At 42.6% G+C, this 144179-nt stretch overlaps 3 protein-coding genes across 11 annotated transcripts; all 3 read left to right on the forward strand.

Annotated features, from left to right (window-relative positions):
* The first annotated feature begins 5872 nt into the window (after nt 1–5872).
* Nucleotides 5873–40574, forward strand: oafa (OAF homolog a). The gene is made up of 4 exons (XM_080771987.1): nt 5873–6670; nt 32107–32241; nt 34280–34460; nt 37040–40574. The coding sequence occupies exons 1-4, from the start codon at nt 6446–6448 to the stop codon at nt 37315–37317; spliced, it is 819 nt and encodes a 272-aa protein (XP_080628113.1). The 5' UTR covers nt 5873–6445; the 3' UTR covers nt 37318–40574.
* An 899-nt stretch (nt 40575–41473) lies between these two features.
* On the forward strand, nt 41474–47243 carry tlcd5a (TLC domain containing 5a). Its single transcript, XM_080772736.1, has 3 exons — nt 41474–41777; nt 42995–43197; nt 43893–47243. The coding sequence occupies exons 2-3, from the start codon at nt 43002–43004 to the stop codon at nt 44417–44419; spliced, it is 723 nt and encodes a 240-aa protein (XP_080628862.1). The 5' UTR covers nt 41474–41777; nt 42995–43001; the 3' UTR covers nt 44420–47243.
* Nucleotides 47244–54213: 6970 nt separating this feature from the next.
* arhgef12a (Rho guanine nucleotide exchange factor (GEF) 12a) lies at nt 54214–108651 on the forward strand. Of its 9 annotated transcripts, none has more exons than XM_080772386.1 (42): nt 54214–55524; nt 70295–70315; nt 71499–71537; nt 71887–71978; nt 74214–74282; nt 78551–78649; nt 80350–80399; nt 80848–80905; nt 81928–82100; nt 82461–82511; nt 84468–84590; nt 85493–85600; nt 86895–87029; nt 87434–87541; nt 88068–88181; nt 88575–88673; nt 88924–88966; nt 89122–89227; nt 89732–89869; nt 90969–91001; nt 92555–92669; nt 93046–93151; nt 94180–94380; nt 94710–94824; nt 95086–95118; nt 95520–95671; nt 96116–96262; nt 96584–96669; nt 97442–97567; nt 98082–98196; nt 100335–100435; nt 101435–101512; nt 101922–101997; nt 102555–102722; nt 103965–104052; nt 104495–104572; nt 104683–104777; nt 105221–105424; nt 105627–105863; nt 106870–107105; nt 107307–107382; nt 108308–108651. In XM_080772386.1, the coding sequence occupies exons 1-42, from the start codon at nt 55493–55495 to the stop codon at nt 108316–108318; spliced, it is 4335 nt and encodes a 1444-aa protein (XP_080628512.1). In that variant the 5' UTR covers nt 54214–55492; the 3' UTR covers nt 108319–108651. The 9 variants fall into 9 exon arrangements, with proteins under 9 accessions (XP_080628512.1, XP_080628509.1, XP_080628508.1 ...); XM_080772383.1 differs by lacking the exon at nt 108308–108651 and adding an exon at nt 107662–107734 and having other exon boundaries at nt 88071–88181; nt 107307–107462; XM_080772382.1 differs by lacking the exon at nt 108308–108651 and adding an exon at nt 107662–107733 and having other exon boundaries at nt 107307–107462.
* The last annotated feature ends 35528 nt before the right edge of the window (nt 108652–144179 follow it).

Below are 144179 nucleotides of genomic sequence, written 5' to 3' on the forward strand. Positions count from 1 at the left end.
CTGTACTGTACTGTACTGTACTGTACTGTACTGTGAACTGAACCATGGACAATGTCCGGAGCACGTAGGTTTTGGACGTTTTGGGTTGATTAGTCTGATTAATCCTGAACACACTTCATTCAGGCCAGTAATCGCAGAGGGAACTATTAGAGCTATGAAGGGGTTTTACAAGGCAGGGCATTAGTAGCCTCACTCGTCTGCATGTGATAGCGATCAACCGACCCACAATGCAAATATTGTCTTGGTCTATCTTAAGTTTTTAAACCCCATGCAAAGCAAAGCTGCTTGTAAAGTTCTGAATCCCTGTCATAACATGTTGCAATGCGCATACTGTATGTGTATGACTGACATAATGTTACACGTTACGGTTTACTCTGCAAAAAAGACTAGCTCCGGTCTATTAATTCAGTCATAAGAATACTATTTTGGGAAAATACTCCAACTGGGTGGTACAAGTCCCCAGGCAAAATCAAATGTTTTATGCCAACATGCATGAATGCCGTCGTCCCCATCCCGCAACGCACGCACGCGCACAGCCGCACACACACACACACACACACACACACACACACACACACACACACACACACACACACACACACACACACACACACACACACACACACACACACACATGGAATGCAGTATTAGCACCCTAGCTGTAATATAGTGGGACCCAAATACCACAAATAAGTACTATTGTAATACTATTACTTGTGAGGGAACAAAATGTGGAAGTGGAATTCTGGAAATAGACCATTTCCTGGTCCTCCTCAGAAGAGAGAGAAATTGCTCTTTTAAGATTGAAAAAGATTTCTAGAGTTACAGTAGTATTACAATTAGCACATGTGCGAGTGTGCATGCTTGCATGAGAGAGAAGAGAGAGGATATTGCAACACAAGGGGAAATAATGTGAAGCAACATGAATTATTGTAGTACAGCTGAAGAAATGCAATAGCAACGTAAATATTCCAGATGTTGAGGGATGATAAAGGCACCTCTGCAGCTGTGTCAGCTATGAAGAAAAAGCAAAAGGCTTTCACAATCTACAGGAGAGGTAGAGCACACAAGACAGTGGTGTCTGTTTCACAAGGTCTGCGTATGGAATGCAGACACCTTTCCTCCCACTCCCCTGGCATATCCAATGGCAGGACTCCACTGATGTTAGCTAAATTAAAATAGAGAAGAATACTGAATATGGTATACTGCACAGTAGCCATTTTGGAAAGAACTCTTCCATCGTCTTACTTCCGGGCCCCTTCCCTACTTCCTTCACAGGTGTTACCACTATAAGGCTCTAGTTCATTTACTGTACAGTGGTTCTTAAACTTTTTAATTTCAAGAACCCCTATAACTCTGAGAGTGTACAAATGTGTACACTCTTAGAGTTACACACCCGTATGGGGCCATTTGGAACCCACTCAAGGACCCACTGGTGTAGCAGAGTGTTAATGAGTGCTAACATGCAGAATAGCAGCACCCTGACGGAAAAGAGCCGTATCCGTCTGGGTGGCGGCAGACTGCTGAGCGAGCGTTGGCGCTTTGGCATGGGGGGGTCAGATCAACATATGGAATTAATTCTGTACTGGCCATATATGGAGCGTGTTTTCAGTGTACAGGGTCAGATCAACATATGGAATGTCAGAACAGGTCAGCTCCATATATGGAGATCTAAGGGTGGCAGCGCGGGGCTGTGTCTTGAGTGTACAGGGTCGAGGGCCCACTATCCAGGCCTTAATTTCCGGGCCTGTTGAGAACTCTAGTTTTAAATAAGATATTGTTAAATGTTCTCAAATTCTGTATCCAAGCTGTACGTACCATTGAGAAGCATCCGTGTAACTAATTAAAAGATCCCCTTTCCAACAAGATTTTAGAATTTAAAGACAGCTGTATGACATAGCTATAGCTGTATGCTGACTCTGGTGAAGATATTGTGTGCCTCCTTGACATATTTATAACCATAACTTATAGGGTTATAAATGAATTCCATTGGTTTACTGGGGCAATTGTGTTATGAAATACCCTGAAGCCTGCTGGTGACGTGATCACCAATAGACTGGTCTTTTCCTTCCCTAATTACTGAAGGGGAAGTAAATGTTGGTTAATCATAAACACCCTCTGTACACTGTGGCTGGACTATCAACCTGTATTAAAGCCAGGCAAACAGCTTCACGAAACCGTGCACTTCGGACCGCTCTGTTTACAGTCAGGACATTAGGAAAGAGCAGCAACTAAAAAACAAGTAAAGGACAGGTATGATTAACTTCAACTACATCTTCATCATTGTCACAGGTCTACGATGTAAAGGATTGGTGAACTTCTTTGCATAATTTGCAGTTGTCAGTGAAGGGGACAAGAATAGAGAAAGAACGAATGAAAACAGGTCAAATATGAGTACAGTGAATATACATAAAGCAAGGTGCATGGTTAAAGAAAAATAAATGGCAATAAGAACAGGCAGTTAAAATAGCAGAAGATAATAGTACTTGATACTGTATAAAGTGCATAGTTAAAAGAACAATAGAAATAATTAGCAACGGATATGGAAACATCATCCCTTTGTGCTTATAGTCTCGAGTGCATGTGAGACATCCTTTAGCAGCAGATATAAGACATGTCAGTGTAATGAATGATGACATGGCAGCATAGAACCGCTGTGGCCCGTGGGTGCATGTGAAAGGAGAGTGAACACAATGTTCGGAAATCCCCAGGAGCTTGCGCAAAAAACTTGACAATGCGCCTTTATCCAAAGGTACTGGTGATCTGCAAACATTCTCCAACCGTTCTCCGGCAGTTCTCTCGTCCGTGTGCCTCCATGAGGCCAGCTATAGTCTCTAAAGTCTGAATAATACTTTGTATCACACACCAGAAATAGCCGATATACAAGCTCACAATGCCTCGCTCATGCAATGCGTTGTGAGCTTGTAGAGCTGGAGGATGGAACATAAGATTAGGCATATAAGTAAGACGTAGTCTGAGAATGTTTGAGGACTGAAACCTCATCACAAAGGAGACGTGTTTGCCTGACCCTGCCTCCACTCCTCCAATCTATCAGAGACCAGGGCCCAGTTTGTTCGGAGCCCAGATGACAGTGTTTGCTCTCCTTTATGGCCTTTCTGTTTGTTTTCAGCTCCACTGGAGCGCTGCGCCACTTGGTCTGTGCAGCACTCAAGTGCTGCCATGGTTGGGGTCACCAACCTGGGGTTAGGCCCACCCAGAATGCAATGCGTCAGCCAAGGGAGATAAGAGATCTACTCGGGTGGTTTAGTGTGCAGGACCTCCTTGTTGCATGCACAAATGCTCACATGGACGCACGCATGCACACATGCACGCACGCACACACACAAGCAGGTGCCCACACACATGCACACATGCACGGACGCGCGCACACACGCGCGCACACACGCAGTCAGACAGACAGACAGACATATAAGCATTACGCACCATTTATTGTGGCACTGAGATCCCCCATAAGATATCCAGATATATGCCATTCAGATATTTTGGGTGCATCGCAGGTCAGTAGAATTCAAGAATAAAACAAATCAAGAGGGTTTATGTCATGCAGGTACATGCAGTGAAATGCCAAATTACTGGTTTATTGAAGATTTTAATGTATAGAATGCTCATTATGCTCAAAGGAATACGCCTACAAAGAAAATAATATACTGTTAGGCACCCTGCATTTACTTTTCTAAATATATTTCACCTTATTATCATGCCTCAAACCATTACAAAGTGTTTGACACCCACAGCCACAACACTAGAGGGAGCGACCACGATCCCCAATTTAGGACAAACATCCATCCAAGGATCCATCAAGGATAAAGTATTCAATAAATCAATCAATCAATCAATCAAATTGTTATTTAAAACAGGCTGCAATAGAAACACTCATAATATGTTTGTTATCTTTTGTTGATTATACTATAGCTCTTAAAGCAGTACTTGTAACAAGCACGTCTGCAAAAGCGCACAACAGGGTCCACAGCCAACACTGGGGCGAGGCACATGCACACATATAAAGCACACACTGTAATAAAAAATGGTGTCCTAGTTGAAGTCACCTCTGGAGCCTGTCGTAGAAATTGTCCAGACTAATTGAGAATCCTTTGAACATTGACACCTCAGAACATCACACTTCTTGAGAAAGCGATGCCTTTCTGTCTTACTGTGACGTCTGCTCCTGTTCAGTCACCTCTAGTGAGATTAGCTTTATTCATTTTCCAATGAAGAAGTCTGCTCTTACACCTCGAACACCTGCCTGGCACTAGACGGATGGAAGTAGCAGAAGCATGAACTGAAGCAGGGTTGATGGGAAGACTCATAGTAATTTGGGCTGTGATGATGTGGCCTGCTTGACTCTTCTACAAGCTCGCAGGCAATCAGAAAGTGTGATCCTACGCGAAATCGGTGCTTGAGTGCTTCAGGTGTTCTTCAGCGGTTCTTTGCTCGTAATCATATAGGGGAACCATTCTGGTGCTACATACTAGTACCAATCATCAAATGGTGCTATATAGCACCGGTCTTAAAGGTTATGTACCTTTAAGCTATGAGCTTCTGCCTATAGGCCTACCTTTTCGATTGCTGTAAAAGAAAATGTTTAATTGTAATGTCTCTCTGAAAAAAGATCGAAATAAAGTATTCATACCTTTGTCAAAGGGTGCTGTATGCACCTTTAACGATAGGGGCTAGAACCATTGTGCAAATGGTGCTATAGGCTATTAATAAGCTACTTATTGATGATGAACTAACATAATTCATGAGTGACATTTGTGCACCTGTTTTGTTTGGGCAGGCCCCATAGGCACACACATATACTCAACTCCATTACACAAGTCATTCTCCCCTCCATAGTCCATACAAATAATTAACTGGCCATTTAGTGACATCAGCAACAGGTAGTGGCATTCTACAAGTCTTCTGGACAACATGCTACAGAAATAATTCACACCTTATTTTACAATGTTTTATAGTCATGTATGCTCTCATATGTGGTCGGAAAAAAGATAGAAAACAATTAATTGTGAAAATTATGTTTGTTATGTCAGCAAAAGATCTGGTTTCTTAATCTCATGTCTCCTCTCACCACAGCCAGGTAGAGTAGTAAGTGGCCATCTTGAGTAAAATAAATCACAACCCTGTTTATTTTCAACCCTGTTATAGTATTATTGTAGGCCTATATAAAAATCATCGTACATCATCATGCGTCATCTCATTCCGGCCAATCAGAATTTGCGTCCTCAGTGCTCCTCACCTTCGTCTTCAATGTTTGGGTGTGTTCGGAAATGTGCACCGGGAGTGCACTCGCCTATTAGTTTGCATTGCACAGTGCGCTATTTTCGAGCGCGCCCAATGTGTTACGCAATGTTTGTGTTTACACAAACACTCAAAATTGTCCATTCATTGTCAATGGGATTTAAATATTAATATAAGAAATATTAATGTAATGCTCTAATGCTTAATCCTAGGGCCAGCCCTGGTGCACAACAACAAGTTGATAATAAACCAAGGTGTTTGATTCATCTAAACATAAGCAATACTCTTCAGAACAGGTGCCCTCTTTATAAACATGCAAGGGTACCCAACAACAGCCACACAGCTATGATTAAATAAGCTAATAACACCTACAACGGTTGTTGGGGGGTATTAGTTCAGCCTACTTGTTGGAGTGACGGGTCACATGAGCCCTAGGGGGATGGGCACAGAGTTTGTGAGGGTGGTGTGTGTGTGTGTGTGTGTGTGTGTGTGTGTATGTGTGTCTTTAAGAGTTTACTACCACCACCACCACCACCACATTCACTCACACAACTGAAAGTTTGGTAACTTTGGGAGGCCACAAGCGAGAAGTGGTGGGACACCGACCGATGGACTGGATGAATAGAAGAGAGCGAGAGAGAGAGAGAGAGAGAGAGAGCGAGAGAGAACACGGGGATATCAACAGAATGCGAAGCAGCAACGTGCCATGATCAACAGACAGAGAGAGTTTTGCTTGTAGTAGCGACTCGAGGACCGGAGTTGCGCATGATCCTGCACTAAGTGCAGCTTGACTCTGAGAGAGAGAGGCTTTAACATTTCTCAATGGAAGGGAACTTTGGTTGGCAGCGCTGGTGAAAAGCAGAGATTTTTTTTAAGGAGGCATGAACGACTCGGTTCGGTGTCATTTCGATGAGCTTTTCCTCGCGAATCTGCGAAGTAACCCAAGAAAGCGGACAGAGAGCCACTTTAAAAAGGACCGTAACAAAGTATGGGAGACGAACGCACGGGTTTTATTCACATTCACAAACTGAACGGTCGCAAATGGCTCATCGAAATCCAGCGAAAATAATAAAGGGGACGTTATTGATATTACTATGAACTGAACTCGTTGTCTCGCTTATTTAGATTCTCTTTTCCTGTATTGTTCTTCGGTTCAGTTTTGCTTTTTTTAAAGCCGTCTTTTGGAATGTTTGCGAGTTGCGTCCCTCCGGTTTCATTCGGTATACTAGTGCTGTGCGCTCTGCTGCTCGCTACGGGACTCAGGGGTTCTGAACTCAGGGTTCGGGTTCGACTCACCGACGGTCTGATCACAGAAGAGGTGCTGGAAGCGGACAGCGACAAAGACATCATATCAGTAGAGTTCAAACAGGGAGATGGGACACTGATCACTTTTGTAGCAGACTTCAAACAGGTGAGGGGTGTGTGTGTGTGTGTGTGTGTGTGTGTGTGTGGGGGGGGGGGTCCTGTTTTTAAATGACATCAGAATGTAGGCTACTAAATGTACTAATGACCCTTGGATGTTGTTTTTGCCACCTATATTTACGTAAATTACATTCTAGTAAAGTGGAGTCAATATAGCTGCTTTTACTGCAGTGCTCAAGGACCCCCAGCGGGTCCCTAGTCGGTTCCAGGGGTGCCCCCTTTAAGTGACTGATAGTTAATCTGCTTTAGTTAATAACTTAATAATAGTTTAACGTAACCATTATTAGTCTACTGTGCAATTAAGTACAGCTAAAGATAGTACAATAATGGCTTATACCTACATACAGGCCTATACCTAAGATAGTAGGGATTGTGGACATACCAAGTCATGTCTCAGTCAGTCACGATAAAAATGTCCTTCAATTGGGTCCCAGAGTAAAAAGTCCTATAAATAATCGTATTAAATGGGGTTCCATAGTCTAATGCATATCAAATTAGGTCCCTTGAGATTAAAAATCACACCCGTGTGAAGTGAGGGGCGCTCTTATCATCTTAAAACATCAATTACAACATAATTTTAAAGCAACGTGTGCTAATGTTTGTTTTAGTCCTCAAAACAAACATTAGATTTCTCTTCATTGTCTATGGCGTTTTCTTAAACAAACATCATTGAAAAACAAACATTAAAGCCATATATAGGAGGGGCTAGCGCCCCTCACAAATCACACCTGTGTGAAGTGAGGGGCATTAATATATTAAAGTCTAACTCATGTTGATTAGGTGATGTAATGGTGATGTAAAACAAACCGTGCCAACACAAACATTAAGAGACAATATGACTATGAGTTACTTTATAACGTAAATTGTCCCTTCATTGTCAATGGCGTTTACAAAACGAACATTAAACCTGTGTCCCCTCAAAAAGAAGGTTCAAATTTGACAGCCACTGTCTTACAGCAATGACATCACTCTGCATTGTGCATGCCCATTTGGCCTGCACCAGGATATCAATAAGCTTTCCTCAACAAATCTAAGAAATGTTGCCATGTTGGCACTATGATTACTTTTCCACGTGGGTGTTAAGATGGGCACCACAAGTAGCCTACACTACAGGATGAAAAGAGTAAATGCTTTCTCTTTATTAGTCTGACTCTGACTTGGCACTAATATTGTGACTTCTAACATTTCTTTAGCAAATTCCAAAGTCTGTGAGGCAATGAGGCTTGATAGCCTTTTGCGTTAAGGAGAATTGTCCCATATGTGTCTTGGACACACACCAGCTGCCTGCCACATGAAAATGCATACAATTAATAGTGCAGTTTTAAGCATGCTTTGTTTTTAACAGCATATGGTGCATTCAAGTACATTTGAAAATACATGTAAGACACACACAACACACCTCTCCGGACCTATCTAAAGCCTAAAGAGAAGCTGCCCACAAGCCTAGGACACATACTCAGCGTATGTGTTAGGTTTGTGGGCAGCTCAGAACCAGTAACTCCCACATGAACAAGTATGCTCAGCTCACACACGGGACCCTATCTTGCGTGCCTTACCCTAGACCAGTGGTTTCTCAAACTATGGTGCGTGTGAGCGCCATCTAGGGGGTGCACGACATGAAAAGGCTAATGGTGGTCAGGTGGTGCTATAGTTTTGTTACTTGCACAAGCAGAGCGCGCAACTAAGTACTGTAATCAGCTGCGTTGGCCGACGTGTGTGTGTGTGTGTGTGTGTGTGTGTGTGTGTGTGTGTGTGTGTGGGGGGGGGGGGGGGTGTAAGAATGGTGGTCCCTTATTGGCTGTTGATGGTGACGTAACTCAGGGTTGGTATAAGGTCAACAACGGGTCTAAAGGATTTAGAACAGAAAACATTAGTTAGTAGCAGTACTAACAGTACTCTGGTTGCACACAATATAGGCCATACATTGCCTGCTTGTGTGCAAAGCGCAAGTTGGCAGCTCGACAGAGTGCATTTCTAGTTTTAAATAATATTAACTTATTATGCCAAGTATATGCAGAATACAGCCTATGCTGCTTATATATGCCATATTCAGGTTCATATATGTGGATAAATAAGAAATATATGTCTCTACATAGCTTATATTTCCATGTGGGGGGTGCGTCAGCTGGGTCGGGACATAACAGGGAACCACTGCCCTAGACATACCAACAGTCCTACAGTCATTAGTCAGACACACCCATGCTGCACAGCTGCAGGCTAGAAATCACCCGTGCTGCAGGTTAAAAATCACCCATGCTGCAGGTTAAAAATCACCCGTGCTGCAGGTTAAAAATCACCCATGCTGCAGGTTAAAAATCACCCATGGCTTCAGACATGTATGGCGGGTTACAACTAAAACATGCTGTGGGTTAAAATCCACCCGTGGCTTCCTGTGAGGTGTTGTCTGACTGTTAGTATGTCTAACTAAACGCATGCACCCGGGTTGTGAGTTGTAGCTACTACAGGATCTGATCTTGCGAAGTTGCGTGCCGCCTTACCCGGCACGCAAGATCAGGTCCTGTGAGTGTCCAGAGTGCATACATGGTCACCGTCTCCCCCACAGATATGCACCCCACCACTGACTCCGTAGCCTCAGTCACAACTCACGACCCAAGTACTCCCAGAGACGTGAGTGGGCCACCTTTAGCATTCTTCTAAAAGTGGTAGTGTGTGGATCAAGTATCACTCACTGGGGGAACATTTCACTATCTCCTTCGTGATGGTCTGAAACCTGAGAGGGTTTTCTGTCTTCAACAATCACTACTACCACACGTCGGAGACACCTACATAAGTTATGCTAAGTTATGCTCCTGTGTCAGTGTCGCAGAACAGAAAATAGCGGCTCTATAATAAGCTCACTACGCACCATACATTATGAGCTTATAGATCGGCTATTTCCGGTCCCCGCCAGTGTCATAACGACGAAGTATAAATGGGGACTTGAAAATGTCAGTCCCTGGGTGGACGCAATAACCCAATCACACACTGTGGTAGTCGTGGCACTCTGGCGACTGACGGTGCTGAAGGCATGTGTCTGTGATGGTTACCGTCACACTGCGGGCTGACAGGCTGGCGAGATGTAAAGGGGGGAGATTTACCAGGATTAAGTGGGCATGTCTGACCTTTTTGATCTGGACGTCTGCTTCACTAACCAAAACAGCTAATTTAGACTTGAAAGAGAAGAGGCGGCCAGGGCCAATCATTGGTGACACGCCAAGACAAAGACACGCCGGAGCAGCAGGGAGCCACGGGTTAGTTCTGAAGACCCAAAAGGTTTTAGGGAAGTAGGCCTCGTAGGGGCGTCCGGCTTTACCGTCTCGCATGTGTAAAAACGCTCGTACAGATGGTTCGGGTTATTTGAATCAAGTCGTCTTAGATCACTTTGGTTTTCTGCTTCCTGATTTAGCCTATCAGTTCCACTCGCAGGCGTCTCTCTCTCTCTCTCTCTCTCTCTCTCTCTCTCTCTCTCTCTCTCTCGCTCTCTCTCTTTCCATTCCTCCATGTGGTTTTCATCCTGACTCTCGCAACAGTATCTCCAAGATTTATGGAAAGTTGGATGAACTGTGACTTCCAGCTGCCATGTGAAATTTACGGTCCAGAGGAGCCACATGTGGGAAGAAGAGTGTTTAAACAGGGACGTCAAACAATGGGGGAGGGGGCAGGGGGGGTCATAAAGAACTGTAGCAGCCAGAGGAGGGCAGTTGGTGGGGTGGGTAGGTATTGCACAGGTCGACGTTCTTGTCGAGGTGCGATATGTGTTTCGTTCCCCTAAATCAGTGGCTGTCTGACCGTGGTTAAAACCACTTTCACCCTGGGGCGATCCGATGTTTAGCGAGCGTATGACGTTGTGGGCTCTAATGCCTGGCAGTGAGTCCCCAGTTCGATTCCTGGCCGGGTGGATCATTTGCTGCATGTCACTCACTCTCTCTCCCTGTGTTTCCAGTGTTTCTACTAAATTAAATAAAAGCTCACAAAAAGACTCAAAACCAGTTTGTTTTCTTCACAAAATAACCAATCTACAAGCTCACATGTTGAGACCTGGGAGCTGGGAGTATGTTGGCTATTTTAGAAAACATTCAAATAGAGCTCGAGTTGTTAAAGCAGTGTGTTGCATTACACGGCCCTCCCCAAGAATAATAATTCCGCTGAATGTGAGATTTGTTTTTTCCAGGAATCTTTGTGCACGCGTTTGATTGTTTTGTGCCACATTCAAAGCACTTAACAGCAGGATGTATCCCTGACCCTGAAAAGTACTTGATGGTAAAGAAAATAATGTGATTGGCGTGGAGTTGCTCACGGTAGTTAGTACACACAGTGTATATAAGCGAGTGTGAATCATCCAAAGTTTGCTGAGTTGCTCAACGCTCTGTGGCTTCCCGTACGGCCGGCTCATTGTCCATGGGCAAATGTGTAACGGCAGGCAGACAAATCCGAAAATGTGCTTCCCTTCCATTTGAAGTAGAGATTGTTTTTTTTCTCCCTCACTGGACACTGTGGGAGGAATTGGTAACGCACACGGCTCTCTCAGACCTTGAACAGAACATAAACTCCTCTCTTGGAGGATAATCAAATGAAAATGTCTCGCATATTTGAGAGGTTTTAACAAATGGCTATTGGGTCTCTATACCTCTCCAGATGCAGCGACCTTTAGTCAGAGAGCTCTAATCTTTCATCAGAGCGTTGGTGCGCTGGCCGTGTCATAACGCTGTGTCACTCAGACCCCAAAATACTGTGTTTGATCAATGCAGGAATGTTGGTGACTTCACCGACATCCCAGATGTAAAGAAACTTCAAACATTTTCCATGTCTGAGGCATGTTACAGTAAATCTTAGTTCCTCCTTTTTTTATTTTTTTTGTTGTTAAAAGCAGATGAGACAAAGTAAACGGACAAACCACTGCCACCACCCTATAATGATGCTGGTTGGGTCAGGTGAGCAACAGATGTTTTCAATCCACTTGACACTCAATCTCACACTATCATGTTGAACGTCTGGGCCTTTAACTGTAAACAATGGCGCAGAGCCGTGAATGAGACACATCACAGCTCTTTTAATAATAATCCTGTTCTTTATCTTTGCCTTACAAGCCAGATAGTGTTTCAACCAGGACTTGTTTGGCCCCCGAGGCCAGCTCATCCTATAACTGCATATATCCTGAGCTGGATGCTTTTTTATGAATACAGTATAAGCTGGCCTGAAAATGAATTGGTGATTCTTTACACACGCAATTGTGTGAGCGTCTGTGTAAAAAAAAAAAAAAGAAGAAAAAAGGCAGTAGAGTCAGGGGTGGGGTTGGGAGGTTAGGTTGGTTGGCCTTTCTGTGTGCCCTCCCTTTGGGATATATCTATGACCCACTTTGGCAGGTGCCCATCCCTAGTTCTTTCAAAGCCTTTTGCGTATCACCCGACAACTGGACAATTAAGTGGCTGAAAACTTGAACTTGTGATACTGTAGTGCTTTTTTTTTTGTTTTTCGCTTTTGTGTAGGTGACTTATTTGCAATTCATGATATCCTTTTTAATTTGTGGGAACTAGCCCTCGGCGTGGAGTTTTTTCTTGCTCGTCGGTGAATCTGTTTCAAATCAGTGCAGTCACCATGTCGTGTATGCTTTGTTTGCTGCCGTTCTTCACGGCCACACCTTGCCTCCCATCCTTGACACAACTCCCTCCCAACCCCCCCTCCCACCCCACTGCCTTTTGCACAAACTTGTTAAGTCCTTTTTTTTTTTATGGACCAGTGTCACCGTTTCCCAGAAATGTCTGTGGTTTCAGATGCCATTGAGGAAACATTAGAATGCACAAAAATCTTCCTACCACCCCCTGCTGCCGTGACTCATCCTCAAGTGACTAAAAGTCATTGAACTCTTCCATCCACCCGTGTGATAAGTAAAGCTTATCTCGGTTATACTTTTCACATTCCACGGCGTGATTGAATAAAAAGTGAACCTCAAAAATGTTATTATTATTATTATACTTATTTGAACAAGCATCTTGATGCTTAAGACATTCTGTTATTAGGCCTTTAAGTGGCAATGGTCCTTGAAAGAGTTGTACTCCTACGCAGGTTTGTGTTGGCTATGGCTCAGCTGCATGTGGGGGAGAGAGGCAGGCAGGCGGGCGGGCGCTGCACAGATACTGAGCTTATTGCATAATGATTAATGAAGCACAGAAAGCAATTCATGGGAATCTGTTGAGAGAACCGACTCTCCCTTTTCTACTGTCTGTTGGGAAAGGGGCATGGCAAAACGAACCATCTTAGTGTGTAAATCTGTTATTTCTTTGGTAAGGCGTGCGTGCATGTGTGTGCGCAAAAGGCAAAACGAACCATCTTAGCGTGTAAATCTGTTATTTTTGAGTGGTGCAACCACTCCTACAACCAGCAATGTCCTGCATATGTGGCAGTGGTCATGAGCACGAGTATGTGACTTATTAGTACCAGTAGGGGGCGCCAGAAACTGAGAGCGATAGTGCTGTCCCTGCTGCCTGCTAATGAGAGAGAGAGAGAGAGAGAGGTGGGGGGGGGAATTGCACCACTCAGTTCACACGGGTGTGATTTTTTTGGTAAGATAAGTTTGTGTGTGTGCGCACAAACTTTGTCCTAACAAAAACATTAATTGCCATTGACAATGAATCGACAATTTTGAGTGTGTAAAGAAATTGCGTAACACAAACATTGGAGACGAAGGTGAGGACGCAAATTCTGATTGGCCCGGAATGACATGATGTACGGTGATAAGAGTGCCCCTCACTTCACACGGGTGTGATTTCTATGTTATTATTTGGTACGTGACACCTGTGTGATGGAGAGTACAAATTAGCCCTAAGCTTGAATTATTTGGCACTTTGTGAGCCACACGTGTGGCGAGCTTCTAGATCGGCTGTTTTCAGCTAAATGGTGTGGAATACAAAACAAAGGAGGGGGCCTACTATAGACCATTGGGGGTCTATGAAGTTGAACAGGTTGTTTTTGTTTTGTTAGAAACAATAAGGGTCTGTGAGATATCCAGTCTTTTTCCAGTTTGTATTCATTTAAAAGAATGTGAGTGTATGAATAATAATTACTGGCTTTTGGCAGCGTGCAATGTACACACATTATACCTGAAATAGCACATAGGACGATGATAGCCTGTTTGTTTAGGATGAAGACCGCTGGGTGGGTTTGTTATTCACTTCATCTGTTTCTGTCTTTTCCACATCGCTCATTGTCGAAAGACGGTTTCCGAACAGTCACTACAAGAGCCCTTTCTCCTACCTTTTGTTCTCTGCTGACTCTGTATCACAGAGGGCCGGTCGGCTTCTATGGGTTCGCTGTGGCCCCTTGGAGGCCCCCACCCCCGGGCCTCCCGTGGCCCCTCTGGTTGATGTCTTTATCCTTTATCCCTGATCCCACCAGCAGGCCAGATGTTGGCCTCTCTGCTGCTGATAATGAAAAGGCTTCCTATTGACCCATTCCCACAATCTGTCCAAGGCGGGAGGTGAGAGAGGCCACGACACTCCGGGAAAGACACTGGAAGGACTTATTTCGGAGCCTCCCTCCTAGTCCTAGTCCTACCCCCCCCCCCCCCCAAATCGTCCCTGTCAAAGGATTTGGGACACCGTCCTTCACAGTAGTGCAGTGTGGCTGTATAGCTTCTGCTATACCTTATACTGGGACCACTCACCATGGCTTACAGACAGTTACAGATAAGCAGCCAATGGAGAAAGTTAATCACTTAAGCTCTGTTAGTTGGTTGGTGATTAGTTGGTTTATTTGAATTGCAAACCAAAAAGGATGCATGTTGGTTAAAGCAGTTAAAGTGGCTTGTTTCTATGAACATGTCAGATCAGTCTCATAGCATATCACCTTTTGTGATCTATGAGCTTGTAGGTTTGCTATTTGTGAACATTTTGCAAATCTTTGAATATTCAATATATACACATATACACATACACATACACACACACACACACACACACACACACACACACACACACACACACACACACACACACACACACACACATGGGTTTTCAACTGGTGGTCTGTGGACCACTGGTGATCCGTTGCATGTGGTCCCTGGACCCTGACCATGCATTTAGTACAGGGAAGTATTATGTTGTCGGTTACTGGGAAGTCTGACGTGAAGAATCTCCACAGAATCTCAAGAGAAACTGTACCGGATTGCCTGGTTGAGTCACCATAATGATTAAATGTGCCCATATTAATCAATCAATGTCCCGTCTGCTCGCTGCTCGTTCATACATGTTCATACAGGTTGCAATGAACAGCATCATGAGTTTAATCTGGAAGGTTCATTTCCCCCCACACCAAGACCATAACCATATCCATATCCCCCCCTCCCAACACAACAGTGGTCCCCAGGTTGATTCTCAGTCAGGGTGGTTGTCCCTGGTTCATAAGTTGAAAACCCCTGATATATATAGTTTTACTCTTAAATCTTTGCTTTGGGGGTCCCAGGAACTAAATATTTTGAGATGGGGGTCGGCAGCCAAATACATATCATTTTTGGGGTCCTTTACAAGAAAAGGTTTGAGAATCGCTGATATAGCATGTTAGGATTTAGAAGACAATTGTAGAATCGGCCTCAGGGCTTAACAAAGGGGTGAATTCCGCCAAGGCTCATCTTGTCCTTAAATGTCCGGTCTCTCCTTTGTCATCTCGTTGGCTATCTCCTGTTGCTTACGTGGAAGTCAGATGTGATTTGACCTGTTGTTGTGGCTTTTATAATGATAGTTTAGTTGCTTCTTCTGGCGCTAAACTTAGAAAAGTGCATAACTGAGGTGCAGCTGTTGTGTTACACATTTCATTTCACTTATGACCTTTAAGGTGTTTACAAAATAAAAGATAAGATCTATATAAAATCTATATCATTTAGTTGATGATGCCTCATTCCTAGCTTAATGCTGGCTTTAATTATTGAAAAATCAGCGTTCCAAAATCCAAATAAGTGGCTTTATCGCCATTGCTTTCTGTGTAGGTGTACTCATGTCATGACAAAAACAACTTAGTTCGAAAAAACAAGAAATATATTTCCGGGTGAATTACTCATACACAAAATAAAAGTCCCCAATTTACACCCAGGTGTGAAAAAGAGGATGTATGTTCGGTACGCCCAATCTCACGTACCATTCACCAAACATGTTGTACTGAATTCATAATTCTGTGCGTATCGCGGCTGTAGCTCATTTCGCGTTTCACCCGGTGTCGCCTGGTGTAATAGAACATCCACGACCCATTTTAGCTCCATATAAGGTAGGTGAATACACAAAATTCCCATTGACAATGAGTGGAGACTTTTACGATATAGCCTATTGTCTGAGCTAGTGTCTATTTTTCTGAGCAAATAGACATGTTACGTCGTGATGATGTACGATGATATCACACCCGGTGTGATCAAAATCTGCGTTGTTTTGCTTGATGAATCGGGCCCATTGTGTCCTTAAGGGGTTTGTAAAAAAGAAAAGAAAATAGTATAGATTTATATTCGCACATACATCAGGAATCCTTTCAAATCCCTTACTGAAACTTTTTGTTAAATACAGTAGTAGAACAAGCGAGGGGAACTTTTTCTCCTCTATGCAGAAAATAGTGTAGATAGCTTTTAATGCACTTGGTGGCACATTGGCAATACTGAAGATTTGGGTTGAAACTATTCAATAAGAGAGTAATCCTCCAGTCCTGAGCCTATTGATTCTAAATAACAGGCCTTCTCACTGGTTATTGAACCCCAAACCTGGCAATCTTTTTAACGTATACAACATCACCTCCATCGCTAAATCCCTGGAAAGGAGGAAGGAAGAGACCTGGGGAGCTCATTAGCTGGTGTCCTCAAGGATATTGTGGAAGCACGCTCAAGGCTGTGTGATTTATCTTTTTGAGAACATAAACTTTAGCTGATAAAAAGCATATGCTTGGCAATAAAAGAGCAGGAATACTCTGCAAAAACCCACCAAATTTATTTGACTCCGAGTCTAATCAGTCTCTGTGTAATATTATTCATGTCTGTTTTCGTCCAGAAACAACATTCACATGTCAAAACTGACTTGAAAAAGAATTTGACACATAAACAAGTTAAATCTCGGGAGAAAAGAGATGCCTAAATAAGTGCCATTTCATCATACCAAAGCTTTTTAATCAAAGCTAGATTTAAGTGTTAATTGTGGTATTTTGTTTCCAAGGCTTTGATAAGAACTTCTTTAATTCCAGTCTTTTAATGAGTTGTATCACCGTGTTCAATAGCTTGGCCATACGCTACTACAGTCATATTCATAGCAAGATATGAGTGGTGGACAGTAACCAGTGGTGGACAGTAATAAAGTACATTTACTTTAGTAGGCCTACTCTATACTTAACTTGAGTATTTGTATTATTGGTCATACTTATGACATTCACTCTACATTTCAAAGACAAACAATATGATTTGAGGCATTTCGTTCAAAAAGGGCCACACTTGCAAACTTTAGATGTCAATCTTAGCCAACCATGATAGAATATTAAAACAAAATCTCACAGATCTGTCATTATCCCATGACTATAAAGATCATGTGTACCGATTTGCATAACATTTTGGATAAAATCTAATTAAAAAAAGGACTAATTCACTTTCACACAAGTCGGCCTCCTGGTGATGCTATAAAACACAGATTTTAAAAATGCAGGCCAGATGTTTTTCGTTGGGCTATAGGGAGTGTGCATACAAACCTTTATGCAGATTGGTGCAGTTATAGGTGAAAAATGTCGAGTAAGGAACAGTTTCACCGCAATCGGACGCTGCGTTCATGATTTGCAGCATTTTGTTCTCAACAGGCCGGTCGTGAAAACTTTAGATCGTATCCAATCAGGATGGAATATGAAAACTCTTAACAGATCCGTGTTGTTCACATTACTATTAGATTTTGCGAGAACTTTTAACACCTATGATTCTAAAAACGTGTATACATGTCTTCTCTTCTCAAACCGGGATGTGCCTTGGACGTTTATACACGTCTTTAGGTCCTTTTAAATTAATGATATAAAACGGGATCGCTGTATTCCATTTTTTGATAGGGCCGTTGCTACGCCTTGTGCAGCTCTCCCGGACATGTTATGCGCTGCATGCACGCAGCCGCTCACTTCCTTGTTTACGCCCTGACAAATTCTCTGCTATTCTCTCTGAATCTATGGCGCTGTCCATGGTTTGGATCAGAGTGCCGTGGTTCTGTCCTCATTCCTGACTTAACCAAGCATCTCCTTTGGAATATTAACCCATTTAGACCTGAGGACGATTCTACAAATGTCTTCGAAATCATGACAGTTTTCTGATAAACCTCTGTTTCTATGTCAGTGGTTCTCAAACCATTTCATGTCAAGGACCCCTAGAATTATTTGTATTTGGCCTCCAACCCCCATCTCAAAATATGTTGTTCCAGGGACCCCCCTCCCAGAAGCAAAGATTTGAGTTAAAAATGTTCGCTCTGAAAGGATATATATTCCAAATTTGCGCCACATTTTCATGATTTTTCAAAAATAGCAGACCTACAAACTTGTAGAACTTGTAGATTTTTCTATGGAGAGTATGCACATGCATGATTTTCCCATCAGGACATGCCCCACTTGAGTGGCAAAGCAGCATGGAGGGTTGGAGTTTGGAAGCACTCATTGGAAATCACTCAACCGTCCTGCGTACCACCTGTTTCTAAATGTCACAATCTAGGAGGCAGCAAAATGTTGTGTTGTTGAAAACAAGCACTTCCAAACTCTGACACTTAAAAATAATCAAATGCAGGGCATTTATTGACAGAAAGTAGCTCATAACGTTTCTATGGTGGATTTTTATTAAACGAAATAAATAACGGGTAAATAATATCAAAAATGTGGAGTGTGCTGTGCATACAACGTTTTACACAGATCGGTGCAGTTATAGGTAAAACCACCCGCGTGAAGTGAAGGGCGCTCTTATATCATCGTACATCATCATGCATCATCTTTGACAATTTCTCCGTTCATTGTCGATGGCAAATATGAGACGTGGGGACAAGATGGCGTAAATATTCCCTTCATTGTCATTTAATGTTTGTGTTGCGGACATTTTGTGGAGACAAAAGCTGTATATAGGAGGGGCTAGCGCCCCTCAAAAACACAAATCTGTTATAGCGGCACCTTTTTTTCTCCAAATCAGCCTCATGGCCTGGCATTAATGGCCTCTGCCTACTAGTAGGAATGTGAGTATTTGTCCACGGAAATCGAACGCTGTGTTCATGATTTGAGGCATTTTGTTCAAAACGGACCAATCCTGCAAACTTTGGATGGCGATCTTATAGCCGATCGGGATAGGATCTGGACAATCCGAGAGATCCATGTTGATCAAATGACTATAGAGATGGTGTCCACCGCTGGACTGTTAGTAGTCATCGTTGCTGTTTATGCCTCATCTATCGAGCCTCATTTCCTTGCCGGTTAGCACACCGGTTTGTCTTTCTCCCCCTCATTTCCTGCATACAAAGTGTCCCAAAACAGTTTGGGCTGTCTTGATAATTGCTTACACATTCTGTGCAAGTGAATGGATCCCTCACACTGGCTTGCCCATAACTCCCACAAACACACAATAAGTACTTAAAGGTCTGGAGTCAAGGTTTCCACCTCGTATGCCGGCTATGTAGCAAGGCAGCCAACTCCTAGGGGCATAAGAAATGCACCATAAAATCCTGAGCATTGGTTACTTTACAGCTGCAATCCGGAAATTGTTTTAGTGAAGACAATGCTATTTTCACCAATCTGCGTGGCACAAAAAAGTTCGGAAACTCAACTTTATTTCTCCCATTTAATAATGCCAATTGGTATCATATTTTATTTGTGGAATGAGCAACACAGCTATACATACAGGTCTTCCACACACTACTGATGCCCCTGCCACTATATATGCACTGTTTTTTCCTTATTGCTGTGAGAGAGTGCAATCATCCAATCCACCAAGCAACTGAAAACAATGGTGAATACCAACAGAAAAATATTGCAGGGGGTTCTGACAAAAAAAAGTTCTCATTCCACAAACACCCGAAGCTGTGCCTCGTTTTAAACGTGTCTAATCAACGATAGAAATAAAATATATAATACTGTATATGTATATACAATATAATATACAATACCATTTGGTATTATTAGTTAAGTTTCCAAACCTTTTTGTGGATCTGCAGTGGTACTGGTTAGAGGTGGGTTACACAAAGACAATTGACATCTCTTTTGGGACAAACTTCTGCACACTTTCCAAGCATAACAACAACCTTTCTAAAATGTTGCCGCCAGGTTGGAAGTGTCACCTGCTGTGTGACATCAGAGCTTCCATTGTGGTGAGGAGAGCAGCGGAAGGGAATGTCTTCCATTCAGAGCCATGTTATCGTCTGTCCACTCCACTCCCACTGTTTACTCGTTTGCCTGCTCCTCGGGAAGGCCAGGTGTGACCAGTCCCTCAAAGCTGACTCCACATTCCTGGCGTCGGAGCCTCTGTAATTAGCCTCAACTCAAGCATTTCTTCTCAGCCACAGGACAGGAGGAGCTTTTCTCTCACTCCTTTTGTTTGCTCCCCCCGGTTTCACCCTTTTCTCCCCCAGTCTCCTCCCAACCTGATCTTTAATCCCAAGCTACACCTGTGCCTTTTCACTGGGGTCCCCCCTCATGCACCAAGGTAAATACCCCCCCCCCCCCCCCCCCCCCCCCCCCACACACACACACACACACACACACACACACACACACACACACACACCATCGCAAACGCATGGTAATCCCTCCCCCCTTGTGTTGTTTTTAAGGGGGAATCTGAGACATTAGGAATGTGTGTGGAGGAGGGATGCCGAGAATGGACAATTTAGTTCCTGTTTCGTTGAACAAATAAATGGTTGAAGGACTCGAGTGGAGGGTTATTCGATTGTGCACACTGAAGCAGGGCCAGGGGTTCCAAAAAAAGTTTTCCATACCAAAGACCCCCCAACTAGCCATAGTTTCTGGCCCCCTATTGTGAAATGTGCTTTTTGATATGCTACTTTTGAAAGGTTTTGCCAATGCTAGAAGGATTTAGACAATAATGTCATGCCCAAAAATAGGGACACCAGGTGGAGAGTGGTTCATTTGTCTCAATAATCTTCTATTAAAATCTGAGTTTTAATTTAATTTAATAGGTCATTTCCTTTCCAATCGCCCCTCCCTCCCACACACACTTTCAGAACCTGTACACTATAGTGTGCCATCTGTCTGAACAACACAGATGAGGCCGTCTCTCCCCCCCAGCCCCCACCCACATAGATCACATATCAATCCTTGAAAAGATTGTATATGCACCTTGTACAGTTTAATTAGCCACACAAAGTCTGTCACATAGATTTATAGGCACGCTGTAATCCTTTTTAATTAGTCATCAGAGCGTGGGTGACCAACAGGCCTCCGCAGTCAGTCCGTCAGCCTTATCAACAGACAGGGTCTTAGAGGGGATTGGAAAACAGGAAGGGCCTCTTACCCCGGGGACCGCCTCTGGCTGTGTGTGTGTGTGTGCGTGTGTGTGTGTGTGTGTGTGTGTGTGCGCCTGTGTGCGTGTGCGTGCAAGCGAGCGTGAGTTGGCATGGTTAACATGGTGTCCAAAGTGAGACTTTAGTGTCTGGGAACATTCACTTCAGTGGAGTAGCTGCTGAACCTTCGGTGAAAACAACCTGCTCTCTTTTCAATGAGAGCCCAATGTTTTGGCTCCGCACGCACGCACGCACGCACGCACGCAGCTCTTATTTTCACAGCCAATAAACCAACAAGTATATTCTCTCTGCACTCGGTGTTTGGCTAGCCTGGTTACAGCTACCAGGACGGAGAATGCTCACTGTAAATGGCACCTTTTGACCATCTGAATAGGCTTTTGTGCACCTCTTTAAATAATCTCTCCCACCAAAGGTAACCACCCATGAAATGGTCCGCTAGTCCTAGGCCTGTGTAGTGGGCAGGGTTCAATTTGTAAAACAAAACACCACACACACACGCACACGCAGACATGCACGCACGCATGCATGCATGCACGCGCAAACTAAAGCCAGTGGCTCTGAGTCCTTTGAATTTTGAGTACTCCAAATTTGACATGCATTGATTAGACCACGGACCCCCATCTGATACCATGTTTTGAATCTCTTTAATTTCAATGTAATATTCTCAGTGGTAAATTAACGGTCTATTTGGTTCCACACGCACTCTCTCACAGTACGTTTTAACAGGAATGCGTTTTTTGTCTATGGGACCCGGCGACTACCAGCGAATAGGCGATGGTCGAAAAGTGTGTGGAGCAACGTCGCCCGAAAAGATACAAATGATTCATCTTTTGGGACGATTGGGCCATGTGTCGGCCGATGCTCACCCGCTGCTAAAACGTACCGTCAGAGTTACAGACCCGTAAGGGGCCATTCGGATCTCGGACCCTGGTGGTCCCCGGAAACGACGTTGAGACCCAGTGACTTAAAGCCTCAGTTATACTTGGTTGCGTGCCAGTCTTGATAACAGATCTATACAAGCTGCCAACGCGTTGTGTAACTTGAGTATAAATCAGGCTTTTAGCCGTGTATAATAAGTTGTGCAACAAATAGTGAAAATCCAACCCTGGTAACTCTGGGTTTGACCCATTACTCAGGTCGCATGAATACAGAGCACACTGTGTTTGGCTGTTGGCCAGCAGCAGTGGTTTGTCTACCAAGTCTTACTCCCTGGTGTCAAAGAGCAGCGCTGAGGAATCTCTGCTCCGGCGGTTGTGTTCCTTGCTGAGCTGACATTTACACAATCCTGGTCGGTGGCAGACTCAAGGACCCACCGTTTCTTTCTCTGCATGAAATCCTCTAACCTTTTTTGAGAAGGGAAAATATCCTCCCTTTTTAATTTTGAATGTCCGCTGCTACATGGCGATTTCCTCTTGAATGTTGGCCTGTTCAAAGCCTTAATTTCATGTAATTATGTGGAAAGGTCTTTCCTGGGGGTGACGCACTTTGCTGATATAGGCCTTATATTACTACTTGAGGAAATAAACGTGACTGAAAATGACCCTGGGGGCGAAAATAAATCACTTTCAACTCCTCGGTGAAGTAGTCATCTTTTTTAAACGGTGGTTACTTGGGGTGCATGTAAGGTGAACTAAACTTGCATACAGCAATAAAATTGCAGTATCAGGACACTGTCATGTGTTTTATATTCAGAGTTGCCGGCGTGTGTTCTCTTTGGGCTGTATTTTGCGTGTCTTAAGTACCCGGTCGTATTACTTAAGTTAAGACCTGGAGGCGTGATCAATGCCATTTGGCTATTCTGAGTGGCCAAAGAGCATTGCCCACGCCTCCAGGTCTTAAGTTAAGTAATAAGACCTGGTACTTAAGACAGCCCTGAGTCTTGTGTTTTATAATGCGGGTCGTTTGGGAGCTCCGCTGTCCGCTCTTGACAGAATCTGTGTTTTGTCCCCACCGGACAGGGGCAACGAGGACTGCCAGCAGGAGATGGTTTGCAAGCACACCACTTGCGTGCCGTACACACACACACACACACACACACACACACACACACACACACACACACACACACACACACACACACAGTCCTGGCATGGGCATTAGTTAAGTTATCCACTTGGCATAACACTGGCATAAACTATTTTAGGCATGTCATACATTTTCCAAAAATCTCAAATTCTCCCAACTAAAAAAAAAAGGCATATTTATTTTGTTACTTTTCAGGATTCAAATACAAAAATATATAGCAGTTCGGCAAGCTGTTCCACTGTTCCAAGTCTGAGGTTTCTGCATGCCCCACAGCAGTAATACAAGGGGCGCCCGCTGGCCTAGCGGTCCAGGTGCATACCACATATAGCCGCATGCCTGACAGTGTGTTGCGGGTTCGAGCCCCTGATCCGGATGACCTTTGCTACGTGTCATTCCCAGTCTCTCTCTCTCTCTCTCCGTTTCCTGTCTTATCTTCATCTATTTATGTCCCATCAATAAAATGGGACCCATGGGGTCCCAGGCCCGACCACCGAGAGGAAACACTGAAGCCAAATGGACATGGAGGCCGAAAGTATAGCTTTACTGCAGCTTGAGCGGCATTATTGGGCCAATGCGCACGAATGACTCGCGGTGCTCGTTCACGTTTATGGCCCAACGTGATCATGAAAGCTCAGTTGAATTGAATGCAGACATGCAAGACATGGCCAAAGCATTTCCGTGGACGGGTCCCCAGCCAAAAAACGTTGAGAACCCCTGGCGTATAGCCAACCACTTTCCCAACCCGGAAGAAGTGGAGAAAACGCCTCATGCATTGAGGTGAGCAACTCGGTGCAAGTGGATGGGAACCGGTGGCCGTCTCTATTATTCATAGCTCTATGGTAGGGTCTCTCTGAGTTACCGCCCAGCTAGCCTGGGGTCCACCTATGCTTTCTATGGCATAGGCAGCTCCCGCCGGGAGAATCTAGACACAGCTGCGTGACATGAAACTGATTAATTAGAGCGACAGAGAGAGAGAGGAGTGTGTGTGTGTACATGTGTGCGTCAATTTAACAAAGGTGCAGACGATCAGAAATCAGCAGAGAGTGATCGGCGTTTGCGCTACTCTATGCAGAATTGAAGTCGACTCGGTTTCCGAGGCTACCGCCCAGCAGGATTGCACTTCTCCTCGGCTGTCGGGAGGCATTCACCTGGTGGTGTCTCTATCTCTCCCCCATCAAAACATTAACCAACCTGCCTTGTATTGGCAGCTCATTTCAAAAGAGAATGTTTTCTGTTTGATCAGTGAAGCTCAGCACTTTCCCTCGCTGTCTGGATATTACTCTGCAGGAGTTCCTTTGATTATTCATGTTGCACACCCAGTGCATAGCGAAGCATTTAATTCACCCTGTGTGTGTGTGTGTGTGTGTGTGTGTGTGTGTGTGTGTGTGTGTGTGTGTGTGTGTGTGTGTGTGTGTGTGTGTGTGTGTGTGTGTGTGTGTGTGTGTGTGTGTGTGTGTGTGTGTGTGTGTGTGAGTGAGAGTGTGTGTAAATTGCGAGTTGTAACAGAAGGGCAAATTGTATGTACTTGTGAGCACCAAATATCCAGGAAGTTTAGTAGAATTTGAGGATTGTTTGTGGTTCTTCACAAGATGAATGGTTTAGAAATATGATTATTTATTTTTTGAGTAGGCCTAAAGGTCCTTTCAGACGACGTCGCCTGGATCAATGACGGCTATAGGTCTCCAACAAAGCTAAACAATGCTTTGTAGATCAGCTCTTTTCTGTAAGAAATTGACAGGTACATTTGCATTCATAAAATTTCTGTCCTATAAAAAGAGCAAATAGTTATTCAGCGATCAGACTTATTTTAGAGCTGAAGAATGTGTGTGTGTGACAGTCAGGGCTCCAGACTAAGGGGGTCCCGACGTCCTAGGGACTATTAAATATCTATTTGGGACTTAAATTGATCTCAGCCTGGACGGTTTCCGGACTAGAGGAGTTTTTGCACTGAAAATGTACATATCGTGCGCCCCTACGGACAGCATGAGACTAGCAGCGCCGCATAAATGTTGCAGCGGCACCGGCAACACATCAGCCACAAACTATTACTGCAAACTATTCCTGCAGAGAGAAACCCGCACAACAGGCGCAGCAGCAGCAGTCTGTACCCTCGTGTAGCAGTCAGAAAAATGCTGCGTTGTTTGAAGAGGAGAAAGATTTTCATAAAACAATAAATAGATCAAATAAAACGAGAGAGAAAAACAGAAAGACAGAGACGGACCATTCACACAGGCTCAGCGCTCCCTGCAGCACAAGGAGATGTACCCTTCCCTTTTCCACATAAAAAAAGATTTCATCTGATAACAGCCAAAAGTTATATGTAAGGAAACTGTCGAACAATGGATGGCGGATGGGACAATGTGGTAGATGCATAAGATCCATGAAAAGATGTCACACACCTAACACCAGGGGTGTGACCCTAACACCCCACAATGACAACTTCCACCTGCAAGTGAGACGATCACACTGGGCAAGTGTGATCGAGTGTGTCTGAGCCTGACGCATGTCAGAAAGAAATGTCAAAATCGTCAAAGAAATGTAAAAATCGTGTGTGTGTGTGCGCACACACACACACACACACACACACACACACACACACACACACACACACAAGTGCGTGCCAGCCAGCCAGACAGCCAGCCAGCCAGCCAGTGCCGCTATTAGTCCCAAAGTGACTGCAAATTTGTGCAAAACATTGCTATTTGTTCCAAAAAAGCTTTATACCACAATACTTGTGTTTACAAAATGCTCCAAATCCCTCCAACTATATACTTTCCCGAGTTTTTATTATATTTTTAATTACACTTGCTTTGGCAATGTAAACGTATGTTTTCTCATGCCAATAAAGCTCCATTGAATTGAAGTGTTAGTTGGCACACTAGAGGTGACAGGCAGACAGATGGGTGTCTGGTCTTGTCCAAACAAACAGAGCTTCGATGCGACTGCTTTTAGTGCAGATGATGTCATTGTTATTGCTCTGTTTGTTTTTGAAGAGCTCACGTTCATTATTTGAACAGCACTCGAACCCTCCGGACATTCACGTTATTATCATAATCGTCATTTTTATTGTTTTTAGCCACTTACCTCTCCCATTCCGTCGACGGCTGGAGCCTGGGAACTGTTCGTTTAGCTCACAGTTATGCATGTATGGACGTCCTGTGGTTCTCAATAGCTTTCCGGGGCACCCCACAGGGTTCCTTGAGGGGGTTCCCGTGCGTCCCCAGGTAAAAGAATAGAATGAGGAACAGAATGAACCCGTAAGGTTCTCTCTCTCTCTCTCTCTCTCTCTCTCTCTCTCTCTCTCTGAGTCGATAACACTGACTATTTTAGATTGTGGTCCGAGTCAGAGACCCTACCTAAGGCATATCGTCGGGTGGAAACCGTCCAAAAGTAAAACTTTTCAGGATTAAAAAAAAGGGGGAAAAAAAGAAAAATTAGCAGATCTACAAGCTCAAAATGTGTTGTTTCTACGTTGTGGATCTACAACTTGTGTGACGCTTTTTTCGTAAAATCACAATGGAGAATGGAGTTAAGAGGATTCTGCTGAGAACCACTGATGGATGTTTAATGCAATAACGTGTACGACTGTACGTAACTAGTATGTCTGTGCACTGCAGCGTTTTGTATAGTAGTCGTGTATGCACTGCAGTGTTGCGTATGTGTGTAGATGGAGTACATGCAGTCAGTGCGTTGCAGCATTGTGTACACACTACAGTATTGATTTATGAAGCTGACTTCTTGGACGCCTTCCTCCCACTGTCCTTTTGAAGGAGCCATGGGAACTCATGGCTGCTCACATGCAGCGCAGTATAATCCACCTCCTGAAAAGTGTCATGATGTCACAAGACTCACAACGTGTGAGACTGATAGCCACGTTGACACTGGTATACTGTAGTCTGATTTCAGGTACATTATGAATGAAGTGTTTAGTTGGCTCATGATGCAGGACGCAGGAGTCATAAGCTTTCCTCCCAGCTGTAATCAGCTGTCCTATTAGTCTGCAGACTGAATAAGTGTTTGTAATCATCCAAATGCTTCTAAATGCTGCCACACTTATTTTCAAAACCCCAAACCGGGAACCCTCGGTCGCATTTGTTATTATCGCTAGTTTTGACAACCTCCTTCTTTTCAAATACATTGGACATAAAAAAAGACAACTACTCATTAAGCTATTCATTTAGACTGAATAAATTAAAGCGGGTCATATTTGCAAATCAATAGTATATCAGTATTCTGATATTAACCTGAGGGCCACATTAAGTGAAGGTGAGGGCCGTATGTGGCCCCCGGGCCGCCAGTTTCCCATGTATGTTCTAAATCATAACAGTTTTCAGGAAAAACGTATTTGTCTAGCCCTAAGCAGTGGTGCTTAAGGCTGTCCCAGACTCAGGATTTATCTAGTCGAATCAGTCGGGAGTTTTAATGTGTATTTCAGAAACTATAAGTGCTGATTTAGAGGACATTACATAGTGAAGTGCAACAGAGCCACGTACTGACCCCCATCTGAAAATATTTTGTTCCAGCGACCTCCAGAATCAAAGATTTTAAGTGAAAATGTTCGCTTAAATTATATATATATTCATACATTTTTACACATTTTCACTATTATTGAATTGCCAAAGAAATCTAAAATGACAAAGATGCTTTCTCGGTTTGAATAGAGTATTGGCTCAACGGTGATATTGAACAGGACTGTTTGCACACAGGCTCAACTGAATTCACTGTCTTGCTTCAGGCCAGCTCTCGTATTTACTTGTTGCAATAACTGGTTAAATCTAATATACATGACATCGAGTGTTGTTGACTGAAGTGTGCAATGTGCATGTGTCACAAAGGTCAAGAGGAAATCAATGCAGGTGCGTGACCTGAATGTGTGGCAGCACGTAGCAGTGTTTGTTTAATGATATGACTGCGAGCGTGAATCCCCTTTCAACAAGGAGCACGCACCGACATCTGACTTTTTGTTTACGTTTACCCATTGTGTGTGTTTGTCTGTGAATCTCACAAACCACTAGACCGATCTGCGCCATATTTCATGTGCACATTGCCAGTAGGCCCCAGAAGCATGTATATTTTTGTGAAATTGTATTTAGCTTTCCATTTCAGAATGGAAGTCAACGGGGCTCGGATTGGACTGAAACCTTGCCTGACGTGACGTCACACAGGCTGGCCGTACAGATCCCATGTTGTGTGAAGCCATCCCCATGTGGGGCTCAGTATACGTGAAATATAATATACTTTAGCTATTGACAAATAGCAGATCTACAAAGGTCTGCTATTTTTGAAAAGTGTGAAAAGAAGTGGCCTGCTCATTCTTCATATGCATTGAAGGAAGCTCAGTTCGGGGCTCTCGCTAGGTTGGCAGAGGGAGAGCAGGGCCCAGGATTACAGCTTACGCAATTGGCACTGGTAGAAAACACCTGGGGAGAAAAATTAACTATTTTGGACACCTGACCGATATGGTATGATTTTCCGTAACTTTAAACTAAATACAGAGACCTATAGCTATGGAATGGAAACCTTGAGCCACATAGAACTTTCAGACGAATTCTTCTTCCGACTACAAAAGCAGTTTATTACCAGAGTCTGTCACCACCACCCACACACCCACACTGTTCAGCTCACTGATGTATCACCATGGCTGTGTCTTTGTAGGCTATCCTCCAGCAAGGACATGGTACGGTATGCTGCTGAACCAATGGAAGAAGGCCTCTTATCTCCTTCACTATATCTATTCAACCCATTTTGACCTGAGATCAGATTCTAAAAATGTTGTTTCTATGTCAGTCGTGCCTTATTGTAGATCTGCTATTTTTCAATAGCTAAAGCATAGCATAATGCTAACACCAAAAGGGGTTCCCGCTCATAATGGGTTAAAACCATGTCTGTAACTCTGACGGTATACAACTAAATAGTTAGTTCCATTTGTATACTGTCAGAGTTAAGGGAAGACTTTGAAATGTAATGGTTTGAGAACAATATTGTTTTAAGACACACACTCTGTATAGGCTAGACATGCCACAGTATCTATCCTCTGTCACCAGCAGTTCAACTTTTGTTTGGTGCTAAACCTGGCTTACAATCACTATCACGCTTGTATAGTGACCGTAAAAGGACTCTAAACATGACCCTCCTATGTCCAGTATTGTTGGTTTGCAGTGCAAACACTAACATTGTCCTAACACAAACATTGAAGACAAAAGTGAGGACGCAAATTGTGATTGGCTGAAATTAGATGATGTACTGTATATGATGATGATGATGTGTCCCTCACTTCACACAGGTGTGTTAACCATATAGTATTGGCATCAAAGTACAAATGTATTGGCATCAAATACCAAATACCAAAAGTGAAAGTTTTCAAATGTATAAAGATCTTTTGAAGATCTATTTTCAAATGGTCAAAATGTATAGGGGGTCCTTTTCATGTCAAGGACCCCCAAAATGACACTCATTAGCCCGCGGACCCCCATTTGAAAATAGGACCCCCCATAAGAGAAGGTTTTTACGCCTCTAGCTTTACTCAAGTAAAGTACAAATACCTCAAAATTGGACTTAAGTGCAGTACTTAAGTAAATGCACTTAGTTACTTTACACAACTGAAGATAGTGTGCTCATAAGACACCAGGTGATCAGAAGTCGCACGCACGCACACACACACTCACACACACACATATCACATCACAACACAGTGGTGGTGGTTGGCGGTGGTTGAGTGTTGGAAGAGTTATTGGTGTCTTCAGCGTGTGCTACCGCATTGGAACACTGCTCGCCTCCTCTGTAATTACCCAGAAAGCCCTGGGGCAAGCTGTGTGTGTGTGTGTGTGTGTGTGTGTGTGTGTGTGTGTGTGTGTGTGTGTGTGTGTGGAATGCCCTCCCCCTCCTTTTTTTGCCTCTGCCCCCGCGCTCTTACACACATGTGCACGCACACACACAGTGCCGCAGCAGAATGCCTTGTGTGTGTGCTGTCTGGGAGGTCCACAGGCCATGGCCTCCCCGTGTGTGTCTCCTCTCTGGAGGTCTGTCGGTCTTCACTGTGACGCGTCCGCGTCTTCTCACTCGTGGCATGCCTCTCTTTAATCATCACTGTGTAGTGTTTCAGTTGTATGAAGATCAGTGGAGTAGACTCTTCAGTTACGTCTGACAACACTTAATACTCTGTTGCGCTGCAAAAATAGCCAATATACAAGCTTGGGCTACGGCGCGTTGCAACGTGTCGTGATCTTGTACATCGGTTGTTTTCGAGGCCCAAGGCGATGCACTTTGATCCGTCTTATTTTCCCTTTATTTCCGTCTGTCTCTCAGCCTGTGTCTGCTGAGCCTGTCGACGGGGAGGTGTGAAGGAATCCTTTGAAGCTATAACGTTGCCGCCGACAACTATGTCAATATTTGCTCCAGTTAGCTTTTTCCAAAGGTCGAGTTGTTGTGTTTTTGTGTTCCTCATCATAACTAGTAAGTTAGCGCTGTTCATTGGCAGAATTAAAAGCAGTTGTTCAGAAAACTGAGGGTTCGTGCCAGGTAGACTAGAAACGACAACAAAGGAAATGAACGTAAACGAGCTCCGGGGCACGTTGTATTCACTTCCTCGCCAGTGTTTACAGATGCGCGTAGAGGAAGTAAGAAGAACGAAGAGTGGTAGCGGAAAACAAAAGAGTTTCTCTTTGGCCTTTTCTTTATCTGAGTTGTGTGTGTGTGTTTGTGTGTGTGTAGTTGCTCCGGGCAGAGGCGGTGAGTGGAAGACTTGAAGCCTCTCCTACTCTGTCTGCTTCATACAGGCCTGTGAAAAGCGGTGTGTGTGTGTGTGTGTGTGTGTGTGTGTGTGTAGTCGTCCTCTCTGCACTGTCAGAGCCTTCCCATGATGCTTTGCATGTCCTCTCAGAACTCTTAACCAGTCCTAAAGCCTCTGTTGTTAGTGAAACGGATCTGAGTTACAACTGTACTTGTCCTACTCCTTGGTACCTGGTACTCACAAACATGACACGTTGTGTTGCGTGTCCTCAAAGCCCCCCCAATAAACAAAAGGGGGCGCTGAGGTTCAAACGGTTAATTTCCCAGAGGCCGTCAGCAGACTCTATCTCATGCTAACTCCTACCAACATTTTCTGGCTAATTCTCACATCATTTTAATTTATTGCCTTTTGCGTTCTGTGTTTGTTCCACAAACCGCTTTTGAACCAGCGTCTCAAACGATTCAGACACTGACTGGGGACACCCTAGAGATGATGTTGTGACGATGATGTCATTGTCCTCAAGATGCCCCTTTCTTAAAGCTGCAATCCGTAACTCTTATTTTAGTCAAACGGACTAAATTTCTGCCACGGCGACAAATGGTTCTTATGAGCTTCAGGCCGTACTACATTAGCAACAGCCAGTAGGTGGGTGGCCTACCTGACACCAGGGGTCTAAATGTCTCAATGGAAGAGTGAGGAGACCATCTCCAACCACTTATATTGTATTAACGCACTAGGTTTCAGTCATTGGAACAAGTTCCAGATTGCAGCTTTAAAGCACTACATTGACAGCACAAATGAGCAGAGCCAGAATGGAACAATGCTGTCAGAGCAGGCCTGCAGATGAATAAAAAACCCATCCTCAAACTGTCGGATGAAGCACTGTTATTAAGAGCGAACATAAAGTTCTCTCTGCCTTTTTAGTAGACAGTTGTTTGAACATCCATCCATATAAACTCCACATATTGAATTACTTTGCGCGTCTGGAAAAGTGAGACCTTTAAGTAAACAAATGGAAAGCGTAGCCGCTGTAATCAGTCAGGGGGCATATCCACATAAATAGTTGCCTAGCACAAACCGCGTTTAATCACGGCGCCATTGCTGCCTTGTTGAAAGTAATTTTATTTATGCACTCAACCTCCTCCCTCTCTGCCTCGTCTGTCTTGTCTTCAGGATGTGAAGATATTCCGCGCGCTGATCCTGGGGGAGCTGGAGAGAGGGCAGAACCAGTACCAGGCCCTCTGCTTCATCTCACGTCTCAACCACAACGAGATCATCCCCAGTGAGTCCATGGCCCGCCTCAGACAGGTACAGCAAGCATATCATATTTTGATTTGTTTATTTATGTGTAATCATAATAAAGGTGATATTTAAAAATGACATCCTATAAAATAAAGCACCATAGTCAACTGTCCATCTAATAGTGAATGAGTGCTTATAGCAGTGCTTGAACTGTTTGATATTCTCGCAAAGATAATTCCAGTTAGTCATACCACATATTGAAATGCATATTCATTAGGGATATGCAATATTGAACTTTGGCTGATATCCAATTATTGATTAACAGCGTGGTCAAATCAGATACCGATGTTGGCTGCGATACAAGTTTCCAGTAGTGGGGTTTACTTTACAATTTACAATTTAGGCATTTAGCAGACGCTCTTAATCCAGAGTGACCAGAGCAACATCATGTATGTCTGGGTCCAGACCTCTAAAAGCCTTATCAGGCCTACCGATATGCACTTAAATGTGGTATTTTATGCTACATTTTTCCAGCTTGTTGGAAAGCTTCCCCAGAAAACACTGATTAAATCTGCAGCCTTCATCTCAAAAAGGCGTTTTCAGATTCACATTCAGACATAAATAATATATTGTCTGAACCGATATGTCATTTTGATATCTGTTCGATGCCGACATTGTATTTTTAAGGCCGACATTGCGATGCCGATATGATGACCGATTAATGGTGTACCGGAGTCTTCTTCATGTTCTTAGGAGTATTCAACACAGACAGATCACTGCTTGTACCTGTATGAGAGACAAATGAACACTCTTGAACTTGAATCTGTGCATTTGAAGAATGCTAAATGGGATAGCAGACAGCTGGCTGGGTATACTCTATTAATAGAATAGATTGTCTCTGCTTCGGTGGCTACAAGTGGCTACATCTCTGGTGTGTAGCCTGACTCGACACCAGCATTTATTTACCAAGTCGGATACCAATTTGTTGTCACATCCCAGGTTTAACAACGTGGGTGAAAATCTTAGTCATGCAAGCATTTTCAGTTCCAAGAAGGTGTTGTAAAGAATGGAGAAAGAATAGCGAATGAAAGAAACAATGAAAAACACATCAGAGATGACAAATATGAGCAATGTCAAATAAAGTGCATAGCGGCAGATAATTTTTTTTTTAAGTTTAACATTGTTTAACGTTGTTTAATGCAATCAGATATGACTTTTCTGTGTGGATGAATGGGCTGTCGAGGCCAGAAAGTAGTTTTTTGCCACTCAGTAGGCGTTCCTGCATAACTTCCTGGTTTGATGATGATGTCATGCGCATACCCTCTATAGAGAACATTATTATTAGAGAAGCACGATATGATCGGTAGCCTATCGGAATTGGCCATATTGGCCGATTCACAAATACCATATCGGATCGGTCTTAAAATAATCCAGATTATTTTCACCGATATTGATGACGCGATTATAATGTGACCGTCAATGGCTAAATTCTACATTTAATTTGTGTGCTCATCTCGTTCAGTACTGAAAACAGACACTTGGAAAAACAGTATATTTATTGATTGATTGAATACTTTATTAACAGGCTTTGGGCCAAGCCCCTATAGGGCCTAGGCTTGTTTCCATTGTGGTCCTCTGTATAATATCGGAATCGGTCAGAATCGGTATCGGCAGATATGACCCTGCGAATAATCGGAGATCGGATATCGGTCATAATTTCATAATCGTGCACCCCTAATTATTATTGGGATTGGAGAGATGAGACATTTTAGCTCAAAGTCGCCACAATGGGGAAAGTTACGTCTCTGTCGGGTGGAAACCTCATATGTCCAAAAACTGTTACTTTTCAGGATTACAATGAAATAAATTGCAAAAGCAGGAGATCTACAAACTCATACGCTGTCGCTTCCCACCGTGCTTCAAGCTTGTCCATCTGATACTTTTGATGCTTTTGTGTGACACCGTAGTATATAATGAAATCAAGTAGGGCGTTCATTTACTAAGAAAAAACTGTTTCATTATGGAGATAAGAGGTTTCTGATAAGTATTGATTGACCTTGGGTGGATGGATTGTTATTTTTTTCTTTCATTGTGGCTCTGTCAGAAAAACCCTCAAGCCATCCGCTTGGCAGAGGAGCGGAGAGGACTGGAGCAGCTGACCATGAGCGTGGCCGTCAACCTGAGCCGGGCTTCGCAGCTCAGCTCCCACCTCCACAACATGTGCAGCGAGGCCCGCGAGGCCGTGTACACCCGCGAGACGGACGTCAAGCACTGGCTGGAGAAAGGTCAGCAGTCATTATGAACCATGTATTACATCAGTGGTTTCCAAACGGTGGTGCGTGCACCCCTTGTGGTGCGCGAGCGCCTTCTAGGGGGTGTGCGACATGAAAAGGCTAATGGTGGTGCTATGTTATTTTAAATATATTATGCCTATATATGGCAAGTATATGCAGAATATAGCCTATGCTGCATATATAATATATATATATGCCATATCAGGTTCATATTATGTGCATATACTGTATATAGGAAATATATGTCTCTATATAGCGTATGCAATTTATATTTAAAGGGAGGGGGGGGGACCGCTGTATTACATAACAGTGTGTGCTGGCTGGCTCCATGCCGGCTTGTAAAAGCTGCTTCTGTTTGTGGAGTTTTATATCAGATGTCGTTGCAAGTAGAAGCCCGTCAGAGGACAGATCGTTGGGTTCGAACCCGATTTTTGGAGTAGACCCAGACCACCGATTTACCACTGTTTTGACCAATATTTAGTCAAATAAAAAACTAAGAAAACAGGAAAATAGTGCAAAGTCTTTAAATCAATAAGAAAGAAAAAAGTGAATTAAAGTTTCTTTTTGAGAACATGAACTATACAAGGAGCAAGCAAACTATTAAATAAACCCAGACACTGAACTTCACTTGATTTTACCACTTAAAGCTTTAATTAAGCCTTATTCAGATTTCTTTTAGGGAGAAATGGCAATGCATTGTGAGATTGGTTGAGATGGTTTTATGTAAAGTGGTTAAAAATCAAGACACAAAAGCTGCATAATTGTGTAATGGAGGAAGTTATTTAAAGTAATGTCTGAACCAGCGAGGCCCGTGAGACAATTTACACCAGAGATGGAGAAAGGTTAGTGGCCATCAGTGTCACTTTCACTATGCTCCGTCATACTGGAAGTGGTGTAGTAGTAGTTGGGAGCTTGTAGATCGGCTATTTTCTGCACGTGACACCATCATACATGCGACTAAGTATAAATCAGGCATATAAATATGACATATTAATGTGTGCTGGGGGTTTAACCAATTCTAGACGGGAACCCCTTTTGGTGTTTTAACTAAGCATTATGTTATACTTTAGCTATTGAAAAATAGAAGATCAACAAGCTCATAGTGCGCCACTCGGTGGCGCGCTATGAGCTTGTAGTCTTCTTTTTCAGAAGACTTTGTATTTATTTCGACGTTAGGCCTAAATGGGTTAAAAGTGTTTCAGGATGTTGTTGCAAGTTCTGTCTCTTCCATCAGTCACACACTCGCACACTGCAATCCCTCTTCGTGGTCTCCCCTCTGTCTCCTTCCTGTCCAAATCTCCTCAACACCTCTTGAGACAGTATCTTCTCATTGTAGTTTAATGATACGACTTCAAGTGTTTACTTCGGTTGCTCGGTTCCTCCTGTGAAGTGCAGACCGGGCGGACTCACTCCGGCTTTGTGGATAAGATTAGACTCTCTCTTATCCCTGCCCCTCCCCCTTATCTGTGCACATACAAAAGGCTTCCTCACAGTTTCCACGTTTCTCTTTTTTGAAAAACACGTTTCATCCTCAAGCAAAAAGATAAAGCCCTTTTTTCCCCCCTCCTTATTCCTTTTATGATCCGAGCACTTGATGTGACCCTGTTCTGCTTAGCCTGATAATTTTAATAAAAAATACATAGAAAAAAGTTCTGTTGATGAAATTGCTGTTATTTGCAACAAGGCACTGCATCGTTACACCAACAGATTGGCAAATGATGGGGTGCGAGGAGAATCTCTATGACAGCTTTATAGTACTGTGACAGCACTATTATCCGGGAGACAATGTTGATGGTCACGGTTCAGCGAGCACGCTGCTGCTCTGCGCTATCTTCACTGTGAATCACACAACTTGCATCTCCTTTGCATGACAAAGTCCCCATTTCACCGTATCGCCTTCCCCAACTGGCCGTTTGGTTGACCCCTCTTGCCGCTTCTAGAGTGTGTCATTGTCGATCGAAATCCAACGAGCGAACAGTCTGCTGTTTGATTTGCACCCGGGGTGCAACAGTTAATCAAACTAATCAATTTGGTTGATTATGAAAAAGAATAATTTTTAATTAAATGGAGGGGGTATTACGTTTCTTTCTTTCTTTCTTTCTTTCTTTCTTTCTTTCAACTCATTTACTGCCAAGGACGATTTTTGGGGATTTTTGTATTTATAATGTTAGATCGCTAATTTCACCACCGTTCGGATGCTAAGGCCTCATTCACATGTACCAAACACCAATCAAGCAAATGTTTGGTTGTTTTTTTGTTTTTTAATAATCGTCTAAAAATAAATAATAATTTTTTGACCAGACTGTCCGTTTTCCCTGTGTTTCGCCCAGGCGGGAATGGTTTTGAGGTCAGGTTTAAGCATTATTTCTGTGAGGTCAAGGTTAGGCATATAGTGTTTGTTGGGTTAGGTTAGGATTAAGGATAGGTTTAGGCATAGTTTTTGGGGGGATAATAATTGCTAAAGGTTATGGTTTAAGCATATAACACCAAAGAAAGAGGGAGTCCCATCTCTTGACACCTCAAAGCTCCGGCGTTGACCTAGCTGTTCTGTGCTGCCGTGCCCTCTCTAGGTGTGGAGGGTTCCATGTTCGAGATCCTGCCCCAGCAGACCGCCGAGCTTCCCGGCCTGCCTGCCTGCCGCGCCACCAACGACCTGTGGACGCCGTGCCTGTGCACGTACAGCCTGCGCCTGGAGTGGTACCCGTGTCTGCTCAAGTACTGCCGCAGCCGCGACGCCACGGGGAAGGGCGCTCCCTACAAGTGCGGCATCAAGAGCTGCAGCAAGGGCTACCAGTTCACCTACTACGTTCCACAAAAACAACTCTGTCTGTGGGACGAGGACACCTAGCGTTTTGTCTGGGAACAAACTCCACAAAGCTTGACTCAGGTGCAGGTGGATGGGGGCGGCTGTGAAATCCATACACACAGTACTTCAGTGGAAATCAGTTCAGGTTCTAAATGAGACCAAAACATTGTTGGGGACGCAGCTGTACAAACTGAACATGTACATTCTTAAGTCGAGACGAAGACTTTGAAATCCCCCCGTATAGGGGGGGGGGGGGGGGGGATGAATACATCATTTCCGTTTCAACTTCATGAACCCTAGCGTCCCTGTTCTGTCATTATAGGCGGACATTTGGTGAAAATAGCCAATCTACAATACAAGCTTGTGAACTTGTATATTATCTATTTCCAGCGATTGTTTTTTTGTAGAGGGGGGGAAGGGGACCATGTACAGACCCCTGGGGCACCCCAGTCAAGGACGTATATGGGATTTAAGTGCATGGGTAATGTGACTTTGCCAAGAAACTGTCACTTCTGTGCCTTTTATTGGTGTTGGGCAGGAATCATCAGAGTGAATGGAAGATGTCAACAACAACCTCTATTACAAACTTTTTTTTCTTTCTTTCTTTTTGCACAGAGCTGGACAGAATGTTGCCTTTCGACATTTCTGGCCAGTTAATGTCAGCAGAGGAAGGGATTGTGGGTCATTCTGTGTTTTGGAGGATCTGTCTCATCCGTGTAACAGTACGACTCGGTCAGTAGTGACACAGCTTTAGCCAGCTGAAGTCTTGTTTATTAACGACTCAGGTTGGCTGACAACGTGGACAAGAATTCCCCGATGCTGTCTTTATTTATTGTAGTTGCAAATTGAAATTATGGATGATTATTTTTGTACATTTTGTCAACTATAACCTCATGTAATTTTTTGTCCTTTTCTATGTTTATTTTCATTTTTTTGGCTCTCGTACGACACTAGTTATAAGCTCAAGTGTTTAAAGATCATCACCCACCTGCTCCCCCCGATTAACAAGAAGTGTGTTTGCGTAGCAAAAAAACATGTTGAAATGTGTTGCATGTTTGATTTAGCCATGCTGTCGTGTTGAGTCCCATCCGTGTATGTCTGTGTCGTGCTACGTACCTTGTTATCAAGTGTTGTATGTTTTTAAAGAGGGTGTGGTTTACTAAAACGTCTGTGATCCACTTTGAAGTGGGACCAATTCAGCCCCACTCCTTGAGCCCCCCCCCTCCCCTCCCCCTCACCTCTCCCATGGCACGAAGCTCACTGATTCCCGACCCTTTTCATTTCAAGGCCCCTCAGTTTGATGTGCCCTCGGTTTGATAGGATGGACGCCAAGCTACGCTGTAAAATCCTTGAACTCTTGAGAGTGTACAAACAAGAAATGCCTTTCAACAACGAGGCCATTCAAAAATGTTTTACATAAAGCTCTAAGCATCAACACAGTAAGACACAGAGCATTGACAGAGTACAATAAAAAATAAATACACTTTTTGATTGAATACATTAACAGGTTTGAAAAACGTATGGGCAGTACAGTAAAAGGAAGGGAGAAAAATAACTATGTTAAAACTTACAAGCATAACCCAAAAAGCCCTGTGGGGATTGTTTCCATTGTGGTCCATTGTAGGCTACTCAATTAATCACCATGACATACAAAACATGCATAAGTAAAATGATTAATGACAGTGCAGTAGAAATGATAAAAAAAAACAAGTCTTCTGAGTTGTAGCAGGCTTGCAGTTTTCTGAGTTTGTTGTAAAGGGTCCATTTGGTTCCATTTGTACATTCTCAGAGTTATGGGATCCACAAAAAAGGACCCCCAGGGGTCCTAGGACCATGCGTTGAGTACCTGTGACTTGGCTCACATTGTCTTTATTTTACAGGTTCAAGTTGACCAATAACTTTGGTTGGCAGCTTGTAGATCATCCGTTTTCTAAAATATTTTCTTAGTTAATATTTGACCATTTTTTATAAAGTCCTTAAATTTCCACTTTAGAAATGTGCAGATACCTTATAGACTAATCCTCCGAGCGGCAACCATAGCTGCTCTATCAATCGGCTCATAATGAGAGCCGAAATATTAACAATTGGGGACCCCTCTGGGGGTCCTGAACACAGTTTGGGAACCACTGGCCCAGCGTTTCAATCCCTCAAACAAGGTTTTACAGTAGATTGTGTCAAGTTGGAACATTATGTACATACATAACTATAGAGTGTGGTCCTCTTCAAAGTCTATACTGCCATCTTCTGGACGGTACATTCTCATTTTTTTAATTCCCTGTTAATTTTATCTTCCTATGTTCAAATTTGGTGTTTTTTGTGTCAGTTCATTTCAACAGTTGAACATTATGTCATGTGTAACATGCATCCAGAAAATATTGATCTGTGTTTTTATGGTCTAATTCAAGGGGCGCCTCTGGGAATCTGTGGGACCAAATTCCATATATTGATTGACAGTAGAGTCAATGGTAAATTTTGTGTTTAATGATTGATTACGTTATTAACAGTTTGCTAAAAGTACAGAGGTACTGTACAGTTATACAATAATGCTAAAAGGATAACACAAAAAGCCATTAGGGCTTGTTTCCATTGTGGTCCTGTGTATTCAATTCATAAAGACAGACATACAATATTATAGGCCTACAAGAAATCATCAATACTAGGAGCAGTAAATATTTGTATATATATTTACAGAAGCGCTGTACCAACCTGCTCATCGGGAGCAGTTATGGGGTTCAGTGTCTTGCTCAATACGTTGACATTTAAGCCAGGCTGAGCCGGGGATCGAACCGGCAACCTTCCAATTCCCAAGCGGCAGCTCCACCTCTACTGAGCCACTGCCGATGGCCAATAGTGTGAGTTGTGTCACCCTTTTTCCACAGATCAGGAGTCAGGACTAACTTGTCTTACATAGTTAAATTTAATTCATTTCACTCTTGACTGCCACATCAATGTTCACTTTAGTGTGTGTGTGTGTGTGTGTGTGTGTGTGTGTGCGTGTGTGTGTGTGTGTGTGTGTGTGTGTGTGTGTGTGTGTGCTCCCAACTGATAAGCCAAATGAGTGAAACATTTCAATGTATGGCCTTTTACTGGCGTTCAAGTGCCTTAACATTTCCATTGTTTGTCTTTCTTTTTTTTGCTATGTAATTCTAGAATACATTGTCAGACATATTTTTCTATAAAAGTTTTGTATGTGTTGTAAATACTTCTCGTGAGTAAATGAAGCAATTAGCCTACAGTATGTACTGGTCGAGTTGTGTTTTACATGAATTGTTGGAATAAAGTATCTTTTTTGCACTGCATCATCACGTCGTGGCTGGCTTTTGATGCCTAGTTGGAATTATGTCATTTTGTTGTTCGTCGAACAATAATTCCTGATTAATTATTAATGTATTATTTGATTACCTCCATGTCATTTCTTTTTTTTATCGGTTGTTGGACTTTGCACTGCGGTCCTCTGCCAATACAATTCAAAGGGCAATTCACACTGAGCACTACTTGTATTGTAACGTGTAACTCACCATTGTATTATTCTTTCAATAGTTGGTGTGAACTCTGCTAGCCACTTGACTTAGAAGTTTTATTTTTATACAGGTATAGTTATAGTGCTCAGTGTGGCTGGCCCTTGGCCTTAAAGGGACACTTCACCCTTTTTGCAAAAAAATATATATCAATGACCTTTATAAGATTTAGAACACTTTCCTGGCGTTATTATTTTTGTAGCCTAATCTCTGGTTTTAGATATTTTAGATTATCAGAGTGGCTCAGAGCCACGCTTCATTGGCATTGGAAACACATTCATGGCCCGATTGAGTGTGAAATAAAACATGTAGGCCTATGTAGCCTACAATTAAAAGGATTATAGGCCTAGGCCTACTATGCTCAATAAATTAAAACAGATGGGTAACATTGCACCACGTATGGCACATAGCCGCATAAAAATACAAATCGAAATATTGTGATTTTGCTGTAAATAATAATAGAAAAAACATTAAACATGAGGGAACAGTATAAAATCTAGTCTATTTTGGTTTGGATGATTGGAAAATGTATTTCAGTTGATGGGTACAGACGTAGGAGCAGTCTCTTGCTCACCAATGTGTAATATTAGTCATTCGCCGTGGGGTGTCGCTACTTGTCAAAAAGATACCACAACACCCTCCGATAGCTTACGGAAGCCTTTCCTGTGGGATGGATGGAAACAAACGGGCTTTTGTTAATGATTGTTGGCTTTTGTGTGCTATTCCATTCAGTTCACATCAGTCCACTGTTAACACGTCAGTAGCATCGTCCCGGACCGGTCCACCCTGACCTGGTGGCTTTAAGATCCATGTCGCTGACTGACTGACTGCTGTGGTTGGATAAAGATGACAATAACATGATGCTCGGTGATCGTGTGAGAGCAGAGACCCCACAAACATCATGCTTGTATTACAGGACACGAAGGGGCTGATGACGAGAGAGGGGGAGAAGACATTGCTACTGGTCAAATGTTCATCGTCAAGGTGGTATTTTTTATTATTATTGTTTATGTTGTATTTGTATTTGTGCGATGGGGAAACAGATTGCGATTATGTCACCTAAACCGTTCCCAGTCCCACACTATCACTATGGTAACCAAATACGTGTGATGATCGGTTCCAGGGCACTCTACAGCTTAATTTATGTATAGTATATAGGCCTATAATACTCAGTCCGGCCAGTCTTTCGTACGGTGTCGGTGTTGTCGCTTGACGACAAGAATAGATCTACAAGCTAGTACAATGCGACGAGTTGTTGTTTTATAGCTCTGTTTTTGTCGGCAAGCGACACCTATACGGGGTATATAACATGTGCAAGTCAACATTGACAGGTCAATGACAACCACCTTCAGACCTCCTTGACAGTTTAATACTTAAGACTATTCATTTTCCTATAAATGTTACAATCAGTGACCTAACAAATGCTTTTGGGATCTTTTTATTTTCTAATCAAGAAGGTGCTCTAGTGGTAGGTAGGCCAATTACAGACATAGATTTAAATTGTATATTGCTTTATTTTGAAGCTGTTGTTCGTTTTGTTTGCCGGCATTGGAGTAACACAGACCTACATACTGTAAGCTATATATTATTATGTTCAGATCAGATCTGGATTGGGCCTTGTTTACTGCCTGTTGCACACAAGACACACTGTGCAATGACTACTCTCTCATGGGAACTGGGTGTCTGCAGCCCAATACACAATAACCTCTGCTCTGACTTTGGTTTCGAAAGTTCCTGAGATTAGTTTGTTTGTAGGCAATATGATTCATGAATGATCCTGCTGCCAGTGTTGGGTGTGGTGTGCAGCTTGTCCGTCTCTATGGTCCCATCTCCTAGGAACAAACGTCACACAAGACAGAGACATCCCCCTCACCCCACCAGATTCTTCAGGCCAGCTAACTGTAGTGCTATTATAGTTCAAGCAAAGGCTAATTGTTGTTCGGTTACAAAGGATCTCAACTGAGCGCCTATAGAATCTAGATGGTAATTTATTTGATCTTGTGTGTGCTGTAAGTAAATCAAAATGCTATGCTCTATCACAGAACAAAATATATTTAGATTCTGGTTCTTTCAGTTGTTGTTTTGTTTTTTTAAATGTCAACTAAATTTTGCTCCATGATGAACAACTTGTTGGTCTGAGAGAGACAGGATTTTTTTTCCAGTTCTTGATTTGTTCTGTTGTGTGACTTGTGTCTTTATAGCTAAGGGATGGCACTGCTGGTTGTCTGTTCTCTGCTCTGCCTGTGTGGCTGGAGCCTTATCTACTGTGCCCTCTGTGCCCTCAACGGGTCCCGGGGGTATGAATGGAACTGCCGTCTTGTCACTCTGCTCCACGGTGTCCTGGTGGTCTGCGTTACAGGATACATCGGCTATGTGGACGGACCTTGGCCTTTCGCATTTCCAGGTAGGATGCATTTATCTTCTGTCGACCTAACTCAGCATTTGCATGAAGTCATTTATGTAAATATTTGGCTTGGCATGCAAAAGCACATGATAAACGGCTATGAAAAAGATGGTCAAACTATACTACTGCACACTGGGTTGCTTTTTAAGGCCAGTCCACACCAATGAGGCGCGTCACGAATCCTTGCAACATGCAAGTTGCAACTACTTGCAACCATTATCCCAAACGGCAGTTGCAAGGAGTTGCATTGATGTGGACTGGACTGGCCTTTAGACTTTAGACTTGTGTCTGTTCTCCATGCCCATGGAAGTAGGTGAAGACGTTATGCTATAGAAACCTCTACTCTGCTTCCTACCTAGAGCTAAACAGATCCAGGATTTAGTTAACTCAGTGTAATGTACAATGTAATAATTACATTAGTTGTTGGTTCAGATGTGTCAGATGAATCAGAATAAGCACTGCTCGGCTGAAGGAAGAAAAACAAAGTTTTTAAAATCATTAATAAAATCATTGCCTCATAGCTGTAGCAACAACCCATGTTGTGTAAACAAACTATGTTGTAGAAGTTGCGAAAGTCTTTGCCACGTGTCTCCTCAGTATTTATGCTTTTACTAGACCTAAAGCCCTGTTCTCTTTCAATGCACATTTCTTTTAACAGTAACACTATGAACTAAATCATGTTTATTTCATTCCAGGTACGAAGAACTCAAACCTGCAAATCAGTGCCTTGGTGCTCAGCCTTGGCTACTTTATCTTTGACATGGGCTGGTGTGTGTACTTCCGCACAGAGGGCCCCGTGATGCTGGCACACCATACCATGAGCATCCTTGGAATCATGTTGACCCTGTCGTTGGGCGAGTCCGGTATAGAGGGCTGTGCTGTCCTTTTTGGCAGTGAAATCACGAACCCCCTCCTGCAGACTCGCTGGTTCCTCAGGCAGACGGGACGTTATGAGACGCGTCTCGGGGACGCCGTCGACGTTGCATTCGTGCTGCTCTTCGTGTTCATGCGGGTCTTTGTGGGAGGTGCGATGCTGTACTGTGAGTTGATCTCCCCCAGGCCCATGTTCTTTATCAAGTGTGGCGGAGTTGCCTTGTACGTCCTCTCTTGGCTTTTCGTGGTGGATATCGGTCGATTCGCGGTTCGCAAGAGCAAACGGTGGAGAAACCAGCGTGAGGAGAAGGCAGCAGCAGTGGTCAATGGCCAATTGAAGATGGACTGAAAAGACAAGAAAATGTGTCTTGCTTTTCTGAAGATATCCACATTATAACTGCTAACCTCATCTCTAGACTTAAATGTATAAAGGGAATACATTTGTAAGCGAAGGAGAGGTCAAAGTTATTGTCTTAAGACCTTTTGATATTTGTCTGTAACATCAACACCTTCTCACTCCCAACTTGTCACTGATGGATGCTTTGTCAGGACCTCTTTGCATAATTTTTCAACATGCAGGATAGTTGGGTAGACTTCTTTAGAACTCCCACAATGTCTATTTCAGACATGGGAGATGTGCTGCATGTCATGTGACTGATGACGGAATGCAGACTTGAATGAGAACAAGGTAATTTTGTCATTGTGTCGCTCTGCACAAGCACTCGACTATGCTCAACTCCAAGTTACTTGTAGTACGGTGGGTATAGGTTATGATAATTCTGTCGTCATCAACATTGGACTTGAAATGGCGTCCTTTGCGTCAGCACCGGACACCAACATCAACATGTGACAAGTGGGGAAATGAAATTGGAGACTTGAAAAAGGTGTAATACAGTACTAACCTTTTCCTAAATGGACATTTATTTAAAAACAACTGGGACAATAGCTGCTCTCCTTGAACACCAAAGAACATACTGCCAACACATTAACAGATAGTGTCTCTTCCACAGACTTTCTTGCAAATGATGACCCAATCATATGCTTTGGTCTTTACCCAAGTGCATATCTTTAGACCTTGTGAGAGACACCAGCATGTAATATGTTAACCATTTCAACACTGTTGCCAGATGTACAATAATTTGTATGAAACCTTTACCCTCTGTATGATGTACATGTGCCAAAAATGCCCAAATGTGCAAAAAATTCAACATGCATGAATTTACTAAATTCCCTGGCTTCTGATTTGGGACCCGGTTTGGCTGTTCAGTTTTCACAATAAATAAGTAAATGTGACCGTAGAGCTGTACTTGGACTTGGAGGCATTCAAAACACTGGTTGTGTGTGTCTTTCAAGTCCAGTTCCAGGCTTTTTTTTAATAAGGTCCAGGAAGTTGCCTGCCTACACAGCGTATGTGGTGTATTTGTGTGTTAAACAAGGTTGATTCTCGTTACAACCTTATTGGTACAGTAATTTACACCTGTGATTTATGTTTTATTCTTTAAAATACTTCTACAAGATCTACAAGTAGTGATTTGGCCTAGAGGGGAAGAAGGAGGGAGCCAATCCAAGGATAGACCCCTGGGGGCCCCTGTCAATGAAGCATATGGGGTGTAAGTGGTTAAAGGTATGCTCACGGATATAAGGTCATAAGAAGTACACATAGTGGATGCCAGAGGGACCTTCATGTTCCGTCATTTGTTAGCAGCACTGAGGCTCCTAGGGGTCAAGCCGCCTAGAAGGGGCTAATCTCACAAATCACTGGACTGATTGATCAGTGCCAAAAAAAAGAAAACAAAAAGTGCATGCTGCCAGAAGGCCACGGAATCATTGATCATTTGTTTCTCACAATTTTCACATTTTGTGAATTCAGAATCTCGGATCCACAGTCCCCGCTGTTCATATTTCGAAAAGACTGACATCATCAATATGATGTCATCAGCATGACGTCAGAGATTCACTGGGAAGTCATTGCTCTAAAGTAAGCTACCTTTCGCCTGCTTATTAGTAAGATCACCACCCTTGTGTTGTCTTTCTATGTTTATCAGTAGGGATGGAGCTTGATAACCGATACCCGATAAAATCCGATAACAAGTTTATTGAGTACCCGTTATCAATAAGCTTTGGGCTTATCAAGCCTGTTATCGAGCTTGGCGGGGCGGCTGTGGCTCAGGAGGTAGAGCAGGTCATCCAATGATCCCTGGGTCGGCGGTTTGAATCCCGGCTCCTCCTGTCCACATGTCGAAGTGTCCTTGGGCAAGACACTGAACACTACATTGCCTCGGTCGGTCGTTGTAAGCTTGCCACCGTTGGTGTGTGAATGTGGGAAGTGAGGACGCTGGCGTCGACTGTTCGCCGCTTCACCTCCCAATGTATGAATGAATGGACCATTGTAAACCGCTTTGAGCGCTATAAAATGCAATTCATTATAGCGGCCCATATGTCATGTTCAAACAATCATGGCACAAACATGTCGGTCTAAAAGTGTATTGATACCTGCCAAACAGCGCTGCCAGGGTAAACAAAATGACACTTTTAATTTTAACAGTTTCTTTAATACGTTGTATTATTTTATTGGTAAAAAGTTCAATTGCCTGTTAGAACAGTGGGCTCGATAAGAACCTGGCTCGATAAGCCTGATGATAAGGTGATCGTTATCAATAAAAACTAACGAGCTCCATCCCTTTACATCAGTCTCCTTTACAAAGTTAAATTCAAATTAAGAATTATATATATATATTAGCAGGCATCATAGATCTATGGAAACTTTGAGCTATTTATAATGATTAATTAAGAGCAGTATCATAATTTGTATCTTGTTTTTCTTTTTTTTAAAGAAATATTTTCCATTTGTATTGTAAACCTCTCCTTTCCTTATTGTGGAAATGTTGCGTGCATTTCAAAGTTTTGTGTAACACATTGATTGTTTGCTTTGGATTTTAATCGTCTTGTGTTTGGAGATATGTGATTGCATAACACTGTAATGTTCTTGCCAGATCATTAATCAGTCGGTGCAGTGTCACACAAGTGCCTGGACCAACATTAAGGAAACATGATCTACAGTGACAGTGGCTCTGTAAAGGTGCAGTGTTTTCCTTCTTTTTTAATTTTTACTGTGAAATTGTTCTATGACAGCATTCTGAGTGTGTATTAAACAATTGTATTTAATAATTTAATCACAAGGTCTATTTATTTTGTGGTGATGTGCGCGGTGCAGCATTTAATCTGCATTCTGCATCAATGCTGTGATTCTGGAGAAGCTGACTACAGTAGCTTGTGCCTTGGGAGTTTTTAATGGCATTGTCGCGGTGGCCAGACGCAAATCGGACGGTGCAAAGAAAACCGAAACGAGTGTGATATTAGTATGGCCAAGCCAGGCTGTGCTTTAATGCAGTTGGGTTTTTTTGAGTGGTGCAACCACTTCAAGGAACAGCAATGTCCGTGTTCACCTATGTGTGTCTGTGACGTTAATGAGCACCAGTACATGACTATGAGTACCAGTAGAGGCGCTGTTGTGCCAGAAACAGAGAAAGTGATAGTGCTGCACTGTTGCCTGCTAATGATAGAGAGAGAGATTCCGAATATACAGCATGTTCGCAGATGACTCAGCACTGCTGGTCTCGGACAGGAACAAACTGCAGGTTGAAAAGGCCCTCAGCTCTTAACTCGGTAGAATCTGCACCTGGCTCGCTGATAAACTATCTTTACACCTGGGAAAAACTGAATCCGTTCTATTTGGATCAAATAGTAATCTCAGCAAGGCAGATGGCTTCTTGGTTAGAGTGCAGGGTGACAATATTATCACACGAAAAGATGAAATGACCTACCTTAATCCGGCAGCCGGGCCTGTGGGGTGGGAAATTTGGTATATAGTCTTTTTTATTGGCCTAAAATATTGTCTATATACATACCTTCATCAATCCACTTGCTGACCGGCTCTCGTTATTGGGCAATTTCTTTTATAGGGGTTTATATGTGACCATACCTCTGTATTACAAAAAAATATGTATTGGGCCCAGAAATGTAGTTTTCTATACCTTTTAGTATTAAAATGTAATCCATAGGCCTAGTGTATGAAATACAAAATATTTAAAAAAAAAACATTGTTAATTTTGTGTTGAGAATTTAGCATAATTAGGTATAATGAATGGCCTATAAACATTTAACCGGACCGAGTGCAGTATGCAATTTCTGTGGGGTATTTTGTTCTTGTAAAGGTGGTTTTAGGTCATTGAATATATGCTAATAGAAAATAAACGTGTAAACTAAACTATATGTGCAACTTGTAGTCCAGCTTGCATGACGGTTACAACATCAGTTTTTTTTATTATTGCTGTGATCATGTTCCCAATCATTATACCTGGCAAGGAATTGTGTAGCCTTTGGCTTATTTTTGTCAGAAGTTACTTTGGAACTGGGTGCAAATGGCTTTATTGATATGGGTGTAATAATGTTCACTATCAATCTAAATGTCTCCAATCTCTCTGTATATCTTCTTTGATATTGCATCAATTGCTATGTCTGTGATATCATCACCATTGGGAAACATATGTAGCTGCATATGATTTGAAAAAAGTATCTGTGCCAACCCTTTTGGTTCTGTGCTATTCAGTGTTAATGTTTGCCGAATTGCAGCTTGAATGTTTCTTGAACACATGAATGAGTTTGCGCAGCTGATGAGACCGCACCGAAGGGATGCACCACCATACGGTATTCCTGAGGGTCAACACCTATATCACCCCCTGGCCACCACAGGAATCTCAGAAAATCAACATGCTCATTTGCCACTTTTACCTGATGGAACATTGCCTGAATGTCTCCCATTATGGCTATAGGCTCCTGCCGGAACCTGGTGAGCACTCCTATGAGGGGTTGAATTAAGTCAGGGCCTTGGAGTAGCTCTGAGTTGAGCGAGGTGCCTTTGTATGATGCTCCATAGTCAAAAACCACTCTGAGCTTTCCTTTTTTGGGGTGGTACACCCCATGGTGAGGTATGTACCAAATGCTCCCATCCTTTTTCTCCAGCTGCCCCTGTGGCACTGCCTCAGCATAGCCTTGTTCAATGACATCACTTAGGAAGCGAGTGTACTCCTCATGAAATGATGCATTTTTCTAGAACTTCCTTTTTAAGCTCAAAAGTCTTTGTTCTGCAACCTGCCGATTGTTTGGCAGTGTAACATCATGGCTCCTGAATGGTAATTTGAAACTGTAATGTCCATCCACCATTGAATCTTCAACTATTTGAACTATTGACATTTCCTTTTTGTCTTCATAGGATTTTTCCACAAAGTCAGTTTTGTATTGTGTGATCAACAGATCATGAAGGTCAACTACTGAAATCTTGTTGACAGAGACTGTATTGTTGGCCTTTGAACCTCCTCCTCTTAGTGGACCATTGACCACCCATCCTAGCAGTGTCCTTACTGCATACGGGCCTTCTCCTTGGCTGTTAATGACCTGTTGTGGTTCCATTACCTTAGGTGCATTTGTGCCGATCAGCAAGCCAATGTCTGCATCTATGGTGGGGAGTTTGATGTTTTTGAGGTATGGCCACTTGGATATATCTAACTGGTTGGGAATGTTGTGTTTTCTAACAGGCATGGCTTTCTGTGTGTAGGTTTCTGGGAGGGCTGTAAAGGTGTTGCCATGAAGCTCACTCACCTCCAAACCTGTTACTATGTGACTACTGACAGTCTTTTCTTGACCCATGGTACGGAGAAGGATGTTGGTTCTTTTTCCTCTAATGTTCAGCTGATGCATGAGACTGTTTGTGCAAAATGAGGCTGAACTGCCAGGGTCAAGGAATGCATAGGTTTGTATTATTTGATTTCCTTTGTTAGATTTCACTTTAACAGGCACAATAGATAGCACTAGACGTGGGCACCCTGCTGGGAAAACCTGAGTTTTACTGTGCCATAAAGGAGGGGCTTGAGAAACAGTGGCAAGAGGAGTGGAATAATGAAGAGAGAGGGAGGCTGTAGCAGAACAGGCATCTGTCAAAAGGAGGAGTGTGTGTATGGGAGGTGACAGAAGAGACTCGGTCAAACTGACTCGGCTAAGACTTGGGCACTGCGGGCTAGCCAGTTGCCTGAGAATAGTGGGAAAACCCCCGGACGGCCTTTGTGAGTGTGGAAGAGCAGAGACTGTTGTCCACGCCCTATTTGAGTGTGAGAGATACAGGGCAGAAAGAGCCCAGCTATGAGGAACTAGCCAATATCGGGATACCCACTGTGGAGTACAAGACCCTGTTCAGCCGGGGAAAGGAGCAACATGCTGTGGAGAGAAGCGTCCTAGCCTTCCTCCACAATACAGACCTCTATAAGAGGATATAGAGCGCAGAGCGGAGTATCATCATGAACTCACATTTAACAGTTTTTTGTATTGAGTTGTACTTGGAATGTACTGTAATTCTGCAAACTGAGACTTTTATATTGAGTGCTAGCCACGCCCATTAAGAAAATATGTTCTGGCGAAACAAAACAAAAATTCAGTGTCAGTCAGGCTAATTGAGTGCTACAGTTTATGGGCTGTGCACTGGCACTGAGATTGAAGTTACCCAACCTGTCCACATGGTGGCACTATATTATTATATTAGCATTGTATTGCAGTATAGACCTCTCCTAGTGGAGAACAGGCAGGCAGTTATCTGACACTGCTAAAATAATACATTATGAAGAATTTGTTTCCTACTTTGAATAACTGGGGGGGGGGGGGGTGTATATATATATATATATATATATATATATATATATATATATATATATATATATATATATATATATAAATATATACATACATACATACATACAAGCAACTAACTCCACCACCTCTCCCCTCCTCATGGCAGTAATTGACAATATAAAGTCACAAACCCAACTTTGATGAGGCAGTATTGCTTTGGTTTTCTTCATTTCCTGAAAAATAAAAAAATCCTGATAATTTACATTTTGGAGTTAGATGGTTTCTTCCTGACAGGCAGAGATATACTTTTATGAATATACAGTACATTCATAATACACAGGGTCACCAGATTGGGATAATAATTTCAGTCCTCCTGGTGGTGGTCTGTGCTTTACAGTGGTCCTGGTTCGAATAGAGCCTAGAATTAGGGAGGATTAGGACTTTTGGTAGATCTACATTGTCATCTCAGATATACATTTTAACTGCATATCTAAGGATAATTGGCATGCTTTCATATAGTCTTGGTATGCACAATAGTTGCGAGTGAAGATCAAGCCATGCATGTGGAACAGTTTTTTCAGCAATTATGATTGTAAGCAATGATTAAAGCTCTGGGATTAATTATTCCCAAACCCATGATGTCATACTAATGCATACTGTATATGCCCCCCCCCCCTCCCCTAGCTATAGCTAGGCCTACTTGTACATTGTGAACACATTTTGTTTTTACGGACCCCCTTTTTACCTGCACTGAATCTCTTCGCCTGAACCAATCTACAAGTTCGCAACACAGGCACGGACTGGCACAGAAGATCGGCCCTGGCATTTGTGGTCTTCACCGGCCCAAAGACCGCTCAAAGACTAAAAAAAGAATTAAAAAAAGTATTTTTTATTAGTTTTTATTTTTGTTTTGGCTCAGCCTCAGCCCCGGCCCCATGATTATTGACTGCCCATGCAGCCCTTCTGGCATTTGCCAGAATTGCCAGATGCTGAGATGCCTCGTTATCGGATATCATTGCCATAGAAAGGGACAAAGGAACAATGTGATTTTTGTAATGCTACATGTCTGTAGTTTATGAAATGATGTGACAGCAATGTCAAAATGGCAGCTGATGATTGACTTGTTTTCGGCCCTGATGAAAGAATTGGTATAAAGTGAATGGCATGACTAATGGGCCGATTTGGATGATTCTGCTATCAAAGTTGCTGAGTTGATTTATGAGGTGACTGAAACCATTCAAGTGCAGTGTCATGTGTTAAAGGTCAATGTCAAGGTCATTTTGGATCCGAAACGTCCTATAACTATAATACTATATATATTAAACCGTCTTGGACTTCTTTTGATCACGTTTTCACCTGTTGTCCTCTGATCCAGAACCAATAGATTAACTCACAGGTTGCGGAGGAGCCCCCGCCCTCTAGCGTAACCACTGAAAACACCAAATTAAGGTTTTGTTGGTAGAGGTCTGTAGAGGTCTGTACATCTTAACCCATTGCTGACTACATCTGGTGCATGCAGGGGCTGTGTGCATCCACTGAATTGCTAACTGTCCACCATCAACAGTTGTTCATCCACTCTGTATGCGATCTGGTGGTGCAGAATGGGTGTCAGATGAACAAAATTATACCACATACAGTATGTGGTGATATCTCACCGGCCCAATCCGTCCTGTCGCAACACAGCACATTGTGAGCTTGTAGTTCTTGTAGATCTTTACCAAATGTTCCCACTTGGATGCTGAGGTTCAAGTCAAGTGGTTAATTTCAAGTGACATGCACTTCTTCTTCAAGGTCTCACTTCTTGGCCGTTGCCTGGCACAGCTGACTTGAGGATCAAAGGTTTGACGAATGTATTTGGTATTTATTGACTGACTGACTGAAGAAAGTATATTGTGCCAGCAGTGCCACATTAAACAAACAAACATTTCGATTTCTTTATTTGAATCCACAAATTACAATTAATTTTACAAGGAAACAAATATAACGGGGTTGACAGTTCATGTTCACTTAAGGATACACATGGCACCTCCTTCTCCACACAGACAAACTGCCTATAACAGCCGAAACAGAACAGTATCATGGTCAGTTTATGCACATGGCCCAGGCTTCTGAATATCAGTATGGCAACAAATCTACAGCGATACACACACACACACACACACACACACACACACACACACACACACACACACACACACACACACACACACACACACACACACACACACACACACACACACACACACACAGGGCACACCCATGGAGAAAGACAGGTACACACAGGTATGCTCACACAAACAAATGCATGTGCACTTCTTCTACACGCGCATGTGCACATGCGCATGCAATCTTAGATGGCAAATTCCATGATTATTTATTTCTATTTCCCAAAATACATTTGTATCACACATGCATATGTGCATCAACCAAATTGATTGTTTGGAATGGATAGTAAGCAGATTCATATAAATTTGTGATTTTTGTACTTTGTCCGATGATTAAACAGACTCTTGTGTGTGGTTAGCCTAACATTTAAAAGGATGAAATCTGCACTCACTCAATAAGTATTTGAGTGCTAGTAAGTAGGCCTACCGGTATTTAATTCAAACATTTGTAAATGTTGTTTGTCCCATATGGTGTAACTGCTTCACTGCTGTGAAACCTATGCTCATGCTTTAGAGAAAATAATGTAATCATTGTTTTCCATTCAGGTCTCACCTGACCCAAGGAACCACATTTTCAAAAACACTATTATCCTGCCGGCCAACCTATTGTCATGAGTAACCGTGTACCTAAACTGAAAATGTTTAGGCTACCCTGCTTTTAAGCCAGCCATTAACCTACCAGCATCGAGGCCTATAAGCAGTTTGGTGTAAACATAATTATACTGTATGCCCTCCAAAGAGACATCATCTATTGCTTTATTTTCTTTTAATAAAAAAAAGTATGAATACAATACACATGTAATGTAAGTTAAAGTACACAGATAAAGTACAAAATGTATCAGGATATTGCAATAAAGAAATAAACGTATCTCTTGTTTTCTGATGTTGATGATGCACAAGACTGGAAAGGAGATGCACTGACTGTTGCTTTTGCAGCTTTGTTGACTTGTTCAATACTGAAAATCATTGAGTTTCAAACTTTTATTTTCCACATTGTTGTTGTTGTCAGAGACATATCTATGGTTGTTGTTGTTGTTGTTGTCAATGTTGTTGTTGTTCTTTATTCCTATGTTCATTGTTGTTATTATCTGTTTTAATGTGTTGTTTCTCAGAAACGTGTTTCTAATCCATATGATCTTAAAACATAAAATATAATAACTAATAATAATAATAATAATAATGCAGGGTTTTCCAATAGTGTTCCCATCATCATCATTCCCGGCGGAAGTGGTCAGTGCGTGCAGCGCTCTGCTCCGCTCTGCTCTCTGCCTGCTGTTGCTTTGCTTTGGACTAGTGGGAACACGGCTAGCTGCTACAGGGCGTTGCTAGCGGCACACAAACTAAAAGTGTTTCTGGGAAACCTTTTTTCCACAACTTCACCTCCAACATTATTAATATCACCACGAAGACGAACGCCTGGCGTACTCGGGGGGGAAGAAGGACCGCGTCGGCTGAAGTTTCGAAGCGCTCGGGTGGTATTTGAGTCGCTGTTTTTGTGACTTTGTTGTGTGTCCCGTTAGCTAGCCTCAGCCAGCCACGTAGCTAACGCGGCTAGCCCTCTTCTTGCATCCACACACAAGCCCAAGTGAATAGTGTTTTAACATGGAGTCAATCTGATGATTCTGCTGCTACTTTCTGATCTACAAGCGCAGGAGACTACCACAGCACCAGGACTAACCCGGGGTCCATACACACATGCAGAAAGACATTTTTAACGCGTCGTGCTTGGTGTACATTTGTGTATTTTTTGGTGGTTGTTGTGGGAGCTTCGAATCGTCGTTGTGAAGTTTGATTGGGGTTTTTTATGCACTCCTCGGACCGACCGCCGGAGCAAGCAACGCGAAGCAAAGTTTTTTTAGTAGCTGGAAGAGAAGAGAAGCTCTCATCTGTTTTGTTGGAACACGAGAGCCACGGATTCTGTGTTTTCTTCTACCATCGACCCACCCAGACACGCCACAAACTAACATCATTGTGACGCTATTAAAAACATCAACTCTTTCGGGTTTGTTTTTGCAACAAAAAAAACCCTCCGCGGCCGCTCTTGGTTTTTTCACTAACTCGTTTGTCGAGATTCTTCGTCTTCATGGTCACCAGACAGACCAGACAGGGAATAATAAATACCAAATGAGACTGAAGGAATTCCCAACATCTTCAAAGATCTTAATTTAAACCCCCACAAAGGCCATTCAAGCAAGACCGGGGGTGGATCCACCACCAAGGCCAATGTGTTGCTTTTGTTTACATAAAGGAATACTATAGCTCACGTTACATATGTGAGATAACATCAAAGAGGAATCGTTACAAGAAGGATAATATTTGCACCAGAGCGGAGGAACGTGTCGATATTTCATTATTCATTCATAAACCAAAACCCTGTCTAGCCGGGTGTGGGATATCTTGTTTTTGCAGTGCTTGGACGTACGTAGCAGCAGCAGCCTAAAAACCCTCCTTATATTTGATTGTTTACACACACAACTCGCCTGGCGTAGCTGAAGACAAAAAACCAAGAGGACACTCCATCACGCTGTGGAAAATGTTAATGGGATATAATCTGCTGCAAATCTAAAACCGGAAGCCCAATGAGTGACACACAGTCCAGTTTCACTGACAGGTACAGTATAATATTACATTACACACACACACACACACACACATACACACAGTGCCATTGAAGAATGTAGCATCAGCATGCATGCACACTGCCCATGATGTGAATTTGAAGTCCTTCATCAGACAGTTTTTAGGGAGCCCCTCTGACTAATGTCATTATAAGCCAAATTAAAATAGTTACGTCAATTTAGTGCCATGACATGACTAAAAGACAGATCGCACAGTGCTTGATGGAATTATCTTTGTGAGTGTCACAGTTTTATGCGGTGATGCTGCTGCGCCTGGTAATAACTCTGCGACTACAATCTAATTACTAAGAAGGGTCATCGGGGCGTTGATGGAAACTGTGCTGATCTCAGCATGGATAAATGGAGTCCTTTGCAGACAGTGAAGTACTACTTGTACAAGGGGACGGGAAAACCTGCCACTGTTTGCTTGTGTTGTAGGACAGTGGTTCTCAAACTTTTTTATTTCAAGGTCCCTTTATAACTGTGTGTACAAATGGGACCAAATGGTTTCTATTTGTACACTCTGCTGTACAGACCGGGTGAAGTTGATTTGGAGCACTCTCAAGTAATGCAGAGGGCCCCTGGACCTCACTTTGAGAACCACTGTGCTAGGCCTAGGACATGGTTAAGCTATAATGGTCCTTGTACACCTTCCAAAAGCTTCCTATTAAGCTTTTCAAGCCAACGTGCGGCTGCACCTATTAAACGTATCTGTGGATTTCACCAAAGCCAATAACTCAGCTAATCACCTTACTGGTCACATTGGATTTGAGCTATTGATACTAATGGATTTAACTGGTGTCCAGTTAATTGTAGAGCACAGAGTTACAATGTGAATTACATTCCTTTTCCACTATTGTATTACAGTTCAAGTTGTCAGTATCTCTGTCCACCGAAGGTAGCAGGACAAATTCACCATTTTAGATTTATTTAGTGAAAAGGCGGTTATTGTGACTGTTTCTCTTGCGGTCTGGCATGGTAACGGTCACTGAGAAGTTGAGAACCGAAGCTGTGATGTTGTGTCAAGCCATCCCTCTTGAATCCCACTTAGGCCAATACAGTGGAATGTAGCCTAGATGCTAGAAGAAATGTTTCGATCCATTTCTAATAGACAATTGAATTGTTATTTGAACTTATGTCCAGGACATACATTAGACGGCATAAATGAAAGCTTCCTTGGCGTAGTCTACTCTAGGCAACAACACTTTTACAGGACCACCATTGTAGTATATCATAGCATTATTTATTTACCACAACACACTGCATGTGTGGAGCTGAAATCCATGCATTTACTGGTTATGTTCCCCATATCACTGTTGTTGGAGCTTTTGTATCAAGTCACTAGAAGCATTGACGTGAGCTTGTAATATATTGATGGTTCTTTTCTGGTTTTATCTGGTTGCATATGAATATGAGGTATTGAAACCCACAGTGAAAGCCTAAACAGTTGCTATGCTATCAAACATGTAGCCCTTAGTGCAGTTTAGGACATTTATGTATACCGGTAATCAAATTTCTTGTTTGCGGCTTGTGTGTAATGCCTGACCATGCATGTCTTTCTTCTTAGTACATTGAACTTGTCAGGTCAAGAAACGTCAAGACAAATACAGACAAGACAACTGAGACAAGACAAAGACAGAATAAGTTTCCTTTCACCATTAACTACAGTTTTGGAAAGCAAGTTGAATGCAGTTTCTGAATGCAGTTTTTGCAGTGAACTGGATTGATTTCATTTGTTTCATCAGCTATAGTCCCCCACTGTTGCTTGTTAGTCCAGTAGAATGATTGAACATAGTCATGTAGGAGCCATTGTGGTACTGAAGAACAAATGGTATAACATCATCCTTGGAAGATGTGCTCAATTTTGGTGAAAGCTGGCCAATGGTCTGAATTGTTATCAAGGTTATAGGTCGGCTTGAAAGATTCTCATCCAAGATGATAGATGTGCAACCTTATTGATTAGTCATGATCCGTGCCCTCTTCCATTTCTCTCTCGCCTCACCCCTCTGTGGTGTGTGTGTGTGGTGTGCATTTTGTTTTTGTTCGACTTGGCTAGGGACGTGTGATGCACCACTAACATCCAGCCGGTGGGTCAGTTTAGTGTGCTGCTAGCTCTTTGTCATAGAGTTCTGCTGATCTCCACGTTTTTCCCACCCCCCCTGAGGCCCTCCCGGGAAGTGCTACTAGTGACATCACTAATGGTAAACAATAGCTTTCAGTGGCTTTCACTCTGTATGTATGAACCCCCCCCATCCCCACCCCCCCTCAGGTCTGCCACGCCAGTCTAGTCCAGGTATTCTCTCATAGACTGGCGGGAGGATGTCTGGCTATTAATGAATGCTGGAGTCCCCTAGGGCCAACATTCTGTGAAAATAGAAGATCTACAAAATCATAATGTGCCACAACCCGTTGCGTTGTGAGTTTTTAAATCAGCTGTTCTAGGCACAATCAGGACGTAGTGGAGGGGAAAAAAGAAGGGGATAAAGTATAAAGCTCTGAAATGATATTATTGAATCGTGTAGCATTCTTTTGCCAGTGATTGTCTGTGTATTTGATGTACCAACAAGTAATCTAGGTCTCTCTGTAGATGCTTTGGGCTTCTTTCTGTCATCCAGTGCTTCTACCGCAGCCAGTCAGTCAGTGCTGCTGACGGTGACGATAGAGTTATGTCAGCTGCAGTGCTACTGATGATGAAGAGCGAGTGATGTGATGTCGGCTGCAGTGCACTGCCTGAACGTTGACAACATTCAGAATCACCACAGAGAGAGCTCTGATCAGAGCAGGTGCATGGTTGGTTTTCATGCAATGGAACATAACCGATTTACCACTATTATTGGATGTGCTTGTTATAATTGACTACGGTATTTCCCCTATGTTTGACCAGTCCCACATAATTAGAAGTCAGAGTTGACTGACGTGTGAAAGCAATAAACCAAAGTAAAGAGGTCAGTAAGTATAACGACAGAGATACGTAATTATGACGCGCCACACCAACTACAATAAAGATGGCAGTGCGTCCAGTGCCCAATCTGCACCGTCAGCTTCACATAGCATATCTACAAGCTCAAGCTGTGTGCTTGTACTTTATCAAAAACAAATTTAAATAATATATATATATACCGGTATATATTTTTTTTAACAGAAACGTCTTCTGTGGGTACCTAAGCTGGCCTGGGAAAAAGAAAATCATTTTCAGATGGGAGGCCGTGGCCAAATATACATGAATTTGGGTGTTCTTGGAATGACAATGTTTGGGAATTGATTACCTAGTACCTACATTTCTCAAATGGAAGAGTAGGGGGAGACCACCAACAACCTCTTCAGATCATGATTTACTAGTTATATTGTAAGAGAACATAATACTCTGGCATGCAATTAGGTTCAAATAAACAACATTGCATTAAATGAAACAAGACCCGTAGCTTAAAAAAAAAAAGAAGGATCGTTTGATTACCAATCTAATATGTAAATATTGGGCAACAAACAGACTTACATGTAGCCTGTTGGGAATTGAAATAGGGCAGTGACATTCAGGCATTGTGATATTGTTGTGGGTTTGTTTGATGTCTAGAGTTTCTTAACAGTATTTTAACTCTTGCTCATTGTAATAGAGGGCTTTGACTTTCCTCACGTCACGACCAGTGACACAATGTGCCCAAATAAATCATGTTCCCTTCCTTCACTCACAATTCTGAGCAGTGTTGCCGTCAGAAAAACCCCTTGGAGTGATTTCCAACCATACTCGAAAACATAATTATAGTAGCCTAAACACCCAAGCTTGTCATTAAAACAGGCCCGCTTTACAGCATGGCTAGGTCATGACAACAAATCCTAAAGTATGCTACATATATCACCCACCCCTAAAGGTTCGCCCTAGTCTGTTTCCCACGGGCTACCCGTGATCTGTCATCGAGATTATAGTTGTTTAGGCTGCTGCTGTTTAGGTCACAGGACCCTTTCTCTCTGATTTAACCCTTCTCCTTCTCAGAGTGTGTGTTTTCCTCTCCCCCGCCACAGAAAACATAAATTCTGTTGCATCACTTCAGCTCACCTTCAAACCCCCCCCCCCCCCCCCCCATGCGCGCTCTCCGCCACCCTCCTACTGTGTCTGTATTAAGCAGTCTGATTCCTCAGGGCTTTAATTGTGTAGGCGGCGGCCGCCCACGGGACTGAACTAGAAGTCATCAGAATGTCACTGCAGTGTAAATGAAGACTTTTAGGAAGAGTCTACTCGCACCTGGATGTCACTTTGGCAGGCACACAACAACAGTTACACTGTTTACTGTTCTCTCTTTCTAGCTCTCAGGTATATCTCTCTCCCTCTTTGTCTCTCACTCTTGGTCTCTCTTGATCATGAGTGATCATTGTAATTTGTAGTATCGGGTCTTGGCTGTTAATCAAAACACTAACAGCCTTTTTGTATTTGACACTCTCATATGTTGTTTGAGGGAATGTGTGCAATAACTGTACTGTATGTAGCCTTGTTAGGCCTGGCTAGAACAAGAGAAATGTTCTGAGAAAGAGAAAACGAGGAGGGGGAGGGGTAGGGGGGTGGGGGTGATAAACGGGACAGTGCCTCAAGGGCTGGTTGTGTTGTAGTACTGTGTCGGTGGAGAATTGGGTACGATCCAGCGGGGTGCTGCTGGCGTGCCGGGCCACACTGAGGGGTCTATCAACCTCGTCTTTGTGATGCTGATGCTGGTGGACACCCTCTTCAATCCGTCCCCATCCGCCAAGAGAGCTGCAGGGCGTAACCATTACTCTCACTTCACAAAAGGCGACGTCCTACAATGGAAGAGAGAAAGGGCACCGGGGTGAAGAGCGCTGCTGTCTTGCCACAAAGTGTCATGTCCTCGCATGTCTACGCTAGGGGTCTTTTTAGCAGTGAACTAGGCTAGGTCCTTCAAGTTGAATGTGCATGTGACGCCACGAGACCCCCGCAACACTGCACCACGGTGGCCTTAATTGATTTGTTGGTGACAGCTTATCTCAGCTGCCTCTGTGTTTATTGTGCTACAGACCGACGAGAAGGAGCACTTTTTTCCCCACTTTCTGCTTTACATAGTTGATCGTTTTATGTGCCGTTGTTTTTGGTGTAAACGGTAAACGCACACGTCGTTTGTTTGTTGTGTCCGTTTGCTTCTGACCAAGCCAGCTGGAAATGCAGGAGGCAGGAGGTTGAGATGCAGCATCTCTGCAGTGGCTGAATTAGATTTGTGTGTCAAACACACACACACACACACACACACACACACACACACACACACACACACACACTCACTCACCCTGCATCTCAGAATTTACAGTAATTGAATGCAGTTGTGTGTAGGGACCAGAAACCTGCTGGTGCACAGAGATTAATTAATCTTCTAATGAATCTTCCCTGCAGATTCAATGGTGTCTGGGGCACACAAGCAGACACGCCACTATTCTCTCTAGACAGGAATCAGTGTCGGAATACAGATTCTGCCGACGGCCTCTTGTCTCCCGCATGCAACAAGGACTGGCTTCTGTACCGAAATGCCTTTAAAGAAATCGTAACGATCTAGTCGATGCAATATTTGCAAGTGAGGGATTGGAGCTTTCAACAGAAATGTTGCCAGATGTTAGACTGTGGAATGTCCACTTCAGTGAGAAGAAAGGAAAGAGACACGACAAAGAGTAGTGATGATGCAATAATCTCAAACCAAAAGAAATGAGCCATAGAGCATTGGTTCTCAAAGTTTATTTCCTTTTTTTCCCCTTTGTTTGTTTCAAGAACCCCCATAACTCGGAGAGTGTACACATGGAACCGCATGGACAAATAAGAGTCCATTTATTCTGGTTCCATTGGTACACTTTCAGAGTTAAGAGTGGTCAGGGTCCATTTGGAACCCCCTCAAGGAACCCTGAGAGAGTCCCTGGACTGCACTTTGAGAACTACTGCTGTATAGACCAGGGGTGGGAACATTTGATGATGGAGAGGGCCACTATATTTCCACACCCACTCCAGAGGGCCACATTGCATATGCTGTTGGGCAAAACCTCTTCAACGTTCAAGCTTGTACTCTTGTCTCCATATTTTAAGCTATTTTCGTAAATGAATGCACTACTTCATCATTCTATGTCACACAAAAGTGCGATGCTTTTAGAGCTTAGATAGATCTGCTATTCTTGCTATATTTTTGCTCTTTTTTTAAATTGGAATCCTGAAAAGTAAATTTATTTGTTAATTTCAAATGCACTACTAGACCGGTGCCCGGCTGTAGAGTACCGAGTCGGTAACCATGGAAGTTGGAGATCCATGCCCCACCCAGCTATGCAATACCCGACCGTTTTATGGTTTTACCTGTGTCAGAGTACCTGTTCCAATCCATCCATCTGTCTGTGTCCCTTTTATGCCCATATATGGAGATTTCTGGATCTGTCTCTCTGTGTCCCTTTATCCTATATATGGAGTTCTGCGTCAGGCATGCCCAAATATGGAGTGTTGTAACTTGCGATGTCGGAACAGGCCAGCTCCATATATGGAGTTGTATGTATGTATGGGCAGGGGCCCTGTCCAGAGCCCGGGCAGAGGCCTTGTGTGGCGGTTCTGGACAACCGTGCATGGGTCTACTCTGACCATCTTGACACCGGGCACTGCACTCCCTGTGGGGACGTGTCGAATTTGAAGTCGGTGGGGCGAAGGGTTCTCGAGTTACGTGGATTACAGCCGTATACACGTACGTACAGAGACTTGATGCATTCATAGATAGATTTACTTTATGAGCTTAAATACAAATACATGGACACAAAAAGGCAATACACTTAACCTTTAATGGTCATTAAGGCATATTTGGATTTCTAAAAGCTGAAATCAATAATATATCAGTATTTGGATTAATTACGTGAAGGTGTTTATGCTACTGTGCGAGGAGTGTCAATATGGAACAATGAACATTCTCAATATGGAACATTATGAAACATAGTCTTGCGAAGGTTGCAAAATGAATAACCAGTAATCTGCATTGCCTGTCAATAACCCTGGCGTCCCTGACTGACTCCCATTCAAAATCATACAAAAAATTACATAGCCGATTGATCTACAAGCCCACAATGTGTCGCTTCATGACATGCTGTGAGTGTGAGCTTGATATTGATCGCCATGATCGTCTATTTCCAGTTGTGGCTAAGAAAGTGGCTAAGAAACCAAATACTTAGCGGGGATTCCTGCTGTGACACTGATACGCATGACTAATGTTCCCACACTCAACATATTAGTGGTGTGGTCTGTGTGCTGTCTTCTGATTGGCAAGCCGGTGCAGATGTTAAGTCATATGCTTTAACCCACTGGTTCAGGACCCATTTGTGGGTCGTGGACACATTGTTATGGGTCCCCTTCATTTTTTATTATTTCAAAACATTAAAAAAAATTAAAACATTTCCAAAAAAGGCAAAACCTTTCATGAATTAAACCAAAATGCAATGATTTTTTTTTCCAGTAACTTCATGAAGAAAAAAATAGGAAATGCCATAGACTAAAAGAAAAGATGTAGTGAAAATAAAAATAGCAGATCTACAAGCTCACAACGTTGGGTCCCGGGAGAATGTCTCATTTCTGTTTTTGGGTCACACAGGCTAAAACGTTTGCGAACCTGCACTGCTTTTACCTGTGGTCACCCAACCAACTTCACAGCCACGACCACCAACCAGCCGCAGCACAGTGTTGTTGTTGCTGGGGATAAATGTATGTGTGAGGACTTCAATGATTGACTCTAGTCTCCTCCTGCCTTTAGAGTTGGACCTGTGGACGGCGTAGGCCGAGCCACCACCTCCTCCACCTTCCCCTCCCTCTGTTGCAAGACAGCAGACAGCGTAGCGTGAAGAAATGTCTATCCCCCGGCCCTCATGTCAGGAATCCTGATGAGGTTTATTGGGGCAGAAAGGGCACCGTTTTCCCCCTGAGGCTGTAGTGAGAGCTAGGGAGCTATCTCCATACACCACACCTCCCCTGGCTCTCTCTGCGTCTCTCTCTATCTCTCTCTCTCTCTCTCTTGCATACTTGAGCTCTCTTTTATGTGAGTTTAGCTTTTCTCTCTCCTCGGTGCAAGTGCGCACGCACGCAACTGAGGTCACGAGTTGGGACACCACCAGTGTAGGCACCAGTTAGTGAGAAGCAATGTTTGTCAGACAGGGCAGACTCTTAATCCAGGAGGTGGCTCTAAACAGAAGTATCACTGTGTGTGTGTGGCTTTCCCCTTTCTCAATAACAGGGAGTGGAAAGCAGTGATGTCATGTTGTCTCTGCGTATTGCATGTGTCTGCACACACAGTGCAGCTAGTGACTCAGGTATATAGATTAGATAACAGACAGTGCGTGCTCTCTCTCCCATTGGCAGGCTGCAGGCGTGAGTCAGGCCCCTGTTGAAGAGCCCTGCATCATTACACCATTCAGAATAGAATCAACAGCCTTTGTGGAAAGATGCTATGAATGGCTGGCCCGGTGGTTGCTGAATAGGGAACCTTGCCTCTTCCATCCATGGTCCATTTGGCACAGACCACCACTGCCATGACTCAGCACAAGTTCCCCAACTCTCGGTCAAGAGATTGTGTCATCGTAGCCAATGGAATGGTGCAACAAATCGATTTAATACATTTAAAAATATATATATTTGATTTGGGGGGGGGCATAGCCAAAATAGCAGATCTACAAGCTCACAATAGGTAGAATAATTGCTAAGAAAATAAACGATAGTTGCAGCCCTATAAAGAAGATGCATTGTGGGAGTCTGTGCCAGTATCGTGTTGTGAATATTTCACCTCATGGAAGGAACACACCCCTGCCTGTTAGCTCTGGCCTCAGGGCCAAAAAGGGACATCCAATCACCTTCCACGGGGAGATTGCCCCCCCCCCTCTCAGCCACAACACCTGGGTGCTGTGTTCTCTGTTACTGGTTGGTGGAAGGGCTCAGATAGTCTGTGTTCTCTGTTACTGGTTGGTGGAAGGGCTCAGATAGTCTGTGTTCTCTGTTACTGGTTGGTGGAAGGGCTCAGATAGTCTGTGTTCTCTGTTACTGGTTGGTGGAAGGGCTCAGATAGTCTGTGTTCTCTGTTACTGGTTGGTGGAAGGGCTCAGATAGTCGCAGATATTCCGTTCGTTCAGCAAGTTGCAACATCACAGCGGGGGAAAAACTCTTCTGCTGTAGTTTATGACTGTAGGATAGGTTTTTGACATCTGGGTTTCTGGGTCTGGCATTCAAACTTAACTCCTTCATCTGTTTTTTTGTTGGGTGATATTAACCATCTACGCTAAATGTTAAGTTTCGTTGTTCATTCATGTTGTTGCTGTTGGGATCATAGGGGAACAAAACATATGAATCTCAAATCCTGTCTTGGTCGGTCTTGTTCCTCGTATAGTTTTCCGTACTCCTGTGCTGTTTCTGAGAGTCCCTTTTTCACAGACATGGCTCTGTGCTGAGTGTGCTCCCATCAGGGTGTTTGTGTGACTCCTTCCTTCTCTCCATCCTTGGTGTGCTGCTCTCTCTGTCTGACCAGCCCCCCCCCCCCCTCTCTCTCTCTCTCTCTCGCGCGCGCTGCAGCAGTTGGCTCAGCTCTGCCACAGTTTTCCATCAAAACACCAAACCTCAATGGAGCATTCAAGCCCGGGCCCGCCTCAGCACTGCCCCTCCCATCCCACCCTGTTCCGACTCAGCCTCTCTCTCTCTCTCTCTCTCTCTCTCTCCCTCCCCCCCCCCTCCCTTCATGGTCTTGCCCAGAAGGGAGCCCCCAGCTCATACTGGAAGACTTTTATAGCTAGGCCTGACTCAAGGAAAATGTTCATAAGACACAGTTTGCATTGGTTTTGATGGTCTGCACTGGTGACGTCTGGTGGACGTTTTGTTTTGCAATGTTGCTCCTAGCAATTTAGTGATCAGCCACTGTCCCAAACAGCCTATAACTTTACCCTAAATTGTACGGCTATGATTAGCTATGTCCCTTTTTAGGAGAACGATTTATGGCCTTCTGGCTGCATTTTCTGTGTATGCGTGTGCCTGGCGTAGACACTAGATTCTGAAAGGCCTGGTAGTGAGGGGAAAACAATATAATATCATAGAGAGGATCCTCCTCTAGTTCTCTTTCCTTTCTACTACAACATTGCACAAACACACAGTTTTTAAAATGTACTTTAGCTAACATATCCAACATGGCCTTCAAACAGTGGTTTTTGGATGACTTGATGGCAAAAACATCTTTCACAGAGAGAATTGAAATGGTCTTTTAACATGGATATTTGAGATTGAGAGCATTTTTGCTTGTGGAAAATACAAATGAAATGATCGTGTAATAACACACAGTCGGTATGATTTTACGTTGAACAACGGGAGCCAACTAGGCTAACGGACACCAGGCTACATGAAGCTTGTACAGTACTGCAGTTACAGTATGCCATTTTAGTTAACATAGCTCTTTCCTCTGCACTGTGCAGTGACAGTTTCTGTCCTGCTGCTGTCTTTTCAACACTTTAGTGCAGAGAGACACCGAGATACAAAGCTATGGTGCACAACGTGCACGGTAAACAATGTCCACAAACTTGTTTATTTGTATTACATTTCAACCACGAGGCAATGCAAAGTGATTTGCATGAAACATTAAGACATTAAGAACCGGCCTCAGGCTTAGATGGGTTTAGCCCTATTATTGTTCTATGACGAATAGCAAAGAATTGCCGATCTACAAGCTCAAAACGTATTGCATCGTATTGGACCGAGAAGCGTTGCAAGCTTGATGATATGCTATGTTGTTTTGACCTATGATGACAGAGTGTTTGGGCATGTCATTATAGGCAATTGAATACTAGCAGATCAACAAGCTTGAAACGCATTCAAGTGCTTGCAACAGATTCTAACATCCACGTATCCGATGCTCTCTGTGGCAGTGCTGCCCCGATTTGTATCGACTAAGAATGGAGCTTTTAATCTCTCACAAGCTGTGTGTGTGTGTGTGAGGGAGAGTGTCGAGTTCAGGAGTCATGTTGTTTGTAGCCCACTGGTTCTCAACATCAGGCCCGGGGACCACCAGGTGGTCCAAACGGAAGTCTGTAACTCTGAAATAGAGCGGCGCAGTCCCTCCCCCTTTCAGAACAACGAACGGCCCAGGAAATGAAAACGCAATGCATTTCCCCATAGGCAGTTTTTATTTAATTTATTTAAAGACCTTTTAAGCGTCGTACGAAGCCAACTCTTGTCCTGACAAATCATGACAACACACACAATATTTCGGGCCAAACAAAGAATTAGAAAGTAGAAAAAAACGGCAGGTTACAACACTTTCTTTGTTGTTTTTCTTCTTTGTAATTATTTGTTTGGTCCAAAATATTGTGTGTGTTGTCATGATTTGTCACGACAAGAGTTGGCTTCGTACGACGCTTAAAAGGTCTTTAAATAAATTAAATAAAAACTGCCTATGGGGAAATGCATTGCGTTTTCATTTCCTGGGCCGTTCGTTGTTCTGAAAGGGGGAGGGACTGCACCGCTCTATAGAGTTCTCAAATTCTGCCCGAACCCGACCCTACCCGCCTTAATTTTCAGGCCTGTTGAGAACGAATAGAACCAAATCCATTTAGTTCCATTTTGTACACTCTCAGAGTTTCTTTTTCGACACAAGACCAATAAGGGTACATTTGGAGTTGGACTCCTGTTGGGCCCCCGACCAGACATTGAGAAACAGTGGTTTAGCCAGCCAACGCACCCCCCCATTCTCTCTCTTCTACCTGTTCTCACTCTCACGCATCTCCTCCAAAGACTACTTCACTGCTCACCTTCCCATGATCTCTCCATCTCCTGCCACCTCTGCCCTCCTGTCGTTTTAGTCACCAAGCATTTAAAAGTCTCAAAGGGCCTGTGGATGTAGCTTGTCCGTCGGCGTCGCTCTAATCTTAGTCTTATCTTAGGCTCCCTCGAACAACGGTGTCACTTGCTGTCAAAATGTGTTCTTCTCAGCAAGCGGAACAATCACACAATGGACTTCATATTTGAGCTTCAATTTGAAAATGGAGATATAAACACATGTTGACTGTTTTGGAAGTTGAGAGTTACGGCCCCTGCACACTGCTGCATTTTTCTGTTTTTTAGCAGCCATTTTCTTCAGGAAATCGCGTACACTCTGCAAATACCTTTTAGGCCTTCTCTCAAATAAAAGGATTTGTTTTTACGTCCAGATACCCCGTCCAGGACGCGCCTCCTCAGGAGACTTGGCTCAGATCTGAACCCATTTGATTTGGCGTTAGGACCGCATGCCCGTTGCGACCGCATGCCCTCGCTGACGTCAACCCCAGGCAGGGTTCGAACCCTCAACCTTCTGCATGACACGCATATGCTCTAACGTCCACGTGACCACTACACTAGGGCCGTCTCTCCTTATCTCAAATGAATAAAAAATATATCTATATCATAATGACATCGCTAGCCTGTTGGGCAGAAACTTTGTTAAAACTGCTGCTTTGCGGGGAATGGAAGAAAATGACCTGTGTTCCAATGGATCCAATGTAGTTAGTTAGATTTATTTAGTCACAAGCTCCTTTTAATACTTTTAATTGGTTAAATTAAATATTTATAAAACCCACAAACAACCTAAACCACTACCAACCGGGCATGCCATTGTAGGCAAACATTTTCAAATGTAGCACTAGCAAAGAAATACACACCGTCATACGGCAAAATATAAAATAGAGTAATTTATGAAAAGAAAAACATCAAATGAGGAAATATAGAGATATTTTACATTTGTTTCTGCTCTACAGCGACCATATTTAAGTGACACAGGTCACGTTAGTTTGACACACTAACACCTCACACTGTGTCAGAAAGTCTGGTTGCCTATGCTGGTCATGTTTTCATTTGTTCCTGTATGATTAACCAAGAACAACATCTTGCCTGCTCGGTTTTGCCTCCCTTAGGCCGTCATACGCGTGCACATGTGTCGTCTCAGTATGTGCTGACTTTTCCATCTCTCCATTTCTTTCTTTTTTTTCAGGGAGTAAAGCTAGTTAAAGCTAGCAGGGTTTTCTGCTGCAGTCTCTGGAACTTATTACAGTCGTACTATAGGGCATGTTCATGAACGGGCCATTCAGGCCGGCCGCTCCACGGCTCTGAATGAGCACACTGTCGCCAGGAGAAAGGGAGTTAATGTGGGCTAGTTAGCCGTGAGAGCTCCCCATTACGGAGGACTTAAGTCTGCGCTCATTCTTAACCGTGTGTGTGTGTGTGTGTGTGTGTGTCTTTAGGAATCATTCTGAGTCTCTTGATAACTAGGGCAGTGATTCTCAACCTTTTTTCATTTCAATGACCCTGCCGGTTTATATGCATTGGGGCACGGACCACATTTGATACATTACATAATCTATACACTGTAAAAGCATCATTGTTTGATCTCAGTTACGTACCCATCAGGGTCCATTTGGACCCACGGTGGGCCCCGGACCCGACATTGAGAAACGGTGACCTAGTAGGGGTGCATCTGGAAGTTGTGCTACCTCCTCGCCTAAAGCCCGTTCGTTTCATTTTATGCTGTTCCTCCTTTGGCAACATCATCAAGTCTTAACCCATTTTGGGCGGGAACCCCTATTGGTGTTTCTAAGCATTATGTTATACTTTCGCTATTGAAAAATAGCGCGCCACCGAGTGGTGCTCTACGAGCTTGTAGGTCTGCTATTTATTTTTAATCGTGAAGATTTGGCACAAATCTTTGAATATATTCTTTCAGAGCGAACGTTTAATTTTAACTCAAATTTTTGCTTCTGGGGGGTCCCTGGAACATATTTTCAGATGGGGGTCGGCGGCCAATTACATATAATTTTTGGGGTCCTTGACATGAAATATTGAGCACCACTGATACAGAAACACAGGGCCTAAATGGGTTGTGCTTTTGTCTGCTTTTTACGAGACTCAAAGGAATCTAACTTATCGACTAAAGCCTTTCCGTTCTCTCTGTGCTTAAAGGTAGAGCTCGGCTATAGTCTTATTGACCTGTAATGGGATACTCGACCCGCGGCTCACACCGCCTGCATTTTAATGCTTTCTAAATGTGCCTACATGTAGCCGGTCAAACCACACACTAATCCATAGCGTCCTGGAAAACCTCCCTTCTTCCAACCGCTGGGGTTCTGTCGCTCATTTCGTCTCTGCCATCACTCCAGCACTAATCAGACCGGCTTGTAGGAAACGGACCACGGATGAGATTTAGGACATGATTGTGACAGGCAAGCCGTGATCTCTCTGTGAAGAACACGACACGCATGTACTCGTGCACGCACGCGTACACACACACACACACACACACACACACACACACACACACACACACACACACACACACTTAGTCTGAGATCTCGGGTGGATGACATTTGACCTGGAAAAGCCTTTAATCTTCTGCTGCAGGAGGCTGATGTTTGATCAGGATTACTACTACAGTATGTTCAGCAGCTCTACAGTGTAAAGAGCTGCTGTAGAGTAGCACAGCGGTCCTCAACCTTTTCAATTCCAGTCACAGAGTGATCGCCCGGTTTGATATGCATTAGGCCACAGGCATCTATTTCATACACTTTAGTTTCTATTTCTGGGACCTACAGTAAGATGACTGTGTTCATTTAACTCTTGAGTGTATACCATTTGTGCACTCTCGGTATTAGACTATTTCTGTACGGTTGAAAGACACAGATGACCCCAGCGTGAGTTTGACTTGGTCTTATTGCAGTAATATTTAGCGACGGACACTCAGTAATGATTTCTTCTGTCTTTCCTTGCAGGTTTCCCAAGAAAGCAAACAGGTATGGACCTTTTTTTTAATATATTTTTGTGTTTTTAATCCAAGGCATAAGCAGTTGGCTACTACTATAGTTTCGCGTGTGCATGCACGCACACTCACGCACATACACATGCACAGTTGCACACACGCACATATTGCATACACAGCTGCTGCAATGCAACACTGTGGTGTGGTCTCAAGAGTTTGGACTGCCCACCTTCCATACACATAACAGACACACACACACACACACACACACACACACACACACACACACACACACACACACACCAACACACACACCAACACACACACACACACACACACACACACACACACACACACACACACACACACACACACTCTGTGCGGGACAAAGGGTTCCCTCTTCTATGCACGGCCATCTCTGCCTTCCACAGTGAACAGAACAGAGGCCTTTCACAGTGGCGGACGGTATCGACAGAGACGAGCCATACATTACCCCGCCGAGGTTGAAGCCGGGGTCCGGCTTTGTGGGCACGTCCTCTTGGGAGCGTCCCTTTTTTTCTCTTCCTCTTTCTCTGCTGGCCCTGCTCTCGTCTCGGGGCACTCGGCTGAACAGCCCTCCACATCCTCTGGCTTGTCACATTATACAGTACAGACACACACTCGGCATGATTCATGAACTAGGAGGTCCCCTTCCCTTTGCCTCATTATCCTCCATGCTCCGAGTGAACAATTGCAGGGTTTGTGTTTGTCAGATGTGATTCCCCTCCCTCCAGAAGAGAACCTTCAATGTACTCCTGCATGTGGTATACAGATACACACACACACACACACACACGTACTTAGACATATGTCTAAGTACGTATATGTGTGTAGTGTACTTACATATTATGTAAGTACACGCATGTGTATACATACATGTATTCATATGCACGTATGTACATACCGTGCATACATAACAGGGTGTGTATGCCAGTGGCAAGATGCTTACTGGCATTGCAATTTGAATTTACATTGCCTATAGAAAGGCTACATGCAATTACCACAATACTACACGTCAGTGCACTGTGTGGTTGGTATAGGTAGTTGGGACATGGGGTGTCTCTCTGTCATTTAACCAAAACATGTCTGATCATGTTTGACACCTATTAAATAATCTTTTTGAAAGTCAATTTAACCAATTTCACTGATGCGATGTATTTCTTTTTCTTTTCTTTTAGGTTTTATTTATTAGCACACAAGTTAAAAACCGAAGAAAGGTACATACATATTAATATATATATATAATATAGTTAGAAAGCCAAGGGGCTTATCGAGAACTTCCCCTATAATTTGAAGAATCGGACATAAATGTACACACATTCAATAGATAACAGCATAATAACAGAACATTCTTGGATTTTGCCCAATATGCATGTTGCATGAAATAAATGTGCTGCTCTTCTATGACCCCGGCCGCTAATGACCGGTCTCTGTTCTCCGCTAATGACCGGTCTCAAGGTGCATATTGGGCAAGATCCAAGAATGTTCCGTTATCATGCTGTTAACAAGAGTTCGTATCGGGACGGAGTTGTGATGAGAGACTACTTGTTTTCCCCTCTTCTCCAGAACCAGCAGCATTCTCAGTAAAGACCACCCTCCAGACAAGAAGCCCAAAAGTGACAAATCTTCACTTCCCTCTAATGAGTTTGACCCTACAGGTAACGCCTCGCTTTCACTCTGTCTCTGTCTCACTCTCAAACTACTCTCTCTCTCTCTCTCTCTCTCTCTCTCTCTCTCTCTCTCATAACAACACACAATTATGGTGATAATGATGGATTGTACAACAAAGGCACGATGGGGTGGTGAAAGGTGTTACGTGTGTATTATGCTTTGTGCACTCTCTCTCTCTCTCTCTCTGAAATCTGCACACGTGCCTACGTACCCTTCTCCTTGGCCTGCGGTCTGCCCTGGTGGTCACAGGGAGACGACAGCGTCAGCGTGAATGGAGCTCACACACACACACACGCAGTCACGCACTCATCTTTTCCATTTCCTCACACATCACTGCTAATGGACTATCTAATGTGTCTTCATTGTCTAAAGCACGAATAAGGGCGATATAGCACACTTGGTTTGCATCAATCCTACGTCTCTAAGTTTCTCTTGTCGGTTAATAAATACAGATGGATTGACCATAGGAACCGTGAATGTTTTTAACCCATTTTGGGTGGGAACCCCTTTTGGTGTTAGCATTATGCTATGCTTTAGCTATTGAAAAATAGCAGATATACAAGCTCATAGCGCGCCACCGAGTGGCGCGCTACGAGCTTGTAGGTCTGCTATTTTTTTTTAAATCATTTCAAGACATTTTTAGAATCTGATCTCAGGTCAGAATGGGTTAATGTCCCCATGTGCCGTTTCACATAAATTGGTTCGTTATAGAGCCCCACCCCCCACTTCATATTAAAAGCTGCCAGTTGGCCTCTGTGCGCACTCGAAATCTCGAAAGAGGCCTTCAGCGTTTTTAAGCCAGAAGTGTATCGCAGGGTGAAATCGGAAGGGCTCAGACTAGCTTAAATGCTTGATATGGCGACACTCCTTGTGTTGGTATTTTGTCAGTAGCCGGGGCGGTATGACTTGAGGTATGCCCCAAGAAAGCTGCTGTATTCAAAACAAGAGACCCAGAAAATCCTCTTGCCTGCCTTTTGGGCTTATCTTGGTTTGACGATGCAACAAAGCATGGTCAAGATGTGTGTCCTGTCCCCTGAGCGAGTTGCACAAGAGACATGCTCTCTCCATTATTGTTTGTGTCTGTCTGAAGTCAATCCTTTCTATCAGTGTGTTGCTTTGAGGTGAAGGGTTTACGGTCAGATTCAGTCAATCAGTAATGTCTGCCTCAGCCACAGAGCGAGAAGAAGCATGTCCCACTCTTTATTTGATTTAAATCGACCTTCATTCATTCATTTTTTTCAATTATTTTTGAGACTGGCCTCATCTTCCGATCTCATCCACTCTCTCTCTCTTGCATGCCATCATTTGTATTAGTTCACATCTTTGTATCTGTCCATATTCGGCTGCTTGCTAGCAGTTGCATGATCTTCAAGCCACCTTTCCCCCACATTGCTCTCCTATAGAACTGCTTATTCTTATATGCATGATTTTGAAGAGTGACATTTCTAAACACAGCTATTCAGTTATCAAATGTATATTATTGTTATGCAAGCAGTTGAGATGAATAACCATAGAAGTCCATCATTTATTCTGACCTCTCCCTGAAAAAGGTCTATCTGCCCTGACCCCTTAACCATGATTTATACATTCTGGATCATTCTTATGGTTATATGCCTCAACTGCTCAATTCATTTATATGTAATTGTATGTATTATGTAGTGTTTTTGCAATAATCATTTAGTCATGTCGGCTTCCAGCCTTGCAGCAGAGACCAGCCGACACAGAGTATATTATGAATGGTACTTGATTTTGATGTCTGACATGATCTGACAAATGTAACCTATATTTCCCTCAGTGACTAGACTGTAGACTCTGTGGTTAAGAGACCTTACAATCAGAGCCCTGTCGAGTCTTCATACAAAACCAAATAGTTCTCTTTCCGTAGCTGCACTCCTGTCAATCCATCCCATTGCTTTTCTTGTTTTGCCTATATATTTTAATTAGTTTACCTTATTTGTTCATTTTTAATATCTCTTATCCCATTGTAGTTTTCTCCTCCTCCTCCCCCTTCATGATTTTCTCTTTTTTTTCCTGTTTTGTGTTTGTTTGTTGTGCTTCTCCTGTGCTCTCTGGTCTGGTGGTGTGTTCTGTCCCGTGGCGGCGGTGCGGTGCGGTGCGGTGGTGTGTGCGCTGTGCTGTCGCTGTGTGTGTGCCGCTTGGTTCTGTGCCTGCTCTGTGTTGCTGCTGCTGCTGCTGGTGGTTGGGTGCTGTGGTGGGCGCAGAAGCTCTGGTGGTGCAGAAGAGTGGCAGCTGCGGCAGTGTGCTAGCGGAGGGGAAGCAAGAGTCCTGTGGTAAGATGATGCTCCTGATAGGCCGACGACGCCCCGGCGTAGCCGGCTGCAGTCGTATATAAGACCCGTTTCATGTCGAGGTCCATTATTTATTGCTACGGTACCACTGGGTATGATGAGATTTTAGCACCTCGTATCGTTGGATACGGTTTTGTCCACCATTCCATGTTGTATTGATGTGGTACAACTACCATAGGAGAGATAACGGGGCAAACGATCAAAATAACAATTCTTCTACATTCTCTAAATGTGTAGACTTCATATAAATTATGTACTGCAGATGTTTAATGGGTTCATCTGGTTTCATTTTGCACCCGCAAGAGCTAAAGATCTGTAAGGGTTAATTTGGTTACCGACTTCATTAATTAGCTGGGGACCACCTGCGACCTCCCCAAGGACCACTCGTTGAGAACCACTGAATGAGACCACTTTAGACGCTGTGGGGGGTTTGCAGCAAGAACACCGACACGGTCTACTCCAGAGAGATTGTCGTGGTTTATCCCACTGTTTCTCAACGTCCCGTTCGGGGTCCACCACCATGGGTTGGTCCAAATGGACCCATTTGGTTCCATTTGGTTCCATTTGTACATGACTATGAAGTTAGACCTGTAAAGGGTCCATTTGTACCCCCTGGTGGTGACCGGACCAGGCATTGAGAACCATTGATTTATGCTGTTCTTGTTTAGTATTAAATAAATAACTGAAATGGTAAGTGGTGCCTTCATCCAAAGCACTTTACAAGTGTGCATTGCCTTCTTCACATGTATTCACACACACACACACACACACACACACACACACACTGACTGACGGTGGAGGAAATCGTGCGAGGCACCAAACTGCTTGTCGGGGAGCAGTTCGGGGTTAAGTGCCCTGCTCAAAGAGTCTTAACATTAAGGAGGGGCTGGTGATCAATGCAGGAATCTTCAGATTCCAGGTAGCCATAACTGAGGCACTGTTTCCAAAACAGTGGGTCAGGTAGTAGATTTACAAGCTCACGACACATTGTCTAAGCCTAAGGAGTATTTACGTTTGCATTTACTTGTGAATCTGATCATAGTAGCCTTAATATATTTCAGAAAAGTAACTATGGAAGGCCTCCATCAGTAAACAATCCTTTATATTGGGGTTTAAAATTATAGGGACATATAGGGTTATCTTAAACCCTGTATGTTGCATTACACAGATCCATGCCAAATTATTCCATTATGTGCCTCTAGGTGAGTCTTTAAGTCAATAATCCTTAAACTATACTTTTTCTTAAGCAACACAGTCGTACTACAGCATATAAACATTTAGTATAACAGTGTATTATGTACACTATGTTGTTTATTATAGGTCAACTTCTCCCCTTGGGTCCCATATCCTTGTATTCCATTGCACAAGTGCTGACCTGGGATCGGTTCTAACCTGTAAATACTAAATAATACATTCGTGTAGATAAGACATGCCTGATCAGCGATCAGCTCCCACTGGAGATGGTGATGACAGATAGCTGACCTCGACCTGCTCCAACCTGTTTAGCATAACACTGCAAAGGCCTTGAATGTAAATTTCTTCCTCTTGAGACACGGGAACGAAAAGGACCCATAACAATGGAAACCTTCAAATTAATCTATATACCCACGGTAACATTATAACACGGAGTGTTATAATGTAACAGTAACTGAGACGGTACATATTTCTTTGTAGTCTCAGTCAGAGTTGCTGCCTGCCTGCACTGATTCCTTGACCGCTTGGACCTCCCTCCCTCCCACTTTCTCTCCATTTTCCATTTGCCCTGCCCCCAGCCCCCAGGCGTTACAGTTCCCCTCCCCCTGTCCCCCCTCACCCCACCTAGGAGAGATTTAGCCTCTGTTCCGTTATGTAAAGGCTCCAACCCCCAACCCCAACAACAACTCAAATCCGCTTTGGCTTCTCCCGCAAACACCTCTGTTTGACATCACACTTGCGGGGGAGACCTTTTTGACATGCAGCTAGAAGCAGCTTGATTCATGGGGTCACCAACACGTCCCCAGTGTCCATTTAACCCCCCGATTGTTTACAAATGTAAAACGTGTATAGAGGTGTCGACCACTATATCTAGGGGACCGTTATTCTCAAAGACCAAACCTGGGACCGATGAACAGAATAGAAAATGGTAAAACTCTACGTATGACAATTTAATAGTGCATGTTGAAAACCGGGACATCTTAGTGTTTTTATCACATGACTTCCCAGTGTAGCGAAAAACTGTCTTGATATAGAGTGTCCGTCATTGCGTTGCAACATCAACAAATAGCCAATAAATAGTAGCGTGTAGATCTCAACCAATACAAGTGTTTGAGGCTGCGAAATCTAGCTCAAATAGAGAGAGGTGTGGACGACGACGCCGCTGCATGGCGCATTGTTGCTCACACTACAGGACAGTCACTGAAAAACATGTATTCTAATGAGATTTCATTGTTCGCTTGCTCGCATCGCTGGCAGTGTAGATGAGGTGTTGCAATATTATTCCCTTTCTCCGAGTTAAATTGACACCGAGGACTTCTCTGTGCAGAGGCTCACTAATTAAAGAAGTACATAAGTCAGTATTTACTGAGTCTGATTAAAAAAAAGAAAAAATATACTATTTAAGTGATTCATTGACTGGAGCTTTATTTGATTCTGCCTTTGTTATTGTAAACGGCAGGTAATGTTGTTTTTTTTTTGCAAATTCAGTTTTCATTTGTCTCTATAATAACTGTGGTCTCTGGTCTGTTCTTGTCGGTCTAGTCGAACCAGACATCAGATGAACCCTAATCTCATCAGATCTCTTTAGTCATTATGATGAAACGACACAAAGAACTAGAAAAGTAACGTTCCTCCTCCGGTCACAGTCACAGGCCCTGTCAAAACACTGCTTTGAACACTGAACACACACTGAACACAGATTCACAATGTCCATTTTCAGGCAGAAAATGTATGCTTGACCAAATATCATTTTAAATCACCGTTTTCCCAAACACTGGGTCGGTCGCGGACACATTGTCATGGGTCCCCTTAGTTTCTGTTTCCTACATTTGGTTTTTAATATTATTTCAGAACCTTTTCAAAAAACATTCCCCAAAAAACATTTCAAGAATTCAACCAAAATTCAATGATTTTTTTTCTCAGTAATTTCATGAAGACATAAAATAAATCTTAAGAGATTTCATGAATCAGAAGAAGTAAATATCCAATCTACAAGCTCACAACGTGGCGTGAAGCAACGCGGTGTGAGCTTGTAGATCTGCAATTTTCACTAATTTGTATAATAACTTTAATAAGTAAGTAAGAATGTGTAATTTCTGTTTTGAGTCATGGGCTAAATAGTTTGGGAACCACTGTTTAAATGATTAATTAAAAAACATTTTTTATCGTATCTACCCTAAGAAGTAAACTGTAAACGGTGGCACACGACATTGGTAAACATAACCAGTACTCAATGTTGGTCAGTCTGCACATGGAAGACATATGCCAGTCGGCATAATGGAAAATATGACAGACTGCGTATGGAAGATATGTCAGTCCGCATGATGGCAGACATGATTCCATTGTCGTCAGACAACGAGAGCTGTGTCATGCTCACTGACCTGATCGATTAATCCCTCTCTTCTATGAATACAAATGTCATCTGCATGGCCTCATAATAACAAGACCTGATCCTGCCTAAAGCCTAATTCATACTCTGTAGTATGACAGTGTTGCTTGCTGAAGATAACAGATTTTCAAGCTAACAAACGCATTCCTTCCAAATAGCAACACCCTCGTTCAGTGGAATAATATGGCTATGCATTCTGGATAGGTATTGATTTCCCTTAATCGGAAATCTCTTCATAATGCAAGCCTTTGTTATATATATATATATATATATATATATATATATATATATATTTTTTTTTTTTTAATTATTTTTTCCTGTTGACTGTAGAGCAAATGATATGAAGTTTAGAATTGTAAGGTTTAGTATAGTAAAGGCTGCAAACGGTAATGACACAATCAGCAGTTAAGACAGCTGTGCTACTTGTGCATCTGGAAGTCACCAGTCACTGCTGTTATAGATTAGGAAACGGTGCAAGGATCCAGTCAGTGCTCCAGATTAGAATAGTAAGTCATTGTTTAGTTCTCCAAGAAGTTACGTTAAGTTGGTGAAACGGCCTCAGTGAGTTTAGTTTTTTCTAGAAGACTCATCTTGGTCTCATTAAAGATGTTGTCATGTCTCTCTCTCTCTCTCATTGCCCCCCCCCCCCCTCCTCTCTCTCTCTCAGGTCTGGTCCAGCGATGTGTTATCATCCAGAAAGATGTAAATGGCTTTGGGCTCACTGTCAGCGGTGACAACCCAGTGTTTGTGCAGCTCGTCAAAGAAGGTAAGATGGAGCCACATCCTGTCCTAGAGATGATGATGATGATGATGATGATGACGAGGAGGAGGAGATGATGTAGTTACCCCCCCCTCCCCGCCTGCTCTTCCAAACATAACCAGATGGTTGTATCCAGATCATGTCTGGCTGCTAGGGGACAGTAGTGTCACACAAGGGGATCATTACCACTGCTGAGAAGACATAATAATAGAGTCGCAGCGCACACTGATATCTAACTGTCCGGTGTCACTGAACTCACACACATATGTAACAGCAATGGGCTCTATGCACACACGCCATTTTGGAAAGAACTTGGGCTCCTTCCCTATTTCGGTTAGGTGTTACGGATGATACTAATGAAGGTTCAGCTGTTCCATTCTGGTCAAACAGAGTCACCGTGCTGTTATTGTGCATGTTGGCTCACTGGAAACACTCTGCTGCCCCAGTGGGTCTCAGTGTCCTTGAGTGGTTTCCAAATGGCACCCATGTGTAACTCTGAGAGTGTACAAATGGAACCAAAGCCATTTGTACTCTCCGAGTTATGTCGGCCCTTGAAATGAAAAGGTTTGAGAACCACTGCACACTAAATGGAACGGAGCCTTAATTAGTATTATCGGTAACACCTAGAGAAATCAGTATTATCGGTAACACCTAGAGAAAGTAGGGAATTGTCCCGGAAGTAGGAAGAGTTAGTCTTTGTGCATAGAGCCCATTGGGACTCTGGGCGAGTGCTGCAGTGCATGTTGGGGGAAGGAAAACCACACGTGTCAGACGCTTGTCGCATTTATTTAAAGGAGTCAACACTGAAGCCTTTGACTCAACTACTTTTTTTTTAAATCTTCAGCAGTTGGACTTGTTCTTTTAGCTTTTGCCTTGTCATTTTGTCTTAACAACTTAACCACATGAACTCTAGCATGCCTGTTCTGGGCGGGCATGTCATAATTCGGCGGAAATAGCAGATTGTCTATTTTCGACAAAGATCTGGTTGAGAAGAGAAAGCAGGAGGCCAAGTATAGACCCCTGGGGGACCCCGGTCAACAAAAGTATATGGTTTAAGTGGTTAAACCACACTATATATATATACACCGTATATACCATATACACGCATAACAAATGGTGAGTGGGAGGTGTTTGGATCTTATGTTATGAGACTATTTTAACTATTTGTTTAAACGTTTTGACGTTTTTTGAATTTTTTTGAAGACTTTTGACTATGATGACATGATAGGCACACCACTGCAAAAGTGGTTAAGGGACGAAGTCACAATTTGCCTCCATATGATGAACCAAATAAAGGCCTAAATGACAACGTATGGATGATGGCAGGTTAGGACATTGCGTGACATTGCATCAGGTTCACACCTCATGTGTTCAGGCGCAGGTGTGCTGACTCTGGAGTTCCTCCACGCTCTTAGATCTCATAATAACCCGTCTCAGACTCTGTCCTAAATCCCTTTGTTTGGGGTGGAGCTGGGAAATGGGTCCTCCTCGTAATATAACCACTGTTATGGTCTATCCTAAATGGTAGTCAAACAGTTGCGTGGCAGCGTCTCCGTACTGTATGTGGTCAGACGATATGGTGTGGCATAATATGAACCATATTAGCCTTCCTTTTCTCCGGGCCAATACACTTGTTTCCCCTAAAGTCTCTCCTTTTCACCTCCCTGTTGGGTTTTGGCTCATGTTGTCCTCTGTGTGTTTGCCAGATGGGGCTGCAATGCGGGCAGGAGTTCAGACGGGTGACAGGATTATCAAGGTACTGTGTTCATCTGCCTCCATATTCTAAAAGTGCAAACATCACAGCTTTTTAGTCCAAAGGCTGACATCTAGTATCTATGCTGCCACCTTGTGGTAAACAATAAAACACTCTAGTCACAGCTCTACACACAACGTGCCTGTGTGTATGTGTGTGCGGCTGTGCGCACGGCTGTGTTACTTGTGGGGACCAAGAATCACTCTGCGTTCACACGGTCAGATGTAAAAGATGCAAAGCTACACAGTGTATTTGTAGCTTTTGCAGCAGCTACAAACATTGAATGCATCTTTGCATCTTCAATGAATGGTAAACTGTAGCTTTGCATCTGCCTGTGTGAACGCAGCATAAGGCCTACCAAAGTGTACCTTTATTTATTTAATAAATAAATCAAATCAAACCTGTTCTGTTCTGAAAAGACCCGCAAATGAAAATGTTGTCTTCTTTCCAGGTTAACGGGACCCTAGTAACGCATTCTAACCACGTTGAAGTGGTGAAGCTCATCAAATGTAAGGCCGACTCTGTCTTGACTGTTATGTTTGAAAGAAATAATAATCGCAGTGGTGGAAAAAGTACTCCCAATGTTTTATTTAAGTAAAAGTATAAATACTGCAATATAAAACTACCTACTAATTACGTAAGTAAAAGTCTGGAATTCAAAATGTACTTGAGTAAAAGTACAAAAGTATTGGAATCAAAATATACTAAAGTACCAAAAGTAAAACTACTCATTGTACAGAATGTCCCATTTCATGTTTTCAAATGTATACAAAAATCTTTAGAAAATAGCCGATCTACAAGCTGACAATGCGCCACATAGCGACGCATTGTGAGCTTGTAGATCAGCTATTTTCCAAAGTTTTTAATTTTGTGTTTTAAGTGTTTAATGTTAAATGTATGTTTTGTAATAATAATAGAAATCTACAAAGTAACTAAAGTGTTTAGGTTGTTGTAATGGAGTAAAATTTCGGACCTGAAATGAATTAAACGTATTGGAAATACAAATACCTCAAAATGGTACTTAAGTAAATGTACTTAGTTACTTTCCACCACTGTTATATGGCTATATGCACACAGAATAACTACTACTTCCAGGCCGCTTGCCTACTTCTTGGTTTAGGGAAGCTACCGATAATACAAATTTAGGCTCTGTATTAGTGTGCAGTGGTTCTCAAACGTTTTAATTTCAACAACCCCCATAACCGTGTACAAATGGAACCAAATCCATTTGTACATTCATTTGTTACACACCCGCATGGGGCCATTTGGAACCCACACAAGGACACTTTGAATTGAGACCCACTGGGGTAGCAGAGTGTTTCCAGTGAGCCTACTTGCACAATAACTGCACCCTCATTGAGTTGTTTGACCACAATGGAACAGAGCCTTCATTAGTTCAGCGGTAACACCTAGAAGTTATTTCCAAAATGGCGTGTGTGCAGAGTCCATTATGCGTGCTTGAGAATATACATTATACATTTCTTTGCCTCTTGGCGTCTTCATGCTGTCTCTTTGTGGTTCCTTCATTCAGCGGGCTCTTATGTGGCCCTCACGGTGCTGGGGCGCCCCCCCGGCCTGGCCCAGATCCCTCTGTCGGAGGCAGAGTCTGAGATGCTGGGGGTCAGCATCTCCTCTCCTGGCTCGCCAGCAGCAGAGCGGCCCTACAGTCCGCTGGACCGTGTCTCCTCCTCACTGTCGCCTTGGGTACTGAACGTTTATTAGTATGTAGTATTAGTACGAAACAATAAAAGGCGTAAGCTGCAAAAAAATATATGAAAAAGTAGCAGAACCGCAAGTATGACGCATGAAGTGCGAAACACATCGAAGCAATGCGTTTTGAACTGCTTGCTATATTTTTTTTAATCCTGAAAAGTCTGTTTTGGACAGACACTATTTATTATTATTATCATCATCTATAGTGTCATCGCTTTAAGTCCTATATATTTTGTTATATGACAAATAGTAGCGACAGACAACAGTTAATTGACATATTTTTGGAATTGTAAAAAATGTGCCCAAAATGTAGACACCAGGGTTAATGTGGTCATTTTCTTTCCGTCACAGGATGAGTTCAGTAGTTTCCACAACCAGAAAGGTGACATCTTGAAGTTGCAGGTAAGGAAATAATCAGTGTATCGTAAATGTGGTTTTCCTGAGACGATGCTTGCAGTGTTCTCCGTTGGAGAACACTTGGAGAACACTGAGTTATCTGTGTTAAAAAAATGGACTTGTCTTTAAATAGACAAGGTTGACATTGAGAGGCAAGTAATGTTTTTCACTGATAAGACAACTGTCTTTCCTGTGGGCCTGAAGAGACTGTAGCTGGGGTTTTCCGTCTAATATACACTGGCACTCATAATACTATACTTAACACCCCTCGCCTCTCCAGGCAACTTCGCTTCCTCTTTCCCTCCAAATATCTCACCAAACCGCATTGAGTTGTGGTTTGAAAAACCATATGTCAGGTTGCTATGGCTACTACTACTAACAAAGACAATGTAAATTGTAAAGTCTAGCTTTATACTCCGTCCGTAGCTATTGTGTTCGGCAAGTGGCACAGTTGTGCAATGGAGCATAGTTTGAGCTTAAGCTGGTTCGTTGGCGTGTAGAGCTACAGAGGCAGCCAGGAAGTTGTATTGCCATCCAGGTCAATGGGGCCGCTGACTGGCTGCATGCGGTGAGCGTGGCAGACACTCCAGTCATATCATAATGTAGAGTTTGGCAACGTAAGAGCGAAGTCCGTAGAGGTTGAGCCAGGCGTGTACTGTAGGTTCCATCCAGGAGAATTGCTTGAGCCGAGAGTCGATGTACTTCCTTCATATGGATGTTGGAAGTGGACCATTGCTTGTTCCAGGAATCAAGGGTCCAACTAGGGTCCAATTCCAACCTCTCACTTGACGTGCAGGCCATGAAGGAAGAGTACAGCAGAAACCCCTCCCCCAGGGTGTAAAGGGCTCGGATCAAAAAAGCCAGATTTCTTTGGATCCGATTCATACTGATTGGTTGCACCACGACGGTCTCCATGGAAGCTCCTGAACATTGTTAACAAACTTTTAAACTAGCTGTTGTAAATGTGATATGAATCAATATTAAACAACTGCCATGGCTTATTTCTCACCCAAAATGTTAGAAATTGCGTTTGTTGAAGTGTGCAGGTTAAATATGGATGGTTTCCACTAGACAGCGTTGCCATTAGCTTTAACCTGAGCATTGTTACGTTGAGGGGGTCCTCTATCTGCAGTGGAAAATGTAGAGTGGAGAAGAGTTGCACCGTCGGGTACATGCAATGTAAAAGCACCATGACTTAAAGGTACGCTAGGCAAGTCTGTGTGTCTACAAAACAACTCTACAACTCTGACAGGCATCAACAGGTAGTTGTGTCTTTCTGCAAGGAAACGCACCACCACAATAATGTGGTGGCTGATAGGGGGAAATAAGGGCAAAAATATACATATATCTATCTAACTATAAATGCACCAAGTCTCTGTGCATGTACGTACGTCTGTAATCTGCGTAACGTGAGTCCCGGCCGCCCCACCGACTTCAAATTCGACACACGCGTTCCATTCCACACAGGGTGTGCAGTGCCCGGTGTCGAGTCGGTCGGACCCACGGTTGTCCAGAACCACCACAAAAAGGCCTCTGCCGGGGCTCTGGACAGGGCCCCTGCCCAGTGTCCATATATGGAGCTGGCCTGTTCTGACGTCATTCTGACGTCTGCATAGACTCCATATTTGGGCATGCCTGACAAAGAACTCCTTTTTTGGGCATAAAAGGGACACGGACATAATAGCTGGCTTGGGCATTCATTTCCAACTTGCATCGTTCCAAGTAGGCCAGTGCCCAACGTGCAGTCGTGCACCGCTGTAGAGGCTCAACGGGCACCGCTCTAGTATTTATAAATAGGCTAAATGTTACCTACGGCACCTTTTTGAAGATGTTTCTGGATCGATGTATAGCACTACAGGTTTCCACTGGAAAACATTTTAAAACGACATAAAAATACTTAAAACCTTTCTCAAATTGTCTTTTGTCCATGTCACCAATTCCAACCTCTCGCTTGACGTGCAGGCCATGAAGGAAGAGTACAGCAGGAACCCCTCCCCCAAACTACTGAAAGACATCCAGGAAGCTAAGAAACACATTCCCCATGGGCTGTACGCTCAGCTCTTTAAAGCCACTGGAACTGCACAGGTAACTCCCAAGGACCAGTTGACCCTGTTCGGTGCAGTAGTCACGTCCCTAAAAGATCTAGTCTCTAGATGACATGATTCTATCCCCCGCTTGGCTTTGCAACAGTCTTAGCTATGATTGATACTGTGTCTCTTTGACAAACATTAATCCTAATCCGATCCCATCAGGCTTTCCCCTATGCGTGAGGGTTTATCTCGTAAGCGTCAGATGCACACAGAACCTATAACCATTAGCGGGTGATGATCACACCGAGCCCGCAGATGAACGCCCCGCAAAAAAGGTGCTGGCCATAAACAGCCATGGTGCGCTTGTGGACCGAACCTGCAGTGGGTGAACCTGCATTAGTGAACACATTTGGGATCACTAGGGACAGAATGGGATATTAGTCTTGAGACTAATATCAGACTGCATTTGTCAATGTTGACAGTTGAGAATATTGTAACTGTTACACATCTTTTAGAAAAACGTACACGGCACACGGCAGGCACACTAGATAGACAATGGTTTTGCTTGCGATGCGAGGTGTGATCAGTCATTCTGAACCTTTTTTCTTATTTTGAGGACCCCCACATTTATATGCATTAGGCCACAGACCCTCATTTGATTAAAAATAATCTATCACTAGATATACAGTATATATCTATACAATCCACAGTGTTATTTTACCTCCGAAGTATATACAAATGGAACCAAATGACGGACCCCTCGTGGTCCCTGGACCCAGTGTTTAGAAACGGCGTACGACTCCATACAAAGCTAAACGAAAACACGTTGGACGAAGAATCGTTGGCTTGCCAGTGTTGTTTGACAATTCAGTCTTTGCTAAAGCATTGGCATTATTGACTGGGTGTACGTTTCTGCTCATAAGTGGTAACTGTGCGGTTGTCTGTATGATTTCCCAGGATGCCGCTCCAGTGGGAGATGGAGATGATGGTAGCATGTTTGAGACAGAGCACACTCCTTCATCTAAAGGAGACTACAGCACAGACGCGTCCTGGAACATTTCTCCTGTACGTTAAAACCACCAACATCACACCCAGGGTGTCCGTTAAATAGCCTTAAATTCATATTAAAAATGGCCCAATTTCATTTGTTTTTAAAAGGGTCTTAAATATTACTTGACACGATGTGTTCTCAATTTGACTACGTGGCACAACTGAGTTTTGACAAATGATAAACGGAAAGAAACCAAACGATGGAAACAGTTTCTGTATTTTTATATGCACCGGCAAGAGTTCCCAGGTGTTACTCGCTATGTTACGAGGCAACCCAAAGGTTCTACAGTAGTACTGTCGGTAGGAGAGATTCTGACAAGATGACTCGTTTCTTTCTGCTTCAGTCGGATCCAGTCAAGCAACGTAAACAATCTGTTATTGGTTCAAAATACCCTTTTCTGGAAGTAGCGACAAACATGCAGGAAGAGATTTATATGCGACTATAAATGTTTATGAGAGTGGAAGAAGAAATACATTCACAATCACTTGGCTGCAGTATGCACAAAGTTTTATGCACATTTCCCTTTCCATGTTTTCATTGCAAGTTTGGTCATAACTGTAATTATTTTAATGTCCTGAAGTCCTCTGTTATCGGCAGACACCCTGCTCACCAACGGTACATTGGAATTGACCCTTAAAGCCCCCTTCAGTGGTTTCATGTTTTCCTATGTCAACCTGTAGTTCTTCTATACATTGATTCCAGAACCACCATGAACTATGTATGACAAATATTTGTATTCAGAGTGCAAAGATGAAAAAGAAAATCCTTTTGAAGCAGAAAGTGTTAATTGTACCATTAGCCTCGATGAAATCGACTTTGAGAACGACCTGCTTCGTCCACCTGGTTGCTCCTGTATAGCCCATGCTACGGCCATTTCAAACATAGATTGGTGAGCAAGGTATGGGGGGAAATAAGTTGAATAACGGGAACTAAATGAAACGGATTCTATGGATTATAGCAGAAGGAGAAATACTGGCCAAGTTACATTCGCACATACAAGGAATGGCATGGAGTTGCTTGCTTGTTTGTCCAAAAACGACACAAGCAAACAAAAACAGATGAGATCATTAGACTTACAGAATGCTTAAATCACTTGGCATCTACTGTCATCATAGCTCTCAATATAGACCAGGTCCAGACAACACCGTCGCTACATTGAAAGCTATCATTACTGTCTCTCCATTCTTAGGTTTCTCTTCCAGACGTTTCCCTTTTTGACGCTCGCGTCCCACGCAAGTTCCTTCCTTAATTATTTTGCAGACTGCCGCCATAAACTCTTTTGTTTGTCTCAATCCTCCTCCCCTGCAGCTTTCTCGTGGTTTTGGCCTGGGGTCTCCAGAGGGCCTTTACCAAAGAGGGTCGTCCTGCCCCAGCCCAAAGGGCACGCCCAGGGACAGCTTCAACTCCTGTCACTCCCCCGAGGCGGAGGACGCCACTGACCTGGTAAAAAGGAAACCACGTGGCAGCCTAGCGTCTCTGTTGTATGCGTGTCATAATAACAAGGGTTCCCAGAGTTTTCCTGTCGTGATCGCCCCGAAGTGATCGTATTTGAACTGCGGAATTTGATGTAGTTAAATAATGTGAAAATAACCAAACTACAAGCTCGTAGATTGGCTATTTTCACACTCTTTCTTACGTAATATTTGACAATTTGGCTAATTTGGAATAAATAAAAAAAGCTTTAAAAGTAATTATTACATAAAAATGTACAGATACCCTGTACACATTTACATATGACGGCACTAGCGGGAGTAGGGCTCTTTTCAAGGCTGTTTCACAAATCACAGATAAGGACTAACAAAACGTGAGATTTTATTTAGCTTTAATCCATGCAATTTTTCCCCCAGGACTCTCTGTCCCCCACCACGGTCAGCAGCCCCTCCTCCTCGTCTCGAATCGTCTCGCAGATAATCGGCGCCGAGGACGATTACTTTGATTCGGACCACGAGCAGCAGGTAATTTAACACATGACGTTCATACAATAATTTAAAGCTGCTATCAGATCAGTCAAAATTAAAGATAATTTCTTTAACCGCATGGAAGCTGGGGAGCATGTCATTATAGGCAAAACATTTCAATATTGTTCAATTTGAGTGCGCTTGTAGATGTCCTTGTAGATCAGCTCTTCATTATTCACTGTGTGACGAATTATATGTGGCTTAAAGCCATGTAAACAGCATATACTTTGCGTGTATGTAATGTGTTATAGCTTGTATATCAGCTACTTCTGCCGAACGTTCGCCCCCCAGCATAATGGCACTAGGACTCAAGTGGTTAAGTGTTCAATTAGTAATTCTACTCTCCACAATTATAATTTACAGTTTAAGCATTTAGCAGACACTCTAGTCCAGTGTTCTTATCTAGAGCTCTCTGCTTTGAGAATGAGGTCCAAACCAGATTTGAGCAAAGTGCGCTGACTGACTGAAAGGTCAAGCAGCAAGGGAGTGTTCTGTAAACTGTTGTATTTTCCTTGTGTTGCAGCAGACTAACGGCCAGTGTAGCAGCTTCCAAAGCATCGAGCTGCTCAAGTCTCGTCCTGCCCACCTGGCAGCTTTCCTGCATCATGTTATCACACAGTTTGACCCTGCTCCACTGGTAAAAGCACTGTCCTCTAAACCATAAATATGTATATATTGGTTATTAGGAATGCACCGATTCATTGGCTGATTATCGTTTTTGGTCGATACTCAACCTTATTGACTGCTATTGGTGCTATTGACATCGCTGACTTTCACCAATGCCAGTGGCCGACGTTTCAGAATCAACTGAATCAGAATGAAATGTATCTGTCGTTTCACAAAATCTGTATGATCAAATGTGTGCTTGAAAGACTTTAAAACGGCTATTTCATGAAGATTTATTTCATTCCAAAATGTTACTCACTCATGTCGGTATCGGCATCAGCCAATTGGTGCATCCCCTATTGGTTAGACAATCTTAACAAAGTAGAAACGTTGCTATGTTTCTGACCAGTATTTGCATCCTCAGTTGTGCTACCTCCACGCTGACCTGTACAAACAGACCAACTCCAAAGAGACCAGACGGGTGTTCATGGACCTTCACACCTTCTTTATTGCCGGGGGGGCGGTGAGTACACTTCCATTTGTAGATCTGTGCTTTTCTTGTCGTTGTTTGCAACATTTGTAGTTTAATTTATGAAGCTCTTCACTGGACCTGTAGAGCAGTGCTTTTCGAACGTTTTCGTGCCAACGTTTTCTGAGATGGTAGAAGGATGATAGAATAACCTTCTTTACATGACCTAATCAATTTCATGAGTTCATTCACTTCTGAGAGTTCATTTGTAACAAATGAAACTGTCTTCTTTTCTGTGGTACAGAATTTAAAAGTCGCTGTTCCCGAATGCATCTCTGCTGATCTTGGTGAGTATGTTTGGTCACACTTTCAATTCTCGTGGGTTAACGCTAAGCCTCGTCTACCACTTTCAAACTGACTTCCCTGTTTTGGGCATGCCATTATGGATGCCAAAGCAATGTCTGCATCCGCCGTGCTCTTATTTTTGTATCCCTCATGACAGACCGCCGGCGGACAGAGTTGATCCCAGAGGAAATAAACAGACAGCATGTTCAGACGCTGCAGGACTCTCTCCTTGTCGACATCCAGAAGAACCTGGAGGACTTCAGGTAAACTTATTCATTTGAGTTGCGACAGTGATCCTTGTCATTTCACTGACCTGCAGCCTCTTCCTCAAGGGCTCACACATAACTCTCCCAGACGTGCTCAGGCGTGCCCGCCCGCCCAGCCAGCCGGCCCGGCCGGGCCTGGTCCACCCACTGCTGTTTAGCTGGTTGTTTCTTTCCCCAAGGTGTCGTCAATTTGTTTTCAAATGGCACTTTGGGCGGTGTGCAATTCAGCATTATTATAGTGAGCTAAAACTAATGAAATTAATTAGTTTTTACTAAAGTAGTAAGTTAACTAAACTAAAATAGCAGATCTACAAGCTTTGTGAGCTTTCTATATTTTTCAGCATGCAAGCAAGTATAAAACTCTAGATTTAGTCAACTAAAATCATACGATAAAGCCAAAACACGACGAGTAGAATATGACTAAAACTAATTGTAATTTTTTTATTCCAAAGACTATGACTAAAAGTATTAATCTTAAATCTAAATACACACTGTCTGCAGGCACAAGCGCAGTATGGGCCTGACGCTGGCTGAAGTGGAGCTGGCCAGGCTGGACCAAGAGGGAGTCAGAGACCGCGGCACACTGGAGAGGGAGCGCTCGTACGCCGAGAACATCGTCACCAAGATAGAGGACGTCCTGTGAGTGGAAGCGCAGTGACGTGTGTGTGTGGGAACATGTCAAGGACCCCCAAAATGATACTCATTACGCTGCGGACCCCCCCATTTGAAAATATATGCCAAGGACCCCCATAAGAGAATGATTTTTATGGCTCTAGGGCCCCAGGTTGGACCTGAATTAGGCTACGGCCCCCGATTTAATGGCATTTCTAGGTCCGGGACCCCAATACATACGGTGTTGTAAAATCAAAGTTAATTAGTAGGGCAAACAGACTATTGTTATTGTAAATGAGGATACTTTGCCGCACTACTCCTCCCACAGTTTTTGCCACACACACTATGTCAAATTGACCGGCTTCATCGGGAATCGTGTGCTTGTATTAGTAACTAGTAACTGACTAAGTTTTCAAATAATTGTAGTGGAGCAAAAGTACAAATGTTGGCTCTGAGATGTAGTGGAGTAGATGTAAATGTAGTGGAAATTGGAATACAGTCAAGTAAAGTACAAATACCTCAAAATTGTACTATTTGAGTAAATGTACTTAGTTACTTTCCACCACTGGGTTAACGGCAGGAGAATGAGTTACCAAAACGTCAACAAAGAGAGAAGTATATGACCAAGCTGTCCGTCTGATGACAAAAAGGATTACGAAAGAAAGGAGAGAGAAGTATGACTAAGACACAGAAGTGGTCAATGTTATACTCAACTTCATATTGACATCTGTTGTCCAGATCATATCTCACACCAGCACGACTGTGGCAACCACACTGCAATATTGAAAAATTGCGACCTTTCTAGTTTAACTCTGAGAGTGTACAAATGGAATTACAGCTTTGCTTTCGGAAAAAATACTTACTTGCAAAATAGACAATTTTGCCTTTCCCAGCTTGGAAGACTTTCATTCTTTAAACAACATACACAATTTCACACGCATGCCCACAAATGTGTGCCGATGTCACGCACTGAAAATAGCTGATACTGGTACTATACTACCACAAATGGTACACACACACACACACACACACACACACACACACACACTCACCCAGAACCTTACACCATGAAGTGAAAAAATGCTGCCCCTTATTGTCATGTTTGTTTGTTTGTCTTTGTTTCTAGGTTGACAACTCAGCCCACAGAGGAAGAGAAATGGTAAGCGTGCTGCCCATGCTGTGGAGGCTTTGGAAAGACAACTGCTCAGGGGCTCTGTGTGGCACGAATGCTTCATGGCCACGTGGTGTCACATGGCCTCTCCGACCATCTGTCATCGCTGTGTACATGAAGTCGTCTGTCTTCACAGTATTCTCACACTAAGTGGAGCTGAAGCTCTTGTGTCCTAGTAGCACGCACATGTCGAGTTGTTTCTTTGAAAAAAGCCATTGCAGTTCTTTTTCATTTTCATGTGACATGTGCATTTCTTATAGCTTACAGTTTCCAGGTCCCTTTTGAAGTTTGAACAGGTCTAATGACTTAAGAGCAAACACACTCTTTCGTGGGTGTCATCCAAGCCCCTTTCCACATCACAATCACTAGAAACAAAGTGCTTTGGCAGTCTCTTAAGCACCTAAACCATATCCCCTTTGTTGTACAGAAAATAGCAGAGCTTTTAGATCTGTCATTTTTGCCAAACATTCAACTATTTCTGCTGATTGTTCACCTATTCATGCCGGAGACCGGAAGTGCACCTATTTTGACATGGCCTGAATACAGATACTGTGGTTCATATGTGGTTACATTCAAGATGGCGTGTCTGCACCGTGTTCATATATATATGCATGCAACACTGAATGCCATATGGTTGCAGCATATATACCAGATGGCAGTGGTGGGAGAAGTACTCAATTTTTTTTATTGTTTTAAGTAAAAGTATCAATACTGAATATAAAAATACTATAATTATAAGAAAATGTCAAAATGTACTGTAATGTAAAAATGACAAAAGTACTGGTATTTCAGTTTTTAATACAGGTTGTGACGCATTGTGAGCTTGTAGATTGGCTATTTTCAAATGGCCGAAATGGTTAATGTATGTTTTGTAATAATAATAAATCTACAAAGTAACTGGAATTGTAGTAGAGTAAAAGTACAGTATTTGCCTCTGAGACGTAGTGGAAATACTCAAGTAAAGTACAAATACCTCAACATTATAATTAAGAACAGTACTTAAGTAAATGTACTTAAGTAATGTTACTGTTTCCACCACTGCCAGATGGTATGCATGCATAGAAGACATTAAAAGGGGTTTGTACGGCATATGGTCACATTGTAGCAACTTGTATTCATTCTCTTCCGTTTTATCACTCTTATCGTGTTGTCAACTTGATTACTAATTAGGGATGCACCGAAAGGGAAATGCTTGGCCGAAACCGAATATAGGAAACAGTTGGCCGAAAGCCGAATATTAATATTTTTTCCTACCATTGCTGTCATGGCTGTACCTTAAAGCTACCTGATTTATGGCAAAATAAATGGTTATGGCAACACTTAACTTAAATAATAATCACTATGGGTCCATAAAACATTTATTCAGCTCTTTTGAATGCATTAATTGCATACAATATTCTGTGAATAGGCCGAAAATGCTTTTTTAGCCATTTTCTGCCGAATATTTTCTGCGGCCGAATATTCTGTGCATCACTATTACTAATACAAAAAAGATAAATACTAATGTGATGATTGCCTTGACTGTGTGATTTGTTTTGTAGCACTACTATGCAGTACGTCATCCTTACATATATGAAGCACCTTGGTGTGAGGGTCAAAGAACCACGTAGCCTTGAGTCCAAACGGGTCCGCATCAACTTCCTTCCCAAAATCAAGGTACGTCGACACACCACCCATATCCCTATTTGTACTGTTGTATAGAGCGCCGGAGTCCTGACGTCACTCGCTCATCCCCTCGATTCCCCTGGTTCACGGAAGTTTATTATATGAGGCCATCTAAAATCCCCCCTGGGGATTACAATGCAAATAAAAAGTACATGAACCTGTGCATTTGCACCCTCTAGTGCCTCTACCGATATTGACGTCCGACTTCGGTGCTCTATACTGTTCCCTCCTCCCCATATCCCTGTTCGTCATTTAATGTAACTGTCCCAGTTCACTTCACCTGCTTAACAGTTAACACTCTCTCTCTCTCTCTCTCTCTCTCTCTCTCTCTCTCTCTCTCTCTCTCTCTCTTTGTTTTGCTCAACAGAAAAGTATCAAAACTGAGAAGGTAGAGGGAGGAGAAGAGAAGAAGAAAGCCAGGTTTCCCAGCATCATACCTCAGCGGCGGCCCAGCCGTGTCGAATCCGCGTCAGGTGAGACTTGTGCTTTAGAATAAGGGAAACACACACAGGCTGTGAACAGGCTTCGCAGCATAGCGTTGACGTGCATGAAGTGCCACCCATAAGCACCAACGGTACGCGGTGCCCTGCCGCGCAGCTGCCGATTTGTAGTGGGATATTCCTTTAGCATGCATGGAGTAGTTGTGTTGCGTCGGTCATAAACGAACAAATAAATGAACGGCGGCGTTGGTGAGACTGTTCCGACTGCTCCAGCGCGAGCTTTAGGACGGGGCCCCCATAGCACACAGAACAGCTACTAGACTAGAGTTGCAGAGGAGAGGGGGGTGGTGACTCTGAATGGCCGAGACCGAAATGGATATATCGTTCTTCGTTCACTCTGAACGAAGTGCTGTGACCGACCGGTCTGCCTCGCCAAACTAACTGTGAACGAATGTCCGACTTGGGTCTGACCGAGTCTAATATTGTATGACTGACTGACTGACTGTAGCCCTCTGGTTGCAATTACTACTTGCAACACGTGCAATGCAAAACAATGAACGGGTCTTTTCACTGAACGACCGAACGATGATCATGTTCACTGAAATGAAACAATAGTTCCCATAAAAAAATGTCTGGCCTTCTTTGGCCCTTGGTCGTGGAATGACCTCCAGAGTGACTAAAATTGCAGCTTTGAAAGTTCCCTTGAGAGAAGTTTCAAAAGGATCATCTTAGATGTACAGTCCAACACCTGCACATGTTTGGATATGTACTAGCCTATGTTCATGCCTATATATTTATTATTTCGGTTTATATTTTGTATATTGTGTATTTTTCCCTGCTACTAAAATATTAGGATGTTGGTGATTTGTTGTAATTATTGTAGTACTTATAGGTGTATTATGGATGTTTTATTTGCTGTTCCAAAATGTGACATTTACGATGTATTGAAGTTTATTCATTTTATTTCTGCCTCTTGGCCAGTTCCCACTTGTAAAAGAGACGCAGTCTCAATGTGTTTTTACTGGAGGGGGGTTTGACTCTGGTTTCTTGTCTCTAAACAGTGGGCAAGGCCCTGCAGGAGCGGCCCAGACCTCAGAAGCAGTTGTCTCACCCTACGTTAGGAGCCAGTGAGCAGCTGGACGGAGGAGGACGTCTGAGAGGCAGCCAGTCCAGCGAAGGCTCGGAGCTCACAGCGTCCCTCGCCACCTCCACACCCATCAGCGCCACCTACAGCTCGGATGCCAGCCGAGACGCCGACTTAGGTGAGCAAAGTAAAAATAAATAAAAAACAGCAATGCCATAAATCACTGTGCCAGAATGAACCAATTCAACTATTGATTATTTTCTTTGCAATTAGGCTATTGATTGCAACCACTTTAGCGTTATTTACTTCATCACACCGCTGTTGTTGGAAAAATAGTTCAAATAGCTGATCTTCGAGCTTGTAGATCTGCCATTTTAACTATTTCTGAATTTGGTTTAAAAAAAAAAGTTAAGCTTTTTGCCTATTACATGTCCAAAATTTGTATCAATTATTAATCATCTGTTGTCTTTAATCTATTAAACTTTAAACTTTTGACTCATCGCCCAGGTGGGACTCCAACCTCTGGTCCCTCCAGGCTGAGTGGCGGCGTCCAATCAGATCTTCTGGATGGCCTGCCGGACACTTTGGACCAATTGCAGGAGGAGGATAGAGAGAGCGACAGGTGTGACATCATCTTCACCTGGGGGATGGCTAATTGATTAACCCATTTTGGGGCGGGAACCCCTTTTGGTGTTAGCATTACGTTATGCTTTAGCTATTGGAAAAAATAGCAGATCTACAAGCTCATACATTTTAGAATCTGATCTCAGCTTCAAAATTGATTAACTACACCTGTGGGATGGCTAATTGATTAACTACAGTGCTCATTGGCATTTCTTTGCATAACCTTTTCTAACGGAAGTATTTGTCCTCTTGTGTGCAGAATACCTGAAGGAACACCGAAGGCCACTAGAAGGTGAGGATTACCTCCATCAATCAACGTTTGCCTCTAGACCTCGACCCAATTACTGATGTTTTCACCTGTATTTAGTGAAATCTATTTGAAAAACTAATGTAATGATTTAAATTATATATGAATAATATATGAAGAATTATACACTGGACAAGCAAGTATTATACGCATAAGTAAATGCTCACATAACCTAAACTAAAGACTTATTCAAACAGTTTCCTGATAGACCTGATCGCTTTGTTGCGAGCTTGTAGAGGTGCTATTCCTTTTAAGAAAATAAGCATTTAATGAACTGCCGATATTGATACATGGGGTCAGGCTTTATTTTTGTCCAGTATAATCTGCCACTAAGAAGCGGCAGGACGATGTTTCTCATGAACCTTTTTGGCTGTGCAATCCGCTAGGCTTGAGGGGCTGGGCGCCGCTGACGTCCAGAGCGAGGACGACCAGGGAACGGACTCGGAGCTCGACCCCCCCAACTGGCAGCAGCTGGTGGGCCGCGACGTTCTGGCTGGTCTGAGGCCGCACCAAATCAAGAGGCAGGAGGTCATCAACGGTGAGGACATGTGGTTTATTCCCGTTAAGGCCTGAGACATGATTCTACAAGTGCTGCTCATTTGTGGATTTATTTTTATATTGGCTAGACATATTCCCCATAACCTTTGATTGGGTGGGCAGGACGCACGCTATTGTTTGGGCTCTGCCAGCCCCCCCCCCCCCAGAACTGGCCCTGTGCGTAACCTGCCAACCATGTGCTGGCAATTCAACATGAAAATTCAGGTGTCGGGCTATTTCATACCCCCTTTTTAGGCAATGTGTCCACTGTCCACTAGAGGGCAGTTTCGACCCAAATGCTTTCTGACAACAAACTAGTGCTACTGTTTTATTCAGTAGGCTTTTTAATTCACCCATCTGCTTCCAGCTGTTCTGTCATAGCTTGTTTGTCCCTGTACCCGGGCAAAGTGACATTGTGTGTGTGTGTGTGTGTGTGTCTCTCCAGAGCTCTTTTACACAGAGCGTGCTCACGTACGCATGCTGAGAGTTCTAGACCAGGTGTTCTTCCAGAAGCTCTCCAAAGAGGCCATCCTTCCTCCTGCTGACATCAAGAACATCTTCACCAACCTGGACGAGATTCTGCAGCTTCATGGTGAGACACACGCACACGTGACGCGCGCACACACAGGCACGCACACACACACACGCACATGCACGCACACACACACACACACACACACACACACACACACACACACACACTCCATTAAAACTCCACTAGAAGAAAGAATATGTGGGATAAAGTAAAGAGTTGACTCTTTCTCTGTTATTCATAATTCTTGTTAGGATTGCACTCGCCCACACACACACACACACACACACACACACACACACACACGTGTGTGCACACACACGTGTGTGCACACACACACACACACAGCACCTATTTTATTGACTTTTCTTTGTATTTCAGTTTCAATACAAGATCAGATGGCAGCCACTCAGAAAAGGAACGAGTCTTCTGTAATTGATCAGATAGGAGATGACTTGCTCTGCTGGGTAAGTACAGTTCCCACATTGAAATTGGGTTTTCCATTTTTATAAAATGTTTTGATTAAGATGATGACTGATTTAAGAGACTACGGTACACAAGTAAATGGAAACTTGAAATGGCTTCCAGGTGAGCAATGTCTGCTGTGCATAATAGTCTCTGGAGGCTCACTCCATTTCCAAACGCTTCGGTGTGACTGTCTGTACATCACAAGTAGGGCTGTATAACTAACCATCATTCTAGCCTTTCATTTTTCAATTGCAAACCTTTGCATTGGCTATTTTCGCTCTTCGTCGTAGGACAAAGCATCTAGTGGCTAAAAGCTCAAACACGTCGAAGAATAAAAGCATTGTTTGCCTTCCCTGTAGCAACGCATGACGTGATGGGCATACAGATCTAAGTGGAATTGAGCTGAGGAACCTCCACAGCCACTCTCCACTGTAAATGGGACCACTCACACAAGTAGCCTAGATGGTGCTGACGTCTCGGTATCCGTCAGGGCAGCCCCGTATGGGCCTGACAACCATGTCTCTATAAGTAGGGTAAACAACCCCCTGGGGCTGCAGGCATTGATTTTACTCTACATTTAAGCTTAAGCTCTCTCTGCATTTGGAGCACTTAAGCCCTGCCCACTTCTGTGAGCTACCCCCCACACACACACACACACACACACACACACACTATATCCCCAATTAATGGTTACAAGAACCGGACGCACATATCGACTGACTGTAGCAATCCCCGCCTCTCTCTCATGTTGCCTCCGTCGTGTGCTTCCAGTTCGGCGGTGGACAGGAGGAGAAGATCAAGCAGGCTGTGGGAACGTTCTGCTCAAACCAGCCCTTCGCTCTGGAGATCATTAAGACGCGGCAGAAGAAAGACGCGCGCTTCACCTCCTTTATGCAGGTACGAATTAATTCAGCTCTCTACTGGTCACTTAAAGAAGAAAGAAAAAGAAGACAAATATATACGTACTGTAGACATGTAGCTTGATAGCAATCGTATAAAGCAGAGTTGTCGACTATCTGGGGGCAGGCAGAAATGTGTTAAGGTCCTTAAATGTTTTAAGGTCATATTTCAAAATAAGTCAACATGGCTTTACTGAATAACTTGTAGAATTCCGTCAAAAGGACAACATGTAAAATGAATATGGTATGAGCTCATTAGGACTTGGGAGAGGTCCGAGTGGAATAGTAAGAGAGTGGCGACACTAGCGTTGACTCCCATTGTAACAATGTGAATGCGGAAGTGCTCATTCTATCTCAATGGGATAGTTCCAATGTTTGGAACTATAGCCCAAAGCGTGTCGCCACTCTCTTACTATTCCACTCGGGGGGGTAGTAAGGATGTTTGTGGAAAGGAAGGTCGAGTTTTAATTGTGTCATTACCTACTTATTGACTGTATTTGTGTCGTCCGCAGGAGGCGGAGAGTAAACGACAGTGTCGCAGGCTGCAGCTGAAGGATATGATTCCTGTTGAGATGCAGAGACTCACCAAATATCCTCTGCTACTGGACAGCATTGCCAAGTACACAGGTACAAATACCCTCTGCTACTGGACAGCAATGTCAAGTACATACACTTGCATATCTCCGCGGTCCCTTTCCCACTGATAACTCAACTGTGAACTGTGGGCTGCTGCGGAAATCGAAATAGATTTTTCTTTTTACCCCCCTCCAGGCAGAGGATCTGTCTAACCAATAGATCAAGCTCCAACCCCACTCTCTATTCATTTTATGTATCACAGTATTTATTTAATAGGCAGGATAGCCTCATTCTCCTATAACTCACTTAACCCATTTTGTGCGGGAACCCCTGTTGGTGTTAGCATTATGTTATGCTTTAGCTATTTTTGAAAAATCGACATAGAAATAGAAACATAGAAAACTGTCATTTCATTTTTAGAATCTGATCTCTGGTCAGAATGGGTTAACCCACTCCCACTGTATTGATATTGTGAATGGTGATGGTGTGCTGCTCCTAGCTGAACAGCTCATCACACAGACAACCACTGATGTACTCATAGCAGCAGAACTGATGGGCAGTTCTGCCAGTCTAGTGAGAGTCCCCTCTCACTAGACTGGACTGTCTGCTATGTCTCAGTGACTTCATATTGAGCAGACTGACCTCATGCTTCCTTATATGCATGAGGAGTCCAAGCTGCTTCTTTTGACCTGACAGGGGAGAGTTTCCCCGGACGGACGTAGCACGTGGAAGGAACAGGTTATTCCGACCAGTTCCTTTCCCCTCCATCAGGCGCCCCGGCTGGCCAGGGGGAGGCAGTAACATATTACAAACATAAAGACCCCAGGAATGTGTTCCAAATCTTCTAAACGTCATTAACATAATATTTATTTTTTTCAAAAAGTGTTCTTTAAGATTAAGTTTGTGGACGGTAACTAAAAGCTGGATGTAGGAGGAGCGGCAGGTCAATTAATGAATGAATTATTTTGGTAATTTATTTCCGGCTGTATCAGCCTAGTATCATTCATACGTTGGCGAAGAGCACCTACCCTTCTTTCTGGTGATATTGGCCACGGAATGCCGCGAGGGCTACGGCGCGACGAGTAGGAGGGCCGGCCCGCTGCGCTGGCGTGGAAGCCTAGGGCGGCGGGCCGCCGCGGGTGCATATCTTGGTGGTGGTAGCAAATATTCAAACGAGAACTTTTGCGTCCTTGCCAGTCAAGCATTGGATTTGAGTCAAAGACATACAGGAATCTAACTACAGAAGAGAGATGGCGGGGGAGAACCAAATTAAGTCTCATTTGAGCTGCGTTATGTGTGGGCGACATGCCAACCATTGTGACAAATGGACAGATTTTCATTGTAATGGTCCGGGGGCGGTAATGCACGCTTTGGGAAATGTCTTCTCCTTTATTTATTCCCATCATTTTAACCTTTTTCGCAGTTCTGGGTTCACACTTCACACCATGAGAATGCTAAAGTATAACCAGCTATTATGGGATCTTAATGCTCCCTTCTACTGTTCTACTGTATCATTATTTCTGTGGTACACTACGGTACATCATTTTAACACCCTGAGCGGCATAAACGGAGTTCTCCGTCCTATCAAATCGTAACGCCCAGTGCTCAGGACGGAGATTAATAAAAGGACGGAGATTTATTGATATGGAAACCGATCGCATCGCTGGGAGTGTCTGTTGGGCAACATTTGATGTCATTTCCGGGTTGGGACGTCGTTCAAAATAATCCTCCCCATTTTAGCGGATCTGATCGAAAAATATTAAAACGTGAATAACTCTTGATCTAAATCATTCCGTCCAATTCTAATCAAAGATTATGTTTTATACGCGCCATCGCAGTCCCGTCGCTAGTCGCGTTAGAAGGAATCATACCTCCCGTTGTTGTCGATCGCCTCAGGGGTGTTTTGGCTACATCTAGCTACTTCAGCATCATCCGGGATAGCACCTGGTGCGTCGCTAAATGTGCTCCGCTGCTATAAATCGCTGGGCGCTCTGATTATAGGTCCTAAATACCCCCGGGTGTTCGGGGTGTTAATGTTGGCCACGGTGTTGGGTTCACGCCGTGAGAATGCACTGATAATAAAGTATTACCAGTTATTATAAGACCATAATGCTCCCTTCTGCTATATCATACTTATGGCACAAGCCATGAGGCTTCATTAATCATGTGACGTACTAATGTCTTTTCAGACAATGCTGTGGAGAAGGACAAGGTGAAGCAAGCTGGTGACTGCTGCAGAAAGATCCTTAATCACGTCAACCAGGCAGTCAAAGAGTCGGAGGACAAGCAGGTGCGCTATAGTCTCTTTATATTCACGTGTTCGTATAGATCTCCCACTCTTGATGCATCATCTTTCACAATGCCTTCTACAAGGCAAAAGCTCTTACTGTAAAGCTCATGTCCTTCAAGCAGGTGTGCTAGTCTTTTTGTATGCACTTGAACCACAAAAGGATGAGAACCACTAGATCTCCCCCTCTGCTGTCTTACTTGTTGCACCATGCATTTTCACCATGCCTTACTGTATATTTTTCCACAGGAATTACCCAGGAATATAGCCATGTTCAAACTGGCAGGTCTTATTTTGAGTCATCATTGATGTTATAACGGCAACAAAGCCACATGGAAACTGATTGAAACTTTTGAGTCAGACCTGTGCCACATTGAAATGCATTGCAAATCTTAAAAATGGTCTTAAAACGTCTTACATTTTACATTCAAAATGTTGGATGAGTGACTCCGTTGTACTATAACAGGGCTCTTCCCTGTTATATTACGACAGAGTCACTCATCGAAAATGGCGTCGCAACGCATTGTGTTAATGCAGAGTATAAATTAACTTCAACCCCAGCATCCGTACTGTGGGGAAGGAAGGCTTTGGCAGAAAATAGCCGAGGGACAAGCTCACAGCATGTCTCTACGTTGTTGTGGTTTTCTCTGTCTGCTATGTTCACAATAACAGAAAATCCACTAGCATTTAGCCCTGATGGACTAACCCCTCAACCATACAGGGTTTTAGCGGTTAAGCATTACTCCCGCTTATGTCGTAATCAATTCAGAAAGGGTCAGTGATGTCTAAATGCACAAATCTGACCACTCGCATATAACAGCGTGGACAGCCAGTCCTAGAAATCATATTTTGAGAAACAAATTGGATTTGTTACAGTCTGAACAAAGCCTTATTAATCTCTGAATCCCTCTCCTCTCCCCCGCCTCCTCTCTCTCTCTCTCTCTCTCTCTCTGTCTCTCTCTCTCTGTCTCTCTCTCTCTTTCTCTCTCTCTCTCTCTCCAGAGGTTGGAGGACTACCAGAGAAGGTTGGACCTCTCCACTCTAAAGCAGACTGACAACCCCCTCATCCTGGAGCTCAAGGTGACTTTTTTTTTCCTTTTCGGAAACATTGCCAAAATCCTCAAAATCCTCCAGTTTTCTGAAATAAATATTTTCACGATTTTTCAAAAAATAGCAGACCTACAAGCTCGTAGCGTGCCACTCGGTGGCGCGCTATGAGCTTGTAGATCTGCTATTTTTCAATAGCTAAATTATAACATAATGTTTAAAACACCAAAAGGGGTTCCCACCCCAAAATGGGTTAAATGTGCCCTAGAATGTCTTCTTTGTATTTCTCTGCGAAATGCCATTTTGTGGTCAGGTGGGGGGGACACCTGTATGCTACTTGGAACCAATTAATCATTGATTAATCCATTCATTTTTATTGATAAAGAATCTTATTGTTCATTATTATTTCCGTTCCTTAATTCTTGACTTTAATGTCCACCAGAACCTGGACCTCACTAAGAGGACGATGGTACACGAGGGACCGCTGTCGTGGAAGGTCAACAGAGACAAGAATATCGGTACGTTAACCACTCTTTACAAGTGTTTCTCCCAAAACAACCTATTCCTAATCCATAGCAGCGTTTTACCGTAAACCTGCTTGTCCCGAGGTGTCCGAGGAAGTACCGCTCCCTCTGTCTGCGCACAGTCACTAAGTACTGTACTTAAGTACATTTTTGAGGTATTTGTACTTTACTTGAGTATTTCCAATACTTCTACTTCTACTCCACTACTATTTCGGGCCCAAATATTGTACTTTTACTCCAATAGATTTATTTGAAAACTTACTAAGTTAACTTTGTATATTTTGATTCTTTTTTACAAAACACAATACATTTCGGGCATTTTCAAAAGATTATTATACATCTTTCGGCCATTTTCAAAAGATTATTATAAATCTTTTCTGCATAATGAGTAAATACTTTTGGTACATTTCGATGCCTTTGTACTTTTACTCAAATACATTTTGAATTCCGTACTTTCACTCGTAACAGCGTAATCTCTATATTGCGGTATTCGGGCATTGATACTCTTTCCTAAGGGGAACTAATGCGAGTCCTTTTTGTCCACCGTACAGAGTTGTACACGCTCCTCCTGGAAGACATCCTGGTGCTGCTCCAGAAGCAGGACGAGCGTCTGATCCTCAAGTGCCACAGCAAGAACCTGGCGGGCAGCGCCGACACCAAGCACCTCTTCAGCCCCATCATCAAGCTCAACACGGTGCTGGTGCGCTCCGTCGCCACAGGTCAGTGGGTTTACAGTACACACATCCATAGGCTGAACCTGATCAATGGTTATTAGTTAACCCATTTTGACCTGGGAACCATTCTATAAAGGTCTTCTAAATCTCTTCTAAATCCTGTCAGTCGTTCTTCGATTTTTCAAAAATAGCTCATAGCGCGCCACTCGGTGGCGCGCTATGAGCTATTGTAGATCTGCTATTTTTCAATAGCTAACGCCAAAAGGGGTTCCCGCCCAAAATGGGTTAATAGTTATTATAACCAATTTTGACCTGAGGACAATTCTACAAATGTCTTCTAAATCCTACACAGTTTTCTGAAAAAACCTATGTTTCTATGTCAGTGGTGCTCAAGCTTTTTCATGTGAAGGACCCCCAAAAATACCTAGATTTGGCCGCCGACCCCCATCTGAAAATATGTTGTTCCAGGGACCCCCCCAGAAGCAAAGATTTGAGTTAAAAAACATTCGCTCTGAAAGAATATATATTCAAAGATTTGCGCCACATTTTCACGATTTTTCTGATCTGCTATTTTTCAATAGCTAAAGCATAATGTAATGCTTAAAACACCAAAAGGGGTTCCCATTCAGAATGGGCTAAAGTAAGACTTAATTATTTTTCTGCCATCTACGAACATATTCGGACCCCCTAAGCTAGCTAGAGGGGGACTTTACATTATTCCACACATCTCTATATTGATGACATAGTTCAATGTTGAAAATGAGTTATATCGCCCTTTAAATAGGCTCTATATTCCGATATATAGTAATCGGTACCGGGTCCTCCCCATCTCTCCGGCTGTTAAGTAAACATAATTATCTATACATACAATTGAGAGAATTCCACGACCACAACAATACACACGTAGCTGTGTATTCTAGTAATTTACATTTTCGGTTTGGCATACCAATTTGATCCTATCAGGAGATGCATGATAATGTTCAAACTAAATTTTCTATTAAATTGAAGCTCATAATAATCTTTTGAGTTCTCGCTCCTGGTTGGATAAAATTGGCATGACCTCAAAATGTATTTTCTTTTTTACTAAAGAGCTGGATAGAGACCCCTGTTACTGAACAAATAGCCTATATAGCAATGAATACTATTAGAATATAGAGCTTTAACCTTAACCAAAAAAAATATATATATATATTATTTTGTTAACGAGAATATATCACTTACACCGCATTGTAATGAAATCATGTAAATGCCCTGTACTAATCACCGCTCATGTCTCTGTCCCGCCAGACAACAAGTCTTTCTTCGTCCTGTCCATGTCGGAGAACGGCGCCCAGATCTACGAACTCATGGCGCCCACCGTCTCCGATCAGAGAACGTGAGTCCGCCTCCTCAAGCTCTGCTCTAGTGTAGTGATGATCCCTGGGTTTTCCATGTACCCATGGAAGTAATGTGCTTCCATTTGTTAATTATCTGCGTTACAGACCCTTAACCTCTACAGATTCTACAAATGCCTTCTAAATCAGTATTTCTCACACTTTCAAGCTTTTTCAAAAGGCCTATGTACAAGCTCCCGGCACGAAGTGACGCATTGTGAGCTTTGTACATCTGCCATGTTTTAATAGCCAACGCAAAAATCTAAAATGACACTGATGCTTTCCTGGTTTTAATGGGTTAACAGGGACCATTTGGTTCATAAGTATCAATCATTTAGCTGTTGAGCCCCTGGAACCCCCGCAAGGACCCCTGGGGGGTCTGCGGACCACACTGTGAGATCCACTGGTCTAATTATTCCCGTCTTCTCTCCCTCGCTCCGCCAGGTGGCAACGCCTAATAACCCAGAGAGCCGACGCCATGAAAGTCAAGCCTCACAGCGTCATACCCTTACCTCAGACAGAGTACGTATGCTGCGTTATCCTGCTCAAGCAGCTGCTGAGTCAAAGATTATTTCCAACATTTTACAGAGCTTTGTGCCGAAACTGAAGCGTTTCTGTTTTCCGTCCTCCAGCGGGGACAGAGACGGAGTGGAGATCATCACCACGGGCGTTTCCAGACTCACTAAAGAGGCCGACCGCACGTCCACCGGTAGCACCCGTTCTACTGGTAAACTGGAGCCACTTTTATCCATTCATGTGCCGTTGTTTTGTGATGTTGTTTTAAATCGATACAAGGCCAGGTTTATGCTTCAGCACGAGGGTGTGTTTGGAGGTGCATGGGCCATAGAGGCTTTTATACAACACGTACTATATTAATTGAAAACTTTATTTCAGACACAATGGGTCCATATACAAACAACATGTAAAAACACAACAGTAAATACATATAAATAAATATAAATGTTAATGTCCAAATTGGAGACCCCAGCGATAAATTGCTTAACCTATATTGGGCAGGAACCGCTTTTGGTGCTACGAGCTTGTAGGTCTGCTATTTTTGAAAAATCGTTAAAATCTGCCTCAAATCTTTCCGAAAATTGTCATGATTTAGAAAACATTCTTTTTAAAATGTTGAGGTCATGATCTCGTCATAACCCTTCCCCCCCGCAGATAAGGAGAGCAGCCCCGCCGCCCCCAGTGGCGTGGCGCAGAGCTCCCTGCCGGGCAACAACCCTTTTGAGGGAGTGAAGATGGAGGAAGAGGACGAGGAAGGCTTCGAGGACCCGGAGCTCCCGTACCGAGCGGCCGAAGACGCTGGCGAGGGCGACTCCTTCGACCTGTTCCCCTCGCGGGCAGACGAGGCACTGAAGACATGTGAGTGGAGATGTGGTGTCCACACTATTTCACATCCGGGCTCAGTGACTCTAGACTTAGAGCATTCAGTGATTCCCAGCCAGTTTGGACCTGTTTGGACCGGTTAACACGTATTTGGCAGTCCAGAGTGTATTATGCTACAGTGCACAAGGCCATGTCAAAGGGATGAATTAATCTTTCTACCCTGCCTATATACCCACAGTGGCGTCATTGAAGCAGGTGTTGGTGACCCAGCTGATGTCCCAGGAGGCCAGCGAGCGCGCCCAGCGCTCATCCGGGGCCCGCCTCCTCAGGACCACCTCTCTGCGGACCCCCGTGGACAGCCGAGCCCGGGTGCCGGTCCACAACGGCTCGGAGAAGAGCCGCACGCAGGGCGAAGACCCGGCTCAGGACCTGGGCTCAGGGGACACGGGCTTCTTCGATTCCCCTGAGGACTATGGTATGTCTGCACTCTCTGCACCCTCTGCAGTGTGTGGGTGACTGTGGTACAGATAACGTTTGATCTTGAAGGTTACTAATCAAAATGCTATTAGAATATAGCATTTGGGCATGACCAGTTCCAGATTTTTGCGTCCGGTGCTGATCGCAATTTTAGGGACCACTTTACTGATGTTTTGATCAATATTTTGTCAAAATGTACAACATTGGTTAAGGTTAAAATCAGGCATTACATCAAGACCCGCCAAAACACATTTTAGTCAACAAAATCAACTAGATTTAGTCGACTCAAACTAGACTAACACTAAAGCATTTCAGATGATTTAAACATGACTACATCAGACAAAAATGTAAAAAGAACCACCGCTCCTCCACTGAAATAACTTGAGTGAGGTGCTGGAGCCACAAAGGGAACATGAGAAAAATAAAGGGAAGCAACGCACACTCAGATCTGCACACAATCAATGTATTTATTTAGCAAGCTTTCGGTCTACTGACCTTCTTCAGGCATCTTCAAACATGACTAAATCAAAATGAATTGTACTCAAAAGACCAAATTAAAATGTGCTGTTCAAAAATCAACACTTTAAACCCGGTACTACTTATCCTCAGCACACAAGCCACACATGTCACACGTGTCAGATCGGACAACACGGGGACGCTGGCAGAACATTCACTAAAAATGCCAGGACAACGCTCCACACGTCCCAAACTCTTCTCCCTTCTGGCTCCAAATCTATGGAATGCACTTCCCATTGCAATCAGAACTGCAGACTCACTCCCAATCGTCCGCCGTAGTCTGAAAAATTAGATATCATTTTACGTAGACATAGCATTCTATAGTGTGTACGCATAGTCTCATTGTACATGTTAGACATATCATATGTTAGGTTCTTAGCTTACTTATGATTCTTGATGACCACGTGGTGTTCTTGCTTACTGTGAATCACTGTGAATTAAGAGCGTCTGCTAAGTTGTACATTGTGTGTTTCTGATTCCACCACCAGCGGGGTACCTGGTGCTGGAGGGCTACGGGGGTCCGGGGGAGAGCACCACGGACGACGACATCATGGCGATGGCGAGCACGGGGAAGCAGCTGAGCAGCGCGTCGCGGGGCTGCGTGGCGGACTCCGGCATCAACCTGAGGTTCTCGTCGGTGTCGGCGGGCGGCAGCCTCTCCTCGTTCAGCAGACAGGTGCTGTGTCATCTCAGAAACCTGCAGTCCGACCTCAGCTATCTGAAGGTAACACATTAAAAACACTAATGCACATGCGCGTGCGCACACACACACACTAAGGCCACCGTAAACGTAAACAGCTAAAACCAATTCTGCAACTAATAAAAACTAAACTAAAACTCAAACAAGCAGTCTGAAACTGAACTGACACGAAACTTGACAAAAAGCTCTTGTAATCTAACAATGGGGCATTTTCTTCTCTTGCAGGAGGTTGAAGCCAAGTATAATAACATAATAAGCCAAAGGCCAGAGAGGTCACCATCAGATGCAGATGGAAATAAAGGTATGTCAAATATGTTATTAAAAAATAAATTGCTGATCTACAAGCTCACAATGCATTTTTGCTATTTGTTGTATGAAAAAGTATATAGCTCTTAACCCATTGATGCCTGAGGCCGAATCTGGGAACGCCTTCTAGGGCCTGACCTAAGGTTTCTGAAAACCTTCAAATTCTGATGATTTTTTGTTTAAATAGTTATGTTGCTACATGTATAGCAATAGCTGATGAGACACAGAGAGCACGGCCAGCATCAAGGGTAGAACAACGTATACGTTGCACCAGGCGTCAATGGGTTAAATGGCTATGCCTCAAACGTTGTTGTACGATGGCGTCACTTTGCCAAAAAGAGGAGCAGCAAAGGGCTGCAGCTGTGTGGTTGACACAGAGCAGCGGGCAACGGTAAAGGCCTATTCATAGTCCAGTTTTCGGTGAAGAGGTGACCACCGAAAACTACAACATGATGTCACGGCGTGGTGGTCACCGCTCACACAACACATGTCTCTCTTTATGCTAACCACCGTTTCGGTGGTCACCTCTCTTCACCGAAAACTGGACTATGAATAAGCATTAAGCGAGCTCTGAAGTTGGCATGGACTAGGCGTTTACTTGAGACACAGAAACGGCTTACTTTAGCAGTTGTAGACCATCAACGCATACTATGTCAAGGAATCTACCTCAGTACCACACAGCGTATCGGAGATGATAGATAACGAGTGTGAGGAGGTTTTTTTTCCTCCGGGGAAAAAAGGTAGAACATTTTTTTTTTGTCATAGTTTTAATCGACAAAATCAAAACTGGATTGGGAAGCCGTCCTGAACTGAAAGGACTGCTGTTCTGGTGGAGTATGCTGTTACCTTTTGAAGTGTTTAAGGAATATTTATACTGCTTTTCAAGAGTGACCTGAGCCTTTTTCATTCTTTTCCCCCAGATAAGAGATAGTGGGAACTCCGACGCCCAAGTCTCCTCCTCCTCCGGCTCTGGTCCCAAAGAGGAAGTGTTAAACGACGAGCAGTCTGTTTTTGTACTTCCTGTTGTCCTGGACTTCCTGGACGTTCTCGATAAGCTTGTCCTCTCACTGCTGAGCCCCTCCCTCCATCACAACCGTCGCCCACACGGTCGTTACCGCCACAGAGAAACGAGAGAAACTGAGCATGAGCAAAACAAAAAAGAAAAGAAATGAAAAAGAGACGGTTTTGGAGGGTGGAGGTGTCCTCCGGACGCCCCTCCCCCTCCATCAGCACAAGGCAATCAGGGAAGTGGGATTGCCCCCCGCCCCCAACCCCCCCCCCATCTTCCATCTCTAGCTCCCCCACCCCAAGTCCCCTTTCTCCCTGCAAGAAAGAGAACTTATACCAAAATGTACAAAGATGTGTGTTTAGAATATATATATATGAAACACAAAACAAGAAGAAAAGGAAAATTTTTAAGATAATGTATTAAGATTTTTTTTTATCCCAAGATGTATTTATTTTCTTTCTTTTCTTTTTGTTTTCTTTTTCTTTTTTTAAAAAGTGTTTCCCACGTTGCTTGCATGCTTTTGGCCATCGGTCTTGTGACCTATCGGGCTGCATATCCTGCTTAAAAATGTAAAAAAAACAAAACAAAAAAAAACAACACACAGGGGTAGTGTGTGTGCGTGTGTGTGCGTGTGTGTGTGCGTGCGCGTGTGTGAGTGTGACTGCACACTTAGCATACTAGCACGTTAGCCTAGCTTACCCTGATCAAATTAGCAGGAATATTATTCGGACTGAGAGAGGGAGAGACCAGAGTTGCACTGGTGGACAGATAGAACCTGAAGTGTTACAACTCTTTAGAAACGTGTTTTTTTGTTTTTTTTTAAGAGGAAGAAAAAGTCTAGAATTTCACATAAATTCTGGGATGGTGTGTTAACTAGAATGAAGAGTCCGAAGGCTCTGATCTGGTCCTGTTGCATTTCCGTTAGCCGCTGGTGTTCACCAGCTTTCTCCTGCCGTCTCCCCATCCTCCTCACGCCTAATTTATGCTCCGTCGTGCGGCGGTGCGTGACAAAAATAGCAGATCTACAAACCGGCAAACGCATCGGGGGAATTTTTACCGCCCGTCTCACAGAAACCGGCGCCATCCTCTCTCGTCTCGCTTCCTCTTCAGCTCTCTTCGTCCTCTCCTGTGCTCTTCTTTCCTTGCTCCGATGTGTGTATCTGGTTTCCTTCTCAACTCACTGAAGCTTCAACGTATCCTCCGGGCCGTCACACGGCGGGCGTCGCTTGCCGACTGATCTTCAAGTTAAACATCGTTTTTGATTATTTTTTTAATCTGTTAACCAGCTCTAGTGCAACGTGTGACAGTACATGTTAAAGTGGAACTGCTCCTTTAACAGCAGCTGCTCCTTGTGTTTTTCTAGTCTGGCGTAGCCGGTTGTATCGGAGGTCTCTGGTTGAAATTAGATCTCTAAATTCAGGGGCTTAAACTGTGTGGAAACAATTAGGCGATTTAACAACTTTCAAGCTGGTGTCCATATTTTGGGCATGCCATTTTAAGGCGACATGCAAGCTCACAGTGCGTTGTGAGCTTGTACGTCTGTTTCCCCCCGTGCACCACCCCTTTGTGCGACGACAGCAGCCAATGCAAAGACTTAAGGTCCTTCTTATTGAGATGGTATCAGGATTGGTTTTCAAAGCGATTCGCCGTAGGTTTGTTAGCGGCCGTTTGTCCGTTCCATCAACTCCATTGGATTTAGATGTGGCGAGACGTATCCGACCTGAAGGCGGACATCTCCAAGTCGTTCTGACAAATGCAAGTCTTTGAGACCAGAGGCCGTGCTGCATGAATATCAGCTGTAGTCGTTAAGTGACGCCGTCGTTAATTCTACCGAGTGTAAATCAGGCTTTATGGGTGTCATTCTCACCATAAGCCCTTAGTGGTTTTAATGCTTTACTTGTCCCTTCGTCCACACACCGTATCTGTCCCTCCCCCCCATGTGCTCATGGGCAGTGGTGGAAAAAGTACTCAATAGTTTTATTTGAGTAACCGTATCAACACTGCGATATAGAACTACTCCCACTTGAGAAACAGTATTGGCGTCAAAAGTAGCCATTATGCAGAAAGTCCCATTTCACGTTTTCAAATGTTTAATCATATTTTGAAAATAACAGGTCGCATCGCGACGCATTGTGAGATTTTAGATCGGCTATTTTCAAATGTATAACGGCTGAAGTGCTTAGTGTATGTTTTGTAATAGTAATCAAAAATCTACAAAGTAGCTAGTAACTAAAGTTAAATGAATGTAGTGGAGTAAAAGTACTGGAAATTGGAAATATTCAAGTAAAGTACAAATGCTTCGACATTTTTACTTAAGTACAGTACTTAAGTAAATGTACTTAGTTACTTTCCACCACTGCTCATGGGTGTGTTGCCTGCTGTCCCTCTCATCGTCTCCCCCCCCCCCCCCTTCTGCTACTGCCGTGGAACGCTGAACTGACTGATCTTCTAATAATGTCACAGAGGTCAAAACATATACTGTACAATGATCAACATGGAAGGCTATGCATAAACTTTAATAAATAAATAAATAAATGGTGCCATGACACATTTCAAAAGGACCTGTTTGCATGTCTGTTTTTTGTACTCTTGACATTCATTTAAAGTGAAAAACAAATTAACAAATCTAGCTCGGGGATTCAAAAAAAGGCGTCTGTGTGATTATGTCAAGTTAAATCATCACAGTTCAAAATACATTTCTTGATTGGGAAATGGGAATTAGAATGTCGTCTGTGTAGTCGTGTGTTCTCATGTTTTGCTTTCACCGTCAGTGCTGTGATGTCATTCTGCCAGCATATTGTGAAACTAAAGTCTAATTTGTTTTTCAATGAAGTGGCACAAGACCTAAATAAGTGACACAGATAATGTAAATCAGGCTTAAGTAGTTTAGTCTAGATAACTGCACCAGTAACGCCTAAATGCAGTACTGTACATTGTAGTCTTGTTGAGTGATCTGGATTCAGCTTTCATTCCGAAACAAATTGAAATGGCTAAAATAATCATGAATGTGCTGACACATTGACAGTGAAATGGAGGAATACTTCCCAATTTCTCATCCACATGTTTTGTTCTTATTAAGAAAATTAATTTCACGCAATTTCCAATTTCCGGAATTTCCAATTTCCGCAATTTCCACAATTTCCACAATTTCCGCAATTTCCGCAATTTCCAATTTTTGGCAATTTCCAATTTCCGCAATTTCCGCAATTTCCAATTTCCGCAATTTCCAATTTCCGCAATTTCCGCAATTTCCAATTTTTGGCAATTTCCAATTTCCACAATTTCCGCAATTTCCGCAATTTCCAATTTCCGCAATTTCCGCAATTTCCAATTTTTGGCAATTTCCAATTTCCGCAATTTCCTCAATTTCCGCAATTTCCAATTTTTGGCAATTTCCAATTTCCGCAATTTCCGCAATTTCCGCAATTTCCAATTTCCGCAACCATCGTTTTTTTTGTAACACTCCGCAATTTGCTAATGTTTCCCATCCTCGGCAATTTGCTAATGTCTCCCATCCTTTCCGGTAAATACAACACATTGAGTAGGGCACTGCAGGGAGTTGAACCCCGTTCCGGTAAACCAGAAGTCCGACACCAGTGCCTTAGTTTTTGTGTTGTTCATTTACAGGCCCATGGTCTGATGATGAAATGATGAAAAACAGCGTGCTATAGTATGCCGTACGATATGGGCTATCGTATTGCATGCATTATATGGGCTATCGCCCAATGCATTCTCTATGGCAATAGCACAAACTTTGGCATGCTACTAGTCCTACATACTTAAACCTACCAACCCCATTATAGCCTACTTAGGTTCATCTTAGGGTGGACATGTTTGCCTGAAGAGGAATCTTTGAAATGTGTCATAGTTTTAGAAATATAGTGCTTTCAAATTTGAGACATTTAACATGGGGCTCAATGGCAGCTTTATAGGCACTCAAAAATCACATTCACCTAAAAACTCCATTCACACTTTTTATTATTCAGCTTACTGTGGAGACACATGCTGGAAGTTTTTACTTTGAAATGTTTTGTAGTTTCTGAGTTATTTAACTTAAACGCCCAATGCATTCTCTATGGCAATAGCACAAACTTTGGCATGCTACTAGTCCTACATACTTAAACCTACCAACCCCATTCTAGCCTACTTAGGTTCATCTTAGGGTGGACATGTTTGCCTGAAATTCTTTTTCAAATCCTCAAAAATGATGAAAAACGGCGTGCTATAGTATGCCGTACGACAGGGATACTCAAATAGATTTACCTGTGGGCCACATTACAAAAATGGCAAGGGGCCAGGGGCCAGTAGATAAAATTATGACATTAATGATACTTGATAACTTCTCTTTCAATTGCTTTATTTTCGCAAAATGTATCAAAGTACAATGTGCATGCACACAATATGTAAATAAATAAATGTGTTACATTTTCTTGCATAAACACAAAGAGCTGTTTCCATAACTGCACAAATTATTGCACATAACATGAGTAGCTGTTATAATAACATAATAACATAACATGAGTAGCTCTTTGCCTGCCTGCCTGCCTGTCTGTCTGTCTGTCCATGAGTAGTTATTTGTCTGTCTGTCAATGAGTAGCTGTCTTACTGTCTGCCTGTCTATGAGTAGCTGTTGCCTGCCTGTCTATGAGTAGCTGTCTGTCTGCCTGCCTGCCTGTCCAATTGTCCATGAGTAGCTGTCTGTCTGCCTGTCTGAGTAGCTGTCTGCCTGCCTGCCTAATTGTCCATGAGTAGCTGTCTGTCTGCCTGTCTATGAGTAGCTGTCTGCCTGCCTGCCTAATTGTCCATGAGTAGCTGTCTGTCTGTCTATGAGTAGCTGTCTGCCTTCCTGCCTGTCCAATTGTCCATGAGTAGCTGTCTGCCTGCCTGTCCAATTCTCCATGAGTAGCTGTCTGTCTGCCTGTCTATGAGTAGCTGTCTGACTGCCTGCCTGTCCAATTCTCCATGAGTAGCTGTCTGTCTGTCTGCCTGTCTATGAGTAGCTGTCTGCCTGCCTGCCAGCCAGCAAGTTGGTTAACAGAAAATAAATTGTTATGGCTGAGTAAAATAAAATACAATAAACACAATTTGCCTGAAAATAGATTACCCAGCTATGACCTTTTTCATGAAAATAATAAAATAGATAGCTATAAGTGAAGAGCAATTTCCGCAATTACCATTTCCGCAATTTCCATTTCCGCAATTTCCTCAATTTCCATTTCCGCAATTTCCGCAATTTCCATTTCCACCATTTCCGCAATTTCCGCAATTACCATTTCCGTCAAATTGCGGAATTGCGGAAATTGCGGAAATTGCTGAAATGGAAATTGCTATAGTATGCCGTACGATATGGGCTATAGCCCACGGTCCAAAATGATGAGAAACGAGGCTAACTTTTTTTCCCAAAATTTCAAAAAACATGGGCTATAACCCATCGTTTTTGTCATTTCGTCATTTTTTTCAAATCTTCAAAAATGATGAAAAACTGCGCGCTATAGTATGCCGTACGATATGGGCTATAGCCCACGGTCCAAAATGATGAGAAACGAGGCTAACTTTTTTTTTCAAAATTTCAAAAAACATGGGCTATAACCCATCGTTTTTGTCATTTCGTCATTTTTTTCAAATCTTCAAAAATGATGAAAAACTGCGCGCTATAGTATGCCGTACGATATGGGCTATAGCCCACGGTCCAAAATGATGAGAAACGAGGCTAACTTTTTTTTTTCAAAATTTCAAAAAACATGGGCTATAACCCATCGTTTTTGTCATTTCGTCATTTTTTTCAAATCCTCAAAAATGATGAAAAACGGCGCGCTATAGTATGCCGTACGATATGGGCTATAGCCCACGGTCCAAAATGATGAGAAACGAGGCTAACTTTTTTTTTCAAAATTTCAAAAAACATGGGCTATAACCCATCGTTTTTGTCATTTCGTCATTTTTTTCAAATCTTCAAAAATGATGAAAAACTGTGCGCTATAGTATGCCGTACGATATGGGCTATAGCCCACGGTCCAAAATGATGAGAAACGAGGCTAACTTTTTTTTTTCAAAATTTCAAAAAACATGGGCTATAACCCATCGTTTTTGTCATTTCGTCATTTTTTCAAATCCTCAAAAATGATGAAAAACGGCGCGCTATAGTATGCCGTACGATATGGGCTATAGCCCACGGTCCAAAATGATGAGAAACGAGGCTAACTTTCTTTTCCAAAATTTCAAAAAACATGGGCTATAACCCATCGTTTTTGTCATTTCGTCATTTTTTTCAAATCTTCAAAAATGATGAAAAACTGCGCGCTATAGTATGCCGTACGATATGGGCTATAGCCGACGGTCCAAAATGATGAGAAACGAGGCTAACTTTTTTTTTTCAAAATTTCAAAAAACATGGGCTATAACCCATCGTTTTTGTCATTTCGTCATTTTTTCAAATCCTCAAAAATGATGAAAAACGGCGCGCTATAGTATGCCGTACGATATGGGCTATAGCCCACGGTCCAAAATGATGAGAAACGAGGCTAACTTTTTTTTTTTTTAATTTAAAAAAACATGGGCTATAACCCATCGTTTTTGTCATTTCGTCATTTTTTTCAAATCTTCAAAAATGATGAAAAACTGCGCGCTATAGTATGCCGTACGATATGGGCTATAACCCACGGTCCAAAATGATGAGAAACGAGGCTAACTTTTTTTTTTTTTTAATTTAAAAAAACATGGGCTATAACCCATCGTTTTTGTCATTTCGTCATTTTTTTCAAATCTTCAAAAATGATGAAAAACTGCGCGCTATAGTATGCCGTACGATATGGGCTATAGCCCACGGTCCAAAATGATGAGAAACGAGGCTAACTTTTTTTTCCAAAATTTCAAAAAACATGGGCTATAACCCATCGTTTTTGTCATTTCGTCATTTTTTTCAAATCTTCAAAAATGATGAAAAACTGCGCACTATAGTATGCCGTACGATATGGGCTATAGCCCACGGTCCAAAATGATGAGAAACGAGGCTAACTTTTTTTTCCAAAATTTCAAAAAACATGGGCTATAACCCATCGTTTTTGTCATTTCGTCATTTTTTTCAAATCTTCAAAAATGATGAAAAACTGCGCGCTATAGTATGCCGTACGATATGGGCTATAGCCCACGGTCCAAAATGATGAGAAACGAGGCTAACTTTTTTTTTTTTTAATTTAAAAAAACATGGGCTATAACCCATCGTTTTTGTCATTTCGTCATTTTTTTCAAATCTTCAAAAATGATGAAAAACTGCGCGCTATAGTATGCCGTACGATATGGGCTATAGCCCACGGTCCAAAATGATGAGAAACGAGGCTAACTTTTTTTTCCAAAATTTCAAAAAACATGGGCTATAACCCATCGTTTTTGTCATTTCGTCATTTTTTTCAAATCTTCAAAAATGATGAAAAACTGCGCACTATAGTATGCCGTACGATATGGGCTATAGCCCACGGTCCAAAATGATGAGAAACGAGGCTAACTTTTTTTTCCAAAATTTCAAAAAACATGGGCTATAACCCATCGTTTTTGTCATTTCGTCATTTTTTTCAAATCTTCAAAAATGATGAAAAACTGCGCGCTATAGTATGCCGTACGATATGGGCTATAGCCCACGGTCCAAAATGATGAGAAACGAGGCTAACTTTTTTTTTTTTTAATTTAAAAAAACATGGGCTATAACCCATCGTTTTTGTCATTTCGTCATTTTTTTCAAATCTTCAAAAATGATGAAAAACTGCGCGCTATAGTATGCCGTACGATATGGGCTATAACCCACGGTCCAAAATGATGAGAAACGAGGCTAACTTTTTTTTTTTTTAATTTAAAAAAACATGGGCTATAACCCATCGTTTTTGTCATTTCGTCATTTTTTTCAAATCTTCAAAAATGATGAAAAACTGCGCGCTATAGTATGCCGTACGATATGGGCTATAGCCCACGGTCCAAAATGATGAGAAACGAGGCTAACTTTTTTTTCCAAAATTTCAAAAAACATGGGCTATAACCCATCGTTTTTGTCATTTCGTCATTTTTTTCAAATCTTCAAAAATGATGAAAAACTGCGCACTATAGTATGCCGTACGATATGGGCTATAGCCCACGGTCCAAAATGATGAGAAACGAGGCTAACTTTTTTTTTCAAAATTTCAAAAAACATGGGCTATAACCCATCGTTTTTGTCATTTCGTCATTTTTTTCAAATCTTCAAAAATGATGAAAAACTGCGCGCTATAGTATGCCGTACGATATGGGCTATAGCCCACGGTCCAAAATGATGAGAAACGAGGCTAACTTTTTTTTTCCAAAATTTCAAAAAACATGGGCTATAACCCATCGTTTTTGTCATTTCGTCATTTTTTTCAAATCCTCAAAAATGATGAAAAACGGCGCGCTATAGTATGCCGTACGATATGGGCTATAGCCCACGGTCCAAAATGATGAGAAACGAGGCTAACTTTTTTTTCCAAAATTTCAGAAAACATGGGCTATAACCCATCGTTTTTGTCATTTCGTAATTTTTTTCAAATCTTCAAAAATGATGAAAAACTGTGCGCTATAGTATGCCGTACGATATGGGCTATAGCCCACGGTCCAAAATGATGAGAAACGAGGCTAACTTTTTTTTTTCAAAATTTCAAAAAACATGGGCTATAACCCATTGTTTTTGTCATTTCGTCATTTTTTCAAATCCTCAAAAATGATGAAAAACGGCGCGCTATAGTATGCCGTACGATATGGGCTATAGCCCACGGTCCAAAATGATGAGAAACGAGGCTAACTTTTTTTTCCAAAATTTCAAAAAACATGGGCTATAACCCATCGTTTTTGTCATTTCGTCATTTTTTTCAAATTTTCAAAAATGATGAAAAACTGCGCGCTATAGTATGCCGTACGATATGGGCTATAGCCCACGGTCCAAAATGATGAGAAACGAGGCTAACTTTTTTTTTTCAAAATTTCAAAAAACATGGGCTATAACCCATCGTTTTTGTCATTTCGTCATTTTTTTCAAATCCTCAAAAATGATGAAAAACTGCGCGCTATAGTATGCCGTACGATATGGGCTATAGCCCACGGTCCAAAATGATGAGAAACGAGGCTAACTTTTTTTTTTCAAAAATTTCAAAAAACATGGGCTATAACCCATCGTTTTTGTCATTTCGTCATTTTTTTCAAATTTTCAAAAATGATGAAAAACTGCGCGCTATAGTATGCCGTACGATATGGGCTATAGCCCACGGTCCAAAATGATGAGAAACGAGGCTAACTTTTTTTTTTTAATTTAAAAAAACATGGGCTATAACCCATCGTTTTTGTCATTTCGTCATTTTTTTCAAATCTTCAAAAATGATGAAAAACTGCGCGCTATAGTATGCCGTACGATATGGGCTATAACCCACGGTCCAAAATGATGAGAAACGAGGCTAACTTTTTTTTTTTTTTAATTTAAAAAAACATGGGCTATAACCCATCGTTTTTGTCATTTCGTCATTTTTTTCAAATCTTCAAAAATGATGAAAAACTGCGCGCTATAGTATGCCGTACGATATGGGCTATAGCCCACGGTCCAAAATGATGAGAAACGAGGCTAACTTTTTTTTCCAAAATTTCAAAAAACATGGGCTATAACCCATCGTTTTTGTCATTTCGTCATTTTTTTCAAATCTTCAAAAATGATGAAAAACTGCGCACTATAGTATGCCGTACGATATGGGCTATAGCCCACGGTCCAAAATGATGAGAAACGAGGCTAACTTTTTTTTCCAAAATTTCAAAAAACATGGGCTATAACCCATCGTTTTTGTCATTTCGTCATTTTTTTCAAATCTTCAAAAATGATGAAAAACTGCGCACTATAGTATGCCGTACGATATGGGCTATAGCCCACGGTCCAAAATGATGAGAAACGAGGCTAACTTTTTTTTTCAAAATTTCAAAAAACATGGGCTATAACCCATCGTTTTTGTCATTTCGTCATTTTTTTCAAATCTTCAAAAATGATGAAAAACTGCGCGCTATAGTATGCCGTACGATATGGGCTATAGCCCACGGTCCAAAATGATGAGAAACGAGGCTAACTTTTTTTTTCCAAAATTTCAAAAAACATGGGCTATAACCCATCGTTTTTGTCATTTCGTCATTTTTTTCAAATCCTCAAAAATGATGAAAAACGGCGCGCTATAGTATGCCGTACGATATGGGCTATAGCCCACGGTCCAAAATGATGAGAAACGAGGCTAACTTTTTTTTCCAAAATTTCAGAAAACATGGGCTATAACCCATCGTTTTTGTCATTTCGTAATTTTTTTCAAATCTTCAAAAATGATGAAAAACTGTGCGCTATAGTATGCCGTACGATATGGGCTATAGCCCACGGTCCAAAATGATGAGAAACGAGGCTAACTTTTTTTTTTCAAAATTTCAAAAAACATGGGCTATAACCCATTGTTTTTGTCATTTCGTCATTTTTTCAAATCCTCAAAAATGATGAAAAACGGCGCGCTATAGTATGCCGTACGATATGGGCTATAGCCCACGGTCCAAAATGATGAGAAACGAGGCTAACTTTTTTTTCCAAAATTTCAAAAAACATGGGCTATAACCCATCGTTTTTGTCATTTCGTCATTTTTTTCAAATTTTCAAAAATGATGAAAAACTGCGCGCTATAGTATGCCGTACGATATGGGCTATAGCCCACGGTCCAAAATGATGAGAAACGAGGCTAACTTTTTTTTTTCAAAATTTCAAAAAACATGGGCTATAACCCATCGTTTTTGTCATTTCGTCATTTTTTTCAAATCCTCAAAAATGATGAAAAACTGCGCGCTATAGTATGCCGTACGATATGGGCTATAGCCCACGGTCCAAAATGATGAGAAACGAGGCTAACTTTTTTTTTCAAAAATTTCAAAAAACATGGGCTATAACCCATCGTTTTTGTCATTTCGTCATTTTTTTCAAATTTTCAAAAATGATGAAAAACTGCGCGCTATAGTATGCCGTACGATATGGGCTATAGCCCACGGTCCAAAATGATGAGAAACGAGGCTAACTTTTTTTTTTCAAAATTTCAAAAAACATGGGCTATAACCCATCGTTTTTGTCATTTCGTCATTTTTTTCAAATCTTCAAAAATGATGAAAAACTGCGCGCTATAGTATGCCGTACGATATGGGCTATAGCCCACGGTCCAAAATGATGAGAAACGAGGCTAACTTTTTTTTTTCAAAAATTTCAAAAAACATGGGCTATAACCCATCGTTTTTGTCATTTCGCCATTTTTTCAAATCCTCAAAAATGATGAAAAACGGCGCGCTATAGTATGCCGTACGATATGGGCTATAGCCCACGGTCCAAAATGATGAGAAACGAGGCTAACTTTTTTTTTCAAAATTTCAAAAAACATGGGCTATAACCCATCGTTTTTGTCATTTCGTCATTTTTTTCAAATCCTCAAAAATGATGAAAAACGGCGCGCTATAGTATGCCGTACGATATGGGCTATAGCCCATGGTCCAAAATGATGAGAAACGAGGCTAACTTTTTTTTTCAAAATTTCAAAAAACATGGGCTATAACCCATCGTTTTTGTCATTTCGTCATTTTTTTCAAATCTTCAAAAATGATGAAAAACTGCGCGCTATAGTATGCCGTACGATATGGGCTATAGCCCACGGTCCAAAATGATGAGAAACGAGGCTAAAAGTTAGCCTCGTTTCTCATCATTTTGGACCGTGGGCTATTTCAAAATTTCAAAAAACATGGGCTATAACCCATCGTTTTTGTCATTTCGTCATTTTTTTCAAATCCTCAAAAATGATGAAAAACGGCGCGCTATAGTATGCCGTACGATATGGGCTATAGCCCATGGTCCAAAATGATGAGAAACGAGCATAACTTTTTTTTTCAAAATTTCAAAAAACATGGGCTATAACCCATCGTTTTTGTCATTTCGTCATTTTTTTCAAATCCTCAAAAATGATGAAAAACGGCGCGCTATAGTATACCGTACGATATGGGCTATAGCCCATGGTCCAAAATGATGAGAAACGAGGATAACTTTTTTTTTCAAAATTTCAAAAAACATGGGCTATAACCCATCGTTTTTGTCATTTCGTCATTTTTTTCAAATCTTCAAAAATGATGAAAAACTGCGCGCTATAGTATGCCGTACGATATGGGCTATAGCCCACGGTCCAAAATGATGAGAAACGAGGCTAACTTTTTTTTTCAAAATTTCAAAAAACATGGGCTATAACCCATCGTTTTTGTCATTTCGTCATTTTTTTCAAATCTTCAAAAATGATGAAAAAATGCGCGCTATAGTATGCCGTACGATATGGGCTATAGCCCACGGTCCAAAATGATGAGAAACGAGGCTAACTTTTTTTTCCAAAATTTCAAAAAACATGGGCTATAACCCATCGTTTTTGTCATTTTTTTCAAATCCTCAAAAATGATGAAAAACGGCGCACTATAGTATGCCGTACGATATGGGCTATAGCCCATGGTCCAAAATGATGAGAAACGAGCATAACTTTTTTTTTCAAAATTTCAAAAAACATGGGCTATAACCCATCGTTTTTGTCATTTTGTCATTTTTTTCAAATCCTCAAAAATGATGAAAAACTGCGCGCTATAGTATGCCGTACGATATGGGCTATAGCCCATGGTCCAAAATGATGAGAAACGAGGATAACTTTTTTTTTCAAAATTTCAAAAAACATGGGCTATAACCCATCGTTTTTGTCATTTCGTCATTTTTTTCAAATCTTCAAAAATGATGAAAAACTGCGCGCTATAGTATGCCGTACGATATGGGCTATAGCCCACGGTCCAAAATGATGAGAAACGAGGCTAACTTATTTTTTCAAAATTTCAAAAAACATGGGCTATAACCCATCGTTTTTGTCATTTCGTCATTTTTTTCAAATCCTCAAAAATGATGAAAAACGGCGCGCTATAGTATGCCGTACGATATGGGCTATAGCCCATGGTCCAAAATGATGAGAAACGAGGATAACTTTTTTTTTCAAAATTTCAAAAAACATGGGCTATAACCCATCGTTTTTGTCATTTCGTCATTTTTTTCAAATCTTCAAAAATGATGAAAAACTGCGCGCTATAGTATGCCGTACGATATGGGCTATAGCCCACGGTCCAAAATGATGAGAAACGAGGCTAACTTATTTTTTCAAAATTTCAAAAAACATGGGCTATAACCCATCGTTTTTGTCATTTCGTCATTTTTTTCAAATCCTCAAAAATGATGAAAAACGGCGCGCTATAGTATGCCGTACGATATGGGCTATAGCCCATGGTCCAAAATGATGAGAAACGAGGATAACTTTTTTTTTCAAAATTTCAAAAAACATGGGCTATAACCCATCGTTTTTGTCATTTCGTCATTTTTTTCAAATCTTCAAAAATGATGAAAAACTGCGCGCTATAGTATGTCGTACGATATGGGCTATAGCCCACGGTCCAAAATGATGAGAAACGAGGCTAACTTTGTTTTTCAAAATTTCAAAAAACATGGGCTATAACCCATCGTTTTTGTCATTTCGTCATTTTTTTCAAATCCTCAAAAATGATGAAAAACGGCGCGCTATAGTATGCCGTACGATATGGGCTATAGCCCACGGTCCAAAATGATGAGAAACGAGGCTAACTTTGTTTTTCAAAATTTCAAAAAACATGGGCTATAACCCATCGTTTTTGTCATTTCGTCATTTTTTTCAAATCCTCAAAAATGATGAAAAACGGCGCGCTATAGTATGCCGTACGATATGGGCTATAGCCCATGGTCCAAAATGATGAGAAACGAGCATAACTATTTTTTTCAAAATTTCAAAAAACATGGGCTATAACCCATCGTTTTTGTCATTTTGTCATTTTTTTCAAATCCTCAAAAATGATGAAAAACTGCGCGCTATAGTATGCCGTACGATATGGGCTATAGCCCATGGTCCAAAATGATGAGAAACGAGGATAACTTTTTTTTTCAAAATTTAAAAAAACATGGGCTATAACCCATCGTTTTTGTCATTTCGTCATTTTTTTCAAATCCTCAAAAATGATGAAAAACGGCGCGCTATAGTATGCCGTACGATATGGGCTATAGCCCATGGTCCAAAATGATGAGAAACGAGCATAACTATTTTTTTCAAAATTTCAAAAAACATGGGCTATAACCCATCGTTTTTGTCATTTTGTCATTTTTTTCAAATCCTCAAAAATGATGAAAAACGGCGCGCTATAGTATGCCGTACGATATGGGCTATAGCCCATGGTCCAAAATGATGAGAAACGAGGATAACTTTTTTTTTCAAAATTTCAAAAAACATGGGCTATAACCCATCGTTTTTGTCATTTCGTCATTTTTTTCAAATCTTCAAAAATGATGAAAAACTGCGCGCTATAGTATGCCGTACGATATGGGCTATAGCCCACGGTCCAAAATGATGAGAAACGAGGCTAACTTTTTTTTTCAAAATTTCAAAAAACATGGGCTATAACCCATCGTTTTTGTCATTTCGTCATTTTTTTCAAATCCTCAAAAATGATGAAAAACGGCGCGCTATAGTATGCCGTACGATATGGGCTATAGCCCATGGTCCAAAATGATGAGAAACGAGGATAACTTTGCGGATAAAATTGCGGAAATTGCTGAAATTGCTGAAATGGAAATTGCGGAAATTGCGGATTTTTCTTTTTCATTTTTTTCAAATCCTCAAAAATGATGAAAAACGGCGCGCTATAGTATGCCGTACGATATAGGCTACGGCGTACGACATGGGCTATAGCCGGTCTCCTGCGGGAGGTTTGCACATGCTCAGGGTAAACAGAAACTGCGATGATGGACTGTTCCACTTAAAGGGTAAGACCACTTTTTTTGAGGTTTGGGTTGTGTAGTTACTTTGCCATGATGCAACTCCAAATGTGGACAAGAAATAATAAATAACTGCTCCAGTGATTAGAAATTGATAATTCAAAATATGCTCCTCATTGACTTACATTGTAGCTAAAACAGCTCTCAAAGTCACTCTTTTAGTACGTATACAAACACAAACAAAGTTGATTCAGACAATATAGAGCATCACCAAAACTCATGCAGTTTTATTTTTTCATAAAAATGTTAGATTCCTGTTGATTTTACTATTTGAAGATCTGGATCCGGATCCACGGATCCAGTCCGGGTTTTCTTCCCAATAAAATGGACAAATCAACAGGAAGATAACATTTTTATGAAAAAATAAAACTACATGAGTTTTGGTGATGCTCTATATTGTCTGAATCAACATTGTTTGTGTTTGTATACGTACTAAAAGAGTGACTTTGAGAGCTGTTTGAGCTACAATGCAAGTCAATGAGGAGCATATTTTGAATTGTCAATTTCTAATCACTGGAGCAGTATTTTTTTATTTCTTGTCCACATTTGGAGTAGCATCATGGCAAAGTAACTACACAACCCAAACCTCAAAAAAAGTGGTCTTACCCTTTAAGTTCCAGCAGAGGTGATATGAGAAATGTGTCATAGTTTTACATGTGTGTTACATTTAAATGTGTCATTTAACATGGGGCTCAATGGCAGCTTTATATAAAGCTGCCATTGAGCCCCATGTTAAATGTCTCAAATTTGAAAGCACTATATATTTCTAAAACTATGACACATTTCAAAGATTCCTTTTCAGGAAAAGAGTGTGACACTCTCAAGGAGTGTTTTTCGTGCAAAACTAATGCTTGGAATGGATTCAGAATCATGAAAACCCCCTAGTTTGACATGTCACAATTGTCACATGCTACTTAAAGCATGATGACATTTGGGAAATGTTGCCTTATTGGTTGTCTATGGTGTGGTATACAAAAATGGCCATAACTCTTTTTTTGCGATGTTTCCGGCAAAGCAGGCCTCTCATTCTGTGGACCTTAATAAAATAAAAACACTTGAAGGCAAGATTCTGCACCACAACCCTTGCTGAAGGGAAAAGTGGAAATTAGAGAATGTATCAAAAGACTGAGGCCGAAGGTATTCATCCCAAACAATGTCATGCTTTGAGGCAGTTTAATAATTACATTTTAATTCCTAGAGTGGCGCATGAATCACTGTCATGTAAAGGTAATTCTTTTTAGGAATTTACCAGTAGGGGGCAGACTTTCACCACTTAATACAAAATCATGAAGACCCACCTCAAAACCTGCAATGACATCACTGTTTTGTCTTCTAAGGCAGCCTAATGGATTTTTCAAAAGAGCTTTATCCTCTGAAGGAGATAATTAGATGGCATGTCTTTGGGTCACCTAATTTTTCCTCTCACCAGGGGTACCTGGCACAAAATGTTTTCATATCAATTCTGGGGTCATTGACATGGAAATAGTTGAGAACCACTGACTGTGTGCTTGTGCCTGCGCGTGTGTGCAATGCCATGCAGAGGGCACTATGGGAGGGGGCAGGTGCACATTACATTTAAACATTAAACTATAAGCGCCACAGATGTTGAGCAAGCCATAAAAAAGTTTTTTTTTTTTTTTTTTGCAGGTGCCCAAGCACCAAACCCCACCCCCCCTGCGCGCGCGCGTGTGTGTGTGTGTGTGTGTGTGTGTGTGTGTGTGTGTGTGTGTGTGTGTGTGTGTGTGTGAGTGATATATACCTATATTGTTCCTCACTAACCTTCCAGCTCTGCCACCAGTCCCTTTCCCTGCACCACCACCAGTACACGACAACATCATTGGTAGACCGCCCTCCACACACACTCTGTCTGTCACAGATCTGCACAAGGATAGCATTTCATTGTACATTTCGTTGTTGCCAAGGACCTTGATTCTACGATAAGGATAGTTGACTAAACAACTCGCCTGTGACAGGAAACAAACAATGGCAAATGTTGAGAGTAATCTGTTTTCCATACATTCCCCCCAAAGAGCTTTGTTAGACACTTATCAGACAATGTAAATAAATGAGATAGTGTCCACAGGATTTAGTAACAAAAACACACATTGACATGAATAAATACATTGGGAATCCCCAAAGACATTTTGTATGAGTTTCTTATCAATATGCAAATTAGTGTACCAGTGAAGCAGCTATCGTAATAATACAGGGCAATGTTTTTTCTCCAGATGTGTTAATGACTTGGCACTGCATTGCACTGAATCAGCTGTTTGAAGTAAGCAGTGTTTTTAAGTAGCTAACTAGCCTGGGAGGCATATATACCATTTTGGGTTTATGATCCGGTCGGGAGCGTCATGTTGTAGTCTAGTTCAGTGGGTCCTTGAGGGAGTTCCAGGGGGTCCCCAGCTAAATGATAGTTTGGAACCAAATGGACCCTCATGGGTCTGTAACTCTGAAAGTGTACAAATGGAACCAAATGGACCCGTTTGGAACTCTCAGAGTTAAATTAACATTGATTTTACAATATAAATTTGGGGTCTCAGAGATAGAAATGCCATTAAATGGGGGTCTGTAGCCTGATGCATGTCAAACTGGGGGTTCTTGAAATTAAACAGTTTGAGAATCACAAAAAATCTTCTCTTATGGGGGTCCCTGGCATATCTCTTCAAATGGGGGTCCATGGGCTAATTAGTGTCAATTTGGGGGTCCTTGACATGAAATAGTTTGGGAACCACTGGTCTAGTTTGTAGTCAGGCCAGAACCCCCAAACCGGATTCAGAATTACTTCCCTGCATCATGATTGTTAGGGCCTACCCAATAAAGCCTTGATGGGGTGAATGAATCCGACAAGTATCCAATCCAATCTACTTTATTTATGTAGCACATTTTACAACGCAAGGTTAACAAAGTGCTGTAAAACGTTTCTTCAAGTACTTCTTGGAACAGTTTGTTTTCTCCCTCTCGTGGCGACTGGCGAGACTAAAAACAAACAGGGGGGACCGTCACCATATAACTTCCTGGGACACCGCTCCCTGACAGGTCACTCCTAAACCGCGTTGCTTCATGCCCACGTTGTGAGCTTGTAGATCGGCAATTTTCACTACTACTTTATTATTATTATTATTATTATTATTATTATTATTATTATCATTATTATTATTATATTCATTACATTTCATAGATTTGTTTTTAAATATATAAAATTATTTTACATTCATATATTAAAAACAATCTTTTGTTTCGATGACCCACAAATGGGTCCCGACCCACTGTTTGGGAAACAGTGATCCATGTCACCGATCCGGCATGGATGTCACTGTCCTGTATTAATGTGTGTGTGTGTGTGTGTGTGTGTGTGTGCGTGCGTGCGTGCGTGCGTGCGTGCGTGCGTGCGTGCGTGCGTGCGTGCGTGTGTGCGTGTGTGTGTGTGTGATGAGGAAATTGCCGAAATCAGTGAATTCATATTCTTGTGTGTGATCCTTGACTCTCAATTCAAATTCGACAAGCACATAAAAAAGTTGAGCAAGACTCTAAAAACCAACCTGAACTGCGCTTTAGATTGGCCAGACAATACATTGCACGCAGCCCAACTGTTTATTTCCCATATATCTTATTATATCACTGTCTGGAGCCAGGCTTCACAGTCAATCACCAAACCAATAATTACTTTATAAACAAGCTCTGAAAATAATGGAAAAAAACACCTATGAAATGGCACCATTGCATAATTCTTAAAAGAAATACAATATATGCTTAGTTTTGACAGATTTTTAAATGTTTTCATGGTCTTGTCCCAGCGGTACTTTGTCCTCAGGTAAAAGGACCAGATAGGCCAACTATCGGTAATAGAATCACGTGGGGAGAAATCTCAACATAGCAAAGTGTAACACCGCATTTGGTCATCTTGTTCTGTAAAACACCATGCCCTACCAACTGAAATAAAAAGACTAACTGATCTAAAAATATTTTATGAAAAGGTTAAACACTGGTTGAAGTCAGGCTAGAGGTGCGAACACTGATATGTTAAGCACATTTAAACATGTTGATGTAATTTGGGAATGTTTTGTACTTTTGTACTTTAGATTAGAGTTTCATGCAAGTATTCTTTATTTACATGTATGTGCATGTATTTTATGATTGTTTTAGTAGGATACGACCAGAATACTGACACCAGAATACTGACACCAGAATACTGACACCAGGATACTGACACCAGGACACTGACACCAGAATACTGACACCAGGATACTGACACCAGGACACTGACACCTGGATATTGACACACAGCATCCATCACAAATAATCAAATATTAGGCTTGTCTGAGGCACTCAAAATTGTCCATTCATTGTCAATTTAATGTTTGTGTAGGACAACATTTGTGCACACACCAAAAGCTGGACATAGGAGGGGCTAGCAAGCCCTCAAAACTTCAAAATACTATTAGGAAATAGGTTTGTCAAATACATGTTATAAATACTGCCGCATTGCTGGCAACAAAAGCTACAGCAGCATGGGAGGAAGATCTATACGAACAAGTGAATACAAAAAGACTAGCGCACCTGCTTGTCCTCCGACTCTTTGACTGCCAACGTGATTGAGGATCTTTCTGCAGCAGTCACCAGCTTGCTTCACCTTGTCCTTCTCCACAGCATTGTCTGAAAAGACATTAGTACGTCACATGATGAATGAAGCCTCATGGCTTGTGCACGGGAGGGGGGCGCTCATCTGGCAGACTTCCTCCATTCATTAACGCACCGTCCTGCTCACAAATTATGATACAGCAGAAGGGAGCATTATGATCTCATAATAACTGGTAATACTTTATTATCAGTGCCTTCTCACGGCGTGAACCCAACACCATGGTCAACATTAAAATGATGGACCGTTGTCAGAAATTATGATACAATAACATTAAGATCCCATAATAGCTGATTATGCTTCATTATTATTAGTGCATTCTCATGCACGGTGTGGACCCAACACTGTTGCAAAGGTCCGCCCCCGGACCATTAAAATTATAATCTGTCCATTTCTCTCTGTAATTCGCTAATGGCTGGCATGTCATAACCCTGATTTAATAAGACTTCATTTTGTTTGTCTGCTTTTTCCTTGTTCCCCTCTCTCCTCTGTTATTAGTTAAAGAGAACCATTGCACTGTGGTTATATGTACCAGAAACCATGCTAGTTAACTTGTCCTCTGGCTGCCCTTTTGTTCCTTTTAAGTCACTGAGGCACGAGCAGACAGTCCAGTCTAGTGAGAGGGGACTCGGGGAGAGTATAAAGACACTGCCCATCAGTTCTGCTGCTATGAGTACATCAGTGGCTGTCTGTGTGATGAGCTGTTCAGCTAGGAGCAGCACACCATCACCATTCAAGTCAATACAGTGGGAGTGGGTTAAAGTGAGTTATAGGAGAATGAGGGTAACCTATTCAATGAATTGCAAATTGACTGCATTTATATAGCACCTTTAAGCATTGTGCGTTACATTACATACAGCCATTCTCACTCAGATGGCTCGGGACATCTTGACCTTCTTGACCATCTTGACCTTCTTGACCTTCTGTTAGGAAGAAAGAAAGAAAGTTAGAAAGAAAGAAAGAAAGTTAAATTATGCAAAACATAATAATGGAGGAGACAGCTTTTCAAAAGAAGATTTAGATTTTAGTATCACTCTTTTTGTTTTATCAGAGGCAAACTTCATCATAATGGCTTCGGGGTGCAGGTTTACATTAAGAAAACTTGCTACAACTAAAGAAAACCCCCTAACATCAATCTAACCAAAATAAACAACACAAATACAGACATCTTCATTACACATCAACAAACTGTAAAAATGCATGAACTTATTTGGAGCCATGATGAAACATGCTTTCTAGAAAAGGCCATATTATCACACATTGATGTTCGGTGCAGTAATGACAACATATGATTCAAAGCTTGAAATCCTTTCCACTGACTGACGTTTGTGTTATTGCTAAAATGTAAAATGTAACTTAATCAAAGCCATAAAAGGAATGAGCCATGCAAATGTTCCACCACCAAACAAAATGTTTGGGCAAACCATATGGGGTTCCATTGGAAATGCATTGGAGTGGCCATTAAACACAGACACAAGACAAACGCAAGACAGGCGTCTTGAATTTGTGAACGCAGCCCAGTAAGGCCACCCCCTCCTGGTGCTGCGGCCATCTTGGATCCTAAAACACAGGGAGAGAGGTGGGGCCGAGAAAGGCCCACCTCTCCTTTCTTTTGGATGCCACCGATATGTATTGTTATTGTATTGTCTGGTATTCTATACATTCGATACATTTTGTACTAATCTTCTGATAATCTTCTGATATAGAAAATGAATTACATCCGCACTTCCAGTCGAGTAAGAGTCTTTATTCATAAAGAGTGCAGCAGCAGTCATACCAGACAGACTTCTGACATACTTCAGACAGAATCTTCTGATATAAACATTGCAAATTAGAAGACAGGCATTACATATAGCTTTATTTTTGTATTTTTTTGCTTTATTAATTTTATGAATGATTATAATTATTATACTACTAATACTAATACTAATACTAATACTACTAATTATTATTATTCAATAATGATGTTGCAGTATATTGGTTCCCTGCCTGGCCAGGAGGTGTCAGTGTGGTGCCAGAGAGCTGCCAGATCAGAGATCAACTGAACGACCACTCTTTCTTCCTCCAATAAGCATCCCTTAGTTCAAAAGCCTGTACTGTACATATTCATCCAGATTGCATTCCATGACGGGTCAAATAATGAGCTAGACTATTACAGCTTCAGCTTTATTAAATAGACATCCACTTCTTTCTTTCTTTTGTTAACCTATAGGTCTACTGTGCTGTATATGTGGCTGCATAATTAATGGTATAGCATGGAGTATATCCCATTCCAGGGATAAAGGCAGGTAGAGGTTAATAGGTTTGGAATAGACTGGAAGGTTAACTACTGCATCAGTAGCATTAGCATGAGCGTAGCATGTACTGTTGTATATGGGCTGTATAGATAGAGGGTATGGGCATGCATAAAGTGAATGGCAAATCGAGTGGAAAAGTGAGTTTAACATTGTTTAACGTTGTTTAATGCAATCATATTGGACTTTTCTGATTGGATGTATGGGCTGTCGATGCCAGAAAGATGTCTTTTGCCACTTAGTAGTAAACTTCCTGGTTTGATAATGATGTCACGTGCATACCCTCTATTGTCTAAGTGGCCACCAGCGGCCAGCGGTACTACGGGGCCTAATGTGGCTAAAATAGGTTTGGCAGCTATAGGCAGGCTGGGATATAGAGGCTAATGTTTATCCAGCACCAACAGCAGTTGTCCTCTAAATGAAACCAATTACTGGTGAAATAGAGCTAAGCAGCGGCGGAGATTGAGAGAGACGAGTGCATGTGCGTGTGCTTGTGCGTGTGCGTGTGCGTGTGCGTGTGCGTGTGCTTGTGCGTGTGCGTGTGCGTGTGCGTGTGCGTGTGCTTGTGCTTGTGCTTGTGCTTGTGCTTGTGCTTGTGCGTGTGCGTGTGCGTGTGCGTGTGCTTGTGCTTGTGCGTGTGTGTGTGTGTGTCTGCCGACCAAGCCATCCAAAACACCAACCAGGGGAAATGAACCATCTACAAGAAGAGACATCAACATATCTTCCAAACGGAGCTGGCTGTCAGGGGCAGTGGTACGGTACATATGAAAGGTGATAAATAATGGCTGTGGTGTTCTTAGGAGAGCAGGGCTCCTACACGTTTCTATTTAACATACAACTGCAGCTCTCATCTGAATGACAAGACCCACATTCTTGCAAAATATTAAATATGCATACCAAAATGCTGCTGCAATACATTTCTGATGTTCTTGAAACTTGCATTAACTAACCACACAGCAAAGAGAGTGGAATGGAGTGAAATCGAATTATTTTATGATCATTGAATATCCAGTTCAACATTCATGTGTCTCTAATCGCTCTTAGTGTGAGACTTATCTCTCTGAAATTTATTTTTCACACACACATGAGGTTGCAGAGCAGAAGAGGAGAGTGAGTCAGCGATTATTATTTATTAGCATGACTCAAGCCGGCCTGCCTGCTTTGCCGTCTGTGTCTGTAGAAAGCCATGCTGTGCATTCACAGAGCATTTAAGTAGACCAAGGCTTGTTGCAAAGTTACCGGCCACCCATGCTGAAGGCAGAACTTGTAGGTGAGGTTTTTAGTCTTGCAATTCCGAAGCCCATACGTTTTCCGAACCCCCCAACCCCCCCCCCGCTCCCACTCCGAAAGGGTTAAACACTGCCAGTACGAAAGTCACAGGCAAGGGCATACAGAACGCATAACAGATGATAAGCACAGCATTTGCACACACATTTGCACACACACACATTTGCACACACACACATTTGCACACACACACACACACACACACACACACACACACACACACACACACACACACTTTCAATAATCTCTCTAGAAAGATCAACATTACGTGGAGGAAGATGAGGACACCCCATTGTTGACAGATCTGGGTTACTAATGCACACAGTTTGCGGACCCAGTCAGATAGGGAAGTGTTCTTTTGAAATGAATGCAGCTCAGCTGCTGTTTCAGCATGTTGCTCTCTCCAGAATTAACATTGGGAGAGTATACGTCTCATCATTCAGTGTCTTTATGCTGTAACTGCCAAATACTTAGATTTAACCCTTTTGAATAGGCCTACAAGTATTATGCTGAACAGCATTAAGGATGTAACACTTAATTAAAGAGATGGATCGTGGTTAAACCCATGCGATGGATGAATGTCTTGTCCAGGGAGAGAGACTCTTCACACCATGGAAACAAGACTTTCTCCTGCCACACACAATAATTGGCAATTCGTGTCTACTTAAATGTTAATTTATATATCTAAAACAATTTATTTCCCAGTTGATCATTAACCAGCTGATTACTTTACAGGGATTTCACTAGTCGGAAGAAGCACACCATTGGGAAGATTTAAGGGATTTACTTACAGTAAAGAAATGAAAGAAGGAATTCATGAATTAAATCTGGTGTGTAGGTTCCATACCAGGGGGGGTCACCGACCCTGAGGTCTTTGGGGAGGAGGTCGTTTGGCGTTCTTCTTGCGGCGAGAATGGACGGTCACCCCCCAGCAGGAACCTGAGAAATGGGAAAGGGGGAGAAAGTAGGAGAGAAGAAAGTTTTGTTTTAATCGTTTGTTCTACTTTAGCAAAGTGAATGTAGTCGTTCTATTGCCGATAAGCTCCTTTGAGGCGAGCAGGGAAAGGTGCTACTATGGTGAAAGGGGTGGGGGTGGGATGCGAGAAGCCTGTAGGAAAGTGGCTAGTGCGAAACGTGGGTGATTCTGGGTGGTACTGGGCAGGTATAAATAGAGAGAGGTAGATTGCCGTGGAAGCTGGAGAGTGCAGGAAAAATTGTGCAACAAAAAAATTAAAGCAAGGGGCTCATTCATTGGGCGGCCCACCGGGCACATGCCCTGTACGTCACGTGGCCATTCCAGGCCAGGCTACATAGAGTAAAATATTAGGATACCATGTCTACAGGAGGTCTGCCACAGGACAATGAAATGGGATCCGTTTAATTAGGTTTCAGAAATGACGTATAGGAAGGACAATCAGGAGCATGGCATTACAGTAGGAGGCTGTGCAGAGTGCAACTGAGTGCTGTTGAGTGATCTTTATTAGCATAGAGCGAGGGCCGTTTTATACAGGTTAACCATCATTGTGGCATATCACAGATGAGTTGAAGGGACGGAGAAGACAAATGAATGGAAGAAAGACGAAAGCACACCATTCATATTATTCAGATGTTTTATGAGCCAGCATATTGCCTATAAATGTCAGCTCTCTGCCTGTCTCTGTCTCCTCTTGACTCTTCACACACGCATGTGTGTGCACTCTCTCTCTCTCTCTCTCTGATCACACTACTTCTCCCTGAATCTGACTGACTGAGTGGCCTACTGACTGACTGCCTGCCTGACTGACTGCGTCACTGCCTGACTGACTGAGAGAATTGTCCTCATGAAAGTAATTCTGATTTATTTAATAGGACAGTGAACAGAGAGACAGAAAAGGAAGGAGATAGAGGAGGATGACATGCACTAAAGTGCCTCGGGATGGATTGGAACTGGGGTCAGCTCAACCGCCGGAAGGACCTTTTTATGTGGGCCTCATGGGGACATGAAATGACAGGAGAACCTGTCATTTCAGTTCCTCATCTTTTCTCCACCTTTTCATTTCCTCACCTTTGGTGTCATTTTCTTTTACACCAAATAAAATGACACCAAAGGCCTCTGTCGTCCTTTTCATCTGTGAATCTTTCTCATTTTTCAAATATTTTAACCCACTCTTTTTCTTTACTTCTGATTCTTTCTGTTGGGTGTTAATTCTATTAAACGGCAGCCAGGGACCATGGCTGACCATAACATGCTGTTATCAGGGTTGGACTGGGACAAAGATTCGGCCCGGTCTGAATTTGACCCAGACAGGCCCACCACAACCAGTGCGAAGATAGCAGAAACTCTACCGCCCGCTCCGTCGCGGCACACACAAACAAACAAGCCCTAATGCCACCACTTTTACAGAACAACATAGGCCTAAATGATACAAACCAACAGACCTTTGTAGAGGGTTTATTTGTCACTCACTGATACACGTACAGTGAAATTATCATGATGGCACTGGCAGAATGGCAGCACGCCCGGACCTTTCCTGGTGGCCTGCCGCCTATTGGCCTGCCTGCCTGTAAAAACAAAATCATGGCGGCCCCCTACGGTCGCGGCCCACCGGGAAAATGCCCGGTATGCCCTGTGGCCAGTCCAGCCCTGGCGCTTATCCCTAAACTTATTTGCCATTTTTTTCCTATTTTAAAATAGTACAAATAGCCGATCTGCAAGCTAACGTGTCGATGTAGATTGGCTAGTTGAACAATTTTTAAATGTTTTAAAATAGTAAAAAAATACGTTTAGGGATAAGGGGTAATTGGATGCCAATGATGTACCTCTGCCCCAAACTTTCCAGAATGGCCTGTTATAGCGCCACCAAGAGGCAGATTTTTTTGTTCTTGATGTTCAAAAACACAGTTTCTGCACTTTGGCTTTGTAGGGTAATATACTTTACTCGAGTTTATACTTTACTCACTTTTACATCAATACATTTAAAATGAGAAAAATATGATTTTATTCTACTACATTATTGTTTTACTGAAATAAAACCAGAATATCATTGCAAGTCACGGATCATCATGATATTTGATTATTACCCACACTGTTCATATTCACAACAGGCACTCTCATCAAGACAAGATGCCTGCTGTCCATTTGTTGTATATTATGCTGATGTATCAAACAGGACACTGCCAGACGGTGGAGGATGTCAATGTGAATTATTTTCGCTGTCTCTCATTGTCTTTAATGCTTTGAAAAGCTCAAAGCAATCACTTCAATATAGAAAGTGAAGTAGAAAGAGTTGGCTATGGAAATAATAACAAAAGCTTTTTTTGTGCTGGGCAACAATTAACAAATTGCTATACGCCTTCCCTCTCAGCTTTCTATCTGAATCAAATTGAGGAAATTAAGGAATAAGCCACGTTCTCCATCGTGTCAACACGAATCTTTTACTTTCTCTAATAACCTAAGATTGTATTTATTGTATTTATATTCTCCACCATATCCAATCTCAACGAAGGGCATTATTGTCCAAAATCCGACCAGGTATAACTTAACTTATGTGTGCAGGCCTCAGACCTGAACACATACCTGCACACATGCTCCTCTACTGTATTGCATTTACCACTGATATTGATCTGACTGGAATTTTCATTTAAAGTTTGAAATAAGCAGCAGGCGTTCTGGTTGGAAACCAGAGAGAACCAATCAATACTCATTGGATTAGGCCTAAAGAATTGCAGTCATGCTGAGGGACTGCTGGATCCATCCCCGAGCAGACCTGAGAAACTGCCAGGAGGCAAAGAGATAATGTTGAAGTTTTTTCTCCATCCATTAAGACCTGAGGCTGATCCTATACAAACACTCCTACAAAGCAGTAGCTTTTTGTGTTCCAGCTAGGCACCCCCAGAAGAAACAATTAGTGTTAAAAAAGTCAAACTTTATTGAACATTTTTTTCCCCGGGTTAAGGGCCCCACAATTAATATGGATTTGGTCACAGACCTGCAAGATTTTGTGTCAGGGACCCAGTGTTCTATCGTTATATAAACGTACTGTACTATGCCTTGCCAAAGGTTTTGGGAAAAAAGCGTATTATACAGTAACATCTGCTAACCGTTTAATCCATTGACCACGCGGGAGGGTATAGCCTATACGTGCGCATGTCACACAGGGATTAATTATGGTATATACACATACTGAAGATAACATGTGTATGAAGCAGGGATCCCAAGGCCCCACTATATACTGTATAAACATTTTCATAGATCTCATAGATTGATTTCCACAAAGTTTGCCTGCAAGTTATCTCACTCTGGGCTGGTGATTAATGAGCCTAATGGGGCTCAGGAAACACTAGCTGGCCCTCGTATTGAATCTCTACCATCATGGATGTTTATTCACTATTTGTTGCTTCTTCTTCTTCTGAGAGAGAGAGAGAGAAAGAGACAGAGGCAGAGAGAGAGAGAGAGAGAGAGACTGACAGTGAAGGAAGTAAAATAATGGAAGAGGAGGTTCAGTCATCAATACATGAAGGTGTTTGCTCAAATGCTCAATATCTCTTTCTGCACAGTATGGTTTCCATAGCAATAAACATCGTCATGCCCCCCAGCAAAGTAGTGAATGCATGCTGGTGGGATGCATGAAGTATAGGCTTATATAGGCTATACAAGTATACATTATTTAATACCTGTGAGAATAACCTATTTCACTGTAAGTTAACACATAGTCATCCATAAATCCTTGAAATCAAAAGGTTTCACATTGAAAGGGTGATCAAAGTAGCACTAGATCTTAGAGTAGGAGTTCCATAATGTAGCATAGGCCTAGCATACTGTAGTGTTGTAGTCGAGTCCAAGTCAAGACCGAGTTTGGGAGGGGGTCGAGTCCGAGTCAAGACCAAGACCGACGGGAGGTGAGACCGAGTCGAGACCAGATTTTATTAAAGAATATATCAGGTAGGCTACAGACAACACTGTGAGAGCAAGCAGGCGTGTCAGCTGTGCTCCTCCTAATATGGGTATAATTATAAAATAAAAAATATATATTTCATTGCATTGTAGTGACTCGAGTGGACTCCTGGGGGGAGAGTCCAGTCCCTTGGTCCAAGACAGAGTTAAATTCCGGGCGAGACTGAGAAAAGACAGAGTAAATGAAAATGTGGACTCGAGACTGGACTCGAGACGAGTCAATGACAACTACGAGTACTACAACACTAGAATGATATAACCAAAGCACAGTGAGAGTCATGTTCCTCGAGAACCTTCAACATGTTGCCCCTAGCTGTCACTGCACCCATTGAGGAATACAGTGAACTTCTGACACGGACAGGATTAACAATACAGAATATTATGGAACACAAATTAAGGGCCCATATAGTCGGGTAACATACAGTATAGATACACAAAGACCCATGACAGTCCTCATCCAAGGCTACTTCAACATGAAGACCTCGTCAGACTAGCCTGCAGGTTAACCACTCCCTCTTGAAATCATTTCATTGAACTAGACCTGTACGAGCCCGTCGGCTACTGGCCTACTTGAGAACGATGCAACTTGGGAACCTATAATAATACCCGTTGTCAACTTGTCACAGCACCCGTTTTAACTGTCTGTGTCCCAAATGGAGATCTCTGTATCTGCTTGTCTGTAGAGGGCAAACTGACTGTGAAAAGTGGACTGGTTAAGTAGGCTAATCAATTGTCAGGTGTGAGGTTGCCATGGAAATCAATTGGCAGAGGCTGGAAATTGCACAGGTGAGGGAATTTAGGCTGATTAGGCCCACTGACAGAGCCTAAGCAGAGCCTTTTGTGGTGGTTCTGGCCTCTGGGGAACCGTGGGTCCGACTGACTCGAGTCCGGGCACTGCACTCCCTGTGGGGGTGTGGAAGGTGTGTGCCGATTTTGAAACGGTTCTGGAGTTACGTGCATTACAACCGTACACACACGCACGCAGACACGCAGAGACGTGGCGCATTTATAGTAGGATATCCTTCCTCAACTCCTACAAGTGCTTGTCAGGGTCGGGTTGGGGAGGGGCCCGAGGGGGGTCCCCAGTTCAAATGTGATTTTTTTTTTGGGGGGGGGGATGAGAACCACTGCTCTACACCTCTGATTTCTATATATCTTTTAATAGTTACATTAACATACATTACATACATAATACTAAGCCGGTCAGTCTAAGTGCAGATGGCCATGCCAGACTTTAAAGAAGGAATACAGAAGGAAGCACGCACATCTCTAGAAATTCTACAGGTGCTGGACAAAAATATACGTACAATGAAAAGGAAGGGATGTAATGCAATAGTTCTTGTTCCTTGTTGACCTGCCCATATGCTGTTGTGTATAATATGCCTACTTGATTTAGTTTTTTTTAATTTAGTTCAGTGCACTGTAGATCTGGCTCTACTGAACTCATCTTGACTCCACTGTGATAATATTCCCATGAAGGCAGTTCATGTTCAGTACAACCATCTGGGCAATTTCAACAAAGGGAAAATGAATACAGAGTCATAACAAGTGCTGGAATATGGATGTGCCTGTTGAATATTCATATGGATTATTACTGGACTACTCTGGCTGCCTGCTGTTGTGCCAGCTTCTACAACTCAGAAAACACAATGTGGAAAATCAGCTATTCAATAATGCAACATTATTCTCTGTCCGTTGGTTTCCATATTCGCTAAAACATTACGATGCTGTAATAAAATAAACAGCAGAATTAAAAGAACTGCACCCACAATACTAGAATCAAACATTTTCGTTGAGCTTTCTCTTGTCTCTGCAATGCATAGTGTCTGCTGCTTTGACAGTCTACTATTCTCTACCCACTGCGTGGCTCAGCTTATTGTATGACATGGCCTGGAAATATCATATCTCTGCTGTCGGGAGCTAACCTCATAACTCCAAAATATACATTTTTCAGGAAATTAAGAAAACCTTATATTTTTAAAACAAAGCAATACAGCCTCATCAAAGTTGGTGCTGTAACTTTATATAGCCTATAAGCCTATTGTCAATTAATTCCATGAGAGGGGGAGAGGTGGTGGAGTTAGTTGCTTTAGCAGACATTTTGAGGGTCCAATGGAGTTAAGAAGTTTAGTCCAAAGCACTTTTTATTACTTTCCATTGGTTCAATATTTTCGAAACAACACACAGAAGTAAAGTGTGTTCAATAGCAATGATTTATGCCCAAAAAAAATCAAAAACCTCAAAAATTGAGTTATGACGTTTCCTCCCGACAGCAACGAAATACTACTGTACATCACATAGTCTCAGTGAGAACAGTTTGCCTCTCAACTCGTGGCTAGCAGGTTAGGCTAGCAGTTTGCATGGGACCTTTGCGGTTGTACTGGCTAAAAATATGGCATAAACAATGATATGAATTCTACCAAATATCTTAGTTACAATGAAATTGTGTTGACGTCTTCAACTGTTGCAGTTACTGGTCACCATTGAGATGCTCTAGTCTAAACCCCATCGAAAGCCTCACATGTAGGAAATGTCTCCAGTTTAGTGTTCCCTGTGGCAGTGGCAGATGCTGCTCTAATCTACAAATAATCTGTGCTTCAGCACTTACATTTCCTTCGTTATCTGATCAAGTTCATTGTCCTGACAAGTCCCTAACTAACCAGCTTCTTATGTTTACTGTGTTTTTTTTGCATTTTTCGTCTCTCTGACCCCTCAACCAAACATTTCTCTAAACCTGATGGCCTCTCCTGCAGATATTTCCCAACCCAGGACAAGTATCTCTCAAGTACCCCTCTCTCCCTGTGGCTGCCAGCGTGAAAAAGGTGGACCTTTCAGCACGTCAATTTTGAAGGTCAGCCCGCCAACCAGAGATAACTTCAGGGGGGGGGGACAAGCTGTGAAAATAACAAGATCAGGCACTTCTTGCTTTATTTCCTTAATGGTTTTGCCCTCCATTAGTCCATAGAATTAAGACAGATGACTTCATCCATTTCATTTAGTCTCTCTCTCTCTCACACTCCCCCTTCCTCACTCCAGTACTCATCCTCTCATGCTCTCATGTCAACTGCCTCATCTACCCCTGCCTGTTAACAGCTACAAGCAGCATGGCTGGAAGGCAGTAAAACCCTCACTCAGTATAGCGGTTCTGATTCAGAAATCAAACCCTGTTAAGGTCAGTCCTGCTGGCTTATAAAGAAGCTGAACAAGCCACCAACAGGCCATCAAAAAACACTTATAACCTGAGAAGGGCAACTGCTCAGTGAAAATAATTGTATAGGCCTATGGCATGGAGGAAAATATAGGCTTTCTGTTTGACTGTGTGAGCATTGCAATACTGGTACTGCAGTACCTGTCTTCTGTGCCTACCCAGTCCCACCCAAACACGGCGAAATAGCACGGAATTGCAATTCCTTACATACACGCCTAGAAAACCAAAAAATCTGTACATATGACACTGAAATCCTCCCCATAGATAGACAATGACAGAGGAGTGCCGTCTCTACCGAACTTGAGCCATGGGAGACACCACCGAGCGGCCCTTTAGGGCTCTGTCGAGGTTCGAAGTTCGGTATAGAGCCAACTCAGCCCTGTATGAGTTTGTAACCCGATATGGACAGAATAGTAAATAATCTCAAACCCGAGCTGACCCAGCCCGAGCGCAAAATAATTTGCCAAAATAATTTGCCAAAATAATTTGCCAAAATAATTTGCCAAAAAAAAATTGTCAATTAAGCAATAAGCCACGAGAGGTCTCCGCGTCGGGTCTGCCTACGCCCCTAGCCATTGTAAAATACCCGGTAAGCTGGGGCCTCGAGTGGCTTATTGCTTTTCTAAAACAGTTACAAACATATAGCAATATTAACCTAATAAAACTATTAAATTCACAAAAGTAGCTACGCTTTGCTCGGCAAGTAGCCTATGTGACGGGAGAATAGCGCTTGATGTCTTTACGGGGCTGCATGGAGCCACACATTCACATTCTTATGAGCCGGGCGGTGCTTAGACGCCCGCACGGCATGTGTTTGTAAAGCAATCAAGCGCTCCCCTTCCCCAGTTCAGCTACAAGGCTGTGGATTCAGCTGTGATTGATATAAAGTGATTGAAGGAGTGGGTTATCGGTGGAATTTACACCGGTCACGTGACGGTAACCAGCCAATCAGAATCAAGTATTGGGACTACCCGTTTTAGAATGCTTTATTTATACCACCATGTTAAAAGATGCTGTTCTGCTTCGTTCTGTTCCGACCAGCTAGGTGATGTTCTGTTCAGTGGCGTAATTATAGGCTTCATCAGCCATGGGTTCTTAGAATGAAAGCGGCCCTGTACACGGAAATTGGTTATTTGTCGTGTAACTTGGACCAATTGGGACGGTTCTGGCACGGTTCTATAGTTACTTTGGCCAAATATTTACTGTATACTACAAGCTCATTCATCAGCAGCATCACATGTGCTGCAGTGCAGAATATGAAATAACTTTCATATCAGCGATTACTCACCCAGTGCTGAAATGGAGGATGTAAGAACATACTTTTGTTGGTTACAGAGAGGGTAAATATGAAGTTGAGTTTGAGGGGGCTCCCCCTCAAAGCTCCCCCTCAGGCCGTCGGGGGGCCCCCCTACCAAACCTATGCAAAGTATGCCTCTGGTTCTGTTCCTTACTCTATAAGAAATGCTGTTTGATACTTGAGTGGGATTGGGAATGCAGGGAATATTCTATTCACGTTTGGGACGCATCATAGTTCATTATAACAATTATTCACTGCCTGCTATTAAAAGTGAGGTTGGTTTTGTAAATCTACACAGACATCAAAACTTGGCCACAAAAGCACTTGAATTGTCACTTTCACGCTGAATTTTATGCACAACAACCTGCACCCCCACCTCATTTACTGCCTCTGTCTCTGAGCGAGTCTCCTAATATATGATTTATCTTGTCATGTTGATCTAGTAGGGTGATTTAAGGAACCACAGGGTGAACATTTTCCTCTCGTGTTATTTTTCAAATAATGCAACTGTCAAGTGAGTGTTCACAGGCTGCACAACATCATAAACAGGACAGCCATCCGTGCCACTTTGCAATTACATTGTCCTTGTGCCCCGATTTGGAACGGGGCAGAATTTGGTGCACAGTCGGTAAACCGCCGGTGATTACATGTGGTTTCATAGCAACAGTGTTCAGGGTCCAACAGGCTGGAAGGGGTTCTTGTTCCGACAGTCACTTCCTCACTGCAAAGCTGGACAAACTGTTCAGTTTGATAAGATTATACTAGAATCAATCTATTATTCTGTGTGGAAGCATTAATCAGCTCTGTGTGTGGAGCTTATTTTCCCCCCGTTCCCCCAGAATGAGCGAGACAAAGAAGGGGAAAAAACGAGCACTCTCAATACAAAAATGCAGATTACCGGGTGCACGGCTCACGAAGAATCACTGTTAAAAAGAGAGAGTAAAGCCTTCCTCAGCGTGTATCTCAGCGTGATACACGCTGAGGAAGGCTTTACGCCGAAACGCGTCCGTGTTGTGATTGTCCGTGCTGCACAATAATGCAATAAATGTACCGTTAATGGACTTTGGAGTGCTAGCTATCTCTCTCTTTAACAATGAGAGAGACAAAAACAGAGGGAGGCCAGACAGAGAGAGACCCACAATTTTAGTATCTATATTTACATTTGGGAGAGTTGGCGACAGGTCCGTCACTCACTTTATACCGTTTTCAACCAAGCTTCTGCAGTTTCCGTTTCCGGTCGTGGCTGCTTCTGTTTGTGAAAGCGGCCATTACACTCACTCCCTCCGTCTTAAACATCTACTTCTCTTCAGAAGCGTTAATGTAACCTCGACACAGCATAACATCCGAAATGATCCCAATGTCCGTGCTCCGTTCACTCACACGGATGCAGCCTAGATTGCGAGCAAACAGCCTCTTAAAAACGCCATAAACCGGATGCCCGTCTTTCCGCGTTTCCTTCTTCTGATTGCTATGGACGATCACGTGACACGCTTGTCGACACACTGCAATGCATGCTGGGTTACAGCCTGGTGCATGATGGGAAGCAGAGTTCCTTTTTTATATGTTTTACTTTTTTTTAAGCTAGATGTGAGCGGGCCGAAGGCGCGTGAACCTCTAGTTTATCTATAGTTCTCAAAGTGGGTTGTGAGTACCCTCAGGGGTCCTTCAGGGGGTTCCAGCAGGTAGCTCTCAAGAGTTATGGGGGTCCATGGCTGTGGTGCCTATAGGGGTCCTTGAAATTAAACGGTTTGAGAATCTGCACATGTACTGTAGTGTAAGGCAACGATATAAACAGAGAATTCTACAGCGAGCCACTGAACCGGTCAACTGTTCATCCAGCCTGTCCAATCTGTCGGTCTGTTTATTAACTCATTAAAGCAGCCATGCATGTCACCTTGCTGGCCTATTGTGGAAAATCTGCAGTGCTTAGGCTCCAGAGTTAGCAAAGTACAATATAAATGATAATTTCATAGCTCAGTGACTGTCATAACTCCTCAAGCAAAGCAGCCCAGCCTGAACGCTTTCGCCTTCCTTCCTGTTCAATGGCAAAATAGCAGAGGTGATATTTAATTGGCCACGGCCACGGCTGTAGAGAGAGGCAAGAGACAAACAAACAAACAAACAAATAAACCTGCTGCTTTCAGTTGATGGGTCTTCACACCCACTGGGTCAGGAATGCGTGTGCATATCCCACTACTTATTCTAAAGGACGACTAATTGTCTTACTACTGTAGCTTCACTTGATGATTGATGGACTAAAAAGCATTCTATATTTATCTCAAAGTGGCCGTGCCATCAGGAGTCTATAACCCTGGCGCTCAGAGTGCACTAAGAAATACAGCCTGCGTTCTCTCTCCATCACTCTCTTCCTCCTCCATGTAAAGTACAAACTAATAAAATTACACCTGGCACCAACCTATCAATCACACCCATAAAAATAAAAACCCAGAGGCGATCAATAACACAGGGACTGACTGCTGCCATCTACAGTGTACAGTGTATACAACAGTGCACCTCACCCGTTTGTCCCCATGTCCCCTCCTGAAGAAAAACAATAATAACAAAATAAACAGCTTATGATGGTTGCTGGTTTTAGTTGGTCATAATAGATTTAGGCTGGTTTAGCTGGTTTACGAGGCTGGTCAAACTGGTCAGGCTGGTCTTGCTGGTTTGTCAGTATTGTTCAGCTGGTCACCCAGTCAAGCTAAGCTAGATTGTGCTTGTCAAGCTGGTCGGCCAGCTGGCTGGCTGGAATGGTCAGCAAAGCCAAGCTAGACCAGCAGCTGGTCTAGAACTATACAGTAGCCTACATAGCCTACAAGGATATTGATGTTGTAGAAAATGTGGAACTACACGTAGTAGCCCATTGTCAGGCTACTAAGTATAGGCCTAAAATAAGTTTGAATCAGGCATAAATCCATTTCAATATTCACTAAAGCCAACAGGGACAAAAGTACAGGGGGTGGCACACCCCCAAGCTGCTGAATAATGCTTTTCAACGACATATTATATAGTTAGTATAGTTAGTTAGTATAGTTTATAAATATGATGATAAATAATATAATGCTTTTTGACATATAGTATGTTGTTTTCCAAAAAGGAATATTTCAACACTTGATTTTTCCACTTTCTAAAAGTCCGAAAAAGTCGAGACCTACACCATTTGATTCGGCGTGCTCAGAATAATAATAAATACTGTACAAAATAGGCT

This window comes from Protomyctophum bolini (assembly GCF_963924005.1).
Source record: "Protomyctophum bolini genome assembly, chromosome: 9".
NCBI lineage: Eukaryota > Metazoa > Chordata > Actinopteri > Myctophiformes > Myctophidae > Protomyctophum > Protomyctophum bolini.

What these genes read in the sequence shown, in the direction of transcription:
- oafa (XM_080771987.1), top strand. Translation starts at nt 6,446, where the DNA reads ATGTTTGCGAGTTGCGTCCCTCCGGTTTCATTCGGTATACTAGTGCTG. An exon ending in TTGTAGCAGACTTCAAACAG is followed by an intron (nt 6,671 to 32,106) that starts GTGAGGGGTGTG and finishes TCTTGTCTTCAG; the next exon opens with GATGTGAAGATATTCCGCGC. An exon ending in CCATGGCCCGCCTCAGACAG is followed by an intron (nt 32,242 to 34,279) that starts GTACAGCAAGCA and finishes TGGCTCTGTCAG; the next exon opens with AAAAACCCTCAAGCCATCCG.
- arhgef12a (XM_080772382.1), top strand. Translation starts at nt 55,493, where the DNA reads ATGAGTGACACACAGTCCAGTTTCACTGACAG. An exon ending in CGTCCTGGAACATTTCTCCT is followed by an intron (nt 85,601 to 86,894) that starts GTACGTTAAAAC and finishes CCTCCCCTGCAG; the next exon opens with CTTTCTCGTGGTTTTGGCCT. An exon ending in GAGGATAGAGAGAGCGACAG is followed by an intron (nt 94,825 to 95,085) that starts GTGTGACATCAT and finishes TCTTGTGTGCAG; the next exon opens with AATACCTGAAGGAACACCGA.
- tlcd5a (XM_080772736.1), top strand. Translation starts at nt 43,002, where the DNA reads ATGGCACTGCTGGTTGTCTGTTCTCTGCTCTGCCTGTGTGGCTGGAGC. An exon ending in TTGGCCTTTCGCATTTCCAG is followed by an intron (nt 43,198 to 43,892) that starts GTAGGATGCATT and finishes ATTTCATTCCAG; the next exon opens with GTACGAAGAACTCAAACCTG.